At 46.3% G+C, this 144,179-nt stretch overlaps 3 protein-coding genes across 3 annotated transcripts; 1 reads left to right on the top strand and 2 right to left on the bottom strand.

Annotated features, from left to right (window-relative positions):
• Positions 1-45,689: 45,689 nt before the first annotated feature.
• Positions 45,690-48,576, bottom strand: zic2a (zic family member 2 (odd-paired homolog, Drosophila), a). The gene is made up of 3 exons (XM_067258495.1): positions 47,601-48,576; positions 46,064-46,227; positions 45,690-45,881 (listed from the first exon to the last, which is right to left on the bottom strand). Exons 1-3 carry the CDS (start codon positions 48,574-48,576, stop codon positions 45,690-45,692), a joined length of 1,332 nt encoding a protein of 443 aa, XP_067114596.1.
• Positions 48,577-54,368: 5,792 nt separating this feature from the next.
• On the top strand, positions 54,369-57,364 carry zic5 (zic family member 5 (odd-paired homolog, Drosophila)). Its single transcript, XM_067258577.1, has 2 exons — positions 54,369-55,437; positions 56,925-57,364. The coding sequence occupies exons 1-2, from the start codon at positions 54,393-54,395 to the stop codon at positions 57,362-57,364; spliced, it is 1,485 nt and encodes a 494-aa protein (XP_067114678.1). The 5' UTR covers positions 54,369-54,392.
• Positions 57,365-74,475: 17,111 nt separating this feature from the next.
• Positions 74,476-127,909, bottom strand: clybl (citrate lyase beta like). Its single transcript, XM_067258542.1, has 8 exons — positions 127,864-127,909; positions 97,970-98,174; positions 88,208-88,396; positions 82,297-82,398; positions 81,317-81,410; positions 80,567-80,734; positions 76,188-76,312; positions 74,476-74,882 (listed from the first exon to the last, which is right to left on the bottom strand). Exons 1-8 carry the CDS (start codon positions 127,905-127,907, stop codon positions 74,790-74,792), a joined length of 1,020 nt encoding a protein of 339 aa, XP_067114643.1. The 5' UTR covers positions 127,908-127,909; the 3' UTR covers positions 74,476-74,789.
• Between the last annotated feature and the right edge of the window lie 16,270 nt (positions 127,910-144,179).

Genomic DNA, 144,179 nt, shown 5'->3' with positions numbered 1-144,179 from the left:
CCTTAGAGTGATGATGCAGTCTGTGGATATGTTCAATAACAAGCATGCGGTCCACTGTATTTGTACTGTACGTGTTTTCTCTGTGTATCTGTACATCAAAAGATGCATGTAAACTCACTTCATAGTTCATGGATGATACCAAAATAAAGTATCTAAAATGTAATTTGTTGTTGCCTGGGATGAAGCATGGGTTTTCTGCTCCTCTCCTCCCCAACATGTAGAGGCCTCGGCTGGGCTTATAGGGCCGGCGGGACTGGCCTGGAAGCAGGGTGCTGGAGCTGCCTACAGGCATGGCCGCTGTCCAAATCTGGCAATGCCTTAATGGGGTACCGGGGGGGCAGGAAGGCAGGGGAGGAGGGTGTGTGTGTTTGGTTTAGTGTGTGAGCGCTTGTGTTTGTCACATGTTCACACACAGACAAACATATCCTCACATTCTCTCTCTCTCTCTCTCTCTCTCTCTCTCTCTCTCTCTCTCTCTCTCTCTCTCTCACACACACACACACACACACCTCTGTCTCACCTCTCTCTCCTCCTACTGGGCCCTTCTTCTCCGTAGCAGGGGGTTCAGTTCGGCAAAAAATGCTGATCCCCCACAAAGCACTGTGGCAATTCTGAAAGGTCAAGCACAACGGCCCAAAGATGCATCCCATCCAGCTTTGCTGCTAATACTTTAAACCCTGTATAACACACACACAAACACACACAAACACACACACACGTACGCAAACCGGTCTCTTGCAGGCTGCTCTTAGCCAATCACAGTGGACCCTGACTGTTATCACTGACCCTCAGGCATGGCTACTTTAAGAGGCCGGTGTGTGTATGTGTGTGTGTGTGAGAGAGAGTGTCTCCTAGTTAGTGTGGTGCTTGACAGGCTCATGTCCACATATGTAGCCCTTGGGCTTGAAGCCAGCCACCTTTGACGATCTCTGTTTTGCTTAAGTTGACGGTTCAGGGCTGATAAAAGAATTTGCTTTCTTCCACAGAAAATGAAACACAATGCTGGAGAAAAAAGCCTTTCAGAACACATTCATAAGTGTGTCATGTCTTTAAATGTCTCTCTGCATGTGTGCGGTCATACACACACACACACTAGCTGAATTTTTCCCAACAATGTCCACCACATTTGTGGGGTTATATACTGTACATATGTATAATTCCTGGTCAAATTCAATTCAATTCCCTTTAGGAAATTCAAGATACACACTTTAAACATTCAACGTGTCTGATATGTGTACTGATACAAGTGCTGTGTGTTGGATTTAACAAGGCAATAAGTGCAAAACGATATTTCACATCAGAGAGACCGTCTTCATCTTCCGTCCCGACCCCACAGGGACAGAGAAAAGGTGTACTGCTCCACATAAAACACCCAGCCAAACCCCAGGGCGGCTGGGCCCCCCGAGGGACCACGAGCACATCTCCTCCGTCCCCTGTGAGAACCGCTACGCGGTCCCCCTCGCCAAACCCTCTTCGCCCTCCAACCAGAGATCTCCCCACAGCATACTGTACATCAATAAGAAATAAGAGAGTGATGGAGACGGAGTGGGGGGGAGGAGCAGAGAGCGTGGACGCGCCGCTGTTTGACAAATATTGAGAGAGGTGTCGGAGAGAGCCGCTGTTGTTTTCCTTGCTGACATCTACATAAATTTCCCTGGCGCTGCTCCGAGGCCTCAGCAGGGGCCCAGAGCTGGGAAACCGGAGAGGAGATTCTCCGGGACGCTGGGGAGACCAATCAAAGAGTTCCGAGCTCCGAGACCTCTGACACGCTGAACTCCTCCCTGACCCTGGAACCCACACGTGCACATGCACGCACACACGTTCACACCACACACAGGCGCCCACACACACAAACGTTCATACCGCACATACAGACACACACACAGAAATACAAAGAGATTCCAAAGACCGCTAGCAAGGACGGGAGGACAACCACTAGGATGTAAAGCAATAATGATCTCTGTCGGTCGGTCTGTCTGTCTGTCTGCATGCATGTTGGACTACCTAGTATCTATCAATCAATCAGTGTGAGTATCAGTCTGTCAGTTTGTCAGTCTGTCTGTCTGTCTTACTGCCTATGTGTCTGTCTTTTTGTCTGTGTGTGTGTGTGTGTGTCTGCCTGTCTGCCTGTGTATCTGTCTGCTAATAGATGTTACTGTGTTAGTGTGTTAGTGAGTGTTGAATTGTCTTGGGGGGGTCCTTGTCCAGGTTCACCAGAGCTAGGGGGCCTTTCACAGCAGAGCCAAGGTTCGACGAGTCCAGTCTAAGGGCCCTAATTACCAACAGCACACCAAGCCACCACACACGCTCACACACACACACACACACACACACACACACACACACACGCACACAGATGACTCAATGATGATTATCCCTGGTTTAAAGAGTCAGGTGCCAGGAAGAGAAGAAATGCTCCACATCAAAGCACAACCTTAATTGTGTGTGTGTGTATGTGTGTGTGTGTGTGTGTGTGTGTGTGTGTGTGTGTGTGTGTGTGTGTGTGTGTGTGTGTGTGGACAGAGACCGGCAGCATTGGCTGAATGAGAGTCGTGGTTGCCCATGCTGTTACGGATGGGCTTTCCACTCCAGTCCCTCCGAAAGGCGATCGACACACACACAGACGCACCGGTACACACACACACACAAACACAGGGACACTCGCAGACACACACTCCCGACACACAATGGCTGCCATAACGAGCAGTTCTTCCATGCCGGCGCACAGACGGCTGGTGTGTGCAGGTGCAGCAGTCGTCCCACCAGAGCCTCCATAGGCATCTGCGGATGTGTGTGTGTGTGTGTGTTTGTGTCTCAGATGAGGACACACAGCTCCTTGCTCCAGCTGAAGGCTGAGGTCTATTGACAAGACCAGGTGAAAGACTGCAGCTGGACTGATTGAATAGAACCCACTCGTATTCTGTGACCTGGGCTTTCACCATACGCTGTGTGCGTACGTGCGCGTGTGTGTGTGTGAGAAGGAATGCATGAAGAGGACAAAGCCATTTGTCTGTGGAAAAGAGGCAAAGGGTGAGGGGTGTACCAGTTTGCCCAACCACCCAACCGTGGCATCATTAAAAGACCTCTATCCCACTATCTTCACCCTCTCTCTTTATCTCTCTCTCCCTCTTTTTCTCTCCTTCCTTCCTCCCTTTCTCCCTCCCTTCCCTCTTTCCTTCTACTGTACAGTAATCACAAAGGACATCATTGGCGGATGAACAGAGACCATTCTCCAGCGACCTCCATATCTCTGTCTGCTCTCCATTCGCAAGCCTTTCATCCATGAGGAGAGCAGAGGTGGACTGGACTACTCAGAATAATGCAATTAAACACTGTCGGCAGGGTTCAGCACTGCTTATCAATACACCCAGCAGGACAGCCCCGAGCTACTGCCCGCTGGCCCACGGACACTCTCTCTCCCTTTCTCTCTCATATGCACACACCATCTCTCTCTTTCTCTTTCTCTCTCTCTCTCTCTCTCTCTCTCTCTCTCTCTCTCTCTCTCTCTCTCTCTCTCTCTCTCTCTCTCTCTCACACACACACACACGTGCGGGTGTTTCATTAGAGAACACTACTGTGTCTTCTGCTAGGACTGGCGCCGCAGCCCTCCGCCGCATACAGAAGGTGTGAGCGTCCAGGATCTGTTGTTGAACGGGGATGGTGAGAAAGGAGGAAATTGAGGGAGAACAGGGGGGGGGGGGGGTGCTAGATGGAGAGTAAAACGAACCAGAGATGGTCGGGTTCACTCCCGTATGCAGAGGGGAGATGGATGTCCGAAAGGAAAGAAAAAAATGACCTTGTGTCTTGGCAAAGACGTTGCGAGGCTAGAGCTTCTGCAGGAACTGGTTTGCAGTCGTTCGTTACGCCACTGCGATAACTCACATCAATAATGTGCTGGCGGTCGACAGGAAATAAGACAAATGTATAGCGACGCCAAGGCTGGGGCCTGTTGACAAACCAGAAGCGGAGCCAAGTCGATCATATCAACATCGCAACATGGTCCCAAAATGAAAGAGCCAAAAGGAAAAAATCTAATGTACATCAATTAACTTGTTATCTAAGAAAACGGGCAAGTAACATTTGTTGAAACTGGATTACCTCAGGGAAGGTTCTGGATAACAGGAAATTGCATTTGCAGCTGATCAAAACCTCAAAGACGGCAGACTATAGAACTAAGTGGAAGGAGTGGGCGGAAGGAGTGGGAATAACTATTCTCTGTGTGAATCACCGACAACATCGAGAAAACTGGCAGTCACAACACTTCTACTTTGTGCTTTCGACGAGGTGTTCCTGATTGACGGGGCAGTACTGAGGTTGGAGTTTGCTCAGAACTTCAAACATGGCCCGGAGCACCGACCAGAGGCGCACAGCAGGGAGACCCTCCCCGGCAGAGAGCACAGGTGTACTACAGGACCCACGATCCCCTGCTCTGTCCTCCCCCATCTCCCCCCTCTGCCCCTTCCCCACGTGCCTCGTCAGAAGCCAGGCCAGGAGAGACCCAGCCAGTCTGCCTGGGAGAGCTCGGAGCTCCAGGAACAGACCTGGACGGGGTCGCCGTCATGCAGGGTCCAGGCCTGCATGCCCCGTCCCTGGGTAGGACCCTGAAAGACACCGGGGCTCTCTCTGGTCCTCTGGTTCCCCAACACGGACACCTGGAGGATGAACCCTGTCATGCATAATGAACACACCGCTTTAGGCCTGCCGTCAGATCTGACTGCGTGTGTGTTTGTGTCTGTGCCAGTGCGTGGAGAAGTCACTCCCCTCTGACAACCCACAGTTTGTACGTGTGTGTGTGTGTGCTCGCGCATATGAGTGTGTGCACGTGTGCATGTGTGCACGCGTGTGTGGAGAAAGAAGAGGATGCGGGGACCACGCTCAGTAGCAAGCTGTGGTTGTGTCCTCAGGTCTCATCCACACAGGTAAGATAAGCAGCACGAAGGAAGCCTCGACTGACTCTAGACCGAATACACACACATTTACATTTAGTCATTTAGCAGACGGTCTTATCCAGAGTGACTTACAGTAAGTACAGGGACATTCCACCCGAGGCAAGTAGGGTGAAGTGCCTTGCCCAAGGACACAACGTCATTTTGCACGGCCGGGAATCAAACTGGCAACCTTCAAATTACTAGCCCGATTCCCTAACCGCTCAGCCACCTGACTCCCTCACACAAACACGCGCACACACACACAGTTAGTTGGAGGGCGTGTAAGCAGCTGAGTGTCGGTGGCATGCAGGAAGGCATCTCCTCGGAGCTGCTCTGGACTAATCAGCGAGTCCAAACAAACAGCGGTGCGGAGTTTAAAGACTTAGGCAACATGACAGGCAGCAAAGCTTTGTCGAGGTGGTCAGACTGCCTCTCCTGTCTCTCTGCTCCCGGATCGATGGCAGGGGCGGGGCGGGGGTGTGGGGGGTGTGGGGGCGGGGGGATGACTCACCACCCAGGGCCAGGCGAGAGAGAGATGGGAGAACGTGTGAGCACCACAGAGCGAAAGAGAGAGGAGCGAGGAGAGCGAGAGACGAGAGAAGGACCACTGAGAGGCCTGTGGAGTTGAGGATACTCGTTCTCAATAATGTAGTAACGTGCGTCATCATGCCTTTGCCAGTGTTAATGTCAGGCTCATCCTCGGAGAAACGGACGCTGCTATGACAGCAATTCGGTCTCCGGCTGGAGAGATTGTTGAGACAGCTGGACAAGAACACACACTGACCCGAGCCCTAACTATGACGTACCTTCCCTAGCTCTGTTTCTGTGGTACAGCCATTTCTACCATCACCATGTGCATTCCCCAGCCATTCTGGAAAATATCTCCAATGCCTCTAAAACTCTCTTTTCTTTGAGGTCTTAGAGTGATGCGTGCGATGCGTCGAATACCTTCACATTCCGAGAATGCAGCCTGGACAGCGGCTGTGCATTTAGACACACCCGGTCCTGCGGTCAGGGAGGACGAGTCTAACACACCCCAGAAGAGCAGCCCTGTGTGTGAAACCCAACGCACTTCAGCCAAAACAATTAACCAAACAGGAGCTCGGCTTTGATCACGAGACTGTGAAATATTTATGAAGAGACTTGGAACATGAAATGAGCTGAGAGCCGTAGGACCTGTAGGGGTCCTGCAGTGGCCCTCCGAGTCCTACTGGGACGACGAGTTTGTTCGGACACTCGCTGGGGTTATTCCTGTGGTTTGCGTGTGTGTGCACGAATGTGTACGCGTGTGCGTCTGTGTGTGCACAAGTGTGTGCATGTGGGCGCGTGTCGGTGTGTGTGCTTGCGTGTCTTGCCCAAACTACTGTGTGAAATCGTGCTTGTGTGTGTGTGTCTACCCGCCACTCAAAATGAAGGACATGGGAAAGATTGAGCGGCCCCCAAAATGTCCGCCCCCGTCTACCGGGCAGAGAGAATGAAGCATGGGGTGTAATTCCGTGGTTTGGAACGAGGAGGATGAGAGCAGCTCCACGTCACTGCCAAGGAGACGGAGCTGGAGCTCGTCCGTGTGTGTCTGTGCCCGTGTGTGTCGGTGCCCGTGTGTGTCTGTGCCCGTGTGTGTCGGTGCCCGTGTGTGCTGTACATCCTGCGCTGACGTTCTCCGTTCCACTCGGTTCCACTCACATCGAGGGGAGCAGTTTTAACACACCCAGGCATGCACTAATTAAAAATCCACTCTCTGCACCGCTCCACAACAATCAATATGCCTAATGAATCCATCCATACATCAGCACTGCTCACCATGCAACCTGTCTGAACCATACAACAAGCATGAGCAAAATTACTTATTTTGTAATAAATAAATATATAAACAATAAATAAATTGCACACATCCAAAGTAATGAAAATAAATATGCATGATTACATGTAGGGACTCCTGCGTTGACTGATTTGTCCCTCATCAGAGACATAATTTACATCACTCCCAAACTAAATAGTTCCATCGTAGCTAGCCAAGGTCATTATGGAATCTCATTCCTTTTAATTTCATTTCACATATAGGGCCCTATCTTGCACCCAGCGCAATTGACTTTGTCAACGACGCAAGAATCATTCCTAGTTTGCACTCGACGCAAAGAGGACTTTTCCCTCCATAGACTCACGTCAGTAAATTAGGGAATGACTTTGCGCTCCAGGGGGCGGTTCAGATAAAAAAGGAGGCGTGTTCCGGTGCAAACGTTCCCTGGTGCTATTTTGCAGTTTCAGAAAAACAATTCCGCCACTAACCAGGAAAAACATAGTCTAAAGTCAATGGTGCATTATTCAGATGCTATTTTAAGGGCGCAAGCTTGGTCCGTGCGCACTGCTGGCGAGGCCAGGGTCTTCTTTCTGCGAAGCTACGTTACATTGTTTTGATTTATGGCGTGTTACATTTCTTCAATGATTATAAAAATATTTTCATGAGAAATCTCTATGTATGTGAACTTGATATGTAACAATTGTGGCAATTTCCTCCCACGCCTGTTTAACCGAAGCTAATTTGGGTGGGTTTCTTCTCCCATCTCCATCAGAATCAGAATTCGGTTTATTCGCCATATGTAGCCTATGTTACACAAACACGGAATTTACTGTGGCAGCAAGGTGCAAACAATAAACAAATACGGGTCTTAAATTGAGTAAAAAAGTACACTAGTTAAACTAATTCTAAGAACTAAACAATTAAAAAATATAACAATTTAAAAAATAAAATATACATAAAAATAAGAATTTGAATGAGCAGCATGAGCGGGCAATTTAGTGCAATGAGAAAACTGCTCTGCCTTTCCCATACAATGTCACTTCTCTATCTAATACGGCCCTGACTAGAACGTCGGTCTCCTCGGCTGTGAACCGATCCTGACGTGCGCGTGGCAAATCCCACTTTATAATAGCAATCCGCCATTGAACAAGCGCTGCTCTTAAAGGGAATGTGAGATGACGCTGTGATTGGTTTATTGCACGTTACGCCCAAACCACACCCATTAGTAATGTAGCTACTTCGGACCAACCCATTTTAGATTTGCGCCAAGCTCAAAGTCATTTATCCCACCGGCAAAATAGCAACCGCGCCGGAGTCCCGCCCACAAAGTTACTTGCGCTTTGCGTTTTGATACTTACGTTTCAGATCGTTAAAATAGGGCCGTAACGCTGCGTTCACACTGCAGCGTTTTTTAACGCTCTGCATCGCTTGCCTTCCCACAGTACACCACGCTCGGGGGCGTGTCAGACAGGTTAATACAGTGTTGTAGTTCTCTAAGGTCACTGTTTTAGTCATGGCCAAGCCATGATTTGGGTTCATGTACTCACAATATCGATCAAAATACCACTTTTACACAACATTTATGTAAGTGCAAGATTTTACTAGTGCAAGATTACAGTAGAATACATGTTACGCCACCGGTCACTCAACCAGTCGTTTGTAGGCTGGGCTAGCGAGCTAGCAGTGGCACAGAACACTGCCACATGTGACGAGACTCAATTTAAAAGTAGGCTATAAAAACACACTAGGAACAATGACGACATCGGCAACCATGCACCATGCATTATTAGTTTAATGTATTCTTTAAATTCAGGCTCGTCACATTAGTAACTTTGTTCTGAACAGAACTGGGTGTGCAGACACATACGAAAAGTTTCTCCTCCATCTTGAAATTGTCAAACCTAGAAATGTTTACCATGACGAACAGTTGCTACGTTACAAGAAACAAGAAACCAATCCAATTGGCCAACGCTAGCATTTTCACGCTCCTCATTTACATAAAGTTGAGAAAATCCAACTTGCAACGCTCCGCTCCGCTCGCCTTCCCACAATGCCCTACGCGAGCGTCAACGCCTGGTTTAATTTAAAATGAATTGGAAGCCGACGCCTCGCGCCGCCCGCTCCGCTGCAGTGTGAACGCAGCGTAAGGCTTTTGTTCGGTGTATATGGAGTTGAGTTGCACCTGTGACGAGGCCTGGCCAGATGAGGGAGAAGACTGCATGCCTTCCTCCTTCCTGCTCTTAATTAAGTCAGACTGCAGAAGGTTGGGACTGATGAATGTCATTACGCAGCCAGGAGAGGTAGAATCCAACCCAGCTCTCCCTGGACATGTTCACACCCCTGGTTGGTGGTTGTGGGAGGAGCTGGGAGTTCAGACGGTGCCACCCCCCCCCCCCCCCCCCTCCAATCTCTTTCTTGTCTACAAACCCCTTTCAACCCAGCCTTCCCCCGTGTCATGGGCAAGTGATGTGGAATTTGTAAGCATTTGGGTGAAGTGCCACCTGTGACCTGCATACCGTGTATAGATATAGGGTTTTGATCAATTGCCTTATTTATGTTTGATGTAAAGCTAGCGGTGGCATCAGCCTAGCCCAGCCCGAACCCTGGCTTTTTCTCAGCAGCAGATTAAGCAGCCTAAAATCATGTGAGTCCTAGTTGTTGAGTCAAAATCCAATACTGAAACCATGGAGGTGAGAACTTCCTTCCTCATTGAGCACTGGATACCTCTGTTGTTTTCAATCTGCAAATCCAAAGGCGTGGCCTGAGATTAGCAGATGAGATTAGATGTCAGACAGTAAAACACAGGTGACAGGACGAAATACTCTTAGAACATACACTCTGCGACTAAGAGACTTTCACTGAAGTTGCACAAGGGAAAAAGGTCTAATTAATGTAAAAATTCAGAAAAGGCCAAGAGACTGGGGATGGAGGAAGCAAATTCAAAATGACCAGGACAACAGAAGTGTTTGGGAAGGAAGAACGGAAGGGAAAGAGGGAGAGAGAAAGAGAGAGAGAGGCAGTTGGACTATTTCTAATAACATAGAAGCCAGTGTCCTGCAGTATGGGGCAGCGCAGGTTGTACTACTTTGTCCCGTCACACACACACACAAACACATACAGTACAAACTACACACACTCACAAACAACACATATATACTCTGAGAGAAAGAGAGAGAGAGCGACAGAGAGACACAGAGAGAGAGAGAGAGAGAGAGAGAGAGAGAGAGAGAGAGAGAGAGAGAGAGAGAGAGAGAGAGAGAGAGAGAGAGAGAGAGAGAGAGAGAGAGAGTGTAAACACAAACACTAGGCCTGCTGAGTTGTGTTTACTCCCATCAGCTGGTCCTGTCCAGTCTCCAGACCACCCCTGGTTTCCCCCACCACACACACAGACACACACACACACTGTAGCCACTGCCATACACACCCCTTTGAACCATAGACATTGTGGTTAAGCTGCGGGGCGGGGTGATGGTGTGTGTTTGGGGCCGGGCTGTCAGTGGTTACGGGCTCGGGTGAGGGAAGGCAAAGGGCCTGTGTGAAAAGGGAAAGTGAAAGGGGTCCTCTACCAAATGTAAATCCAATCAATAACCCCTCCCCCTCTGTACCCTTTTACCACTCCAAGCCCCCATCAGTGTAGAGTGAATCTAGCACCCCCCCCCTCCCCCCAACCCGACCCCACCAGCCCAAAACCAATCCCCCTACCCCCTCCTCCCTTTAACTCCTCCTTCTCATTGAACTGCCCACACTGCACAAGGTTATTTAGATTTAGGGATTCAGGTGGCTGAGCGGTGAGGGAATCGGGCTAGTAATCAGAAGGTTGCTGGTTCGATCCCCGGCTCGGTTAAATGACGTTGTGTCTTTGGGCAAGGTACTTCACCCAACTTGCCTCGGGGGGAATGTCCCTGTACTTACTGTAAATCGCTCTGGATAAGAGCATCTGCTAAATGACTAGATTATTTATCATCCTACCCAAAGTACACTGACAGGGGCGATGCACCCCACACCCGCGATGCTCACACCAGCCCCTGGTAGACAGGACCAGAACCAGGACCCTATCGAATGTCTTCATCTGGAGGCTCTCATGTTGTTGTGGGGCTTTGAGGTTCATCCGGGGAGATAAAGTTGTATGTGTGTATGTGTGTGTGTGTGTGTGCGTGACAGCTGCATGGGAGGCTGTTTCGCTGTTGCTGTTTCAACAAGGTCTCACCTGGTTACCCCAGCATCCCAAGGCTGTCCTCACACAGACACACACACGAATACACAAATACTATCACTCTCTCTCTATCTTTATCACTCTACATCTCAAATGTTCTCTCTCTTGTCTCTCTTTCTCCGAATTTCTCTCTCTCCTTTTCTCTATATTTATCTCTCTCTCTTTCTCTATAGGCCTATGGAGATATATACAAAAGTACACGTGATATATATCCTTCTCTTTTCATACGGACATCATTTCGACTTCTCTCTCTTTTTCATGCACAACACCACCTGCCCTAGATGGCGAGGGCCTGTCTAGATGAAGCCTACCAGTGGGGAACAATTAGAGCCAAGTTCATGCTTTGATCATTTGGTCATGTGAACATGACAGCTGACCATATGGCCTATATAACGTGTGAGACAGTGGGCAGTGGAAACTAGCTACATGCTTTCCCCCAAGATGGTGCTGAGGGGTAAGGAGGAGAGCAGCCTGGAGCGTTCCCAGAATGCACTGGAGCACCACAGGACTCACACTGTTTGGTTGAAGGATTTGATAGTATAATGAGTTCTTGGTTCTTGTTTTTTTTTTGGCAGTGGGGTTGTGTCTTGACTTATGGGATACATGACTGTAAGTACAGGTTAAAACTAAGGTGACGTGGTTTTAAAATGTTGCCCAATACCACCATCAGCAGCATTGTCTGTTACTCTCTCTCTCACACACACTCTATCATTCTCCCTCTATATCTTGCAATCCTTGTTTTTCTCTCATCCCCTCGCTCCCCTTCTCTCTCTCTCTCTCTCTCTCTCTCTCTCTCTCTCTCTCTCTCTGTCTCTGTCTCTGTCTCTCTCTCTCTCTCTCTCTCTCTCTCTCTCCAGCAGCAGTTGCTCTCCAGGGGCAGTAGGGGGAGCAGCTCCTCTATTGTTGTTGCTGGCCCAACCGACTGACTGACTAACTGACTGTCTGACCGACTGTCTGACTGTCTGTCTGTCTGACTGACTGTCTGACTGACTCAAGGTAAGGTTCAAAGTCAAGCTTCAAGTTTCAGATTACAGTTTTTCAAAATTGTTAAAACACATTTCTTGAAACAGTCACCCATTTTCTCCAAACTGTGAACACAAAACCAAATCTTCAAACTAAATTTCCAAAACCAATACAGCACAGGTATATGGTGGTAGAACTTATGTTCTCAACGTTTCTCTCAACTCCCCTTACTCTATCTTTTCACCTCTCTTCTCTAACCAGACCTAAACTATAACTAGACCCTAAAAGAAATTACAATGCCCCCCCCCCCCCCCCCCACCTTCTCCTTTTGAAATCTATGACCAACAAGCGGTTACTAGTCACCATCTGGCATTATTATTGTCGGAGGACTGATACTGAGGGACTAGCACTAGGGTCTTCTCTACTCTGGATCAGTGAGAACTTGCTAAATCTCCAAGCTTCTAAGAGCGTATCTGTGTGCGAGTGTTGATTCTAATATTTGTTACAAACAAGTATGCTCATGGATAGGAGAAGCACTCCACCGAAAAAACACACACACACACACACTCACACACACGTGGTCTAATTTAAGCAGTTGTCAACTTACTTCAGTATGGTCCATCAGTGAGGTGTTGATGTTAATTGAAGCCTATAGGGGTGGTATGTGTGTGTGTGTGTATGTGTGTGTTTCATTGACATGTGTCAAGGGTCTTTGTCCCTGGCAAATTGTTATGTGAGGGCACTCATGGTAATAGCCACTGGAGGAAGTGTTTAAATGGCCACTATTAGGTGCCTCTTTTGCTCCCTCTCTCTCTTTCTCTCTCTCTTTCTTGAACACACACCACTTCACCTCAAGCACCCTTGACCACCTACTTATCCCAGCCCCGCTCTCTCCCCTCTCGTACTCCTCCTCTGCCTCTGTGACTCTCTCGAACACACTCCCTGTCCTTCTTTTACACACACAAATTTATGAATGCAACGGGACACTTGGAGACGTGTGCAGAGACAGAGTATTTTTCTTCCTATTCCTCAAAGCAGATGTGTGCGAGTGTGTGTGTTTGTGTGGGAGTGTGTGTGTGTGTTTTTTCTACTGCCTCATTAAGACCCTGTAGACATTGTCAAAACATACTTAATGTGCTTGGTCTGGAACCGCTCCTCACCTGCAACACCTGGAAACGGATGGATTGCGAGCAGAGGAGGGAGAGAGAGGGAGAGAGGGATGGGAGAGGTGGGGGAGATGGCCGGAGATAGAAGGAGAGGGGACAAGAGATGGAGGAGAGGAAGAAAGGTTAGGGTAAGGTAAAGGTGAGGTAACAGTAGGGGGAAGAAGGCGAGGAGATGAAGAAAGGGGTGAGGAGGGAGGGAGGGAGGGAGGGAGGGAGGGAGGGAGGGAGGGAGGGAGGGAGGGAGGGAGGGAGGGAGGGAGGGAGGGAGGGAGGGAGGGAGGGAGGGAGGGAGGGAGGGAGGGAGGGAGGGAGGGAGGGAAAAAACGGACAGGAGATGCAGAGTGGGAAGAGGAGAAAGGGAGAGAGGGAATGTTAGGGGGAGAGATGGAGAAAAGGGGTGAGGAGGAGGGCAGGGAGGGAGGGAGGGAACGGAAGATGGACAGGAGATGCAGAAGAACAGGCATTGAAGAAGCAACAGCAACAGACTGACAGTAATCAAACACACAATCCCATCAATCTCCTCCTCCATCTCTCCATCCCTCTCTCCTCCCTGCTGAACGACAGACGTAAGTCATTTGCCATCGCTAACCTGTGTGTGTGTGTCGACCAGTACGTCCAACTGGCCCCCTCACCTTGACCATTCCACCAAACCCAAGCCATCAGAATGACCTTGTCTCTCCTACAGGCTATTAATTCTCTCTTCCTATCGCTCTCTATTTCAATCTCCCATCTCTGCCTCATCTCCCATGGTTTGAGTGGTGTGTGTGTGTGTGTCTGTGTGTGTGTGGGGGGGGTCTCCCATGGTGTGAGTAGAGTGTGTGTCGGGGCCAGTCAAGGTGACACCTTGTGCCTCGTGCAGAGATAATGAAGGCTTTAACTTTACAACTCAAGCATATCAGACGGTCTGTCACACACACACACACACACACATACGCGCACACGGACACAACATGAGTGGTTTTGATGGGTCGCCACCCTCCATTTGGTGTGCACACAGCACAGTGTCCCCAGCCTCATTTCCATAGTCACCCTCATCAGAAAGCTGGCTTCTGGGCCACTGAGAAGCATGTACTGTAGAGTACGGTAGACACACACAAAACACACACAAAACACACACAAACACACGCAAACACAGAAACACACACATTCACTAACAGGGTGAATGCGTGTCTTTTTTTCCAACCGATAACAAGGCATACAGTGTGTGTGTGTGTGTGTGTGTGTGCGTGCATTTAGCACCACACAGCCATGCATGCGCACACGCGCCATGTGAGAGTCAAGGTGTCAGAAATCATTCCCACACGACCCACCGCAGAACTGGTCATGTGACGAAGAAGGAGAAGAAGAAAAAAATACACTCCACCCCCCTCCCCCCCTCCTCCTACAGCCTTTCTCCTCTCCTCAGCTCACCTTTTTCCTCCACTCCACTCCACTCCACCCCCCCTCCCCCCCACCCCCCCCCCAACCCCCTTTCATTCAGAACGGGCTCTTTCCATAATAAAAGGGAACCTGTAGTCCTAATCCTTGCAAATCTCCTGCGCTCTCTGTGTGCCATACCTTGGGGCTATGCGCCAGGCCTGGGAGCCCTTGTTTGCATGCCTAAACTGCCCTAACTGTGAATAAACCCTTTTAGCTGATAATGTAATAACATCTCCATTTCCAGAAGAGAGCAGGGGGGGTTGGCCAGTCCATAGAGGCAAACTGCACCTCTCCTCCTATTCTCTAGTCCGCCTTCTCCCTCTTCATCTCGGCTGAATTACATTAGAGCTGGCTTGTAGCACAGAGGCCGAAGCACAGACAGTTCACCACACACCTACACACACACACACACACACACACACACATTCACACACACAGTTAACCACACACACATTCACACACACAGTTAACCACACATACACACAGTTAACCACACACACATTCACACACACAGTTAACCACACACACACAGTTAACCACACACACAGTTAACCACACACACATTCACACACACAGTTAACCACACATACACACAGTTAACCACACACACATTCACACACACAGTTAACCACACACACGCAGTTAATCACACACACACACAGTTAGCCACACACACATTCACACACACAGTTAACCACACACACATTCACACACACAGTTAACCACACATAGACACACTGTACACACAGTTAACCACAAACACACATGCATACAGTTAACGACACACCTTTAACCCCACACACACATATACATACACAGTTTACCACACACATTGATGCACGCACACACATACACACAGTTGCACGCATGCACACACGCACATATAATCATACACACAGACCCAGGCAAGCACACACATACACACTACTGTAATACACACACATCTTTACAGCCTTGCCTATATTTAGCAGCAGGCAGCAGTATTATGGAGTTGAGGATCTGAGTTTCTCCACAGAGATTACAGTGAGTTAGATGCTGGGGTTGGAGTTTAATTGAAACCCGATGCGGTGTGTGTGTGACGGTTCTCTCCCACCCCTAAAAAACCTCCAGTTGTGTTTTCTGGAGGGGTGGGGAGGGATCGGGGGGGTTTCTAAGCGTGGATACGACTGAGCCAACTCACTCACGCCTTCCCCTCTGAGATGGGTGCTTGCTACCTCCCAGAGTTCACAGGAATAACATGAACATCAAACAGACCTTCCCAGAGACCATCTGATCCGCTACGCCACGCTCCACTCGAAACATGTCTCGCACACGCGTGCGTTCACACACGCAGATGTCAGCCCGCGTAAGCGTACGCAACACAATCACACGCATACTGTATACACAAACACACCTTCGTGTGATTCCAGTACTCGCGAACATGTTCTCTGTGTTTTGGAGATTCTGACTCTACGACTGGGATGATGAGGCATTAGGAATGAACATGACTGCTTGCTACTGTACCACACTACACACACAAGCACACACACTTAAACACGCACACACACCATATCATGTATACAGTATTGCAAGTGTTTGTGTCCTCAAATAAATCTCAGTGAGCTGTTTCAGCCTCATGGAGATATTATTCATTCAGTAGATGTGGTCCACCACAAGCCAGCGGCTTCAAAAGGCCCCCATAGTGGAAGGAGTCTCACACACATACTCTCACACACACATACAAACATACACACACACACACACACACACCTTGGAATGAAAAGCAAAAGGTGAAAATGCTGACCAAAATCATCACCCTACCAACCAAATGGCAAGCACACCACCCCATATACACACACACACATATACACACAGGAAACAAATGTACTTATTGAGGTCTCTATTTCCATGGCAACACAGCGTAGTTGTGATGCTGTTCTATCCCTGTCGGCTGAGTTTGGTGGTATCACTGGACATTTTGGTGCTCTGCTCCATGGCTTGTTACTAAGGGTGAGATAGGGAGAGAGAGAGAGAGAGAGAGAGAGAGAGAGAGAGATGAGAGGAGAGAGAGAGAGAGAGAGAGAGAGAGAGAGAGAGAGAGAGAGAGAGAGAGAGAGAGAGAGAGAGAGAGAGAGAGAGAGAGAGAGAGAGAGAGAGAGAGAGAGAGAAAGCGAGAATGAGAGAAAGAGAGAAAGAGAGAAAGAGAGAAAGAAAGAGATAGAAGGAGAGAAGGGTGAAAGAGTGAAAGAAGAGAGAGAGAGATAAAAGAGAGAGATGGGCGGGGGGAGAAAGAGAGCAATAGGAGGAATGAGAAATAGAGAAAAAGATAGAGAGGTGGAGATATAATGAGAAAGAGAGATAAGAAAGAGAGCGAAACAGAGAAAGAAAATAGAGAGACCGAGAACAAGGGAGGGGGTGGAGGGAGGGAGAGAGAGAGAGATTGGGACGCAGATGGCTGAAGATTCACCACTTTGAAGAAATCCCTTACCCACGCTCAAGAGCGGGTTCTGCAATATTGATTTGAATGGACTGGAGGAAAAAAAGGAAAAAAAGAGCAATCTATGAATAAGTAAGTGCTGGATAAAATGTGTTAAATCAAAAGCCATTCAAACTGAATAGGATATGTCTTTATCCCTCAATGAGACCAACAGAGTGCCTCTCGAGCTCTCTTTACATGGGATGAGAATGGTTGTCAGTTGTACAGTCGGCGCCGTGTGTGTCTTTCTCTCTACTCTCTCTCTTCCTCTCTCTCTCTTCTTCCTCTCCTTCCTTTCCCTCTCTCTTTTGAGCGTTCACTCTCCCCCTGTCTTTCTCTCTTTACATTCCTCTGTCCTTATATCTCTATCTTACACATGCATAGTTAGTATGTATTTAACTTGACACCTCGTATCAAACTTTGTTTTGCTCTCTGGTAATCCTTCTCAACACTGACATGTGTACTACATAGACAAATCAATGCAGAAATAGATCCATTCACAAATAGGCCTTGTCTTAGGCTCAAGGGGCATTCTGAACGGTGCTTTAGGAGTGCAACACCAAGATCAGAACTCTCTCATTTCAATTCAATTCAGTAATCCTGTAGATATTTAGTCATTTCTAGATTAGAGCAGTCACGCTTGGATGTTTGTTTAGTTTTCTTGTTAATTTGTTAACTTAATTACTCATTTTATAGTATTAGTAGAGGTCCCCCATCTCCTTTTTAATTTACCCAGCAGGAAAAGTTGAACATAATACATTCCATTTGCAAGAACAGAATTTCTCTCTCGATCACTTTATCTCTCTCTTTCTTTCTCTCTCTCTCTTTTCCCTTTTCTCTTCACCCTCCTTCCCTCTCTCTGCCACTCTGTCTCTTTCTCATTCTCTTTTCCTCTCTACTCTCTCTCACTCTCTCTCCTCCACATCTTTCTTTTTCTATCTCCTCCTCATCCCTTTCTTTCTTTATGTCTTTCCAGCTCTCTCTCTCTCTCTCTCTCTCTCTCTCTCTCTCTCTCTCTCTCTCTCTCTCTCTCTCTCTCTCTCTCTCTCTCTCTCTCTCTCGCAGGCCCATCTAATACCAGTGTGTGCTGAGTTCTGACAGGACCCGGTCCCGTGCCACATGTGAGCCATGTTCAACATGAACACACTGCTGTTCACAAACACACACGGAAGACACGGAGTCTCCGACACACACAGACGCAGGCTAGCTCCGTCACCTCTCAGCCGTGCCCGTCCCCAGGCACAGAGGAGCACGGCAGACAGGCAGCCACGCAGACAGGTGACCGTAAACAATTAATCAACGTGCTGACACCTCTGCATCTGCCAGGCACTACACAGGGAAGGAGGGAGGAGAGGGAGGGGGGGGGGGGCTGTCAGCAGCCACAACAGAGCTGCCCCGACATACACACACACACAACAGACTCACACACAGGTACAGTAAAAACACACACACTACACACACAGGGACACAGCAAGTAAACACGCACGCACGCACATACGTGTAGGCACATCAGGGTTGGACACAGAAAACACACACACATTCCTTCACTTAGTAATAAGGGGTATGCACGTCACACACGTTTGACACGCGTACACACACACACCCAGGGAGATACAGGACACACACACACGCACAGGGAGACATGACGCACACACACACGTCTAAACACACAGGAGGACAGTGGTGTTCCTTAACAGATGTTACCTTTCGTCAAAGCTAACGGCTCACGTAACCCAGTCTCTGCTGACTACCTGCTGCCAAACAGCACCAGGGTAGGAGGAGTGACATCATAATAAGACATGCTTTCACACATGTTCCAGGAGCTAATAAATACCTGACATTGTGTCAGATTAGTCCTGAGAGAGGAACAAAGAAAGAACGAAAGAAAGAACGAAAGAAAGAACGAAAGAGAAACGGAGGGAGAAAGAGGGAGAAAGAGTGAGGAAGAGGGAAAGAGAGAGAAAGGGTGAAAGCGAGTGAGACAGTTAGAGAGGGAGAAGAAGGGGAGAGAGGGAGGGAGGATGAAACCGAGACAGAGTCGGAAAGAGACGGAAAGAGCCAATTTAATTGTCCACAAGTCCATGACAAAGTACAAACTCCTTCTTTTGATGACTTCATTCAAAGAGATGTTATGTATCTGCCAGGGACAGAGTTACAGGACATGTAGGGGAGAGAGAGAAGGGAGGACACACAAGAAATGGCCCCTGCCGTAAGGTCTTGGCCTACGTTCTACATGCTCAATCTAGTGAGCCACCGGGGAGACCCAGGTAAGAACCATTTGATTACAGCAAAAGGATACCACGTCATCATGACTTAGTTTAGAAACTTCCCCTGACCCATATCCAACCTGAAGCTTTCGACACCACAGGTCAGCCATACGGATAATGGTTCTCCGTTACCAGAATACACACACACACACGCACTCACATACACACACAAGGGGCCATCCCTGCAGGCGTTTGGTTGGATATGAGTGACACATTTGTGTGGAGAAGTCTGGCTGGCAGGTGACTGGTGTCAGCAGCGCTGGGGGTCTATTGTCACGGAGGACAAGGACAATATGAGGGAGAGATGGAGGAGAGAGGGCTGAAGAGAGGGCTGAAGAGAGGGCTAGGGACACCAGCCAGGGTGTGGAGGCCCTTGCTGACCAGCACCATCCATCATTGCAGACACACACAATGGAACAGGGCCGGGGCACTGCAGGCTCACATACATACACACACACAGAAACGTACACACTCACACGTACATACCAACCTGTCCCTCTTGGGAAAAATAACAGAATGGGGTGATAGCTATAAACATCAGAAAAACATCGGGAATCACAAGAGGAAATCGTTGTGTAAACAACAGTTTAACAGAGTTGGAGCTTCATATAGCTAAAATGTTGATCATTTATATACCTGATCGATGAGCATGTGAGGGTAAGTGAGTGGGTGTGTGTGCGTGCGTGCGTGGAGGGTTGTGTGTATGTGTGTGTTTGTGTGTGTGTGTGTGTGAAAGGGCAGGTGAGAAGAGAACAAGGTCCCAGTGCTCAAACACAACCCAGGGACCCCAATAATAAAGCTGTGTTCCTGGGGAGCCCCAGAACAGCCTGGCCCATCAAAACCTTTGTTTCAGGGGCCTCTTTTAGCATGACAATCCCAGAAATGAGGCTCCTTTGGGGGGGAAGGGGAGCCATGGAGAGGGGGGTATTGTTCCTCTCTCCAGGCACACTGCTCTGCTATTCCAAACACACAGGAAATGCAGAGCCCTGGGATGGATGGACAGCATAAAGGGATAAATGAGAAAGGGGTGAGTGAAGGAGCTCACCTGGTGTGGAGAAGAAGGGGGGAGGAGGAGGAGGAGGAAGAGGAGGAGAAGGGGAGAGAAATCGGAGGAAAAAAGGTTTGGATTTTAAATTAACCTGTCATTTTCCTACTCTTTGAAGGTAATCATTATGCTGCCAGCTGGACACTTGTGGGGACGGGAATTAAAAGCTAAAAAGCACAGTTCTCTTCTGATTCCTGTTTGTTCTGGAGAGAATGGCTATCCCTTTTGTGGGGAGGTGAAATTCACAATTGCAGCAGGCTGGCAAGGGAGGGGGGGGAGGGCACAGTGGAGGAGGGGTAAGAAGGGATGGAGGGGGCAGGCAGGCAGGCAGCTTTTGAGGGGCTTTCCAGCTTTGATGGTTCTGTTTGGGGTGTGTTTGTGGCTGCCACCTCACACATCAAATTGAGGTAAAGCGCGGCGTGCGAATGTTGTGACACACGGGCTGCATGTGAGGGCCAGACAGAGGCAGGTGAGAATTGGGAAGAGGAGGGGGACGTCTCTCTCCTGGGAGGGCGGCGAGGGAGGGAACACACACACAGCCCCTCGGCCCACAGAGGAAACACCACAGACTCGACATGGACACCAACCACCAGTGATAGACAGAGTAGAAATGTCCAATATCTGTGATCCATTGTCTGTACATGCAGGTACAGTCATGGATTGTCTTCGGAAAAACAAAGGGCCCACATCACGAAAAATGGGAAAAGCCATTTTGTATTTCAACCCACAAATGTTTCAGTTTCAGCCAGTATCTTAATCATTTCCATTGGATGATGTTGTCCATGGTATTATATCCTTTTACGTATTTAAACACACACCTGGCTGGTCCACCCTGCTGGTTAACGACTGCATCACTACTTAGACCACCGCAACTATAACAAAGTGCAGGAAGTTTAAAGAAATAAATCATAAGAGGTACGATGTGGCTGTTATAGCTAAGAAAATAAGGAATGTTTTTTTCTGAATAAAATAAAGTATTTCCAGGCCAAACTGTAATACTATGACACAAAAATAAAGGCTGACTGGCTTCAGTTAAGAAAGAAGCCCAAATCAGTCAATTCACCATTTAGTACCAATAAAGTTTTGTAAAGCTTAGGATTTTAAACCCCTGGATGTAAATCACTAAGACCACCTGCCCTGTTCCTCTAATCCACCTACACACACCCCCATTAGGCTGATTGGCACCCCAAAAACCACCTGCTCCTAACTCAAACACACACACACGCACACACATCCAGAAAACACACCAGGCTCCAAACCAAAGAAGCAAAGTGAGAGAAGACACAGGATGAGGCTACAATTAAAACCAGCAATGATGTCAGCAATGTATCCATAAATCAATCAGTGACTCCCCTGAAATGGGAAGGCTCTGTCAAATTCAGTATGCAAGCTTGCTCTGTGCCCCTCTATTTCTGTGTGACCTTGTTTGCCACCCGGTCAGTGAAATGTCCTGAAGGCTGTTTGTGTGTGTGTGTGTGTGTGTGTGTGTGTGTGTGTGTGTGTATTGATGCCCAGTAGAAACCACCTTAGAAGGCCTCCTCATTATAGCTAATACCACTGAGTCGACCAATAAACACAGTCACCATTCTATAGACCTTCGCCTCACTTTGGCTTCACTTCCTGGGACATTCTAGTACTTCCTGCTGCTTGGTGCTAAAATGGTCAATAGGTCAGAGCAACACCATCCAATTAGTATCCTCGAGTCTCTTATCTATTATCATCAAACCACCTGCATCTACTGCTAACAACTCATGTCATCTAGTTATGCAGGATTTCATGTCTCTACAGTGTGAAGGTGATTCAACTCCAGATAAAAACAGATCTGGGAGCAGCCAAGTCACTCCACTTTCTAGCCTCCTCTGTTCTTTGTAAACACGTAAAGCAGACAGGGGGTCAGCACCCACTCCTGCCCAGTGCTTCTCTGATCATCAGGGTTTGTCTCTGGGAGTGATCTCTCAGATGAAAGACAGGAAGAGAGGGATGAGAGAACCAAGTGATCCTAACGAACACAACCTGGCCGCACTTTCATCCCTCCGTCTCGCGGCCTCCTTCCAGCTCTTTCTCTGTTTAATGACCCGTAAATCGCCGCGGAAAACCTCCCTTCACGAGCCATATTAAAGACGCATGCATGTTCGGCACTTGCTTTTCATTTGTGCTACATGAACTTGTTGACGTTTGTGGTTTGTCGCTGTGGTGAGCTGTGTGTGCTGAGCCTGTTTCTGATCATTTAAGCAATGTTCAAAATTGTAAGTTTACATTTTAGCATCCCGCAGACCCTTGCTGGGTCAAGTAGCAAGGGACAGGTCTGGGTCTATAGTACTTCTTAGTTGTGGCTCTGAGCATGGGTTCAAATGTCATTATTACCGTAAACTGTGTTGATGAAACTGTATTAGCTCGTTTGACTTTCTTTTTTTTACATTAATAAATAAAAATAAAAATTTAACTTGCCATCACACTTTACTGTCTACTAGACCCCTAACCCCCTCACTCGGATACCCTCACTCTGACCCCTAACCCCCTCACTCTGACCCCTAACCCCCTCACTCTGACCCCTAACCCCCTCACTCGGATACCCTCACTGTCCCCTTCCATCAGCCTTGAGTGCTGCCCCCTGCCTGTTAGAAACCCAGAACAGCCACACATTGATCGGAGTGCCGAGTGCTCCAGGGTCAGCAGGGTCTTGGCCCCAGTCTCTCCCTCTCTGCATCTCAGTCTCGCTGTGTCTCAGTGTGAACAGGGATGCCCCATACATTCTTGACCACCCCACCCCAACGTGTGTCTCCTTCCCGCAGGCTAGAGAAATGGGGGCCTGGGATCTGGACTTTAGGGTAGCTTCTCTCTCATACTGGACTTGGCGCCACAGTACAGTACGGCTTGACATAAAATATTTAAGAGGCAGAGTTTCCAGAATGTCTTTTTTATGTTATTTTAATTTTAGTCCTAGTTGTAGAGCTAACTATGACAGCAAAGGTTGTCTGAGACTTCAAGGTTCCTGCCTCCACTCTGCCAAGACGGTCATATATCCCTCTAATGATCTATAAAGGGCTAATTGGATAGATGGATAGCTAACCTTTATTATCACTGACCCTTATGTTTAGCATGTGTGTGTGGGTGTTTCGGTCTGCGCAAGAGTGTGTGTGCAAATGAAGGTTTCACCCTGACTATCACACCTTTAATTAAATTAAAACCAAGGTGTGAACACCGTTGATTGTGAACCTGGGGAGGAGAGGAGAGAAGGAGAGGAGGGTTAAGAAGCAATGCCAAGGACGGGTGGGTGGGAGGTAGGTCTGGGGGGGGGAGGGGTGGGGGGGTTGTGAGGGTAAGAGAGGAGAGGGGGCCTTTGCTACCCTGCATATCAATGCAGCCATGAGTGACTGTCCTCCCCCAGCTGTAAGCCAAATGAATGTGAATATTCAGCTCTCTCCACTCCACTTAGCTTCTCATTTCTCCCTCATGACATTTGGTTAGCTGTGCCCTGGGTGGTGCCGGGCTCCAAACGACCTGAGGGAAAACACATCTCCTTCTTCTATTCTTCCGGGTTTAAATCCCAAGCAAACTCTTCTCTCTCTGTTTCCTCCCAAAATAACTAACCCCAACCCTTTTTTGGTTTTCATGAAAGCCAGAATAAAGATATGGCATTTAAAGTTTTGCGTGTTTTTATGCAAATCCAGAACAAGCGGCAATGCTAATTAGCAATGGGGTTTCTCCTTGAAAAAAAACTTGCTAATCCTAATTAACTTTGTAGCTGTGTAGACTCCTATGGATAACCTTACTATAGAAAATCAACACCCACTTTAAGAAATATCCACATTAAAGCAGGAATGCCATCAACCTGAAATTGTACTTGAACTGTATTTAAACAATGTAACCTACAATATCAAATGATCAAATTATATTATTTATTAAACTACAAAATAATAATAGCTTGCTTGTATAAGTCACAACTTCCTGGTGTTACGTAGTACTTACAGGAAGTACGCTTGGCAACATAGTAGGTCAACTGAGATAGGTCCTTAAAATCTTTGCACACTTGGATCTGGCTAGATTTACCATAATTCTTTTCATTCTGCTTTGATATTTAATTTTTATTTAGGAGTGTTATTAGGTTGAGCAGTTAGTTGGGAAGCATTTTGGACACCAAATACATACAGATTTAGAGTCAATGTTTGGACAGTTTTGTATCTTTACCCCAGTGTCACTATGCTACTTCCAAATGGTTTAGGTTTGGGGTTTGTGAGAGGGAGTTCATCCTCACAATATGACTAAGTTCATCAATTTGAAGTAGATAGAGTTTTTCATCTCCAGTGTTTTTGCACTTGGACATATCCCTCTTTTTTTTACCAATATCTCACAGCGGGTCTCATTCAGGTCACTGCAACTGGCAAGAGCTTGAGAACCTTAACAGCCTCTCCAACCGCAAGCTTTTGTGTTCACCACCTTGTGCTTTCAGAAGACATCTAGAAGTGCAGAGGTGCCTCCGTCACCCCTCCTTCTCTCCATTCACCTCCCCCTACCCACTTCCCTGTCTCTCCTTCTCTCCATTCACCTCTCCCTACCCACTTCCCTGTCTCCCCTTCGCTCCTTCCCCCCTTTACACCTACCCTCCCTCCACCTCTCCCCCCTACGTCTTCCACCCCCTCCCTCCACCATGGCTCTGCCTCTACCACCTCCTCCATCCATCCACGTATCCCTCCCCCCATCCCCCGCCTCTCCTTCCCCTCCTTCCCCTCCTTCACCCCCTCCCTCCCTCACCCCCTCCCTCCACCACTGCTCTGCCTCAACCACCTCCTCCATCCATCCACGTATCCCTCCCCCCATCCCCCGCCTCTCCTTCCCCTCCTTCCCCTCCCTCACCCCCTCCCTCCTTCCCCCCCTCCCTCCTCCGCTCCAGCTCACTACTGTCAACACATGTTCTTCATGTCAGACGCTGATCGGCACTCAGTCTCCGCGCTCCGCTCCTCCCCAGCACCACGATACCAGGCCGCACATTGATCTGAATGGAAAAAAACAACTTGCTAATCCAAATAAACACCGTGTCAGGGAGTCACTCAAGCTAACAGAAATATCAGCCCAGCATGACACCATACTGGAGAAAACCACGGGGCTACTGGTACCCCCCCTCACCTCACAGGGGGTCTCCATGGTTCTGTGTGTGGATGTGTGTGTTTGTTGGGGGGGGGGGTTGGGGGTCAGGACGAGAGATGACCTGAGCAGTGGAGCAAAAGAGCATGAGTGTCAGCCACTGCCTGGTCTCAGGCTGGAACTAGGATTCTGGGATTACAATCTTCTAGGCATTCTGGGATTAACAGGCACACTTGAGACTAGGTACCACATAAATTCCATCTAGTCATCTATGACTCCATTGCATTACCTGAGAGGTCTATGAGGCGAGAGCCAGACTATCTCTCAGGGGCCAACCTCTGCTGGTGCATCCCAGTGGAGTGGTGCAGATGGGGGATGAGAATGGGCATCAACCCCCCTACGGATCCAGGGTACCCCTTCGCCCTCAATCTCACTGGGGCCTGGGAAGATGGAGAACAGCAATGGGTCGGTGGGTGGGTGGGGTACAGTCCCCCAGATCCCCCCTGGAGAAGGGGCCGCCTCTGCGCAGCAGGGTCAGGAGAGCGGAAGTCCAGGAGGGGGTGGGGGTGGGTGGGGGTTAAGGAGCAGTGGTGGCGTGGAAGGTCATGCTAATTGCCACATCACGAACCATACCTTCAGTTAGCCCTGAGTATTAGGAGAACATGGAGGAGGAGGAGGAGGACAAGAAGGACAAGAGGAGAAGGAGGAGGAGAGAAAGGGGGGGTGCAGGTGTTGGGTGCCCTCCGAGACCTTTAATTAAATACCACTGCAAAGGTTAATGCTCAGAGACAGGAACTCCAGCCTCTGTTTAGATAGGGGCAGTTAAACATTGTGTGTGTGTGTCTGTCTGTGTGTGTGTGTGTGTGTGTGCGTGTGTGTGTTTATGAGAGATAGGGAGACAGATAGGAGTCAGCCATTGACACAGCTAAGACTGTTCTACCACCTGACCGCCGATTATACCAGTGGTCACAAAATTTAAGAGCAAGAGAAATAAAAGACAAGTTCTGTGAAGAGCTGTGGTGAGGGGGCAGGAGAATGTTCAGACAGGCAGAGGGTTCATAAGAAACCTAAGTGCGATCTCTGGAATCTACGTGTGATCTCTGGAATCGGAAGGATTTACACAAAATCTATATCAAGAAGTATTGTCAGCCTCTGAGAAAACTTGGTTGGTGTGTGTGTGTTGTGATGTATCCCTCGTCACAGTGTGTGTGTGTGTGTGTGTGTGTGACCCTTGATAATTAGTGCCATCTGCTGCATGTGAACACCTCTGGTGAGACAGGTGAACTTCACAGACGCAAGATGAGAAGATGCCGCAATTCGCATGACACAAAAAAAAATTACTCGCCTGCAGAAGAAAAATAATTATGTTGTAATTGATCGAAATAAATGGAATAAACAATGCACTAAGGATTCAAAGGTGATCTTCCCAATTGTCTTTTACATAACTATGTTATTTTTGAAACATTGTTTTCCTTCATGTTCCTTTATTTTCTCTCTCACTCACACTCTTGCTCACACACATACACACACACACAAACACACACACACACACACAGCTGGGTGTTACTAAGAGTGCTCGGCAATAATGTACTGACAAACAATTAAAAAGACTGACCCCTATTACAATCCTGGCTGGAGCAAACTCCACAGAAGGACCATGATGGAGACACTGCCAAATGCACACACACACACACACACACACATCATCATCATCATCAAAAAGTGACACATTCGAGTCCATCCTGGTGGATTTCTAGCGTACTGGAGACAGAGCAGAAAGACTGTCTCAGTGCTAGAGAGGGCAGAGCACAGCTGAAGACAAATCAGCCTAAATCCTGAAATCCTTCAGTGCATTCCTCAGAGAAGAACGGTTGCATCCAGCATCCCAAATTAGAAAAACATTCTCCTGTGACTATCTTGGCATAATGAGAGCAACCCTTTTGTGAACATGGAGTTCGCTACAGAACTAAGTACAGATTAGGCAAATAAAACGGTGTCAAATGTCTGTGATTTACATACAGAATAAAAACAAATGGCAAATTAAGAGAAAGCAAATAAAGTAGGCAGTAGTGCCAACCAACCTTTTTTATTACTTTAAATCCTTTTCAACATGCTTTTTGGTGGCATTAAGGCCATTTCTCAAAGCACTAATTGGGTATTCATGTGGTGGTGTGTTTGTTTATCGTCCTGTTAACACCGTGAAAAGTCTAGTTCTACACATCTCATATTCATCCTCAACATGAAAGAAAGAGACAGGGAAATTTCTGCACTCTATTTTAGCCAGAGAGCATAATCTCTGCCAACACAGTCTTGTCCAATTCTCTCAGCCACCACGGAACCTCCTGCAGTGGTTTTGTTGTTCCCCTGGTTTGTTAAATAATTAATTCTGCCTTGAAATTCCTCCCATAATCTATACTTTGCCATATGCCGGTCGAGGAGAAGACATCCTCTATGCTAACAGCTCTGTAATGAGTTCTGTTGAAAGATGCACATTACCAAAGATCTGTGGGAAGGACCATCACTTTTGTGGTCATGTGTTAGGCATTACCAAAGATACAATTTATTTAAATAATTCTAACTTGAAACATAATTAATTGTAGTTTATGTGTTACCTTGACCGCATAGGATATGAGAAAATTGGGAAATGTGACTGCTTGTTGACAAATTCCTAAGCTTGTAAATTCAGGCATAAGCTTGCAGAGAAACTGGAATAAAACAAATAAAAACAGCGACAGTGAATTCAAAATGGCAACACAATTTCACTTGGTCAGAATAAGTCATGGAAACTTATAGAAAAATATGTGGATAATGAGGATAATGAACATGCCACCCTCTACTCCAATTCTTTTGTCTCCTCTCCAGAAGCTAAAGGATTATGGGATCCAGGCCAACAATGCCGCCATTTTGCTGTCCAGCTAAAGAGGTTGTCTGCCTCCCACACCAGCACACAGTCTCAACAACCAGATCATCATCCGAAAACAACAATGGACTGCTGATTTAGAAAACTTGAGTTTAATGATGACAGCTGATGGCACCGGTAAGGATGATGAAACAACAGGGCACATCTTCAAACACATAGATAAACACACACTGCTTTCTTATTTAAAAAGGCGTCAACTTTATCACACACAAAATGCTGAAACGTTAAAAAAAGAAAAAAAATAACTTTTGTCACTGACAAGTGCGAGTGAAATGTGTTGTATTATATGTAGAACGTACTGGGGGGAGCCTTTTAATGGTTACACCATCCCCTTTTCTCCACAGCATCACCAATCATTGCCTGTTTCATGCTAATTAGCAGTGTTCAGCTGCAATGTGAGGCCTCCCACCTACCTCTCCACAAGTGGTTCTTATGACAACACCACTTCTTCTGGCTGCTAATCCATCAAAGTTATGTACAAGTCAAGACTGCTTCCTACCACTGGTACATACAGAACCACTGGCTCCTAAACCACAGGTAAATACAGGCCGCTAGCTACCACAGGTAAAAACAGGCTACTAGCTGGCACAGGAACATGGGAACAAGTCACTAGCTAACAGACCACTACAGGTAGACTACGTACAGTAAACAAAAGGGCTACCACAGGTATATATAAACAGAGCAGAGGTACATATTGGACAGCTAGCTAGAACAGTTTTTTACAGAACCGCAAGCTGTTTTGAACAAAAAGAAGACAGTTGCTTTGCATTGAGTGGAAGCCACCACAGAAACAATTTACATAAATGTGCTAATTCTTCAAAATGGCCACACTGCACTCTGAAGACCAACTCTCAGTGAATTCATCCACTCACATCATGCTACTGTAACCTAGCTGAATTGGTAAAACTCAGTCCTCAGTATAAACTCCGCCCTTGGGCGCCGTTGCTTGGTGGCGTAGCTTGTTTACACAATGTTTGGAGGTAGTCGTCGCGTTTGCGAGTCAGCGGGTTTGCATCCTGGTGTGGAGGCTGAGCGTCACAATGACACGTTACAGCGGGGCTGTGACCCGAAAACACACAGTTGGACACAGCTAGACTGGTTAGGGTTGCTGTGGTGTGCTGGAGTGTGTTTAGGGGAGTGAGTATAACCGGGTTGAACTGTTTAAACTCGTCAGTGAGTTGAAGACGGGTAAACTCACCTAGGTTCACATCCCAGAGTGGGAATAATGGGAGTGAGCTGAACAACGCGAGGACACCTGTGACACTACCTTTCCTTTTCCGAATAAAACCGTCCCATTCTTAACTGAAGAGGTTGTGAAGTCTGACGTTGTGTTGATTCAGGGCAGTACAGGCATTATTTATGCATGCAGATTAAGGAGCAGCATTCAGACTATGCTCTAAACTGGCACCCTGGGCAGAATGGCATAATTAAATGAATTGACTTAGAGGGATGCAATGAATATCCCAGCACAGCATCAGGTCAACATTGTGGACACAAATTAAAGCCAGGGCCTCAAGAGTTCAATGTCAGTATCTACACTTAAAGTGGAAAACAGAAGAATGTATTCAGAACCTCACCCCATGTTTGTGTTGATGCTGGTTTTTAATTTAGATAATTTTCTCAATTTTTGTTTCACCTTGTGTGTGTGTGTGTCCACACATACAGTTCAGATTAAAAACATTTGCGGAGAATGTGATCGTTAAGCCATGTGTAACCTCTTTTAATTGACTATTCTTTTGTTACTCTACGAACCCTAACCTGTGAAGGTGAATGGCTAAGCTAAACTATCAACTATCACTCATATTGACATGGAAAAATAGTTGCATGTGCCTTAGAATTGTATGTGGAGGCTGACAAGTTTTAGGACAGGAAAAAGATATTAATTAATTTGTGATTATTTGTCAAATAAAAGGGTAGGTGTCAGTGGTCCCTTGACTCTCACTTTCTGTTAGGTACGCGTAAATAAATACAAACACTACATCCACAAAACCTGTATGCATAGACACACCCATTCACACGTATATGTACACACACTCCACCTGCATACACAGACAAACACACACCAACAAACAAGTGTGTAAACACAGTCCACACACACACATGTGAACCAATTCACCTGAGGAGCATGTGGTGTTAAAACGAGGGACTAATTAAGTGACAGACAGCAGCTCGCAGGGGAGGCATTCCTAGGGACTACAACCGGCAACTGCAACAGAGCAACAGCCACCCTCCCTCTCCTCTCCTACCGCCCCCTTCCTTATCGTCTCTGCTCCTCCCCCTCCCTCCCCTTTCCTCCCCCCTCCCCTCCCCTTCACTATCTTCTCCTCCTCTCCCTTCCCCCATTCCCCTCTCCTTCCTTCCCTCCCCTTCTGTATCCTCTCCTCCCCTTTCCTTATCGCTCAGCCTTTATGTGGACCAGTTGTTCCACTTTCCTTTTCACTGAGGTGCTAAAATGATCATTGCCTCCACTTGAACCCCTCGTTTACAGAGGAATAGAGTCTTAAATGCACGTCTCACACATGCAGAGAATGAGTTTTTTTCAAAACCATCAAACCTAGTTTAGTTCAAAATATCCATGGGAAACCTCAAGTCTGTTGTCATCACATCTGATAAATGTGCAGTAGGAATTGTTTGTAAGTTTAGTGAAAGCAAAAGAAAACTTCTCCAATTAGACCGATTAATTCAATATGGAGAATATCCCTCAGTGTCACCATCTTGACGAACTATGAATCTCATCAGCCAGAGACTGACCTGCATATTCATGTAATTACCGCAGAAACGACACCATGCTGCAGAGTCGTTAATAATTAAATTAAGGAAAAGTGAGCTATTGTTTAGAGGGAGGGAGAGAGAGAGAGAGAGAGAGAGAGAGAGAGAGAGAGAGAGAGAGAGAGAGAGAGAGAGAGAGAGAGAGGGAGAGCGAGAGCGAGAGAGAGAAAAATATCTCGACAGAATCAACCAACAAAGCAGAATGTGACACACTGCAAACTGGTCGCTTGACTAATCCTTCTGCTATGGGAAACCATTTCCGAATTTGATTCGGTCTCATTAATTCACTTCATTAAATCAAATGTGGTCAAACGGACGGGGGTTCGCTGGGAGAATATAATTAGCCGGTGGATGACACCTCTCCTGTGACACCGGGGCCGGGCAGGCCTGCTGACGTCCCCAGCCCCTGGAGTGGCCACAGAGCAAGGGGGGTCGGGGTGGGGGGAAGGGCCTGCAACAGAGCGCAGCATTGCCCAGTGGACCTGTAGGGGAGTGGGGGGGGGGGACACAGGGACTAAGGTCAGGTCTATGTACTCTTCCCTTAAGGCCACGTCATGGAGAAGGAAAGAGATGAACGTCCTGCACCTGGGCCTGAAGGAGTGGACACCACAGGTCACGGGGTCACGTGGACATGCGATGAAGAGATGATGGAGAGTTGAGGTGAAGGGAAGGGCAATGTGTTTGCCGTTTTATTCATTTCTACCCCTCTGTCTATGAGAGAGGACCCGTGTGCCTAGCCAGACGTATGCAAACCCAACAGTCCTCATCCTCCCACAGCCCACATCTGCATCACAAATGCTTCGGAGCACTCCGCCAAGCAAGTGCTCCGAGAGCTACCTCCTGGTTTGCTGTGTGCCTTAAGTGTTCCCCGATTCCCCTGTATTCAACAGCTTTGCTGGGCTTGGTGGGCGTAAAAAATGCTACCGTGCCTATTGTCTGCACATCTCCATCTCCAGAGATGTGAACAGCCATACAGCAAGTGTCCCATTAGCGACTGAGCGGAGATGGAGGGCAGGGGGGGCGTGGGGCAAACGGAAGCTCCAAAGATTCCCCATTGTGTTTCTGATGTACAGAAATACAGTAGCTAGAATGGGAGGGGAGGAGGAGGGGGGGGGGTAGTTGTTGAGTTAAAGTTGAACATTCAGGCATTTTCTCAGTGTGAAAAAAGCACACCCCTCATTCTGAGCATGAAACGTCAACTCTCATCAAGCCCTTTCTGCCGTGTCCCTGTGACAAAGCACAGCCTTCTTGGGATCAAACTGGAATCGTTGGGTTTTGTAAATGACGCATTTCCACGACCTGGCCACCGCTTTAAATTTCGATCGAAAGAGAGTGAGAGAACACGAGAGAGAGGGAGAAACTGAGAGAGAGGGAGAGAGAGAAAGAGAGAGATATCGAGAGAGCAAGTGGCCAAAGGCTCTAATTAGCCGAAAACAATCTTCCCACTTGTTAACGTAGAGCAGGATAACGCAGAGCAGGATGAGGCTGAGCCGAACAGAAGGGAGATCTGAACCCATCTGAGCTGAGTGGGAGAAAAGGAGAAGAGCGCAGAGCAGAACAAAAACAGAGCAGGAGGGAACAGTCCCTGCATGTCAAACCGAGTTGGAGGCCCCTGTCCCGGGAGACCGTCACCCACCCCCACCACCACCAACACCACCCCCGTACTGCTCCAGCACAGCAGGTTAACCTGCCTCTGCTTTTTTAAGGACTGATTGGTGGGCCCCCCCGCAGCTTCAGGTAAACTGACAATTTTCCATCAGCAGGGAAGGTGGCTTTATTAGTGAGAGGAAAGGGGGGAGGAGGGAGGGGAAGAGAGAGAGGGAACTCAAGTTCACAGAGGGCTGTTGTTGGCCTAAACACCAGCAAATAACGAGAGCAGATTGATGTCATGCGATCAATTATCCCAATGGTCTCTAATGCACAGGGTGAGACAAATTGGGTGAGACAAATGAAAGCCAAATTAAGATTTGCACCAAGTCTTCTCGCTATCAACAAAAGAGCAATATATGTGTTATATGCAGTGTTGTTTTCCTACCGCATTGAGTTCAGCTTCAAGAATTGTACCTTGAGCAAACGCACAGTGGAGAGTTATGAAAAATCACTATGGACCTTTCAAAGTAGTCAGATAGACTGGAAAGGTGAATGCGAAAAACAAAAAGCTCTTTTATGTGAAGCTGAAACAGGTTTCCAGTGGACATTCTGACAGATGGAAAACATCGGTGCAGCCATCCTACCACAGTGCAAACAGCTTCTCAAAACAGGAAATCAATATCTTTCCTTGGCCTCATATAAATCTAGAAAACTCTGGGCTGCAGGGGCAAACACATCCACACAAATACAAACACAGACACACACAAATACACACATCCACGTTCGCAATCCTGCACACACAGACACATAAAGACAGACAGATATGTACACATACACAAAAAAGTATGCACGCGAAAACTGGCACCGTACTCACACACGCACACAAACATTCCCAACCAGCTTTAACACACAACAAAACGCACAGGCCACTGAGGCATTAAACTAGTACCTCTCATTTGTAATTCTATTTCCGAGGGCTCGTCGTAGAGGGCGAACACATCCCGCCTTACGGTTTCTGAGGGCTTCATTTGTTAGCCTTGTTCCTCTGACACCCTTAGCTTCTGAGAGGAGAGGAGAGACTGTGTCGAGGCAGAGAGGGTTAAAGGCCGGGGCTTGGATCAGGCCGCCGATACGGACCCCATACTGGGGCCTTGACGTGGCCCCGGTCTCGCGCTGCATTTTTCCCTGACTCTGCAGGCTCGCCAGGGGCCAGGAGAAGTGAGATGTTCTGCACACACGTGTTGACGGACAGAAGACTGCCGGCCCACGTCTGAAAAGTGCTTCCCACAGGTTATCCTTCATCACCGTCTGGTTTTAATGACAAAGTCGTGTCGGCTAGAGGGGAGGAGAGAAGGAGGAGAGGAGAGGGTTTTTCTTAGCTTGTGACTGTAGAGGACAAAGTAAAGGACACCGAGGTGTGTGTGGATTCTTCACAGGTCACAGACCAAGCAAGAGGGGTTGCCACCCGTTCCCACTGACACACAAAACCCTCCAAACACACACCTAACAGCACACACAAAAACACGCACATCACAAGCGTACTCTCACCAGATTGAAAGACCAGCTCATTAATAAATCACTAGCACATGTGCCAATAAATTGTTCAAACTGATCAAATCTAGATACAGTATATAGAGTGTGCGTACACATAAGTTCTAAGGGCTCGTAACGAGGGCCAGGGTGTGTGGAGAGGCAGTTAGCTAGCAACGTAGGGAGGTAGTTAGCTAGCAGCGCGGCTCCAGCTAATCCACACACTGATGAAGCCGTTGTCCGTCCACTGTTCCTTTTGACATGTACTAACATGTCATAATGGTCATAATTCTTTGTCAGTCCCTGCTCAACTCTGTCATTAGGCCCCCAGCTTTGCTCCCCTGGGGGTTAGGGGTTAATGCTGCTGTAATTTCACCCGTGGCTTCATACTAGCCTACCTCCAGCCCTGGTGTTAAACACTGAGTTTCCTAAAGGGAGCATGTGTGTGTATGTGTGGGTGTGTGTAGGGAAGGGGGGCTGTATTCATCTTCTCCTTAAATATCAGTCCGTTGTTTGTTTTTTCTCACTTGCCATGAAAATACCTGCCATGAATATCCCTCCTTTCAAGCTCCATTACTCGTCCCTCCATTTCATGGTAAGCGGCTGTCAACAGTGTTTCTGATTTATTTGTCAAGTGTTGGTGGGTTGAGGCCTCCCACACATCACCACAGAACCGAGGGGGGGGGGGGTACAGGGGGATGGCACACACGTACACTTACGCACACAAAGGCGTTCCGGAATGGACAAGACACACACAGACACATGGAAGGCGGGTTCTAAGGGGACAGCTCACCTTGGTCTCCCCCAGCTCTGGGTAGGGGACTAAACGTACCCCGATCCCCTCAAATAGGACTCCCATCAAAAACCTCCCTTCCCGGTGCTGCGCTTTGTGGAGACGAGACGAGCAGTAAGGAGGGAGCGCTGACTGTAGGCTGGAGGGGAATAAGGGGGAGAGCAAGGGAGGAAGGAGGAGGGTGAAGGAGGAGGACAGTAAAAAAAGATTGATGGGGAAAGGAGAGAGCGAGGAGAGAAGTGGGGCTGTCATGTTAATATTACTGCACTGTACTGCTTAAATGGTGACAACCTAGAAATATGGCAGCCTTTGACAAGTAGGAAATTCAGAATGACTCATGGGTGACATCATTGTACACACAGACGCATGCATGTTGAGATACAATATAAATATATAAATGCATGTATAAATAAATACACACATAAGTGATTGATGAAGACCTGTAGTATCTCAGCATGCATTAATGTAATATTCTACGCTCATAGTATGCGGATTGCTGGCATTGGTGAAAATATTTAGCTGAGAGTAAAGTCCCCTTTAGTCCCCTAGTTTAGTTTATGGTAATGAAATCTCTTTCTCACACACACACACTTTTTCTCACTCTTAACACTAACGGTCTCTTTCGCTCTCTCTCTCTCTCTCTCTCTCTCTCTCTCTCTCTCTCTCTCTCGCTCTCTCTCTCTCTCTCTTTCTCTCTATCTCTCTCTCTCACTCTCTCTCCCTCTCTCTCTCTCTCTCTCTCACTCTGTCTTTCTCTCTTTCTCCAGCATATCAGTACATCCATGTTCCATTTTGCCATCTATAATATGTGGTTAATTGTCAAGGCCTAACCATATTAGGTAACCATTTTAGTCCGAGCAAGAAAGTTACTTGTACGCAACAATGATGACAACATGCATTGTGTAGATAACTAATCAAATATTACCCCAGTGATGAATAACCACACTTAAGATAACTGCCAGGACAATCAGCCAGTACTTTGTCAGTCCAATTTATCCTAAATGAACCAATATGCAGTACATAGTACATTTTCTGAGTACTTAACTTCCTGTTTGAAATACTTCCTGGTTTATATTTCCCTCACATACATCCCTATGTTTCCCCTGCATAGTGTATAATGTAGGCGTATAGGCGAGGCTTCCTCTTTAAATGATGAAGTGCCTCTATTGTTGCCTGTCATATGTAATGTGTGGCATTGCCATGCCCCTTGTGTAAATAAGTTGGTGGTTGAACGAGTAGCATCCAGTGAGGCATTGTGAGGCCTCCAGTTTGTGATGTGTAAAAGAACACGTTATTGTGTAGTTGGCATGACCTTGAACTGGGGGGTATTCCAGAAAGCAGGTTATGCAACATAACCGGGTAAGTTAACCCACCAGCTGATTCACAATGTTGCAACAACCTACTGGGAATGTTGCTACAACGCTGGGTGTCAGCTGGGGAGTTAACTTACCCGGGTATGTCACATGACCTGCTTTCTGGAATACCCCCCTGGTCCTTTGGTTTCCAGGACCTTTGGAAAGCATTTACGTAAACAATATTTATGTACCTTTCACAATATGTTTGTTTTTCATAACCTAAAATGTTTAGCCTAACATAAATTATTTTCACTCTCTGGCTAATTGACACCACACATGTTGACAACTTTTGTATGACTCAACTGTTTCCTCAAGGAGCCCAAAGCAGAGCACATGAGGCTGAGGTTTAGCCTCTGGTTTCAGCACCAAATGGTTGGGATTTGGTTATAGCTGTGGTTGGAAGCTAACAGGGCCTACAGAAACAGCAGATAAATACAAGAAATACATTTGTTGTTCATTAATTGTCTGCACCAGTGTCACCTCTGCCAGGATTCTGTGTGAAGTCTTATGTTTCCATGATGTACCTCAATGTAATAAATTCTGGGGATATTTTTGTGTTTTCATCAGTAGGTCTGTTTAGTTTTCTATAGTAATGACAGTCTCTGTCATCTATTATTGCACATTATTAGTAATGTTAGCGATGTATGTACATATCACGCCTACAACAATTCCATAGCTATTACATTTACATTTAGTCATTTAGCAGACGCTCTTATCCAGAGCGACTTACAGTAAGTACAGGGACATTCCCCGAGGCAAGTACGGTGAAGTGCCTTGCCCAAGGACACAGCGTCAGTTGGCATGACCGGGAATCGAACTGGCAACCTTCGGATTACAAGCCCGATTCTCTCACCGCTCAGCCACCTGACTCCACTTTAGCTGATACATTTGCAGAGAAGTGTTCAAAAAACTATGTAAAGATAAAAATTCCAGAATGAATCATTCCGTACTGATCTGTCTTGGTTTGGGCAGGGCTGGACAACACATTGACAGGTGTCAGGTGCTAACTGACTGGCCGTCGATGCGCTCACTGACCAGAAAGGTCTCTGGCTGTCAAGGGACTGCGAGCTTCCAGAGTGGATAAACTTGGCGCTCAAAGTCAATCAAATTAGCTCTTTCCAGCCCAGTGCACTGAGGAGAGGAGGGGAACTGTCCAGGGCTAGGCCCAGGGAGAAGGCACTTCCCGTTGGGGGTCATGGGGTGCGACTCCCTATGGCGAGACGCTAGCGTTGAAAAAAACTGGATGAATTGGGACCTCAATTCAATATGCTTCCAAACTTGCCAAATCTTGCATGGGCAGATTCGAAAGACTGAAAGAGAGAAGTGACGTCGTACTTCCACCCACAAATGAACGTTGTTTGAAAATCGACCGAAATGTCATCAACCCCGAGCGTTGATTGGTAAGCGGTAGCGCCGGGCTAGGTGTCTCTTGACGCGTTTCTGCTGTCTCTGCAGGTGTGAACCTCCCCAAGGCGAAGACCAGACAATGGAGAAGATAAGGAGATCAGAGTACAGACTTACTGGATCTGAGTGTGCGTCATGGGGACAGCCACTGGTTTGATCCACGTCCTCCTTCATTTGTGTCTGCTTAGGAGTACCTGTGGAAGGTTGACAGCCCATTATGTTTGATGCCTGCCGACTCTTTAAGACATCAGATAGTTGCGTTCATGTTACTCGGCTGCCTTAACTAGCTCTTCAAAGCAGAAAAAGACTATTAGTCTGGAATGATTTATGCCTGTCTTCCATTTGTACTTGAGCTTGATGTCAAGGGTTGTCTGTAAAAGATATCATCAAATCAATAAACAGATTTTGGAGAAAATAAGCAGGTGCCAGATGGTTGTGAAGCCAGTTCTCATGGGGGGTGGGCGGTGGGGGGGCATATCTCCAGTCAATCTCACGTCAAGTCATATAAATCTATTTGAATGTGAGCCCCGCATCGTGTTTCCCCTGATCATTCCTGAATGAGAATGACAGACAGCAAGAGGCAGGAACACCGTATTCATCCAAGTCCAAAAATTGACACAGATAGTTTTCTGAATGCAGACCGCTGAAAACTTTTTTTCAAAGTTGTATCTGGGGAGAGTTTGTCACCCACGATGGCACCCAAACCAGGGGAGAATGCATGCATTTCAAGATGTTAGTTTAATGCTGTACCTTTTTCATCTTACAGGCTTGCCACCAGCCAATCTTCCGTTCCTCTTTTTATATATGACTGAGTGTTTGGCCTGATAGGCCTATATCAAACTGTTATATTACCATAAATGCCAAATAGGTTTCAAACCTCAATCTCCTGCCTGTTCAGTGTTGTAGACCAAAATAACACATAAGTGGTTAGTAATTACAAGTAAAGCATTATTGAACAGCATATGTACGAATAATCACACGTTTACCAATTAAACACCCACCACAATGCAAAATGGCGAGACCCATTGAGTACTATCTTGAGCTCTTTTGGAATTTTCCAACAGCGAAAATGGCTCCCAGGTCTACTGTGTAAGTTCCACAAAAGGTAGACCGCCGCCTACTCACCTCAACCCTGAATGCTGTTCCCTAGGGCTTAGCATCTGCCTGTTTGCAGATCAAAGATGCCAAGCACACAATATCATGTTTACAGTGTGGGGAAATGAAACACTTACTAGGTGTGTGTAAGTGAAGTGGGGAGACACACAACGCTTATTTTGCGGTAAAATGTGTCTCTCTGCAAGTCGTCATTTAGAATTTAGAGTTTGTAAACAGATGGACAAAAATGTAATCATTTGGAGGTTTTTGATTAAATATCAAAATCTAATATGAATTATGTGGGATCAGTATTTGTGATCACATGATTTATCAACTGACTGATTGAGCATGAGGCTGCACTAGGTCCCATAAATCGTAACATCCTATCACAAACTGCTGAACTCTAAAGACGATGGAAAACAATGGAACATAAGACTACGATAGCCCTCCATTTACAGTGAACAACAACAGAGGTTTCCCTGGTGATACCAGCAGCTCTTCAGTGGGCAGTCTGATGTGTGGGCAGATGAGCTGAGGTCTTTGATGGAGCACCTGCTCTGGTCCTAAAGGGCCTTGACTAGAACACAGAGACCGAGCACACACACACACACACATACACAAACACGTCCTGCATGGGCACAGAGCAGAGCATGCAAGGTGTGGTAGTGAAGGCTTTAACGAGCCGCCACTCTGCACAAGCATCAGTGAGGTGGGGGAATAGGGGAAGGAATCGGTGGGGGTGTGGAGATGCAGAGTTTTTGAAGGATTTGTTGAATTTCTCTTTTCTCTTTCGGGAAGGAGACAACACACAGCAGAAAGCCCACCTCGGTCCTGCCCAAGTGCACCATTTACTTCTGTGCTTCTCCTTCAATCTACATTGTTGTGCCTCCACAAGAGTACTGGGCACGCCAAGTCTTCTGCATGAAAGGGAGAGTGTTTAGCTTTTTTTTAGACTATTTTGTGTGCGACTGACTCGGCTGCCTGTGTCCAAAAGGGAGGTGCCTGCGCCAGTTTCCTCAGAAGAGAAGGGTGGAGGGGGTGGGTAAGGTGGGGGTGGAGGTGTGGGGAGGGAGGGAGGGGGGGGGGAGGTTGTTTGTTTCTACGCCTTGCCAGCAGAAGTGACAGCCATTCCGGCTCTTTCACAGAAACACATTCATCTGTGTGAGAAAGGCGGCTGCTGCGCCCACATGAAAGGACATGGGGGCTGAGTTACACAGGAAGACAGACTGTACATAGACTTCCACACAAACACAGCACTGGCCATGTCAGAGAGTTGGAGGGAGGGACAGAGGGAGGGGAAAGTACGTGGAAGGGAGGAGTTTTTTTTCACTTCTAACTGTGAAAAGGTGTCTGTGTTGGATAAGTCTTATTCTGTGATTTCTTAATTGCTCTTCATAACACTTATAGCTTTTATTTTATTTTTTACACATCTTAAACCTAACCATATAGATGTTTAAACCCATATATACATTTAGATTAGGTTACAAATTATTAATTTCAAGAAGCTGCTGCTCATTGAGGCCCAACAGGCCTCAACGGATCACATTCAAATTTGGGCCCAAACACTAGCGTTCTGTTATTCTTTCAACTACATTGTCTTTGACAAAAAGGGATGCTCTCTCACATTGACTATAGGCATATCAGCCAATTGTATTCTAACTTGGCTTCTAACATCTGTCTCAAAAAGTAGGCTATTTTTCCAAATAAGCAAATGCAAACTGGCCTCTAAACAGGTAAGTATGTATAGGATAAATAATCTGACAGAATTGACATTTGTCGAATTTTTACTTGAATCTGCAAGTCACAATGTAATCATTATCAAATTATCTATTTAGACCTGAAAATCTGATATATTGTTCAAAGGTTACGCAAAACCCATCAATAATAATTTGAAAAAGTCTAGTTCGTTATATGCCTATTTGTGACACAAAATGAATTGTCAAATTCGTAGATAGGCTAATGCACCACTAACATATAGGCCAATCCATCAAATAAAAATCACATTAGATGATAAACAAGTCTAAAAGCCTTAAGAATTTTTTTTATTTTGTATCAGATATGGGAGGATGTCAAAAGAGGGAACAGTCAAATGCCTACAGTGTTTAAATACGATTCATTTATCATATAAAATGATGGGCCGTGATGTGGACATCCGTGGTCAAACACCTGCTTAAGGACAAACTGCGCTTTAACAAATGGAGCCGTTCTTCAAATGGAGAATATGCAAAGCAGAGCACATACCTATGTAAAAACACCATATTAATCATACAGTACGAAATCCGGGTTTTTTCAATACCCTGAATATAGGGCTTATGAAGACAAATAGTGTATTATTTCGATTTATTTTTCTTCCTATAGGCCTAGTTTTCTTAGGAAATGACAGCGAGACAGAGGGAACATCACATACGAAAACGAAAATGTGACAGCCTACAAGAATGAGGGATAAAATAATACATGGAACAAGATTGTGTAGATGATATTATATATATATGTGTGATTGTCGGCCTACACTGCAAATCAACGAGTATAGGCTACTAATTCGGGTCTATTTGTAGGCTATAATGAAACTGCTTAGTAACATTTCAACTAAAGTATAGTTACATCGAAAACAATGACACAGTAACCTGATCTCATCCCTAGTCATATTTTGCCGCTTCTTGGGCAGAAGCCCAAAGGGGCAGCCTTTGTGCATAGGACATGGACGCTGTGCGCATGCTACTTCAGTTTACAAACAAATGGTAGAACCCCAAAGGTAACAGATAGGAGACATAGGGTAAGAACAACAAGCATGCAGTGTTTCCAACCTAATCATGCTGATTCGAAAATGTACTTTTATTACCTACATTGGCTAGTAAAGCATATAAGCTATTCAAATTCATTAAAGTATGACATTGTGGTAAGTTGTAATTTTCATAACCATCTAGGATATTTCACAATTGTTAACATTCGATGTTTGATTGTCAAGATGATGCATACACTAGACAAAGGCTAATTCATTCTTGGCGTAAAATATTTAGTATCGTTTCAAATTTCAGTCTGTCTGATTGTACTTAGTATACATACATTTGAGGAAGTGCCTAACTTAGCGAATTGTTTTTAAACTGCGAAGCAACAAGCTCTCTATAAAGTATCAAGACAGTCGGCTACTTAAACAAAGTTAAGTCACGTAGCCTAAATTAACAACATAAATTTACGGAAAGTCTCATCTAAAGTAAAGATTTTATTTTGTTGGCCTATATGATATAATATATACTAAATACTATATGTAGTTAGTATATATTAGTTAGTAGGCCAACAGCATATATGTTCCGATGTTGTGATCCACAAAGGTTCTGTTCGAGGCCTAAATGTAGGCCTATACAGTCAGTGTACTCCTTATTAAGTTCATTTGCAACTTGTTTTTCATGCGAGTTTATATTAAATAGCATTTATACTATATAACTTCATAAATAATTGGGGTTAGGGACAAATTCAGGCAGTGATGTGTTTTGTGTTTGCTTGAGGAGAGACAAAAAGTGAAAGAGAGAGAGAGAGAAAGAGAGAGCGAGAGAGACAGTTAGAGAGAGACAGACAGAGAGAGACAGAGAGACAGAGTGGAGAGAAATTGACAGTGTTGTTAGTTGAGGTGAAAATGAAATATCTCGCAAAAAATAATCTTATGTTTGCAATCATTTCAGTTATTTTGGGCATGTAAATCCTAAAGATTTGAACAATATAACTCCACGCCTAACCCTACTTTGTCTGAAATAACTTTGGGGATGGGTTATTCATCAATACTCCACCATTTATAGCCGCGTGGTTACAATGCACACGAGAACAAGGAAAATTAGATGGGAATTAATTCAGATTTATTTGAAGTCAACCCAATAATGGTAATGTTTAAAAAACAATACATTGTCGATATTTTTCAGTCGTGACTAATACCCCTGCTGTTGTTTAGAGAATGTGCCACAGGTGCACGATATAACGGACCTCTGGTAGAGTAAAGCGACTGCATGGGTACAACACCTGTTGGGCTTCGTTCGAGGCAGGAGTAAGACTCCAGAACTGGGATGAATACAATTCTTACACACCCCTCCCCTTCCGGCCACCCCCTTCCTCCCATCCCTCCTGCCCCCTTTTGCTCTAAGTCACACATGGCCTAAACACTGATAACTCTTTATAAACCTGCAAAAAAAGTACAAATGTTCAAATGAGTAGGCCTATGTCTTACGAAAAGTGCACACCACACGCACATACACTCACATGGGGAAAACATTGAGCTGTAGCCTGTTTTAGTGTAACCTGAAGTTGAACGGGGTTTGATAGGTTATAAAAACAAATCAGGAATTTAAAGGGTTATTTTAAATTAAAGCTATATAGGAGAGGAGGCCAACTTCTATTTCGTTGAAATCATAACTCCATGCTAGACTCACAGGACAATCAGCCCAAAACCAAAAGGTTTATTCCCATCGACAGCTTATCACAGGCCCTGACTACAGGGGTTAACTATGATTCTCCTCGAAGAAAAATAATATTTTCTAAAAGCTCATCCTTCTCGTGAATCAATATCGGAGCAGCATGCGTTGATGAGGAAGAGGCATCGATGCGCCGCGTGGTGCTGACCTTTCCTGCTCCCCACAGGTCATATCATCCTCCGCGAAAGAGGTCACCACACCAAGCCTGCTCATGAGAAACCCCGCACTTCCGCCCCACGCACGAAGGGGCAATTAGGAGATACAACCTCTTTCATATAGGGTAGACTACTGCCATTAAAAAACCTGTCCTATACAGGTTTTTTGGGCACAGAGCAGGTTTTGAATGTGAGCTGTATGCTCACATTCAAAAATGCAGAAGAATCACATAGGGCCTACAAACTGTTAAACCTGTCCACAGTGCCGTAGACAGGGTTTTCTTTGGTCAGGGAAGACTGTTAGTCTTGCAATTAAAGGTATGTGCAGTAAAATGAGTTTGTATGAAGTCCAGTCACAACATTCCTGAGACAGAATAGACACTATAGTGTCCTGGTAACATAGTGTCCTGGTAACAACCGGTATGAAATTACACATCCGTGGTCGCTCGATTGATTTATAAAAATGGTCCCTGTCTTCATCTTTTGTTTTTCGCATTGTGCACCTTATTTCACCAACGGTGTGGACAAACGAAAAGATCTACACACTCCACTTCTGTCAACGTGTATTGCTTATGCCGCCTCTTTATGAGATACCTGCCTTCGGCGTGTATAACATCCAAACCAAGACTTTGATAAACCTATATTTTGCTCTCTAACGTGCTAAACTGTACAACGTTTCCTAGTTGGTCATTCTTAAAAGGTGCCTCGTTTCTATCTCCATCCCTTCCACGATAAGAGGGCCAATGCTGCGTCTACAGTGATCTCTGAACCACGTAACCTGTGTTGAAAAGTCATCAGATTGTTTATATAATTTTGGGAGTCCTGCATTAAACTTTAATGTACCATTATTGTATCAGCACAATATGTAATCTTGATTATCCTCTCCGTTCTAGAAAAAAAGAATGCTTGCAGCCTTATCTTTCAAACTCGATGCAAACACGATCGTGTAGAGTATAGTTGGCTTTTAAAAAAAGTGCCTACATGGGTAGCCTATTTGACACTAAAGGCTAGATGGATTCACAAAAGCTCTGACCAGAGTAGGATCAAGTTCAAGTTCGTTGCCGCTGTAACCATGCACTTCGGTCCCTGAAGTGACCGGCCAGGAGGAGGTGATCTCCGAACAGATCGGAGAAAACGCAGAGGGATGATTTCAACCAAATTCAAGCGTGCCCAACCTAACACCAGCCTGGATATGCCCTTTTAATTCACAGACAGACGAGAAGGCAAGTGAAAATCCCAAATAGAATTTTGATGAGTAAGATAGAAGGTACTGAGTCTAGTGTGTACGCTAGCAGCCAACAAATGTTACCCTGCTGCCTACACCAACACTGTTGCGCCAGTGACTGTTCCACTTATCCTAAACACTCGAAATCTGTTTTTGATCTCGTTTTGAGTTCGCTTGTTCAACTGAGGCGTAGCTTGTCTAATGCTTGACCATGTTTTGACAGTAATAAGATTCGAGAGAGTGGTACTTTATCACTTGCAACACCTTTTATTATATTCGTATGCAGTAAAATTCTTATCACAATAATGAAGGAAACACCTCTTAAACACATAACAAAACAACTGCCCGTGTTTAGCTCATCATTGTACATATTTATAGTAAAGAAACATTCTTTATAAATATTGTTTCATCTGTAGCAAGTAAATACCATAATTTAATTACAAATGGATAAATATGGCAGTTGATATTTACAAAAGGAAGGGCGTAGTTGCAGAAAATCGAACGGCACGACGTTTATTGTCCCCACAATCTTCCAGATAGCATTTCACAATTCAAACTTGCAAAGCACAAAACATCACAAGTTAAGCCCAGCAAACTAAAATATACATTCACAAGCAAAATATTGTGGTCTGTTTGAGTTAAGTGTTGACTTTGGCACTCTTTCCAGTTTATAGATGTTTAGTGTAGTTACAATCAATTTGCCTTAAGATCACAATATTTAACATCATAATACACCTTTATTGTAGTATGTGCACTATAAGTCCAGTTAGAGAAATAGCTACCATTGAAGGAACATCTATACATCAAAAGACTGACAAAATCTATCACAATCAATGGGAAAGGGCATTTAGTAATTATTTACAAAATTGAATACAACTTGAATATATTACATATTTTCCTCTGTTGGTTGGCTAATTTGTCATGTTCCTTTGTGGATTCGATTAGCTTTTAGTGCTTTTGAAACGTTTGTGTTTTGCCTCCTCAGTGCGTGCACGAATGTGTCCCAATCTTTGCGTTCCATGGTCCGATTTTGAGAATGGATCGTTTGTTCGGTTTAGTCTTAGACATACCATTCACTAAAATTGGACGATAGGCTGCTGTGGCCGTTGTTGTGGACGGCTGATGCGGGGGATAGATTGTTGTTGTTTTGGGTCTCGGTAGTAGGGGAGACGAGACCAGGGGGCGTGGAGGACTCATAGCCAGAACTGGCTGCTGGCGAAGAGTCGGAGGCTGGAGGGGTAGCCTCGTGAACCTGAAAAATCGGAAGCCATTTTAGTTTTTTTTAATCAAAATGTTTTCTCTTAATCTTACAATCTTACTTTGAATGAAAAGTATGACCCCTAACACATAATCTGCTATTTCCAGAGTAACAAACATACCACTGTAGGCCTACACACACATAAACACGGTACAGTATAATCAAAGTGCATTTACCTTCATGTGTTTGCGAAGAGAGCTGGGGTGAGTGTAGGACTTGTCGCACATTTTGCAGAGATAGGGCTTGTCTGACGTGTGCACATGCATGTGCTTCTTTCTGTCACTGCTGTTTGCAAATCTCCTATCGCATCCTTCGAACTCACACTGGAACGGCTTTTCTCCTATTTGAAAGTATCAAGAAATACACGTTAGATTCGGTTATTTGGGACAGCCAACATGTAAGTAATGCCATTACCTAATCAGTAATGAGGAGCATCATAAGAGTTGCCTTCAGATGTCATTGTAAACACGTGAAGTAGCCTAACGGTCATGGACTCTAAATGATGAATGGTGAATGTCAGAGAGAACCACACTTGTTATTTTTCCAGTAAAAAAAAACTCCTGCAAGTATATAGAAATTTTATTAATTCAAAAGTGTTAATAGTTTTAATTTAGGGACAGCTGTTTGTGGTTTAAAGACTGCCTACTGCTAGCCTATTTAACAAATGTACTCCGTCAAAACATTTGTCTTACCCGAATCAATGAATCAATTACTCAATTCGATGTTTGTATTTCACACTCCGTTCGAATCAGTGTGTTGATTAAGTTACTATACACGTAGATTAATTTAATGATTTGAAATTATAAATGACTGACACAAACAAGAAAAGCTCGTAGCCTATAGCCTGCAGGAAGCGAGCCGTTTGCTGAGAAACAGTAAAAATCTAATTAACACCTAGACAGTTTACCACTGTCCGATACAACCACGGATCCCACAAGAAAATTATTCAAATGTGAAAAGCTGGTAATGGCTCGTCTCGCACCTGAATCAACGGCATGCTAGAGAAAACAATAGGGCCTTTACACTAACAACACACTCGTGTCCCTGAGGAGTAAATCCAAGATAAAACGTTACTTTTCCACGGTAGGCTATATTTCGAAGAAGACGAATTAAAAATATCTAAATCCCAAATATTTCTGAATGGACTGTTTGAAAATAAAATCAATGTGGTGAGAAAGGAGAGACATCCGGATTCAAAGCCTGAAAGCTCAGTCTCGCGTAAACATTAAACCGGTTGATGAGATTTACTACTACTCCACGCACGCGATGCGCTTCGATCTTGGAGCCCTCAGGTTCCCTTTGACCCATTTTAAAGTTTGTGAACCACAAAACCTCGACAGACTGTTACATAATAACACACATTATTGAAATCCAAATGTATTCTTACTGAATTAAAGAAACGGTTAACGTTTGACCGGTTTGTGCTGGCTTCTGGGCGTCTATTTTACATGCTGATATAAATGCCCTTTCCCATAAATAAATCTTCTCTGATTGATGGTACGAGTATCTACTTTAGCAGTCTAAAAATATGCTTACTCTGATAATCTGATTACATTTGCGTTTGCAGTAGCATTTTGGCCATGCTGTGAAGAGTTAATGCATTCTACCATGGAAGGCTAATTCTAAACATGCCTTTTACATTTGCATAACTAAATACTGCCATTTATCTGCAAAATATTGATTAGTATCGATTCATTAAAGCTTTATAATTACCTGTATGTGTTCTCTTGTGTATCTTGAGATTTTCGGACCTGGCGAAGACTTTGCCACATCCCGGAAAGGGACAGGGGAACGGTTTCTCCCCTGTGTGCACCCGAATGTGGTTCACTAGTTTGTATTTTGCCTTGAACGGCTTGCTCTCCCGGGGACACTCCTCCCAGAAGCAGACGTGGTTACTCTGCTCCGGTCCACCGACGTGCTCCACCGAGACGTGCGTGACCAACTCGTGCATGGTGCTGAAAGTTTTGTTGCAACTCTTCTTGGGATTGCTAAGCTGCTCCGGGTCGATCCACTTACAGATGAGCTCCTGTTTGATGCACTGCTGCCTCATGTAGCGGAAGAAGGCACCGGGGTGGTGGTGGTGAGCTGCCATGTTCATCCCCATATTCATATTCATGGAGCCGTACTGGTTGTGCAGTTGCGCGGCCGAGTAGGGGTCGGTTCTCGGGCTGGAGACCTGGTGGTACTGTTCGGAGCGCCCGAAAACTTCCCCAGGTAGTCCAAGGCGCATCTGCCCGTTCAACACGTTCGGGGATCCGTGGGAACCATGCTGGTCATGGATCCCCGGGAAGAGAATGTGGCCCTGGCTGTCTGTATGGGAGTGATGAAGAGACCCCGCAGTTGGGCCAAAAATAGCGTGCTGGCTGCTCGCCGGGGAGGATTCTCCAAACCCGCGGCTGCGAAAGAGAAAGTCCCGGGTAGAGTTGAAAGGCGAGCTCGCGTACGAGGTGACATGGGCGGCATGCGCCCCTAAAGCCGCCGCGGGGTAGCCTGGTGCCTGGGAGGTAAAGGCAGAGCTCTGTCCCGGAGAAAGATCATGGTTCAGTTTGAACGCACCCATGTGTGCCGAGTCAACGAAGCTATTTTGTGCTAAACTCAAGTCTCTGTCCTGCATCTCGCTCGCTGAGTGATGCCTTGCAAATGTGCTTACTCCCAGTCCGGGGAACTGGTGGCCAGCGTCCAGTAACATGATGTCTAAAAGCAAATTTCGTTGTAATCAGTATGTTAGCAATACAAAGTCTATGAAATGTTTTTTCAAAATGTATACTTGAAAAGGGAAGGCTCAACTTCCAAACAATGAAACATCATATCAAGCAAAGTTCAAAGCGACGATCTGCTCAAGTGAAGAAAAAAACGGGATGTCTTGTTTTATGGAGAACGTCTATATTCACCAGTTAACTTAAAAAAAATCCCTTTGCAACGAAGTGAAGAGATTCCTTTGCGCTTTCCTCCAGAAACTGAAAACTGGTTGCTTTTAAACACATTCGAAAAAATGAATAATTATCTTAGGTGTCCTTAGCAGTAACATAGAGTGACAGAGCGGGTTGTTGCAGCATCTCGGATTGTTGTTCCGATTGGTGTGTTTATTTCTCTCGCCTGCCTGTGTTTATCGCTGAGGGTCCCTCTTTCTCCGTGGACTGACACTAACTCCTCTAACGCCCCCTTTAACTGGAGCTTGGTCACTCATTCCACGCAGTCTCATTGGCCACTGTGTATCATCAATCCCAGGTGCCCCTCCAATAGCAGGTACAGATTTAGCGACTAATAGCTGATCGCCATTTTCCACTATTAATTACCGCCTACTTTTTAGGAGAGGCTTTTCAGGGAATGTGAAAGAGAGGAAAGAAAACGGCATAAAATGTGTCTAAAACTCGTTATTGGAAAGGTCGTTATGCATAATGTAAGATTGACAAAAGGGTTCTATTTAAGTGAATGTACAGCCTAACTCAGCGGCAAGAGTTCGCGAAGAGCAAGGACACCAAATGTAGGGCTCCTAGTGGCGCAGAGGGTTGAGTGTACAGTCCAACCTTATGGATGCAGAAGGCATACAAAAAAGCCAGTTCAAGCCCCGCGATATGAAAGTAAATAGCCTGGCCCATACTTCAAAAAACGGCTAATATATTAATGGGAATTAAAATTACGATGTTTAATGGCTCAGACTTTTATCTTAGTAACTGTTTAGTATTACGCATTCATATTTTGAAATAACTAAACGTTGCCAGTAAAGTGATGAGGGTTCTAGCTGACGTGTTTCAATTTAACTAGGAAAAAACTTACCCGTATTTTAAATGACGTTGTTTCATATGATGGACAGTCGGATACATAGTCAGTTAGATAACAATCCTGATATATATTTTGCTAATCTTATGGATGGAATCGTGCTTTTTCGGCAATTATCAGTTTTGTCTTTAACAGATTGGTATTTTGTATTATTGAGAGGAAATCCTTACTCTTTAGTTTCCAGGCCAAGCTGTTCTCATTCTACGTACTAGAAGGAACGACAGAAGGAAAGCAATGTGTACGCGCACACTAACACACACATATTCACGCTAGCGCAGACCCACAAAAACACGTATTCAACTGCACGCACAAACACGCACACACTCACGCAAGCACATGCGCGCACACACACAGGTTAAATGGCCCATGTTCAGGTTTCCTGCATTTTTGTTAGTCAACAATAAATATTTTTTTTTTCTCTCTTTCTCTATTTTATATCTTGGAGAGTATTGGGGCATTGTTATTTACATGTTTTAATAAAATATGAACAATTTGCAGTTAGCCCACAAACAAAACATCAAATTGGCTTTGAGATATCTCCCCTATAGTGTCCATATGCATGGTAAGAATAATTACAAAAAGCAGCTTCACTGTCAAAGCGAATGACTGGGCGCATACACTCACAACCTTTATAATGGGTAAATCTTTTCAGTCTAAAGCACTTTTTGAATCTACGTTTACAGCGAGCCAAACAACAGTTGCTAATTCACATGTTAGCGTTAGGTGAAAGGAAGTTTACTTACACTTTAATTGAACTTAAGTCCCACAAGTTATCCTGTTCCAACACATCAAACTGGCCCCTGTCTTTCTCTCTCTGCTCCCAAACACTCTAACGATAAATAATGGGTAAGGCAAAGGGGAACGTAGGAAAACTTTGGGACTCCTGTCTCCCAGCCCCTGGCCGGGCAGCCTGGGCGTTGTGAACCATTCTTCCCAGACTATTTCAACCCGCACCGCAGGAAACGAAGGAGCTGATCCAAGTTCAAAGTCACGTCTGCCGACCTCTCTAAGAAGTTCTTTATTTCTCAGGAAAACCACAAAACCCCTTTTGCTGTCACTTGATAGGAGAAAAAGAAAAAGAAATTATAAAGAAAGAGAACTCAATCGGCCAGAGGCACATGCCTGTGGGTTCGAATTGCCCCCGTCACCTCAAGAAGAAAGACGCTTGTGAAAATCCCCATAGACCAGTATTTCAACAGGTTACACATGGCCTGAAATATAGGAGGAGACACAGTGTAAAAGAGAAAATATATATTAAATAAAAATGTTAGTATATGGACAATAATCGTGATTGTCCTGTTGTTGAAGTCCTAAGGGATCTCTCTACAAATATTAATGAACCTATTTTTAGCGATTTAAATATATCTAACAAACAAAACGAAACCCACTCTATGCAGGAATGGCAAACCAGAGGCCAAGTGTACAGGAAATTAGGCAGGGTTTCCCCCCCCTAATTTGACAATATCAATATGTTGACGCTTTAATAGGTTACTTGTATGGTTTCAATGACCTTGTGTGTTTCATGGATGTTTGACCTTTGACCTGTTAAGACCACATATGTTGCCCTTTTCCTCCCCTTAGAAAAATAACCATTTTATTAACCAAGTACTTTTCCTTCTCAAGTTTTCTTCCATCATTTACCTTTTAAGCTGCATGGTGACAAACTTCAAATTGAAAGTTTACATTAATGTATATTAAGACTTTAACTAAAAGTGAATTACTAAAAGTAATGTCAGAAGGTTTCCTTCCATACATATTTACTATCCTTTATCACCTGCGATTGTGTGATACGAGAACACCCATGTTGTTTATGTAAATTAATTTACATGTATGCTAGATATTGAAAACATATTTCTGCTCGAGGGTTAGATTTGAGACTAAAACCTGTTCAGTGTCGCTGTTCTAGGAGTCGGATGCTCTTCTCCTCGGGCCTGCTCTACTCTCATTCAAGACAAAACCTTCTTCTGCGAGATGTGGATAGGAGCCAAGAACTGCTACAATACCCTCACTGATGGGGACTACGTGGGCTCTCTTCTGACTACACCAAATCTCAGACCCATCTTTTCAATTGCCATAGGCAAGACACCAATGCATTTGGGGCAGATTTAAGGGTAATAATCGTGATCCCGGAGTCAAGGATCTGAGTCCTGCAAATGATCCAACTATTGTTATCATTATTCTTTAGTTTAATTTATGTTGGGGAGGAGGGGGGTAAACTGTTTTTTTATTTTTATTTTTTATTTAGAAGGTGACATAGGCAGATTGTTGGGTGTACAAAACTATAGCTGCTATCAAGAGGCTATAGTTGATACATTGATTGATTAATTTCTTAATTTATTTTATATTATTTGTTACACATTGTTTTGTTTGAAGTTGACAAGTGCATCCTACAGTGAAGTCAATAGATTTTGTTAATATCAGTTGATTTCTTTTCATTGATGCCTATTTCTCATGAGAAGATGAATGTTGGGATCTATTGAACCTGTTCTGAAACTGCACATGTAACATGTTCTTAACATGTTGTATGCCCAGTCAGCCAAGCAATATATCCCCTAAAACAATCCAACTATCCCAACTGATAACGGCAATCTAAAAAATGACATTCCTGTTATTATTTGATAGGGTGCATAGTTATTAGGTGTGGTAGCCTGAAAGACACTTTTGTTTATACCACAGGTGTATTGGGGCAATAATCTAATTTAATATTGAAGCAAATATCATGCCAAGCATCAATTGAACGTTTTCAATAGTTGTTTGAGTTCCTTCTTAAGTTCAACAACAGCATACTGACATTCAAGTTCAAGCATAATATTGCAGTTTCAGTAGCCTGTCGAACAGTTACCAGCAGAAGTAGTCTGTACTTGGGCATAATTTTAATTGTTGCTGAGGCATAATATTATAGAACTGCCTAAACCAAAGAAAGACAGGGTTGTGGACTTACTATTAAATTAATTAATTTGAGTAAGATCTTGAGCAATACCTCTGCCCATGTATACATTTAAATAACAGTAACATCAAGATCATTGGACTTGACGATCACAAATCGATTCCTAAGGTGTCTTTAAATGAAGACGTATTAAATCAATGACAGATACACGCCCTGCTGAGTTGAACAGAGACCATACAAGAGGGCGTGTTCTCGTGCCATAAAGTCTACTCATACAGATTTACAAGTTTCCTCACACTTAACTCATGACTGGCTCATAAAAAGTGAACACATCAGTTTTAAATTGATTCATGGGGAAAGGTATCTAATAACTCCCACTTCAACTGAATCCAAGCACAATGACTCCTTAAGTTAATGTACAATTATTTACTGGTTTTCGTGTAAAATTAAAAATGTACTCTCTCTCTGGATAAGAGCGTCTGCTAAATGACTAAATGTACTGATTTGTAATTAATGTTTAGGTTCGGTTGCATTAACCTATTAAAATACTGAGGGTCACATTGGATTCAGTAACTGAAATTAGAATTTTCCTCGTCCAATAGGCTACAGATTATTACATTATTTTTAGCATGTTTGAATGTTTTCTTTTCCCGTCAACTGCATCCTGCCTTTCAAACGAATTCCACTTCATACATGGTTAATAGTTTAATTAAAAGTTCTACTTAGGAGTGATATGTTCCGTACATGTTCATTCTAAATACATTTACAGTGTGTTTTCAAGAGAAGGTGATTTGTATTGCTCATAGACAGGCTACTGAAAAACAACGTAAGCCTAGGCTACACGTTATTTTTCGAAACTCACAAGCCTACCATACCAACAACACAAAAATGTCACAAAATTATACATTCACCAATTCATTAAAAATGGGAAATACATACAAAATATGTTAAGATAGATATATATATATAATTATATTGGGGTAAAATATAAAACACGTGAAATAAATGAAAACAAGGAAGCCAAAAGTTTTCATAACAATAAAACAACTAAAGCATATCCATGCTTGTTATGAAAACAGGTCTCTTCTGAACTCTCTGTAGGCCTACTCTTAAATAACTTTTCTGTATTTAGTGCAATTCTGTAGCCTACACTAGCCTTGATGGAGGTAGGCCTTTAAACATGTTAAGATAGACCATGACTTCCACTTAACTCTACATTGGCTCTTTAGATGTAGTAATCGATATGTAATTACAAATAGACTATTGATATACCTATCCGACGGTTGAAAGAAAACACGGCAACTCATTTTTTTTTATGTAATCCCATATTTTTTACGAAGATTGCACTGACTGTCTCTAGCCACGGTTTCTGCCTAGTAACAGAAAGGGGCTTTATTATTATTACTATAGTCGCCCTATATTTCTATTGTCCACGTGCTCCGATCACGGTTAACAGCAAGCAGCACAAACAGATTTGCTAGTAACTTTGTGAGTACAACTTTTAGGAGTCAACAGCGATAAAGAGAGTGAGGGGGCGGAACCCTGCTGAGCCCCTGCGCTGAACGACAGCCAATCGCTTCGTTCTCTTAACTGCCAGTCACCGAAATCCGTCCAATACCCGCAGTGCCATTTCTAAACTGTATTCCCTACTGTGTCCTCCAACTGTTGTATGTTCTGCCAATCGCTTGAGGACAGAGTGGAAAAAGGAGCAAGCAGAGTTAGAGGCAGGACAAAAGAAGTTATATAGATCTTTATGTACATATATTGTAATGTTTTAGATAACGTGGCAAGAGGAAAAAACAATAGCGGTAAGTGTGGATGGACTTCATAGTTTAGACATGGAGCCCCCTTTAAGCAAGAGGAATCCGGCGATAAGATTAGCGGATTTGGCAGCGACTCAACCCCTTCCTCATCAGAATATGACAGGCTTCCCGGGGTTGGGGGGGCATCACCCTCTCTCCCACCATGCCCACCTGCACCCTGGGGAGATGGGCAACGACCCTGGAGTGGCACTAACTCCATTTGGACCCGAGCACATGGCACAGACAAATGCTCTCAAACTTAGTCCCTCTCAGCACATTCAGAGCCATCCCGAAGCCCAGACCGCGGCATCTTTCACTTCTGCTCAGACCACAGTTGGTTTCCCTGTGGCTCACCCCCACTCAGGCTACTCAAGCAGCAGGGACTTCATCCTCAGGAGAGAGCTCTCAGCCTCTGCTATGCATGCACTTGGCGACCAGCATAGTTCCGCCTCCTCCCCTCATCACCATGGCATGTTCATCTCCCCAACAGGTGCTTATGGGCACACGGAAAGTGGTGCCCATCCACTTTTCTCTGGACTTCACGACCAATCGTCCCCAGGTGCTCATCATCACCATGCCCTCAATGGGCAGATGCGCCTGGGTCTACCGGGGGACATCTACGGAAGGCCAGAGCACTTCGGCCACAGGCCCGAGCACTATGGACCCTCTTCTCTCCATAGCTACAACTCCATGAACCTCAATGTGAACATCGCGTCTGCTCCTCATGGAGCCGCGGGGGCGTTCTTGAGATACATGAGGCAGCCCATCAAGCAAGAGTTAATCTGCAAATGGATCGACCAGGAACTAAGTTCGAAGAAGCCCTGCTCCAAAACTTACAGCACCATGCACGAGCTGGTGAACCATGTTACGGTAGAGCACGTTGGGGGACCGGAGCAAAGCAGCCACGTCTGCTTTTGGGAGGAATGTCCGCGCGAAGGAAAAGCATTTAAAGCGAAGTATAAACTGATAAATCACATTCGCGTTCACACGGGAGAAAAGCCGTTCCCTTGCCCATTCCCAGGTTGTGGTAAAGTGTTTGCCCGGTCAGAAAATCTAAAGATTCACAAGAGGACTCACACAGGTAAGCGAAAATGCATCAAGATTATCCTACTACAACTGCATGTAAACACAACTCATGGAGAAATTCTCCTTGTATCAATGAAACAGTGTAGAATGGTTGAATACACGAGTATAAGCTGCTATTCAAACAGCCGGGGACCGTGACCGTGCGTAAAAGTAACGGGAGTAGTTTTATACAATAATTAAGTTAGGATACAGTTTAATGTAAGTCACTAATTTCGTATTTGAAGCATGCGCTATTTTACTCATACATACGTGGGGACAAACGTGGGAGGATTAGAGCATATGGTTTGTAAAACGTGCTTACGTACTTCCAAATGAGTGCTCCTGGTAGAATACGCGTAATGGTTCTCAGTCCGCATGGACGTTTACAGCTCTGGGAGTATGCATTGAGATATCGACTAAACACATCACTCAATGCATTTTGTTCAGGGTTGAACAAGTGCTGTTATTTGTCTTTTGACATTTGACTAAAACAAAATATGGCAGTCTGGGTTCAAAAGAAACATGCTATAGGCTATATTTGTTAAGCATCAGTAGCCTAGTTGTATAACCATATAACCATAACATAAACAACATTTTGTTTTTGTCTAAAAGTCGTATCTAAACAAAAGAACTTTTCCATCGGAACATATTGAGCAGTCACTCAAAAAGGCAATCTATACCACCAGAACATAATTTATGCATTCTCAATCTCACTATGCCAATGCTATGTGGCCATGTTCAGTCAATTTATCGGAATTCAACGGAAGGAACTCAAGGTCCCTTATTTTTCCGTATGTGATTATTCTCAACCCCGATGGCACACATTCCATTATGAATCAAGCAAATATTTTCCAAGCAGTGATTTTAGCAATCAGCCCATGCACCTGTTTGTACCTTTTTTTCTTGTCCTTATTTAGCCTAAAATATACCACATCACGTCAGAACCTTTCTCCTCTGAGTAATTTCCATTGACAACTGTCCATTGTGGCACTGAGTTTACATCCTCTCCCCATGTACATGAGTAGGCCACATGAGTATGACATGTTACACGTGTTTAGCAATGGACATGCCTCCGATATAAGGGAGTGAAGTGGTGGCGGTGGAGATGTATAATAAATAAGGTATGTTGGGGAGGAAGGCCTCGCGGCGGAGTGGGCTGCCACACCGACCGTTTATGGAGTAATTACACTGGAAGTGGTATGTTACCAAGCAGTTAAGCGACGGTTTCAATTAGGCTGTTGGCCTACCTTTGATCTAGCATGCAAACAGTTATGTTGAAAGTGCAGGAAATTAATTGATATTTGTGTGAGTGTGAGCAAAATTGATATTGTGTGTTCTAAAATGGTCAGGATTAATGATTGAAATTGACCGATCTTACAGGTTCTAACATTCATGTTATTGTTCTGACTGTAATGACTTTGAAATAACCAACTGATGTTATCGTGTCATAGATGATATCATGTTTGACTGTGCCACGCAATGATATTTATTTATTTATTTCAGGGGAGAAGCCTTTCAAGTGCGAATTTGATGGATGTGACAGGAAATTCGCCAACAGCAGCGACCGGAAGAAGCACTCTCACGTCCACACCAGTGACAAGCCTTACTACTGTAAAGTGCGCGGCTGTGACAAGTCCTACACACACCCCAGCTCACTACGAAAGCATATGAAAGTCCACTGCAAATCCCCTCCGCCCCCCTCCGCCAACGCTTCCTACCTTTCATCCACGAACCCTCTAGGCGCCCCCCTTTCGCCTTCTTCTGAAACGCACAGGAACCGGTCCACAAACCTCTCGCCTCAGGTTACCAACCTCAATGAGTGGTACGTGTGCCAAGGGAGCGGGGGACCCAACCACCTCCATACTCCTTCCAGCGATGTGCCAACGTCAGATTCGGACGATGAGGATTCTTTCCGACACTCAGACCCTAGAACAATGCTCTAATGTTTACAGACAGGACATATTTTATTCCCCACGTCATCTCCCTACCGGTAAAACATATAGTGGCCCTTGAGCGTAGGAGTTTAATAACTGTATAAGCATATCAACTATTTTAAACATCAAGTAGCCTAAAATGCGGTGGAGAACAGACTATGGGGGAAACATGCCTTGATATGAGCCCTAATTTTCCCTGGAAAGAAGTGAATGTATGGACATTACAACACTGTTCAACCACAAACACTTTATTTAGATTGGAATAGTCAGTAGGCCTGTACGTTGTTGCTAAAGCTACAGCATATTCAGTCATTCAAAGATTTGTTTCATGAGTCACATAGCTTAGATATAGGCCTAACGGTTTTATTCTGAGAAGCAAAAACCTTCTCAAAAGGAAATGTGTATAGGTAGACCAACATACACCCCTCAACTGGGGATGAAGGTTAAATTGTCATTTACCTGATCCCAATCCCTCGACTTGTATTTAGGTAACATGCCTTATCCATTATTGTCTAACCCCAGAGTATTAGCCTACAAGAAACCAGCGCTGTTGCCATCAGTAGTCGCTGACCAGCATATTGAGTAGCTAACTTCCAAATATGAATGGAGCTGCATTTTTCATTTAATTCGTCCAAATATCCATTACACCAGATGCATCAGTTGAGAAAAGGTCAGGAATGTAAACATAACAGATTAGCTAGATCAGCAACAGCATACAGCAGCATATATCACCCGGAAATATATGATAAACATACAAGTGTCTTAAAGGGTTCATACATTAGTTTGAAAAATTTATACAATAGCTATGTTTGGATGAAATTTTTTAATATTTAAGAACTATTTAAGACTATATTTTATGCAACAACAAAAAAATACACAGGTGTTACGCTCGTTAAAGAGTACGAATAAGTCCCCTGAGAACCTAAATATGTAGGCTGACAGGCTTTGTCCCTGACGCATTTGTATATTAACTGTATTGATGCTCGTGAATGTTATTGTAGTTTTCATGTTTTGTACATTGTAATTTATTTGCTGGTATCAATGTCGTGCTGGAATTACAGAGACACCAAAGAATAATAATATCAATTTTGGTGAAATGTATTAACTGATGCTTTTTACTGTGTTCTGTAAAGGAAAAAAAACTAATTATTCTTACTTGAATAGGCTGTGTAATGTGAAAATCTCTTTTCTCGCATGCCCTTTGTAGTAATCTGTCTTTGAGGCGCATGGTACTGTTGGTTATGATGGATAAAACGTGATGGTGAACCAGATTTGATTGTGCAGACCCTTGATGTTCGGGATAAATTTGACAACACAAGTTTACGATTAACCTGAATAAACACTCCAGGCCATGTAGTTAACAAGTGTCTTTTAGGACAGACAACATTTTCATTTATAAAGGGCACCGATGTGTCTAGAAAGAAGAAGAAATATAAAGCTGAGTTCTGATCTTAGGTCATATCAGCAACCTGACACAAAGTTTGACGATTCAAACTCGAGGTTTTCAAACATGCTACCAAAATTGAACAGTGGCTGAACATCTAGACTTGTAAATGCAATATGTATATTTGAATTGTCTTACAGTCCAGTACACGGATATCTCAGGAATAACCACTAACTCTGAGGCTGGTCTAATCACTAGGCTAATGGCGGAATTTACAGACCCCTAATGGCGTTCTTTCTGAAAGGCGGGACAGCACAAAGCAGAGCAAGCATGAATCATTCATGGGAAAAATAAAAGATAAAAAGATATCTGACAATAAGCAGGACCTTGTATAGAGTATATGAAACAAGTCCCCCTCTTATTTTCACCATTAAAACGCACAATCTCACTTTCAAAGTGTCCCCTGTCCCGTCTATAGAATTAAAATTGACCAACGCGAGTCGTGCACCACTTCAAAGGCCGCTACTTCTGAGCGGAAGGCTGGACGCTTTGCCAGTCTTCATGGTGCGTTAGGATTTCTATGGCAATTGGGGAGCGAGACGCTCACATTTGAATATGTCTGGTCCACAACACTAACTGCCACTAAATGAACTATCATCAAAGCACTCTGAGCACCTACTCCAGAAATGCCTCATGTGTCACCGCAAATACATTGTTGACAGAGAAACAACCTAATGTGCAAGTGCATGTTTGCCACCGCTACGGAGACAGGTTTCGCCACATGAACAGGTCATTCTGTAAAACAATTACAGGAGTGGTACGGTCACGAGGTAACAGGTAATATTTCATTCAATGCAGACCCCATAATAAGTCACGCACGTTTTGAATCCTAGAGTCAGTCCACATTGAGATATGTAGCCTTTTGAGATTGTGATATTGTTGGGCACCCGTGATTTTCGGTTGGACAAAGCTGAATGGAAAGCAAGAAGGCAGCATTCTCTACTTATTTTCTAGCTCCCACTCTAGCAGGTGCAACGGCCCCACCAGAAACTATGCCATGGCAAAAAGCAAACAAGTTATAGGCTATGTGCGTCCTAATTTATAGAAAAAGCAGCAGTTGTAGGCTTTTGACCTTTTTGGGGGTCTCAAGAGCTTCCCTTAGGTCCTACAAATGTTGTGTCTTCTAATTAGGTTTGTTTATGGGAAGCACTCTTGCTTTGCATTTCGCTTTTGTTCACAAACATTTATTTGGACATGGGTAGAGTATTCATGCATTTATCTAAAACAAGTGCTCCTGAATGTTGCAAAATAAACACGATGAAAAATAACCAAATAGACGGTTCCCTCGGCTTGAAAAGGAGAGACTTCATAAAAGGAGTGAAGCAGTCACCGTTCAATGAGAAGCTCTTTGAAGTAGAACTTATTATCTGAGGAATACTTTTTGGTTGTCGTAACGACGCTGCTGAATAGGAAAGGCACTCCTTTGTCAGCGATTTGTTCTCCTTTAGTGGGATGCCCGTGGAAATCACTTACACGGGCCACCTTAACATGCTGCCTGCAAATCAGTAACAGGCAGAGTCAGACATGCAGACGCCACTGGGGAGAGGACAAAGCAAAAGTCGCGGTGAAACCGGGGTTCGTTCTCTCTCATTTCGTCCTTTATAAGGGCTGAATGATAATTTCTCAGACGACCGTAGAACCAAAACAAATGCTGTCTTGTCAGAGTTTACAAGCATTAGCTAGTCATCTCTCTGAGCATCAACACAAAGCCTACATTAAAATGTTTTTGAGGTGATCCTTTGCCTGAACAAAGTCAAAGTTTCTGTTGTTGGATCTAATATATACTGATTGTATGCTACCGTTAACCTATAAACTCAAGGCAACGGCAGCCGGTGGTACTTTAAATAAAAAAGTGTCATGGTCAAGTCTGTTCATACCAGATTTTGGACAGCAACAGGGATAAGTCGTGGGCCCACATAAAAAGAAGACTATGCGCAGTGCCTAAACACAGCAGAACAGCAACACCTTGTGACAAAAACGACCCCTTGAAGCAGAAAACCGTTTTCTAATTTGAAGAAAGAGCTATGAGAGAGATTAAACTACTATTTTAGATGACTATGCCACATTTTCAAATAAAATACCCCAAAATGAAAGCTGAGATCACCCAATAGAATTGCTTTAACAGAGCCTTTTCTTCCATATTATGTTGAACTTCCAAAACGTCTGTAAAATAGGAAGCTTTTATAAACATAAAACAAATATTCTTCCAGTTTTATAATTTTTTTGAATATCGTAAATCGAAATGGGAATAGTTGCTTATGGTAATACATTGGGTGCCTACGTTGAAATAGTAATGCTCTTAAAAAAACTAAATGCAGAAAAAAGATATACCATCTTACTTTTATTTTACAATATTTTGACAGGGATCTCATGCATGCACTTAGGCTAACACTTGTTGTTGCATTTAGTGTTGCATGAAATTCTATTTAGTCTTTTATGACGGCTTCTATAGCCGAAGACAAACATAGGAAAATGTTGACTTAGTAGGCTATATTCTCTTGATATTCGGAACAAACCCCCAACCCAACACATGTGTTAAATGTCTGAGACCAGTTACCATTTAGTAACTTTCCACCTGTTTTGGCACTCTTAAGACCCGTTAAAGCAACATGTCCCATGACGAAAAATATGTACACGATTAAAACAGCCGTGTTGTCTCTTCCTTGTCAAACAGACAGTTTCTTACTTTCCAACATCTGACCCCGTCTCCCCCTCATCAGCATGCTATGCTAGAGTGAGAAAACTGGGCACATATTCATTCTCTAGGCATTTTGCCAATATCTTCCATGCACCCTACCTGGCTACTAGCTTAAGTTTCATGAATAAGTGAGAAACAGTCGAATCCAGTTGCAGTTGCACATGCTACTTCACCCGGTCAGCTCCTAACCTCTAATACCCAAGATAACACACGGAACAGTATTTATCAAGACAGCGGAAAAGGGCACGTTGTTTCTCGCGCAGTGAGTATATGCGAAGTTGTCTATAAAGAACGAATTAGACCGAGAAGTGAGATAGACCGAACGAATGAAAACTTTTAGTCTCTGAAGGGATAAACCAACAGAGAAACGAAGCCGTAACCTGAGCTCTATGTGCTCTAACTACAGGAAAGTTGGGTAGTTGGGAAAGTTGAGGAAATGTGTTGTCCCTTTGGATTAGAGGCTGGGTGACTGGATGTTCGTGGTCTGGAAGCCTAGAATCTGAACTCTCGGCTCGCTCGACCCTTATTCGAGCAGCTGTGGTTTCACCTATTAGCCCCTATGTCTTTCCGAAAGGAGTGCTAGAGTTAAACATCCTACAATGGGCTCGCCGGGGGGGCACTCGCCTGACCTATACCGAGTCTTAATAGTTTTATAGGAACTTCATTAAATCAATTACCTAGTGAGCACATCATAATGTACTTGTAATTAACTGTGAAAAGCTGGATTTTTGTAACACGTTAGAGAGGAAAAGCTGACGGGACTTGTCATGGGCTGGACGCACTTTGTATGTCTTTGGCTGATTTCCGTTTGCATGTTAATTTATTTAGCTACACTGTTGAGATGGTTTATGTTGTTACGTCTGATCCCGCCCTGTATATTTAGGGAAGCACATTTAAGGTGTGGTCCCAAATGTCAAGTAGCCTATAATTTCCGTTTTCAGGTTTGAGAAGAAAGCTAATCACTCACCAAAAACACTCAATGAGATTTAGGCATTGGACTCAGACAAAGAAACAGAGACTTAATGGCAACAGTAAAGTCAGATCACCCTGGACTATATGAACCCGAAAGCCTGCCGGTTTGGAAGTTAGTATAAAACTGACCAAAGATTATTTAGCCTGAAATGGAAGTGCTCTTTCAGCTGGCCTGAAACATGTAGCCAGGCTACTGCAATCATAACATTCATTAGATAAAGGAGTCATTAAATTAAAATATATTTCTATTCATAATTTCTCAAATGAAAATGTTTAACATTCTGTAAATGCAGGGCCTGTATATTATCATCTGAAACTGACAACACATTGCCAAAACAAATAGTTGTCCCACAGTTTTAGGCAGACTGATAGTCTGCAAATACATAATATATTTTCATGAATTAATGTTTCAAAGTCAATATTCTAGAATATTCAAAGGAAAGTGTAGACCTATCTGCAAACCCTAAAAAGTTGCAAATCATTTTCTGAGCAAACAAAAGATTGTTTATTTACGAGATTTTTACGGCTGATTCAATCAAAGAACTCTTATAAACCAGGAAACTTACCAGATTTTCATATAACTGCCTACATTACAGTTATATGATAACTCCATGTCTCTCTCTCTTTATTTATTTCTTTATCTCCCTCCCTCTCTCTCCTGTCATCATGTTATCATCACGCCTTTGGCTACTTTTCATTCATCCACCCCTCCACAGCAGAGCAGATGCATCACCCTGCTCTTGCCTGTCTCCATCCCAGAGAAGCTGACATAATATCAGGCGCTCAGTAACATCTGTGGGGGTAGAGACTTGGTGCCGGTCCAAAGCCCCATGGTCGGGTCTGGGAGCCCCTCCAAGGCAGCAGGTGAAGAGAGCAAGGTCGTCCACGGACGAGTGTCCAAGCCAGGGCCTGATACCTGGCCCCGCTTCAGCCCGCTGGACAGAAGGTAGAGAAGGAGGGGAAGATCAGCGTGCTTATGCAGTACGGACATTGGCTAAGTGCTCTTTCCTCCTGTGTTACAGGGGATTGCTAGAAGCTTGTAAATGTAGGATGTTTGGTTCAGTGTGTTGGCGTAACGGTGTATTAGCCAGCCGGCTGTGTGGTAGTAGAGGTGGTTGGGTCACGTGATGTTTTGGTCATGCAGGCCTCAGATGTGGAACAAGACTGAGTTTTGGTCTAATGGTAGCTGTCTCAGGTTATCATGCAAGCCTTGCCAGTCAGCACCTGGTTGGTCATTGGGACCTTAAAACCTTAAAGCCTGTTAAAGCTGAATGGAGAGTTGACCATAATCACAACTGATAGTGTAGTAGATGTAGTCTGGTTTAAGTCATGTGATTAGATGGTCCTGTCCGAGACTTGGTCTTATTAGTGTCAACGCTGGACCACAAAGAAAACCTTTTCATCCTAAAGGAAGATGGGGCTTGGCACGGCTAATGGTTGGACCCTTTGTCTGCTTTGGTGCTCACACTTAATTCTGCATCGTTGTCCTGAATTTAATGCATGTAGGTACTTCCAAAGCTGTCTGAGGTCATTGATGAAACAAAAACCATATTCTCAGTCAACGGTCATGTTAAATAAGGTCTGACAAATGCCCAGTGACCATAGCTTGTTCTCTGTAACTTTAAATGAAATAAAAGTAATTTTATCTTCTTTCTTCAAAAGCTATTGGTATGAGAGAAATGCTTTAAAAATGGTGAAGATATGCTGGCGCAGAAGTTATCTCCAACAACAACAGTGTCCTGACAGGAAGACAAAATAGAAACCCAAATTGATTTCTTAACCTTTCAAGTGATCGCATTTGCCATCACCAACCCCTGCAGCCCAATTTCAAGTCTGCATCGTTTTCTTTCATACCCAAAGCAGTATCTTAATGACACGCCTCAGGATGGGTCATAACATTTGAACAAACACCTTTTCCGATGAACCATATCTATCTACCCCCATTCTCCATCACTCTTTTTTCACCATCACCCCTTCCAATGTGGGCAGTGATTGGTATCTCCCCCAGATTTGTGTGGAACTATCAAGCCTGCAACATCAGAGGACTAGCCCCGAATGCCTACCCCTCGTTGTAGAAAAGGTCAGCATTCAGAGAGGAAGAAATCGTTCTCTCACAGCTGGAGAGGTGAGGTGAGCAGGACCATCCACAGAAGGGAAGACAAGCAGAGTAAAAATAGAAATAGTGAGAAGCAGGACTAGGGGTTAGAGATATTGGTAAGCAGAGAGAGAAATAGAGAGAAAGAGAGAGAGAGAGAGAGAGAGAGAGAGAGAGAGAGAGAGAGAGAGAAGAGAGAAGAGAGAAGAGAGAAGAGAACATGAGAAAAACAAGGTGATGGGTGGTGGTCTGTTGGGGTACCAACCGGTAAGGAGACACAAACAAAATCATATAAACAATGAGATAACACACCAGATACAAATCTTATCAAATAAACAGCAGACCAAAATCTGGCCAGTCAGTCCTAAGTCAGTCGCAAAGCTTTGCCTGCATACAAATGCAGTAGGGGGTCTGACTAACTCCACATTGTGAAGTCCCTCTGTAGCTTATTGTAGGCAAGTTCTCAAAGTGTGGTGTCTGAATAACCTAAGTCCCCTATAACTCCCTTCTCTTCAATGGAGTTCTAATCCAGGGCGATAAGCCCGTAAGCTAGCACTGAGGACTCCACGGAGAGGGCCTCAATGCGTCACCAGCCATGCAGAAGGAAGACCTCCCTCTGGTTCCATATAGAGGTAGAGCAGGATGGATCTAAAACATCACAACACTACTCACCTCTCTATATAACTCACCTCTGGGATTGGCAACAACAGATATGGCTTTATGGCTTTGGAATGGGCGACTAGAGATAATGGGGGACTTTGTGTTTCCAACTGACCAGGGATAAGCTCAAAAATAGATGTGGATAGGCTATAAGATATGTGATGCACCTCTAACTGATTTTGGAAGGGCTCATAGAAAGAGTGAGGTGGGTTATTGGGGAATAGTTCAAGATGTTCCGAGATAAATGAACATAATGTTTTTTTGACATTCATGTTGAGGATTGAGGATTCTGTAGGGTTTACCCAATAGTTTTTTGGCCAATGGTGGTCTTTCCGAAGGTCATCCAATTGGGTTTGATGACTGTGACAGTCGTAGACATGAGCTAGAAGTGGGAAAACCTGTTTATCTTCCGAGAGAAGCAGGAGGACGGTTTCTCTATGTGTTCATTCAGCTGCTCGCAATGTTTGGGGCTATCTCGTTGTTAAGATCAGTGACCTATGCTCTTCTGTAAAGCTCTCTCTTGGAAGTCGCTTTGGATAAAAGCGTCTGCTAAATGCATGCATGTAAATGTAATTTAACAGTGGTAGTTTTGAGTTAGTTTCCTGGGGATCTTGCTCTGCCAGGGATATAGAAGCAAAAGAAGTCCTGAGGCCTTCTATATGAGAAAGCCTGAGGCCAACCTTCCGTTGATGCCTTTTCTTGGTGGTTAAGACACCACCATTCACTCTCTGCTGGCTAATCGGCTTAACAAACTCGCAAAAATATCCTTGTTTTGATTGCCCTTTTCTTATATAAAGTTCATAACTGTCAAACAAACTGAACTTAGCTCACCTCTTAGGATAAGCCCTGGATGTCTTGATGGAGCTTGATACGTATATAACGTCCATAACATTGTGGGTGTGTCCCAGAGGGCACTACCGCTGGACTGTCCTAATCACAAGACTAATTGTATAATTAGGCCGGCCCCATTGGGGGGCTACACCTCTTGCTCTCTTCCTGACACTTGCCATGGTAAATGACAGAATATCTCACCAACTCGCACTGCAGATCCATCATACTGACACTGCGTCAGATACAAGAGCATATTAATGCATGATATAATACGTAGGATAATGATGGAAAATATATAGGAATGAAATATAGTCCATTTTAACCGGGAGATATTTATGTTTTTGCTGAAGATACTATTTTCAGAGATTTCTGTCTCATCCATGACTGACACAATGTGGAGTTGTGAGTGGAGGTCACCTGTAAGATGTAAATGATGATCACTGCCCTCGTACTGTCATCCAGAACATATGACATGCTCTTTCATGCCAAAAGCCAGGATAATTTCAAATGTCTATAAGATGGTGGTCTAATAGGTGAAAACTTGTCATGTGTTATATGGTACACCTCCTTGCTTTATGGTACTAGATGAAGCCAATGTTCACAATTGTTCCTTGGCGTCATCTTAGTGGCTTAAACAACAGGATTTAGGTGTCCTGATGCAGAGAGATCATGGCCTGTCTCAATAAATTATGAAAGTATTTTATTTTCTTACATTCCAATGAAACATTCAAATACACAACCCGCCCCTCCCTTGTGTTTCTCGGTGTTGCCATGCCCATTATTACGGCTGTCAAAACTTGAGCGGTGAACGTGAACTCCGAGTGAAGAGGCTGCGGCAGGCGCAGCCCGGGGGAGACGGGACTGAAGGTGTGAGCGTGCGCTGCTGGCTCCATGGCCGTGGCGGGGTTATGACACCTCTCCAACCGGGAGGCCCCCACGGGAACCCTCATTAAGACGGCTCCTGTAGCAGGACGCTGCGCGCTGCAGAGCGGAGATGAGGCGGTGACTCCTCACCTGAGAATGGGGGAATCCTGCTCGCATCCCAGCAACTGTCGGCCTGTCACGGTGCAAGGGGAGAAGATCTCATGATAGAGATGATAATAAGGATAATAACCATTCTATGTTTACGGAAATGCCTTATTTATTAGTGCGAGATGACAGTGAGGCTCACAGTGATGGTCAGAAAGGGAGGCAAATGTCAAGTTAACTGCTACTCCCCAGAGAGAAATATCGCACTCCCTGATGCAACCTTGACAATTTGGAGCACCACATATGATCAGCATATATGTCCAATAAATAGGGACTTTGTGACGTGCTATTAAAAGTCGATAATTCAAATTTTATTTTAATTTCCGAGTCTGAATTCACTGTGAGAAGTTCAGTTCAAAATATTTTTGTAGCCATTAGACGCAATTTAAATAAAAAACCATTATATTGCAAAACGTTTTCTGGTAAGTAAGAAGGCAAAATAATGTTTGTCTTAGTCGAAAGGGAAAACTAATTCTGTTGAAAGAAAAATTATCAGAAACCTTATCACCTGTAAATATCCCTGGAATGCTCGTTCCATGCGGTTTTACATGCTTCCAACTTTTTTATGACGCGTGCTAATAAATGAAGGGATAAAGTTCGTTCAAACTTCGCCACTACATACTGTGACCGAGATTCAAAGGGCAAGTGGTGCTTCATTAACCGTATCCCCGTTTACTTTAGTTCCCCCCTGAGTCTCAGAGAGAGCGGATTAATGTCAATTACCTGTCATTGCTGAATGCCAACAATATGGATGTTGCATGGCATAATATTAATTGCTTTGCACTCAGTACAGCCAAAGTTTCAATCCGTCCTCAAACTCTGTCCGCTATCGAATGGGTTTATATGATCATACCATAGTAGGCCAGGCCTACGATTATTGGAAGAAAAAAAAACATGTCCAATGATGCATGTTGTGTTGTTCATTAACAGCAATAAATATTAAACATTGCCATGAACAATATGACACTTTGAATGGTCTTTAAAATTCGCTCTGCAGGCAGAGGAACATGGAAAACATTTCAGCAGAACTCCAATTCCGTTGAAGATGATTTCTGTGGTAAAATAATTGTAGCCTATATTGTGTAAAAAATCTTCCTATAAATCTTCAATTATCTTAGATAGCCTATAGGCTACAACACAATGATGAGAATTTTAATATAATTAGTTCGATAATCAATATAGCCAATTATTTAAATAAAAGACACACAATGATAAATAATTTGGCAATTTAACCTGGCTGAGCTATATGCCTTGTTTCCAAAAAATGCTTTGTTTACTTGATCCATTAGGGGCCTACTTAATTTTCGTTTTGAACAATTATGCGGTCTTATCTTAGAACATGTTTATTTTGTAAGTAACAAGCATTTTCGACTAGACTTGACGACTGTGTTACGAAAACAACACACACAAAAGACATCACACAAGTCCTAACTTCGGAACACAGACAACAAGAGAATTCTTTCAACGTCTTGAATCGGGTCTATAGACCTTCAGTGCTCTCAGGGATGAAAGACAGCTCTTGACTCTTTCTTTCAAGGAGACCAATACGCTTGTCAGAATCTTGAAAGAGAAAGGGGACAAAATAATACGTGCCTTGCGCGCGAGTTCTGGGTTATCAGGTTTAATTGGATTACTGAAGATGATGTTCGGTCCATGTTGGACCGAGTGGCAAGAAGGATATATTTAAGACTCCATAACATGTTTTTTTTGTGTCTCTTGAAAAAGACACTGCACGCTTGCCTAGTAGAATCACAAATGCTTTGTAATTAATACTCTTTGAGACCTGTGAGACACACATGGTAGGCCTGTAACCTATTATATCCAAACTTTTATGAAGTTGATTCACTTCGATGTAGTTTATGTAAGAAACACTCTCAACCATGTACGACTGCTATGCATATACTTATAAACGGTGGGTTCTGTGCAAGGGAATATGAGCAATCCCCCTAAAGCTATGCTGTTAGAACTATAGGCTTGGAGAAACTGTAGCAAAGCACCAGAACTCATGGTCAACACACAGGGGATCGAGATGACAGCGATCAAGAACGCACATTATTTGACATTCTCTCTACTCCTCAGGGCACACTCAAAAACACATCCCCGGTCTGCCGGTCAAACAAACGGTAAAATGAGATGAGTTGTAACGCGAACACGACAGCTAGACTGAGTAACGGGGAAAGAGTCGGAATGTGGTCTCTGGCGGAGTCGCTGTCTGTGCTCACGCGGCGGCAGCAATAACAAGGTGCGCGCAGCTGAGCGTGCAGGTGCCCATGCCGCGTGCCCGGTCTCCACCTGCTCCCGTAGGGCGCACTGATGAGGAGACTCCAGTGTCAGAGACGTGTGTGTGTGGGTCTGTGTGTTTTCATAAATGAAAGTCGGAGTAACAAACATAAAAGCCTACCCTATCATTTTCCTTCCTGATATGTTAAGCAACTTCTTATTTCCGTGTACTTTTCTCATATTGGACCCAAAAAAAGAAGCTCAATAGCGAGTCAGGGAATCCTGTTTACACATTCTAAGAAAAAAGTTTAAAAATAGATGATAAGATTCCGTTTCTAAATTAAAAGACAAGACCATCACATTATATTGCCACCTTTTCGGTGACGGTCACATGCACCCAGACAGATAGACTCAGAGACAGACAGACTCATCTGCTGCCCCAAACGGCCTGTCTGGCTAAGTTATTTGGATGCACTACTACCCCCAAGGAAGTGCTTGTACAAATCGAGCTTTGGCTTTTAACCTTGCATTTTAAGAGATGTAATGCGCATGATCAATCAACATGCCTCGCATATGTGAAGGACACGGGCGTGATTAGGTTCGCCTCTCCGCTTGCGCCGTCCCCCAAACATCAACCGGGGGAGCGTATATCTGATGCATTCATAAATTAGATGAATGACATATTTGAATAAGAGCAGTGACAGTAAAAGAGAATTAAAGTTTTCCCCCAGTCCCCACAGACGTCCTTGTGGATAGAACACGCTCCAAAGTCTTTTAAAACAGCCTGTCTTATAGCCCTGCCGGAAATTAAATCTCCCATAACGTAGAAACATGTCATGACAGTCTATCCAATGACTCATCATCTACTCAACAGTAGGCTGATTAACATAAAACATGACTATGAATCATTAAATTAGTATGCTATCTTATAGGCCTAAATTAATACAAATGTAATTGTTCTTTCAAATTGCCTATGTTGGACCGGCTAGTTTCTTTAAGGGATACAAACATTTGACAACCAACAGTCTTAGTTGCTTAAAACTGCGACAACACCAAACCTGGATGTATAAAAACGTCGGAGGGACTGTCACACTGTAACGACTCTCATTACCACGACCCCAACACCCTTCCTCAGTTTACTAGCCTCCTAGCAACAGTAGACAAAGCAACCGGGTTTTAGTGGGCTCCGGCGGGGCCGGGCTAGTCTTTGATCTGTCCCCTTTAAGAAGTGGGGATCGGGGGGAGTCAGGCCTAGAGCACTCGGGGGCCAGGGAGCAGACGGTTCTAGACCCTGCGAACTTCATCGACTGGGAATTGGGCTATAACAGACTGGCAGACAGACTTCAATGACAAGAAAACATTATGCATGTGAATAGGGATGAAAGCACAGTGGGCTATCATTACAAATATTGTAGCTTAGATTTGTTCAGACCACAGCAAAACACATATATATGGCTATAACAATCTAAATGGGAATACATTAGCTTAATAAAACTTACAGACCTATTTCAATCGAAGCCTGTTTTATTGAGTTTTAATGACCATGCTTTCAATTAAAATGTTTGCCTTGATAAAAAAAATGGAGGCTTGTAGACAAACAGGTCCCCTTTTGAACATTTTGTCCACAGTGATTCCGGGTGATTGAGCCGCCGCTCTCTCTCCTCGCTGACTGACTCGTTTTCTCTTCGACAATAGGCTCTCCCAAATGAAGTTAGTGATGGTCCACATGTGCCAAATCACTCAACCAGCCGTCTAGCAGATAGATTTTTAAGTCTGTGGCGAATTACATATTATGTAAATTTGAAGAATGACAGACAAGTAACGGGCGGGTAAGTCGATACCCAATGTTCATGTTAAGTGCCCATTGTCCTTATCTTGGTTTTACCAATAGTTCGCAACATAAACCTTCTACAACCACAAACGTCGGTGAAGATGCAGGCCCCGTTAAACCAAACGTCTTGCAGCGAAAGCATAAACTCAACATTAATCTTCAATGATTGGCTCATCAATAAGTAACGGCAAAAGTATGTATTTTTTGATTATTTGTATTTTTTATCTTAAAAAATATTTTTTTTGTTTAATTTGTCACAGACTTAAGCAAATAATTACATATATTCGTTTTACCAAAGATCAAACATTTGAGAAACGACAATCTTCCTCATATAAAAAAAGTAAATTAATCCATAAATAATTTTCAAGAGTGCTTATGCGCACCCACACGTCAAAAGGCCGGTGGATTCAGTTTCCTAGTTTTTTTTCTTCCATAGGCTACTTATGATCAACCACCCTCAAATCTCCACATGGACAGAAAAGTAATCTCTTGTATAACACATGTAGCATATCATTTTTGGGTGTTATGTATATAGGCTATATGTGTTACAGAAAATAAAGGTGGGCCCTAGGTGTAAACAAAAACAAAAGAAATCTTGCAACAGTCAAATGTTTTGCAAGTTAAAAGCTGTTGATTACAGTACAATAAATGATATTGATCTACAATTTTATGTAGGCATATGTTTAAACAACAAATTAATTGTAAAGCGTAGTTATGTCTAGGACTATCAAATTAAGAGTCAACTAAAACTCTGTTCATAATCATCACCACGGCTACAGCAGCTGCTTTAAAAACATTTCTTCAAACGTCTTAACTCCAACAGAATCATTCTCCTAAGATCTTAACGAGTTATTTTATTACTGGGACATAATCCTTTGTTGAAATTAGTTTGTCATATATTGTCATTAGCACACTATTAAAACAATGAAGTCATTATCCGGGCATCCCCGGGCGAGAAAATTAAGCGACTAACCCCATCTTTGCCACCCGGGTCCCATTTAGATTAATGGAAAAATATGTAAAACATTTCGTTTTAATTTTCCTCTGACAGTGTTTTGCATACATGCATTTTCTCCGCCTGTGTTGTACCTCGTAATTTATGAAAGCAATTTCGGCCGTCACATAACTGGGCTATGAAAATAGTGCTCGAAGCCTAATTGATTCCCGTCACCATTTTGTGAGGTTATAATCGTGTTAATTGTAATGTAATCTCCAAGGGAATACCAGCGAAATGTATTTAAATAAATCTGGCGAACAAGCTGAGAAGATTATGTCAGTTCCACACATGATATAAATGTCATGTGAAATTACACAGTAAAGGTGGAACTGACACATAGACATTCCACTAATCAAAAAAACAAAAACAAAAAATAGACAAGCAAATAAAATGTTATCACCCCATAACAGGCTACAGCCTGATTTCTCCGTTTGCAAAATCTTTTGTAAGACCACAGCCGGAAAAACAAGTTATATCTATTCTCCACGTAAAACTGGAATCTCTCAACTTAATCATAAATACGAAATCAATGAAACAATATAAAGAACAAAATTCCAAGAAGTACAAGTATCCACTGAGACTAGCAGGTAGCTTAAGGTGTGCAATAAAACATCGACAACTTAATTGTCATGGTTGAATACTTTGCTGTTGGTCTTGCATTTCCCCCCACCTAGACACCTGTTGTTGTTACCTCCTGGACTAAGGGGCAGAGTGAGAGGGATGCCCCTTTAAAGGGGACTTTTCCTAGACAGGGGACAGGGTAGTAGCAAGCCTAGTTCTAGTTCAAAATCCCTGTCTGGCTGACATCATTACAGTCTTACAAATGTTTATTAATTAAGTATTGATGCATTCTGCATCTCAAGGTTTCAAAAAAGAAGATCTGCTACTCATTTTATCTCCTCGGTGACAATCTGACAAATCAACCATGCTATACCAAAAATAATAACTTCACAAAATAGTAAAAACATAAAACGTTCCTAACGTGTTGGATCAAGTGAGTACCTATGCGGTGACTATCTACACTAAGCTCCTCTGACTGGAACTGGGACACAATCCTCCACTGGCCACACCTAAAGGCCGTCCAGACACAGTTAAAGAGGAGGCTCTGAACACTCAACACAGGCCAACCCCAGAAGGTCCGCCTTACCACCACAACACTCAACACCAAACTAAGCTGGAAGAGCAGGGCCAACACCAACACAGAAGAGAACTTCACATGAACGACACACCGGAGCAGAGATGAGGTTGAAGAGGGCCGAGAGAAGTGGGAGTCGAGTTTGGGCCAAATGCCAAGGAGAGAGTTTACTTTTGGGAGCTTCGCCCGGCCACAGGGGTGGAGTCCTTCGCTCTGTCTGGGCTTGGCCTGGCACCGACTTGCTCCAGACACAATAGATCATACTGTAGTGGACTAACACACACACACACGCCCCTTTCATTACCATGGTCACCAACAGCACTATTTGGCATTTGATACCTCCCCCATGACCCACTCAGAGACAAAGCCCTGGCCATCATGTCTCTGCTAGAGAGACTTACACGGCACAATCGTTTAGTTCCATTCTACTGCTAAGGAACAAGGAATACAAAAATCTATGTGCACATTTTGTATGTCATCCATATGCCATGCTGCGTTTTTTAATAGTTTTTGTGTTTACCTTTGACCACGGTGGATTGTACAGACTGTGCATTTGACAGCTGACGAATCAGTCCAGCATGTATCATCGTTCAATAGTTCATGTTGAATGTGTAATAGGCTTTTACTGTCTTACATCAATAAATACAGGGCAGCCAAGAACCTGCACAAGTTTTCAAGTGAAAGAAAAAAAATGGCAGTATCCACGTGTGTGTGCGTGCCTGCTGTCCAATGGAGGCCCTTGCTGATGGCACAGTCCCAGTCCACTCACAAAGACCCATGCTTCTAGGCTGAGGGGCACAGAGACAAAAACACTTGAATTGTTGGTTTAAGTAAACTCATTGAGGCTCCTTAGCCAACAAGACTTTGATGTTGCAAGGCCCGGGCCCCTGATTCTGTGGGGTTGGAGGTGGGGTCTGGGGCCCAGAGCGGTGCCCTGGTTGGGGCTGTGGGTCTGCCGTGCCAGCCCTGAATGCAGGAACAACGGTGGCTTGTTGTGTTTGTTTACCCTTTCACCCAACTGCCTGAACCCTGGAGATGCCGGGGCATCCGTCACCACACAGAGGCAGGGGAGGAAGCAAACACACACACACACACCCAGCCAAGTGCCCTTGTCCCATAGTAACCATGAACTGGCACAGTAACAACCCCAAACTGTTGTTATGGTATCCATATTACTGAGCAACAATCATGGGTACAGAAAATGAGCGTCAAATATCACAAGCTTTATTAGTGCACAAATAACAGTAATCCAATAAATTCAGTCAACATTTACCCCACAAAAGAAATGAACAAAATGAACACCGATTACAACCTTGTTGCAGCGTCTGAAGTGTATTGTGTGTAAAGTTCAATTATCTCATGGGATCTGTTCGTTAGCAGTGTCTATCAGATGGCCGGGTGGTGGGAGACAGCTTGGGTCTCATCACTGAGTCTCGGCTCTCATCTCTCCCTTCTCTTTTCTCTGCTTTGTGGATCCTCGCCCGCCCTCTTCTCCTCCCGTCGCCGTTTCGCCCAAAGGTCATTACTTGGGGAAAGCGTCCGCCAAAGTGACAATGTTCTGTGCCTGCTTCAGCGATGGCATGTCTATCATGTTGCCTCGGAAGGTGAACGCCCCCTGGCGAATAAAAGACGAGACAGGAGGGCGGAGGAGAGGAGGGGAGACGAAAGAAGAGGAGGGAGAGAAAGGGAAGGGAGGAGAGAAAGGGGAGAGGAGAGGAGAAATAAAGACAACACTACAGTACATCAACCGCCTTACTAGGGAACGTTCTGGTAATGTTGGGCAAGAAGGACACTAAAAAGGCCTCATCCAATAACGTTGATAACCTCACAATTCCAGAGTGAGGGGAAGGGGAAGAGTAACTCGAAAATGATCAAATTAGTTGTAGAAAATAACTTGTTACACAGAAAAACGCAAATCAATAAACGCTCTCTCCCTGCGGCGGATCATTTCATCCTTTGATGCGCATTTCAGATTTGGGCTTGCATCAAATGGTTTTACTGTTGGTTGAAAATGTTGAACAGTTGTGAAGCCGGGACAGGTGCTCTCATTAATGTTGATATTTACCATGTTCTGCTTCCCCACACCCAAGCAGAGCATTTACCCACAGCTAGTGTTATGAGAGGATGTGTTGTCAGGCAGGCTACAAGACAAGCTCCGGGCGGACGAATGGCAAACAGTAACCGGAGGTGGGAATTATGAGAAAACAAACACTGTGCTGGGAGACAAAGGGACTGGTCCTGCAACATCCCCCAAATAATGAAACATTAACACACATGCAGGCATTACAGTGTGGCGTGCTGGACGGACACACACACGTAAACATTCAGGTTATCCGAGGGATGGGTAGGAGGTGTTCTCAGGGCGATGCTTAGTGCTGGCGAGCCCGGCTTGGCCTGGCAGAGAGAGCAGGGGTGTGGGCAGATTGTGTATCAGTGCTACAGAGCCTCCTCAGCAGACACCCCACAGACACAAACACACACACGAGCGTATGTGCACACACACACACACACGCACATACACACACAGAACCCAGCCATGCACTAAATTACCAACAAGGAGATTCTGTACTTAATTGGCCCCAACCCCTCCACCCCCCCAGCTCCTGAGCAGACTGACACACACACACAGTGTGTGTGTGTGTGTGTTAATGGTAATGTCGAGAAGGCCAATAGCTTACAATTGCAAGGAAGATAGACTAATGTTTGCGGACAACATGCCGTTGTGGATAAAACTGTTCAAAATAGCTGCTTTCTTAATTTGAAATAGTTGAGAGTTGCAGCAAAGTAAAAAAAAAAAAAAAAAACCTTTATGCATTGGAATTCATTTCAAATATGAAAAATATTATGTATTTAATTAATTAATGTGCAATTATGTAATTTTATGTGTGTGTGTGTGTGGTTGTGGGAGGAATGAGGATACCTTGCCCTGCTGCTGGTGTTCCTGGAAGGCAGCGATGAGTTCTGAGGCCCACTGCACCCTCTCCTTGCTGGGGGAGAACTCTTCCTGGACCACCCCCACCTGGCCTGGGTGGATCACCTGCTTCCCTGCAACCACCAGGGGAGAAATAGTCACACAAACACACACATGTCCGCGGATGCGCACACACACATACACAAACACGCTGAGTACAGGACATTTTTCCTTGTTGGCCCTGTTCTTTTCACGAAGAAGAAAAAAAATCCATGAAATAAATACAGCTTCCTTTATAGTTATTTGTTCTAGATCTATTGTCACACAGACACGCTAGCTTGTGCAAACAAGCACACCTCAGCACAGGCACACAGACTTGCTACTTAATAATGTGCAAGTGTGCAGCAGAGTGGCAGATGGTAATTGTGGAAAGATTATGCAGCGACAATCAGCTCAATCTGTCATACTTAGGCCAAAACATTTAACACAAATTATCAAGATGTCAATATTTAATTTCCATTTCATTGGGCCATTTCACAATAGCTTACAAGTAAACACTGTTTGTAGTGTAAAGAGGAAGGAGAGGATTTTGTGTTTGAGACCGTTATATCGTTTATTCCTGGTAAGCGGCCTCGGTGTGTTCTGCTTTTCTGACGGAGGTTTCTTTTGGTGGAGCTCTCTGATATGTCTGTGCATGTGCGTGTGCATGTGCGTTTGTCGGCATGGTCTAGGCCGACAGGGAAAGTCTTGTGCTGGGTTACAGGATGCTATGCATCATGGGACTTGTCATGTGACGCAGAGCTGGGTCCTTTAGAAGCTGTGCTAAAGCCCTGGAACCAGCTACACGCTTAGTTGCACTTCAATCTGACACACACACACACACGCCCAAACATACACACACCACTTATACCGTATACTCATACACACACACATGCTTTCACACTAACACAAACCAAAACAATAACACACTTCGAACACACATACCGTAAACAATAAAAAAATAAAAAATAAAACATTCACACTCCAACCCTGTACGTTCCCCTAATGCCAGACCAGCGCTGCCAATCTCCAGCCTAAACCAGCAGCTGCGGCGACACAGAGACCCTCGCTCCTCCGAGGGACACTGGGATTGCACGCCGCCGACCTAATCCTGTGTGCGTTTGCAAGGGATCAGATTTGTGGCGATAAAGTTGAAGGTTTTCGAAACGCAAAGCTGACGGGAACAACGCTGGCGGTGGCGTCAGGCCAGCTGGTGTCGTCACCTCAGGGATTAGCTGTCGTCTCCAGCAACAAACCCCTGGACGTGTAGCGGAGCGGGCAGCGCCGAGAGAGAAGCCTCTGCCTCTGTACGTTTCCCTCTCCCCACCCCAGTTAACCTCCCCGAAACTCTGGAGGAGGACGCTCGTGTTAACCATTTGGACTCGAGAGTTAATGAAATATGGAAATTCTGTCCTACAAAATAAAATGAATTAGCAAATATTGCAAGGGCGGGTTTTTGTAACATACAGAGTACAGAAATGCAGAAATATCTTCAAATTGTTTTACTTGCAACACAATGTCAGTTCTTCTCAAAGGTGTGAGTGTTGGGAGTATTGTACTGTTTGCTCAGGGCAAGATTGTGTGTGTGTGTGTTTACGTTAAGCGAGAGAGGAGTGCTCTAGGTGTAGATACCTTTAGGGCCGCCATGTTGGCTAAACACCTTAAAGAGGAGTCTCTGCCCCTTTTCTGAGGGGGGTGTGTGTGTGCCTGAAGGGTAACAACAAAAACAGCGTGCCCCTTCCCCTCCTCTGCCACCTGCTCCTGTGCTGCCGGGGCTGAAGACTGGGGTGTTTGTGTTTGTCACTCTGCCACACATTCAGACAGGGCAGGGTTAAATCCCAGAGAGGTGTGTGTGTGTGTGTGTGTACGTGAGATGACAGGAGAGTGACAGAGCACACAGACTGATGAGGTGACTCAGGTCCCCTCACTCACAACCCATTGGTTCTCCCAAAACGCATCATCCATGCCCTCCAGCCAATCCCAGGCTGCCATGTGGTGCCGGCTGCTCATTGGAGGATTGCTATTTAGCAAAGTGTTTGCAGGCGAATGATGACCGGGGCCCAGGAACGATGGGGATACAGGGCCTACGGAAGGAGAGAATTCTATCCTCTTTATAATTCTCTCCGTTTCTCGGCAAAGTCCAGTTGAACCGAGATTTGGCCAACAGAGATACCAAAACAGACAAATAACCTAGATCCAACTAATATAACTAGACTTCGAATAACTGAAAAACACAATCATGTATAAATATCAACAAATATGTAGATTTAAAATGACAAAGGCAGCTTCAGCTTCACAAACACTGGGTCGGGCATAATTTTAGACCATACCCATCAACCAAACCCTTAAAAACAGGATTCAAACCCTTTGTTGTGGGTCTTGTAGAGTCCCAAAGTTGATTACAGCACAGGTACAGCTTTGGGGGCTAGGGTGTCACTAATCCACGACCTAAAGACAGACTCTTACATATCCTATTATTTAAATCAAAATTACGAAATAAATATTGTAAGGCCTTTACACATGTATATAATTTCTCTCTGTATTTATAATATCACTATTATTACTGGGAAGGTTTATATTCAAACTCAGTCACAAGTACTCGGGGTGCAAGTTTAAAATCCATGGGTCAAAATATTTCTACCGACACGCAAATAAACGCAAAGGTGCACACAATCACACGCGTGCATACACATACACGCGCGCACACATGCCCATACACCACATGGCTCTCTAGTACGCAGCAGTGTGTGTGTGTGTGTGTGTGTTGTGCTCTCCGTCATGTCGCGGGCGACCAGCAGTGTCAGACAAGGTCAGGAGAATACGGTTGCTGAGTGTGTCTCTACACTGTGGAAACACCCGTCACTGGGATCCATACTACAACCGTGTGGAACCTTGTGTGTGTACATTTGAGAAAATCCACTACCATCAACCCCACCTGGCTCTGGTGCTTTTCTGAGCAGCAGCATGGGGAGTCTGTTTATGTGTGTGTGTGCGCGTGTGTGTGTGCATGTCAGAGCAACATGGGGCGTCTACTCATGGACTACTGACTTAGCAAATAAAAAAACAAATGGCAAGCAATTTTTGCGTTGCCTTTCCTTGCAGTGTGAAATCCCACTGATGTACTTGAAGTTAATGCTGCTTCCTTCAGCGAGATATCTTGTACGGTCACACACACACACAGACAACACACACACACAGGCACCTAATGGAACAGTGTATTAACAACTCTACATTTGTTTCCAAATTGACGCTACGGGGGAGAGAATGAGACAGGCTACGTTGTGTGTGTGTTCGTCACTGTTGTCCTCGTGGGTTTCTTGTCCGGACAGCGGTCGTAGCCCCGGTAAGCCCACGTTGCACCCGCTCTGACTGGGACACTCGTCTATGGAGGGAGACCTGCTGCACATAGCATGGTGCTGAGCAGTGGAACAGGCTGTCCTGCCCCCTGTAGACTCACACACACACACTCAAACACGGGGGTTCTGAATGCGTTGCTTGGCTACCGGCACTACACACTGAGCCCCGTTATGCTCGAAGCTAACGCCCAAGTCTACACTTGGAGGTGGTTGTCTTCAGGTCGGTTAAACAACTCTGCAGCCTTCCTCCCTCAGCTCAGCACATTAACATAACTGCTGCTGGCTGTCTATGCAAACCCTGAAACACACCAGGCCCCTCCCTCTCTCTCTCTCTCTCTCTCTCTCTCTCTCTCTCTCTCTCTCTCTCTCTCTCTCTCTCTCTCTCTCTCTCTCTCTCTCTCTCTCTCTCTCTCTCTCTCTCTCTCTCTCTCTCTCTCTCTCTCTCTCTCTCTCTCTCTCTCTCTCTCTCTCTCTCTCTCTCTCTCTCTCTCTCTCTCTCTCTCTCTCTCTCTCTCTCTCTCTCTCTCTCTCTCTCTCTCTCTCTCTCACACACACACACACACACACACAGTTTTATGAAATTACAGCCATTTAGTTGTTCTTGCATGGTGGGAAGAGCAGAAATGTCGTAATCACAGGCGACATTTAGCGAGTGACTAACAGAAGCATTTTACTACGGCTGAAATTGCACCACTGAGGCAGAAGGAGACATCACAGTCTGCCACCAACCAACTAGCAACAATACCAGATAACACTCTATCCTGAGTGACATAAAGTGAAGCGAAAAAATACGAGATGAGAGCAGAACAGCCCAGGGAGCACCTGTTAACTTCTCTCGCCCGCTTTTCTCCTCTCTTCCTCTCGCTCGCCTCTTTAAGCCCATTTACAAACTGCCTGCCAGCCAGTCAGCCAGCCAACCCAACGACCAGCCGCCTAGCTTGCCAGCCTAAAAACCAGTCTGACAGCCAGGTATAGCAGGCAGAGGGCTGGTACCTGTGAACCCCATGAGGGCGCCCTCCCTGGCCTGGCGTCGGAGGCCCTCCGTGTTCCTGTAGTCGATGTAGACCAGGTCGATGGCCTGGAGACCGAAGGCCTTGGTGGTCACCACCACCTTCTGACGGGCATACAGCAGCTCCCTGGCATCCTCCGTCCTGCTGGCGCCTGGACACACACACACACACACACTCTAAGGTAGCAGGCCTAGGGGTAGGGGTGGGGTGAGTAGGTTAAATTCGGAGAGCAAAGTGGAGAGAGGAGTAGGAGGAGGGGTAGAGGTGGAAGAGGAGGTTAGGATGAGGAGAGGAGAGAAAGGGAGGAGGAGGTTAGCACGAGGGGAGGAGAGGGAGGAGGCTAGGATGAGAGGAGGAGGTTAGAATGAGGGGAGGAGGAGGGAGAAGGCTAGGATGAGAGGAGGAGGTTAGAATGAGGGGAGGAGGTAAAGAAGAGGGCAGGAGAGGGATGAGCAGGGAGGAGGTTCGGATGGGGAAAGGAGAGAGAGAGGAGGAAGTAAGTAAGGATGTGGGGATGAGATGGAGGAGGAGGAGGGAGGCGGCTAGGATAATACAAGAAGAGGGAAGAGGAGGAGGTTTGGATAAACGGAGGGGAGAGAGAGAGTTTGAAGGGGTGACAGGGAAAGAGAGAGAGAGAGAGAGAGAGAGAGAGAGAGAGAGAGAGAGAGAGAGAGAGAGAGAGAGAGAGAGAGAGAGAGAGAGAGAGAGAGAGAGAGAGAGAGAGACAGAGTACCTATACTGGCACAGAAGTCATCCGACCCAAATACGACGCCATCGTGATGGAGACCGGCGCTAGGGGCAAGCCGACGAACCTCCTCACACACGTCCTGAGGCACACACAGTGACAGAAGAGTGTGTGTGTGTGTTTGAGAGAGCTGTGCATCTTGGCAGCTGGTCAACTCACCTAATAAAACAGTGTATGTGTCCCTTCTGCTATTTCGCCTAAACCTCACATCTCTACATGCTAAAATGGCATAGCCTTCACACACACACACACACACACACACACACACACACACACAGTGCTACAGCTGGAGACGTCTTCTCAGTCTGTCTGCCTGGTCTGACCAGAACACCTCCAGAAGAATGTACTCGAAAGCTTCTGGAATGTCATCGTACCATTGTAAGAGGAATCAACCAATCAGAATGCGTCTTGGTCTTTTGTCTGCTTGCACATGAATGTCACCTCTCACTGTGACACAGCGATTTTCCCTGCTCAGGGCCTGGTCTTCAGACAGGGGTAAAGATGCACAAGGTTCTCAAGAAAACACGCACACTAGCACACACACACAATGCTACGACACCAGAAAAAAATAAAAAAAAATAAACGTAGAGACGATGGTGTGTGTATGTGAGTGTGTGTCCAACACACCCCCATCCCCAAAACTGTGCCCTCTCCCTCACAAAGCTGAAGGTCACTCACGTCAGAGAAGCAGACCTGCTTTGAAGCCGGCCCAAATATTACCAAAAAAAAAACTCTGTCAACTTGATCACATTCAAAACTGACTAATTAAAATATGTCTAGGATGGAGAAACAGCCGTTTCTGAGCGGAGCCAAAAAAAGGCTTGTTCTGTTGAACAAGACAGCGAGGACTATTTGAAAATTGACCGTTCACTTTAGGACGCCGGCCCTCGCTTTAATCGAAATTCAACAGTCTCGACGGCAACACGTCTTACGTGAGCAGTTTCTGAGGTTTGTTTTTGTCGTTTTACCTTAAAATTGAGCAAGCCCAGAGCGGTTTCCACAAAGGTGAGCAGGCGAATAGGCTCTGTCAGCGAGCGTCCTTTCAAGTGGCGCTGAAACCTGTCAACAAACTGAACACACACGGACACACACACACTCATTAACTATGACCACTGGATATCTGAAAAGGAAAGAACACACTCCACGGTATCTCCATTATTGAAATTCCCTCGTGGTGTTCCTCAAAAACACAAAGTGTGTTTGCTGAACTTCAAAACAGTTACTCGATATTGAACTATGGTTAATGCTGCAAACAATAAAAAGTATACTGGTTTTCAATAAAAACATAATGAATTAAAAATCCTATTGGGCTGACCTATCATAATGCAGAGATACATTAATAAATATAACAGTTTAGCAGAGACGGTGTGTAATAATATATACAGTATATGGCTATCCAATTGTCAAGAGCAGCTAGCCTTGAACACACACTATAGAGAACAATGAATGATTCAATCAAACTTGATTTAAAAACCCAGAGTCCAGATACAGAATGAAGACAAAACAACATAAAGAATAAAAAAAAACATACAATAAAGCAGTCACCATGACTGTGTCTAATAGCAACATATGTTGTGGCATAGAACACGGACAATATGGGCTAGTATTGTACGTCAGTCACATAGACCACAGACACTATTTAGACAATATTTGGCAATATTTAGAATGCTGGCCCTGTTCAGAACTGCTATATTAAACCGTTTGTGTCAAAGTAAATTTGTAGCCGTGTAAAATATTCAGGATTACACCCATGTTAGATGACAGTCCTTGCATTTGTTGTTCTGCAGGCGGGGAGAGAGAGGGAGGGTGGGGGTGGGGGAGGTATTGTATACAAATCAAAATAACTCTTTCTTCTGCCATTTTGATATCACGAAGAGCGAACGACATTGAGAGACCGAGGAGAGAACGGGAAGGAGAGGAAGAAGGAGAGGGGCCACAAAGCAGGAAGGGTATTCTCCATTATCGCTAGGGTTCCCCTGCCTCTGATGTCTACAGGTCTGTGTGCTCACAGAGAGGAACACGCAAGTACACATGCTGCACCAGGTCCCCTGAGACACACACACACACATATAGCACCAAAAGAAAAAAAGAAACCAAATTTGGCGTCTTTGGGAGTTTTCCATTTAAGTGCTTTTCAGCTTTTGCGCCGACCCTCTGAAGACGAGAACAGGGAGATTGGAGCAACAATCCCAGTTTGATATGACACTCTGCTGAGGCCTTTATTCCACATGCTTCCTGCTAATTTTCCAAGCTCACCTAAGAAGGGCTTTAAAACCAAGTTTTTCCCTCTTTGAAGACCAAAGCATTCCAATTTTTTCCAACAGACCAGTTCACAGCTAGCCCTGGACTGCCAGTGGGGTAGCCCAAATTCCAAAATCTATCATCTGGAAACACACAAAAGCTCTCCCTCCAACAGATATTTCCTTTCAAAGCCGGTCGAGAAAAAAAAGAGGAAACCGGGAGAGGGAGAGTGGAAGAGAAAAGCCCCGAGTTGAAACGTGCAACTCCGAGTCCCTCCTTCTCTTTCTCCCTCTTTCGGTGTCCGTCTCTCTTTCATACAGATAAAAAATAACCCCAGGTAAAAGCAGCGCTAACGAAACACACACAAATATCCCCCCGCCTCACGCTCACTCACACACACTTGTTCTCCAAACTCAAAGAGTAGGCCTTCATTGAAGGATTTTCGAAAATAGGGGCAATTTTAATCATCTCCCCATTCAATCGCAGTTGGATAAATCATATCTGAGAGATTTGCATAAATACAAACCATCAAAGACGTTTCATCTTCAAAGAGGTTTGGGGACCCAATAGGCTTTGTACTGTAATCATCAGAGGTCAGCGCCCTGCAGGAGAGAGGCTGCTATGGCAACATAAAAACTAACGCCAGGGGCTTAGCCCAGTCTCCCCCAAACTCTCACCCTTCCTCCCTGACACGAAAAAGGGGGGAGAGAAAGAGAGTGAGGAAAAAGAGTAAAAGATAAAAAGAAAAAGAGAGAAAGAGCAAAAGAAAGAGCAGTGAGAGAGAGACAGAGAGAGAGGAGGAGGAGGAGGAGAATATAGGAAGTGAGGGTGTTAGCTACAACATTATCAGATGGATCCTTCAAGCTTCATCACAGAATGCCATTTGCAGCACGGAGACAGATAGTGTACAGATATGGCTCATTGTGTGCAAGTAGAGCCCACTAGATAATATACACAGCCCCCCCCCCCCCCCCCCCCCCCCTACACACACACTATACAAACACCCTTACCAGGTTTCAGGAATGATTGGGCTATTTGGGATGGCAGTGAATGAAAACAAATGTCAGGTCCCCCCACAGCTGAAGAGCTGAGATGGACGAGTGTGCCTGATTACATGTTTGTACCGTGAGGTGTATGTACCCCCCCACCCCAACCTCTCCACACACACACACACACACGCACGCACTCCACCAACCTCAAAATATCCCACACTTAGCCCAGGCTAAAGACTGACCAGAGTCTAATGCAGGGTGCTTTTACCCATTGTGGCTCTATTGCACAGACAAGGCCCCTGCTCACTCGTTAATGGCTCCTATAGGGCTTTCCAAGACTCCTCTGCACAAGAGGGATGGAAGGCACCTCCACTCTCCACTTAGGGCCACTAAGCAGCCACTCGCAGCCCCTCCCCTGAGCTTCAGTCCCCCCACACGGCCTGGGCCAGGGGCCTGGAGGAGAGGGAGAGAGAGAGAGAGAGAGAGGGTGCCAGAAAGCCTCAACTATAGCAGGACAAGTTTCAATTAAATGTCTTCAAAAGGGGCCCAGATTAAATGTTTCCGGCCTGCTGAAGTGTTCATTTCACAGAGGGGGAAGCGGAGGAAAGGAAAAGGGACCGAGGGGAGGCGGGAGGAGGAGGAGAAGGGTGGGGAAGGACGGAGGGAGGGGGGGAGGCGGGAGGAGAGGGGGGGCCCCGGGGATGCGATTCTTTTCAGGAGCCCCCCCTCGCCACCACCACACCCCACCCCCATTGCACACACACACACCACCAAAATACTTGCGTCGGCGAAGAATGGCAGAGACTCTTGAATGTGTGCGAGGATTGTCCGGGCACAAAAGCCGGAGTTCTGCCTGTTAAGACCCTGTAAGGGCTGTCAGGCGAGGGGGGGGGGGGGGAAGGGGGCAGGGGCAGAGGGGGCAGGGCCGGGCCGAAGGCCACCACACAAAGGGGAACAAGCGCGTCCATCTTTTACTAAGCCATCAACATGGAGGATCCAGTGTGCTTATATCAATAAAGGAGGGGGAAGATAAACAAGGGAAGGATTTACAGCCTTACGAGACAGAAGAGAATCCGTCAGATGCTAAAACAGAAAATACGCCCACACTCCCACACATGCAAACCTACAGACACGCATACATACAAAGGATCGCCATAAAAATAGAGCTAGCTAAGCAAAATCGAAGTCAAAGTTTCCGTATTACTAGTAATCTCTCTAATGTTTACATTTACATTTACATTTAGTCATTTAGCAGACGCTCTTATCCAGAGCAACTTAAAGTAAGTACAGGGACATTCCCCCGAGGCAAGTAGGGTGGAGTGACTTGCCCAAGGACACAACGTCATTTGGCATGGCTGGGAATCAAACTGGCAACCTTCAGATTACTAGCCCGACTCCCTCACCGCTCAGCCATCTGACTCCCGCCTAATGTTCTGGACAGCTCGTTCACCTACAGTGCAGTTGTGAATGACCTGAATCCCTGTCAAGACCCCAGTACCGGGTCAGTACTGGGTCAGTACATGGTCAGTATCGGGTCAGTACCAGGTCAGTACCAGGTCAGTCCCGGGTCAGTACATGGTCAGTACATGGTCAGTAACTGGTCAGTACCAGGTCAGTCCCGGGTTAGTACATGGTCAGTAACTGGTCAGTACCAGGTCAGTCCCGGGTTAGTACATGGTCAGTAACTGGTCAGTACCAGGTCAGTACCGGGTCAGTACCTGGTTAGTACTGGGTCAGTACCGGGTCAGTACCTGGTCAGTCCCGGGTCAGTAAACTGGTCAGTACCGGGTCAGTACCGGGTCAGTACCTGGTTAGTACTGGGTCAGTACCTGGTCACTACTAGGTCGGTACCGAGTCAGTACCTGGTTAGTACATGCCTGACTTACCAGTAGATTGTTGATTATCAGAGCACTGCTAAACAGCAGGCCATACAAACCACAAGGTGCTTGTTCTTGTGTGTGTGTGTGTGTGGGGGGGGTTAAATTCACTGACATATTTTCATTGGAAATGTTAATACTGTATAGCTGTTAAGTCTAAATGTCTGGGGTTAGTGGCCCATTAACTGTATTCAAAAACAACCCCTCCCCTAAGAAAAACATGTTTTGAAGGGAGGAAGGGAAGAAAGGAGGTGTAGGAGGGAAGGCGGACGGGGGGAAGAGAATCTGTGAACACCTGTCGGCAATTACACAGGGAAGAAAGCAAGCCAGCAGGAAATAGACGTGTTCTAATTAAAACCACTAGTTAAAAACCTTCCTGCTCTTGGCCTCTATACCCTGGCTACGTGTTGTTTGTGTGTTTGTGTGTGTGTCTGTGGGAGGGAAAGAGAGAGAGAGAAGTGAGGAAGAAAGAGAGTGAGCGAGAGAGAGAGAGAGATAGAGGGAGAGTAGGTGAGAGAAAGAGAGAGAGAGAGAAAGTGAGGAAGAAAGAGAGTGAGCGAGAGAGAGAGAGAGAGAGAGAGAGAGAGAGAGAGAGAGAGAGAGAGAGAGAGAGAGAGAGAGAGAGAGAGGGGGAAGGAGAGTAGGCGAGAGAAAGAGAGAGCCCTCCCTCTTTTGGGGACTCCCTCGCTCTCTTCCGCGCTCTCTCCCATTCCTTGTATGTGTGCGTGTGTATGCGTGTGTGTGCGTGTGTGCGTGTGAGTGTGGGAGGGAGGGACCCAGGACCAGAGTGACAGACAGCCTGGCTCCTCCCCCTCAGTGACACATATGGATATGATCAGAACAGCAGACCATTAATGATACTGTCTCCCGACCAGACACACAGGAGGTCTGTTGTGCGCTGTTTTATAGGGAGCCAGAGGGATGGGCACACACACACACACACATACACTGCATACACACACACACACAAGCAGAGTTTGGTGATCAAACCAGACAGTAGATATCCAAATCGAAACTTTCAATCTTAAACCTACATTATTATGCTGTATTGAGCTTGTGCTGACCAATTCAGACCAACATGAGTTACTACCTCTGTTACAGTTGTAGTTAAGTTAGCAGTTAGCGGACCATACCCCGGCTGACCATCACAAGACACTTTTTAAAGCCTTCTCCAGTGTCCCATATACCCCCCCCCCCGCAGATAGAGGTGACCATGTGACCACAGGGGGCGCACTACCACTGGACCAGACGTCCTTGGAACCCCGACGACTATCTCCCCAGAAATGCTGCTCCATTCTGCTGAGTGCCAGCCAAGAGCAACAACCCCCCCCATCCCCTCCCCCCCCCCCCATCCTCCCCCCCCCCCTCCCCCCCAAGGCCCTGCCACAGGGATCGTTTCCCTGCTTCACTGGGGGAAATGGGTAAAAGTTTGTTATTACTGCTTTGAAGAATCCCCGCGGTCTCCCCTTACAGCCCGGGCCCTGAGTAACCGAAAGAAGACCACTGGGCTCTCGGGAGGAGCCGGGGGGTCCGAAAATATGCGGAATAAAATGAGAGAAAACCCCCCCAACCAAATGTCACGGGTATTTTTAGCGTTTCTCACTTTTCATGCGTAATGTGGCGTGGCTGAGAGACGACCTGCGCCGGATACGTGGTGGGATGCTGGGAACAGCACGTTCAGGCTCAACACGCCGTATCGGACGCCGTCGATTCATCGCAACATCAGAGATGAGCAACACACACACACACACACACTGAGAGTCACTCACCCAGCGCACCTCCCCTGCGTCCTCCACCTTGGGCAGCATGAGAGCCGGGGGTAGGAGAGGCGCCTGCAGCAGCACCTCCAGGTCAGCCTCGGCCAGGCCGCTGGACACGGAGTTCACCCTCACACACTTCTCTGTCCGGCCGAGGTCCAGCTCCTGCAGCATCCTGGGGATGGTTTCCCGGGCCTCAACCTGTAACACAACAGCAGCACCTTCACAGGAAGCCATGTCGGGGATTCTCTGGACACTCGGCTGACGTGACGACGGGTGCCAAATGGCACAAACTGTCGCTTTGTGGCGCGATGAGTCGAAAACACTGTCCACAATGTGAAGAAACCGCCGGCTAAGCCTGTTCTCTAAAGCCTCCCAACTCGAGTTCTACCATGATGATACCTCAGAGAAGGTTGTGAATGTACTGATCTCTCTCTGCTTTCACTTACATTTACATTAAATTTAGTCATTTAGCAGACGCTCTTATCCAGAGCGACTTACAGTAAGTACAGGGACATTCCCCCGAGGCAAGTAGGGTGAAGTGCCTTGCCCAAGGACACAACGTCAGTTTGCATGACCGGGAATCGAACTGGCAACCTTCGGATTACTAGCCCGATTCCCTCACCGCTCAGCCACCTGACTCCCTACGGCTCACAAGTTTACCTCGGAGCGCCGCAATCTTGCTGTTATGAAGCCGTGTCTGCTGATGAAATCTGCGTTTCATGACAGGATTGTACTTTATGATGTCTGTAAAGTCGACTAGTGATATAGTGTACATCTGTCTGAATCAATGTACCAGTGATTCCAATAGAAAGACCTTCATGGTATGTGTACATGGTGTGCACATTGAAAACATACCACGGCCTTGACCTGAAGGCGTGTCCACTCATAGCCTTGACCTCTAAAGACTGTACACACAGTCTTTAGAGGTCAAGAGTTTGTGTGTGTGTGTGTGTGTGTGAAGGGTGAATAACCTGGAGATGGTGTTTAGAAATGTGCCGACATTCAACGCTAGATGCAATCATTTAAGAAGGGGTAAAAAAAAGTACATTAAGTAATAGGCAGTTTACAGTAGCCAGAGGGAGAGACAGTAAGTGGTTTTGACACATGAAGGGTGCCTGGTAGGTCCACAAAGAAACATCTTGACTGCGAAATGATTTGTGATAACGCCAATCAAATGCAGCACCATTCAACTACTGACAATAGAAGATATCAATCAATGTTGTTTCGGGGAAGAAAAGATTTAATTACCTGCAGAACTGCACCAAAATAATGCAATAGGAATTCAATCGAAGGTCGGCGTGCACGAGTGTAGGGAGAAAAGAAAAAAGAAAAAAAAGAAATGACACCTGTGTCTTTGTGTTAGCGTTGAATGGAAAGTTCAGGAAACACAACAATTGCTCGGCCAAAAGAACGATTAGGCGTTGGCAATAAAAGAGTGACCATTACACTGTTACATCAATCTAAGATAAACGGAACAAAGAGAAAACTCTCTCTCTCACTCCCCCCCCCCCCCCCCCCCCCCCCCCCCCTCTCTCTCTCTCTCTCTCTCTCTCTCTCTCTCTCTCTCTCTCTCTCTCTCGCCTTCCCTCGACACAACACAACAATTTTAAACAACACTCAGCAATCTCGGCCCTGACAAACGTGGCCATTGTGCAAGGAGGACAGGAAGTGGAGTGGGAGGGGGAGGAAAGAGGGGGAGGGGAAAGGGGGCGAAGAGAGGGAGAATCAAAGAGAAACCTGCAGCCCCGACGCCTATCAGTGACACAGTAGCACACGCCAGCAGACTCAAACCAGATGTCTGTGGAAGGGGGGGGGGGGAGAGGGAAGAGAGGAAGAGAGAGAGAGAGAGAGAGAGAGAGAGAGAGAGAGAGAGAGAGAGAGAGAGAGAGAGAGAAGAAGGTCTGCACTGGGATAGGGGTGGGCTCCCTGGCACGAATGTGGTGCGAGTTAAGCTTCATGAGGAAACGGCTGCTTAGGAGTTGTCAGGTGAGATCAGAGGCTGGGGAGGGAGGCAGGGAGGCAGACTGCGTGGCACTAGCAGACACAAACTATCAGTGCCCTCGCTTGAGTCATTTACCTGCTGAGGAATCTTAAAGCAAGTGAACGGAGAGGCTGACTACTGCTATGTGGAGAGAGAGAGAGATCCAGCCAGCCAGAGATCCAAAGAGCCATCCAGCAACACAGCCAGCCAGCCAGCCAGTGGCCTCTGGTGTGTCAGAGACACTGGACCAGGCTGTTGGGCCCTTGCGCCCTTGGCTCCTGGAGGGGGCAAGGAGACACCAGAAGCCCCAGTAAGTCCTGTGGAATGCAGCGGCAGGCTCCAACACATCACAGGCATCAGCCCAATCTCAGTCCACAGTGGGAGCAGAGCTGCTAGTAAAGTTGATGATGATTTATCAGGTTCCTCAGGGTCTGCCTCGTCTCAGCTGGCCTGGGCAGGACAAGAGGGATTGGATCACCATCTGACTCCGCTAAGATCTCTCTCTGGTTCACACACACACACACACACACACACACACACACACACACACACACACACACACACACACACACACACACACACACACACACACACACACACACACACACACACAGGGGTACAGTGATAGACCCATGACTGTACGATGGTAACTCGAAACGGACAGAGCGATTTACACAGCCATAACTCAGGCTTCATAAAGCTGCTCCATGGTGGATGAGATGACGGTTCCCTGTCCCAAGAAACCCCATCACACACACACACACACACACACACACAGGCACTCCTACCCCCTGACCAAACAGAGAGAGCCCATGGTCCCAGGCCCGCTAGATGTTTCTCTGAGAGGTCTTGATGCCCAGTGTAGAAGCTGATCTACAGCAAGCAACCCTTCAATAAAGCCCTTTCATGTCATGACACACACACATCTACAGTCTGCCACTTTTTTTCCATTTCAAGAAGGTACTTCTGGATTCAGGCTAGTCAGAAGTGCACTCTTCCTACAGAATCCCTTGCTCCCTTTATCCCTTTTTTGTCCATCCTTCTTTCCTTCCTCCCTGTTCTCTCTTTCTTTCTTTCTTTCTTTCTTACTTTCTGCAGTTTGTTTCTTTCCTTGCTTCTTTCCTTTGTTTCCGACTCCCCCTCTTTCCGTCGACCTGCCATCCTTCCGTCTCCATTTCTTTTATTTTCTTCCTTTCTGGGGTAACTGACGGGGGGACCGTGCTGGTGGACGTGGGCCCCTGCGGGCCTGGTACTCGGAGCCTGAATAAAGCCCTTTGAAAAAGGAGATCTTTTACATTAATGTACGGCCGTCCAACAAGTTCCTTCAAAGCTGCCTCCCCAATCACCTAGCACCCTACTGGGCATGCTCCTCCACACCGACACCCGCTCCTCTTTGATTCCCTCCATAACGCTCATCATTAGGCGGACACGCACTCATACACACACACACGCGCCCCCACAAACACCAATGCGCTCCGAAACGCACACACGCGCGCGATGGATCTTTTCAAGTGCGGACGGCGCTGACCTTCCAGTGGAGAGGGCAGCTCTTGAACGCACCCTCGGAGCACCCGCGCGGGGCTCCTGCCGAGCTGGCCGGCGCTCGCGCGCGTCTCCCCGCACGCGCGCGTTCAAACCCATCGCCGCGGGATCCCTTCACCTTCTCCACCGCAACACGTCAAGCTGCCCTCCCCGACCTCCTTAAGACTGACAGCCTCCTAACTGGGGCTGCCTCCGTGCCTCCACGTCTGCCTCCAAACACAGGCCGTCACCCAGGCCTCGCTCTGTCTGACAGACAAGTCCGTCCGGAGTCGGTGTGTGGAGCACAAACTGATGTTTTTTCCCAAGCATCGCTACCTAAGCTGCTCTTTACTGGAAACCCACGTCTAACCGGATGAGAAGCCACGCGCCATCTATCGGCGTCAGAAGACGAAAACACGAAATGTATTTGATGTTAGCGTTTGTAATATGTCAGGCATCGGGAGAGTTATGAAAGGCAGTGCGTGCGACGAATGGTGTGCAGTGGGTGTGTGTGGGCGTGTGGGTGGGTGAAGGATCGGGGACCGACGCGGTACGTGCTTGTTCTGTTCCGGCGCGCTCCCCACTGCGTCGCTCACTCTCAGATGTGCACGGCTCAGGTGAAGGGCGGGCTGCCTCCAGCGAGCGTGCGTGCGCGCGCGTTTGCGAGAGCGTGTGTGATCTCCGGGTTTGCGTGGTTTGACGAATGACACGGCACCAGAGGCACAGGGAAGACGTTTAGGGAACGGCTTCTCGTCCCACCTCACGGCAGCTTGTGGGTGGCAGGGGATACGAGCTGCTAGCGAAGCAACAGCTCTGCTAGCGTGGTTCACATAGATCGTAGTACACAACTCATGATGGGGGGGGGGGGGAGGCAAACCTGCTCAATCCTCCACCTCCCTCCCCCTCCTCTCCTCCTTCCTATCCCATCTCTTCGACTCCCCTCCCTCTCCTGTACCCCGCATCTCTCTCATGTCTGTTCCTCCTCCCCTCCCCTGCCCCTCCTCTTCTCCCTGCGATTTCCAGGCCACGTAGCAGAGTAGAGTGTGGCCTAGTCCTCTGCCAGTACAAACACAGCCCCGTAACAGGAGAGTGGACGGGCACAAAGACAACCTCTCTGTTCTCCTCCGCTGAGCGATTCCCCCTCTCTCCCTCTCTCTTGCACTCTCTCTCTCTCTGCTTTAACCCACAGCATCTGGACCGAATGTGTAGGTCTGTGTGAACGTGTGTCAGTGTGTGAGAGCATGTATGTGTGACTTTGTGTGCACTCCGTTTCGAAAGGTATAAGCACCGCATCTGACTCGCCGACTAGCCAGTGTATCTACAACAATGGTCACACTGAGCGACTCCTTATTGCTCTCTCTCTCTCTCTCTCTCTCTCTCTCTCTCTCTCTCTCTCTCTCTCTCTCTCTCTCTCTCTCGTCTGGTCCCTCCACCCATCACACACCTGCTACAACGTTGAACGTTCCAGAACAACGTGATCAGAGCCCCTTCAGCACTTCTCCTAAACTCTCTGACCTTTCTCTCACCTCTTGCCCTCACAGGACACCTGACACTGAACACACACACACACACAGACGTGTCTTTGACGAGCGTGGTGCTTTGGCAGGGATCATCTCAGTTCTGGGGGCCAGGGGCAGGCTGTGTTTTCTGGGTAAGGCAGCTCACATACCTGCTTGTGATTCTTGGCAGGCTGGCTGGGAGTTTCTCTCAACTCCAGAGGGCCCTCTGACATCCACACACACACACATGCGCACACACCCACACAAGCACGCAGACATCCATGCGCACTCACACGTTCACGAGCACGCACACACATACACACACAGCCATAATTTATATCGCTGGGGCTGATCCCAAGTGGTCCATCTGCCAAATCTGTGTGTGTGTGTGTGTGTGTTTATCCATATGAATCCCCTTCCAGTCACTGTACTTGACTGTCCCCTCCACTAACAATATGTGCATTCAACTTAGGACACATATTGGATGACAGTCCGATGCATAATTCATGCTAACCTTAAAACTCTGATCCGAGGCCAGTGCATTTCACTTTCACTGTGATTATATAAATAGTCACGATATAGAATCGCACACAGAAGGTTATACAGTAAACCATTTACAATGTGGCCATATACTGTCCATGTAAGGTGCTAATGATAAAGTAACAATATAGTGCCTGTGCGCATGCACGCTCTATCGCCATGCTAAGGACAATTCCCTGAGAGAATTCGACGTGAGCTGCATGGCACACACCAATCTGATAGCTCAGTAAGTGTGTGTGCGTGGGACACAGTGTGTCAGATGCGTTACTCTCCTTCACTGCTCTCTGCAGGTGTAAAGCCTGACCTGTAACTAATAGAACTGTTGGAAGTCTTTCAGAGAAAATGTTTGTGTGTGTGTGTGTGTCGCTGTGTAACTAGACATGGTTGTGAATGACTCGGAGAACATATAATCATTTGGCGACATGCGGATAACTACAGGTGCATTTCTGTGCTCTTTACTTTCATATCCAAACATCAAATAAATAAGAAACAGTATATTATTATTATCATTATATGAACATATTGCTGTAAAACGATTATTTCCAAATTGTTATGTAAGATGAAGCCAGCAGATGTGTGTGTGAGTATTTGATGGTTGCGTGCATTTGTGTTGACGTTTGCTGGTACACTCGCAAGCAGCGATTAAGTTTGCCATGACAACGGCACAGCAGGCTTGTCGCCTTGCCAACCGATGCCAGGCCTCAATGCTGCCCCTACTCTGCCCACCAGACAGACGGAGAAAGAGGGGGGAGGGAGAAAGAGAGAGAGAGAGAGAGAGAGAGAGAAAGAGGAGAGAAAGAGAGGACAGAGATAAAGGACAGAGGAGAGAAAGAGAAGAAATGAGAGACAAAGATAGAGAAACTGAGAAGAAGAAGAAGAAGAGAGAAGAAGAGAGAATGAGGAAAAGGAAAGAGAGACAGAGAGAGAGAGAGAGAGAGAGAGAGAGAGAGAGAGAGAGAGAGAGAGAGAGAAAAAAAAGAGAGAGAGACAGAAGCAGAGAGGCGCTGCTTCTGGCATGCTAACTGCCATGCTGAACCCTGGTAGGAGGGTAGGGGGGAGGATGGGAGGAGGGGGAGGAGGAGAGGTGAGGAGAGAGGGGGCAGTCACCATGGGGGGAGGGGGAGGGGGAGAGGGAGGAGGGCAGCGGAGAAGCGGAGGATAGTCGCCCTGAGCCTGCTAACTGTCACCACCAACCCAGGAGGAGAGGAGGAGGAGGAGGAGGAAGGAGGGAGAGAGGGAGGGCAAGACAAGCCTGACCGCTCTAACACTCTCACACATCTCATCATATCTGTAAGAACAGTGGGGAGGAGAAGGGGGGGGGCAGCTAACACCCTGTAGCGGAGCTGACGGCTACACCTGTCCCCGCCCCCTCCCCCCCCCCCCCTCTCTCCGAGGGGTCTCGAGGGTTCAGATCGTTTGTATCCCGTCCTCTCTCGTTCTCTCTGCGTCTGTGCGCCACTCCCCCCTGACTCCCCCCCCCCTCCCCCCCCCCCAATACCACCACCACCTCCTGCGCGCCCCCCCCCCCCTCCCCGCCACCACCGTCACCCCCGCCGCCACCGTAGAGATCCTCTCCTAATCCCTGGAAGTTTGGGACTAATGAACTAACTGCTGTGCCGTCTCCACGGCGCCTGCTCCCAAACTATACTGTACTTCACACTCCATTTCCTCTCCAGATGGCCCGGTGGCAAGGCCTAGACTGCAGGGAGCACCTCACACACACACACGCACGCACACACACACATGTTTAGATACACGCACATGCACAGTCACACATGCACGCATTCAGACTCACACACATACACGCACACTTGAATACACAAACATACCACGGTACACAACTCATACAAACAGACGCACAAAGACTATGCACACACACAGAGGCACAAATAAGAAACGCGCCGAACAAAACAGACACCATTTCGTACACACACAAACACAAACACACACACACTCACACGCATACATGCATACATCCAATAAGCCCTGGTCTCAGAGCAGCTCTCTCACTGGAGTGTGAAAGTGGACAGAGGTCATATTTGTTTGTGTAAAAGCAATTGGAGTGTGCATATGTGCGTGTGTGAAACCTTATACACTCCCTCACACACCCACACACCGACCCCCATGGATATCAAGGATGAAATGACAAGCCAGAGGGAGGGGGGAGACAAAGAGGGCCTTTTTATCGTAAACTTTACAACACACTTTTACGTTACAAAGTGAGATCAATTACACACAATGCTAGTTGTGTGTCGTATGGTGATTCCCTCAAAGCTAACAGATGACCAGGACTGAACATGGCTGGAGACCCATTGTGTCTCACCTCACCAGAGAAAGGGTCAGCTAACAGGATTATCAGGCCAGGCAGTCGCTGGAGGGTCAATACAGTGTATAGGCCTGGCTATGTGCTTTTCATGTGCCTTAGGGCTGGTAGGCTGTAAGGTTGGCTGTGGGACTGTTGATATATCTGCCCCCAATGCCGCTTTTACCTGTCAGAGACATATGGGCAGGCACGCACACACACACACACACACACACACACACACACACACACACACACACACACACACACACACACACACCACACACACACACACACACACACACACACACACACACACACTCAACAGATGTGTTTAGAGCTGTAACAGCCTACATGCAACCAACAAGCATTGCTAATCCCAACATGAGTATTGGAGAGGATGTATTTTTAAAACACTACTCATCTCCTTTCAGGTCTCATCTCTCGCTCTCTCTCTCCATCTCTCCCTCTCTTTCCCTCCCTCTCCCTGTCTCTCAGATTCAACGGACATGGAGACATTAGTCTGTCACTTTCTGTGCGTGACAGACTCACAGACTCACTCTTCTCAATCACATCTCCTCGAGAATGGCTGCTTGCCGCCATTACCCGCCTCCCTTCCCATCGCCCTCATGCTCTCTTCCCCTCCCTCCCTCCATCTTCTCATCCCTCCCTCCCTCCCCCCTCCCTCCCTCCCTCCCTCCCCCCTCCCTCCCTCCCTCCATCTCCTCATCCCTCCCTCATCCCTCCCTCCCCCCTCCCTCATCCCTCCCTCCCCCCTCCCTCCTCCCTCTCCTCATCCTCCCTCCTTCCCCCCCTCCCTCCCTCCATCTTCTCATCCCTCCCTCCCCCCCTCCCTCCATCTTCTCATCCCTCCCTCCGTCCCCCCTCCCTCCCTCCCTCCGTCCATCTCCTCATCCCTCCCTCCCCCCCTCATCTCCTCATCCTCCCTCCCTCCATCTCTCATCCCTCCCTCCCTCCCACCCCCCCTCCCCTCTCTCCTCCATTCTCGCCCTCCCTCCCTTGCCTCCTACACCCCCCCCCACCTTCCCTCCCTCTCTCTCCAGAAGTGAGACGTAAGGGCTGTCCGTCGGCTCTGACAGGGAGAAGGCGGTTTCTGTCAGGATTCCAGCTTGCTGCCCGTCACTCAAGTCCCACATGCCATTGTCCTCCTCCAGGAACCCCCCCAGCTCTGTCCTGGTCTTCTCTGTCCCTCCCTCACAACCTTTGTTACTCTCACGCTCTGCTCGGGACAGGTCCGTGTGCCCTCCAACCAATCCCGATTTCACGGGGCATGCCGCCTGGACCAATGGTGGACGGCTAGCGTGGGCGGGAAGAGAATGCTCTCAAACCTGCTGTGGGTGCGTTTGTCTCTCTGTGTGTGTGTGTGTGTCAGAGAGAGAGAGCGAGTGGGTGTGTTTTTGTGTACGTGAGCGAGAGAGAGGATGTGTGTGTGTGTTTGACTGTGAGTATGTGTATGGATGTGTTTGACTGTGTGTGTGTGTGTGTGTGACTGTGTGTATGTGCACGGGCGTGTGTGTCTGTGTGTATGTGTGTGTGTGACAGTGCGTAAGTGCGTATGTGTGACTGTGTTTATGTGTTTGAGTCCCTGTGACTGTATGTATATGTGTGTGACTGTGTGTGTGCGTGCGTGTGAGTGAGTGTGTGTGACTGTGTGTATGCACGCCTTTAACCTGCTGCATCTGCTGGCTTCCTGTGGCGGGCCCAGTGGGGTGTGGTCACCTTGTTTTAAAGGCCCATGATTGGGGGAGGGGGGAGGGGCTATTCCCCCATTGTGCCTCCACAATGGGGTGAAACACGCTTGTTTTAAGCAGCTCAGAGATACGCCTGCTTTCAGTCATTAAGGCCTAGCACCTGTCTGAGCCAGAGAGCTGGACTGTGACGAGCGTGTGCGTGCGTGTGTGTCCTACCTTCTTGGTCAGTGCCACCCCGTCCTCGCAGTCGAGGACGGCACAGTCCAGGTCGAGCGAGGCCAGCTTGCGCAGCTTCCTGTCGTCGTTGCCGGGGCAGTAGAGCACGGCGCGTCGGGGGACGTACTTGGGGGAGTAGGCCGAGTAGTCCCGACGTGCTGGGACACACCTCTGGCCCCGCACAGACAGGAGCCATCCAGCTGCCCTGACACACACACACACACACACAGGTGAGTTTAACGTTTGAATGTTCCGTAACGTTCTTTTCGTGGGAATACGTTTGCGTTTCACTCAAAAGACACGATAAAGTTCAAGCTAGTCAGCTCGAGTCTATACTTTTCCGGAACATTCCGACAACAACAGTTTTTTTGTTGTCGTGCCTGGTGGAAGGATGGTAGTCCTGCTGTAGCATTTAGCCCTGTGTGAGGATCTCTGCTCTGCTTTGAGATTCTTTTCTAATGGGGGGGGGGGAGGAATGTTGATCTAGGCTGCTTTGGAAACCTATTATCAATGGCATTGCAAACACACGCACACACACACACAAACAAACAGCCCCTGTTTTTATGCGTACACTAGCGGGGGCAGAACAATTAAAGTTTGGACAACAGCAGATCAGTATACCGCTTCCTGCTAATGATAGCTGGATCACAGGCTGTCTGGAGACAACAGGAGAAAGGCTTAGTCTCCACACACCGACTCTCCACACCAAACACACACTATGCACCTCACACACTCTCCACACCAAACACACACTATACACCTCACACACTCACACACAATCTCTCTCACACAGGGTAGTGAAATTACTGTTTATTGATTGTGCCTCCTAGAAGTTAGAACATGGCTCATCACTTACCCACCCCCCCCCCCACACACACACACACACACGCACGCACACAGAAAAAAAAGCAAACACCAACCTGCACACGCACACACACACACACACAAACACACACATCAATAAGCGCAATTATGGCACACATCTTAATGATTTGTTCTGTGGATTTGGCTGCTCTGACAATTAGCACTAAAGCGTGGCCTAAATTATTGGGATGGCCAGTGTCTAATTACATAGGAAAGACATCTCACCTGTCACTACGGCTCCACAGGCCCCCTGCCCTGCCACCTATCATATCTATAGATCACAGCGACGAGGGGAGGGGGGCAAAAAAAAAGAAGGAAGGGGGGGGGGGGGCGTTCCCCTTTGTAAAAGAAAAAAAGACAAATAAGAGAGGGATCTGAAGCCTTCTCTTTTCTCCTCTTTTGTTCTCTAAAGGGGCCGGAGTCATCTCAATAGCCACTTAATCCTGTCAACTAGGCGTTAGACACACACACACACACAAGCCCTCCAGTATCAATCAAGGCCTTAAAGCAAGCCCAGATGATGCAGCTCCATCCAGGCTGTTGGGGGGGGGGGGGCGGGCGTATCTTGTGGCCACCCTCTGTTTACAGTGGGACCAGTCACCGATTCCCTGGCAGGACGACAAGAGAACGCCGGGATGAGAGCGCTGGGATAGTGAGTGCTGGGATGAGAGCGCCGGGATGAGAGCGCCGGGATGAGAGCGCCGGGATGAGAGCGCCGGGATGAGAGCGTCGGGATGAGAGCGCCGGGATGAGAGCGTCGGGATGAGAGCGCCGGGATGAGAGCGTCGGGATGAGAGCGCCGGGATGAGAGCGTCGGGATGAGAGTGCCGGGATGCGAGCGCCGGGATGAGGGGCAGGCAAGCGGACGACTAAACGGGAAGGCGGGGGACTGAAAGCAAGGGGGCAGCGGGGGGTGGGAACGGACACACAAAAAAAGAAGCAAAAAAATAATACGCTAACGGATATTTCAAAAGGAAAATAGGGATGTAAGTGGAGGGAAGGGCACGGTGTTGGGGGGGGCAGGGTGGCAGGGGGGCAGTGGAGGGGGCTGTTGAGACTCAAATGAAGTCCTCTCTATTCAGTGCAGACAGCTCCAGGGTGAATGGTAAAAAGGCATTTTAAAGTGCCCACTTGAAAGGCAAATAAATTAGAATGGAAGTGGAGGTGGTGGGAAGACTGAGCGGGGGGGGGGGGCGCTTACACGAAGACGGTATCGGTAATTAAAGACTAGATTTCATAAAAAAGGAGAGGGGGGGGAGAGAGGGAGGGAGAGGCACCTTAATGAAAGAGTGGTGAGAGAGGGAGCGAGGGCTGGAGAAGGGGGAGAGCGAGAGAGAGAGAGAGAGAGAGAGAGAGAGAGAGAGAGAGAGAGAGAGAGAGAGAGAGAGAGAGAGAGAGAGAGAGAGAGAGGAACGGACAGTTTAGCTGACATTGGAACCAGAGGTCAGGTAGAGAAAGCACGTTCAGCATTTCTCTCCTCTAATTCTACCTCTCTGACCCTTTCTCCTCCTTTACTCTTGGCAGGGGGTCTCATTCTACAGTAACCTGGGGGACTGGTGGGTTGAGGAAAGGGCAAGACAGGTCAGTGAGGTAGAGAGAGAGAGAGAGAGAGAGAGAGAGAGAGAGAGAGAGAGAGAGAGAGAGACGTACAGATACAGAGACGGACAGGCATGCACCATCCAGCCATTGTTAGACAGTGGTAAAAAACAGTGTGTGTCTGACATACAGTGCACAGGTGAGATATCAGTGAGGGGATACCAGTCAGAAAAGGTGAGCATACAATCACCCGAAAAGCAGATGTTTCTGCCCAGACACAGCATGTGATTTGTGTCAGAAAGCCCAGTTGAATAGACTGAATCTGGCATCACTCTGGCCTGGATTTGGCATTGATATGGTCCAAGTCTAGCCTCAATCTGGACTGGAACTGGCCTGGACGTGGCATGGATCAAGCCTGGACCTACCTAGCTTGAATCTGATATATGTGTGTGTGTGTGTGTGTGTGTGTGTGTGTGTGTGTGTGTGTGTGTGTGTGTGTGTGTGTGTGTGTAGGCATTACGCCAGGCTACAGCAGAGGTATGGCTGTCCATATGGTGGATACAGCTCCTCCATATAGGACTATATGGAGGAGCTGTATCCACCAACAGCCTGAAGAACATCAACCTAAGGCAACTCCTGCTCAGCCCTGCGCTCCTCAACCACACACTGCAGTAGTCTGGCTTCCACTGAGAGGTAAGCTATGCTGTAGGTAGGTACCTGGGACCTGAGGCATAATAACTTTGCATTTTAGCCGAGCTTTGACTCGATTCAATGAAGCCGCGTATTCCTAAGAGAGAGGTGAGTTGTGAACATGCGACGTGGATTCTGGTTCACATATCAGAGACAGAGGACAAGACAGATGTCTCACATACCTGCTGTCTCACATACCTGCTGTCTGACAGGACTGCTTTCTCACATACCTGCTGTCTCACATACCTTCTGTCTGACAGGACTGCTGTCTCACATACCTGCTGTCTCACATACCTTCTGTCTGACAGGACTGCTGTCTCACATACCTGCTGTCTCACATACCTGCTGTCTGACAGGACTGCTGTCTCACATACCTGCTGTCTCACATACCTGCTGTCTGACAGGACTGCTGTCTCACATACCTGCTGTCTCACATACCTTCTGTCTGACAGGACTGCTGTCTCATATACCTGCTGTCTCACATACCTGCTGTCTCACATACCTGCTGTCTGACAGGACTGCTGTCTCACATACCTGCTGTCTCACATACCTGCTGTCTCACATACCTGCTGTCTGACAGGACTGCTGTCTCACATACCTGCTGTCTCACATACCTGCTGTCTGACAGGACTGCTGTCTCACATACCTGCTGTCTCACATACCTTCTGTCTGACAGGACTGCTGTCTCATATACCTGCTGTCTCACATACCTGCTGTCTCACATACCTGCTGTCTGACAGGACTGCTGTCTCACATACCTGCTGTCTCACATACCTGCTGTCTGACAGGACTGCTGTCTCACATACCTGCTGTCTCACATACCTGCTGTCTGACAGGACTGCTGTCTGACAGGACTGCTGTCTCACATACCTGCTGTCTCACATACCTGCTGTCTGACAGGACTGCTGTCTCACATACCTGCTGTCTCACATACCTGCTGTCTGACAGGACTGCTGTCTGACAGGACTGCTGTTTGACAGGACTGCTGTCTCACATACCTGCTGTCTGACAGGACTGCTGTCTGACAGGACTACTGTCTCACATACCTGCTGTCTGACAGGACTGCTGTCTGACAGGACTGCTGTCTCACATACCTGCTGTCTGACAGGACTATTGTCTCACATACCTGCTGTCTGACAGGACTGCTGTCTGACAGGACTGCTGTCTCACATACCTGCTGTCTGAGAGGACTGCTGTCTCACATACCTGCTGTCTGAGAGGACTGCTGTCTCACATACCTGCTGTCTGACAGGACTGCTGTCTCACATGCCTGCTGTCTCACATACCTTCTGTCTGACAGGACTGCTGTCTCACATACCTGCTGTCTCACATACCTGCTGTCTGACAGGACTGCTGTCTCACATACCTGCTGTCTCACATACCTGCTGTCTGACAGGACTGCTGTCTCACATACCTGCTGTCTCACATACCTGCTGTCTGACAGGACTGCTGTCTGACAGGACTGCTGTCTCACATACCTGCTGTCTCACATACCTGCTGTCTGACAGGACTGCTGTCTCACATACCTGCTGTCTCACATACCTGCTGTCTGACAGGACTGCTGTCTGACAGGACTGCTGTTTGACAGGACTGCTGTCTCACATACCTGCTGTCTGACAGGACTGCTGTCTGACAGGACTACTGTCTCACATACCTGCTGTCTGACAGGACTGCTGTCTGACAGGACTGCTGTCTCACATTCCTGCTGTCTGACAGGACTATTGTCTCACATACCTGCTGTCTGACAGGACTGCTGTCTGACAGGACTGCTGTCTCACATACCTGCTGTCTGACAGGACTGCTGTCTCACATACCTGCTGTCTGACAGGACTGCTGTCTGACAGGACTGCTGTCTCACATACCTGCTGTCTGACAGGACTGCTGTGTCACATACCTGCTGTCTGACAGGACTGCTGTCTCACATACCTGCTGTCTGACAGGACTGCTGTCTGACAGGACTGCTGTCTGACAGAAGGACCAGGTCACTGTCCACATCTGGGAAATGTTCCATCAGAGCCTGTTGCTGACAGTGCTGAGAACTATCAGCAGGAACGGCATGAGCTGGAAGTTCTCCTCCAGAGAGAGACCTACTCTGCGGTCTGGCAGGGGAACAGGCAGTACCGTTAGTCCAAAACTAGGAGAACCACCTCACAGGCCTCCGTCAGCCATGTTTATTAACTCCCTGGCTTGAGAAGGATGTCATGTGCAGTCGTCTAAGGTCTTGTCCCTGCACTGTCACAACAGTGTCACTGGCCTATTATATCTGTAGGCACTGTTCAGCCTAATCAAGTCTGCATGTTTTCTATTCAGGGAGCAAGGCTATCAGGCACTCATTTGAAACGCTACTTCATAATGTTCGGTAACACACACACACACACACACACACACGCTCACACACACGCTCACACACTTTAGATTAATTTCGCCTGTATCGGCTATTTTCCTTTAGCAACCAAGCGCATGATTAATTCCTATTGGGGAATTCATTTGACAAGTAGTGGAATTAATTGCCAACAAAACCATTGCACAATAAAAATGGTAGTGCTTTATTTAGATGAGGGAAGTCTAAGTTCTGTATTGAATCAATATAAAGGTTAAAATGGTGAGCAATTTCTTGCCTTACCTCATGGCGTTCCACATCACTTCTGGATTTATACTGCAACTTTTTGCTGATTAGAAGACTATGACTCCAGTGCATTAGCATTGTGATATGCCTCATAAAACAACATTCAGACTTTTATTCAGAAAAGGAAAACTTAAACTAGACGATAAAAGCAAACATGGCAAATCCATTTCCACCAATTCTCACACTCCACAACAATAAACTCGGATTTTACCAGACCAGTGACGGGAGTGGTGGCCAAGCATGCAGCAACCGTACTTCAAGTTCCATATCGTCCATCCAATACCCTCAATAAAACTACTGAGCAAGCTTATCATGAACTCATTTATTTGATTAGGGGATTAATCCAATGTTCAAGCAGCGCTCCTCTCAGCCCTGAATCTCATGGAGGCTAATAAGGAAAACGGTAGAACTAGTGGCTAATATTAACAATGTAATATTCCCCTAAATTACCCAGAGGATCTGCTTGTAAAAGCAGGGGGCCATAAACGTTATTGCTACATTACAGTAGCGCTGGAAGCACAGGTCCTGTCCCCAGCATGGGCCCCGGACACACACACTACCTCACCGCCATACCACGCGATCTGGACGGCTTTACACCAACACACCCCTACATCTGGACAACATTCTCCCAGTAAACCACCAGATATGTTTTATATGTTTTATGGCCCCCACAGTACAAGTATGCAAGGCCGTAACATGACCAAATACTTATGCTCTCCTCCTTCCCCCCCCCCTCCCCCCGTCTTTTTTGCCCCACTACCACAGCTCTGCAAGCCTCCTCTTCCCAGGGCCGACGGGGGGCGGGCTGGGGGGGTGGGGGAGCAGGGCCCACGGTCAGCTGTGTGCCCCATACAGCCGAGCAGCCACACGCGAGCTCCTCCTCACAAATCCCAAAACGCCCGACATCTTGGGAACAATTTGCCATGTAATCCGACAATGCTGCTGCTACGCTGCGAGGCGGCTCTCTCGGACATAACGCCAGCCTGCCGCAGACAACATGGCCGACTCGTAACAGTTCGACGGAACGCTAGTACGCATCCCTGTGTACAGAGTTCCCAAGCCAGCAAACCAGCTCACCAGGCAGAATGTCAGTGCGGACCGTCATCGTGTGACGGCAGACGCGACCCCGCGCGGGGTCGGACGGCGAACGGCGGTCAGCAGAGTTTGTCGACGGCGACGTTAAACGACGTGCTCCTTGTCAGTTCACATCCTGGCTCCATTTTTTATCACTCTCCCCATCTCTCTCTCAGCCCCCATGAGAGAGAGAAGGGGGTGAATATACATTCACCTGCATTTCACAGCCAGAAGCCGGGTCTAAAATGACGAAAGGAGAATGCGGGTAGATGTGTGCACGTTTCTCCTTTACCCCTTGGCTACTCACACAGTCTTTCATATGCAAACTACCTCCAGCAGTCTACAGCTGCTTTGCTTGGGAGAAATAAAGGGAGAAGTTGGGATAAATAAAGATGACTGAAGGAGGAGGAGAAGGGAGGGAGGAAGGGAGGAAATCAATGCTGCTGTGTATCAACAAACCTGGCTGTCCACTGCGAGCTGAGAGGAGGAAGATGAGGAGGAGGGAGATTTGAAGGTAAGGAGGGAGTAATAGAAAGGAGGCGGAGGGAGGGAGGGAGTAACAGCACAAGCAGGAGGAGTCGGAAGAGAAGAGCTGGGGGGAAGGTGTGAAACAAAATGGTCAAAAAGCCATTAATATTTATCAGGTTTCCGTGACCCCCCTCCTGTCTCACACTTCCTCCTTTCTTGACGCACACACACACACACACAAAACACCCACGGCACAGGTCTCTGGCCCAGCTTGAGGCTGTGTTTGGTTCTCCACAGCCTCACGTCTCAAGACATGACCGACAGAGCGAGAAATCCTGCAGGACGAACAGGAACACTGAGACGGACAGCCCAGGGAACCAAACTCGTTTGTTCTCATTCTCTCTCCCTCCTTCCTCTTTTCTTCCCTGGCTCTCCTGTCTGAGTCAGCGCTGGGGGCGGCTGACCTCGCCCTCAGCCTCGCAGAGGTCTGGCCTCCCTTCTGGTCTCTCTCGTGGTGGCGTCCCACTGTCGTTTTATCGACACCCCTTTTCCTGGTACCGTTTCTTCCGGTGTGCCTCTATTCAACTCTTCTTTCCGCATGGTCCAACCTTCCACTCTTCCGGACCCCTCCCCCCATCCTCTCTCTCTCTCTTTCTCCCTCCTTCTCTCCCTCGCTCCCTCACCCCCATCTTCCCCCTTTTTGTCAACCCTGTTCCCCCCACCACCTCCCACGCAATCTTTCCCCCCTCCCCATTCCTCAAACACGGCCTCATCCCTCTCTCCTTTTCCCTCTCCTCTCTTCCGTTTCCCCCCCCATCTCCAACCCCCCCCAGCCCCCAGGCCTCCATCCTCTCTCCTCCTCTCCTGTCTCATTAGTTTGGGGTTTGTATGCCTTAATCTGCTCCGCGAGGATCCAGTCATGGTGGCTTTTCTTCACCAGCCCATGTCTGTCCACCTGTTATCCACCCTCGGTCCCCTGCCCTCCTCTCCCCCCGCCTCGCACCCCTCTCACAATGCCTCCTGCCACAGTGGCAACCACAAACACACACCCTAACACATCCCCCTCCACAGACAGACACACGCACGCAAACACAACCCCCTCCACAGACAACCACTCACACACACCGAGATAGAGACACACGCAAACCCAAACACATCCCCCCACACAGACAACCACTCACACACAAAGATAGAGACACACACACACACTAACACACACACACACTAACACACACACACAGAGGGGAGATGTCTTTATTCAGGGTGCTGAGCAGGAAAAGGCAAAGAGTGAGAACTCAGGAACGCAGCTTAAGGAAAAGTTTCCAAAAATACAGAAAAGAAAATCATCTAAGACCATTACCAAACAGTTGTTCTCACGTCTGATAATTAGACTGAATGAATCGGACTGTATTTTTTAATAAAGCTGATTCATGGCCTGGTATCTTGATACCAGATAATGTTTTATCCTATTGTTTCATTACAGTCAATTTAAACAAACGTTCTATTACATTTATCAGCTAGTCACAATAAAAGTGGGAATAAAAGGTCAAGCAAGTCGTTTGGGGAGTGGGGGGGTGGGGAGGGTGGGCTTGCTTTTAACTTAGCATTTTTATTGACTCGGGCACAACAAAATAAGCTCTTTCTCTCTGAGTGTGCGCTCTGCAACAACCATTCAGGCCCTGTGAGCCCCATTGTAGCACTTAGAGGAGGATGAAAGGGGCCCCGGCGGTGAGGGGGCCCACAGAACAGCCCCCTCTGCCAGGCCACGACTGTTCTGGGCGCCATGAAAGGAAGGATGGCCTCCTGAAGATAGAGGCCGGGGACAAAGACGCCAAAAGTGCTCATGGCGAAGACACGGCCGGGGAGAGCGGGGAGGAACGGACGCTGGTCCAGGGGTCCAACTGCCTTTCTGTCTGCCTTTCTGTCTGCCTGCCTGCCTGCCTGCCTGCCTGTCTGTCTGCCTGTCTGTCTGTCTGTCTGTCTGTCTGTTTGTGTCCTCCCTCCCTATTTAAAAGGACAGTTCACCCCACAATCCAAAAATACATACATTTCCTCTGAACTGTAATGTCATTTGTCGATGTCGATTGTTTTGGTGTGCGTTGCAGAGTTTCTGAGATTTTAGCCGAAGTGATGTCTGCTTGCTCTCGACTATCTTGTGGTTTTCTGACATGCTCAAAGCGCAAAACCCTCCAAATACTTGAATAATATTTGAAAACGAAAACTCAACAGTGACGTCTATTCTTTTTCATGTAGGAACTATTTCTCTCTACCAAACGACACCCCTGCAACCGTATCAAAGCTTGGAAGGAAGCGCGCATCTACTCATGGACGACAGGCTCATGTTCGTGATACGGTTGGCAAGTGTAGTTCGGTAGAAAGAATATAGTACCTTCATGAAACTGCTAACAACAATTAAATTTGATACGCATTTCAAATGCGTATAAAAAAATATGCCCACCAATTCACACCAAAACAATCTAGATGGATAAATAGCAGTATGAGTAACAGTAAAAACATGCATTTGTGGGGTGAACGGTCCATCTCTCCCTTACTCCTTCCTCCAGTCACATCCCTCCACTTTTTTTTTTTTTTTGCAATTATACATCTTTAATTAAGACCACATTTGATCATATTTAATGCTATCTCTGTCTCTGCAAGTCATAAACCGAAACAGCGTTACAATTTATAAAAATCGGACCAAATTGCGACAACCCCATACTTCCAGGGTTCCTCTCAGCGAATCTTCTATCTGCAGGTAAGCTGCCCCCCCCAGCCCCAGTCAGGCCCAAGACCCAGGCTCTAGCCCCGGGCCCTAGCCCACGACACCTCACTGCTACCCGGGAGCCCTTTCTGCCCCCATCAGGCCCTTCTGATGGATGGATCAATGTGGTAATTGATTAGTGATGTGGAGGTGGGGAGAAGTACACAGGTCAGACGTCAATAACGCCCCTGTGACAAAAGGTGACAGACATAAAATGTAGCAGTGGATAGCCCGAAGCCACAGATCTCACCATCAAAGACTGCCAGAGCCTGACACAGAGGCTGGGAGCTCTCCCAAGACCCTACCACTACCACCACCCCCCCCCCCCCCTCCCTCTGTAAGTATCCTTTTCTCGTGGTAATGCCTTCAGTTAAACTGACAGGAAGCGTGATGGTAGCTACCGGTGGGCTCGCCTCCATAAAAGGAGCCGTAAAGCAAAGCCCCATAACAGGCTCGTCCAGAGATTCATTACCCTTCCCACGTAGCCCTACGGCCCGAGGGGAGGGGGGGGGGTGTAGCAGGTTATTGGGTGGGAAAGGGGGGGGGGGGGGGGGTGGCTGTGACGGTGATGGTAAGGAGGGAATTGGTCAGTTTGGGGGGGGGGGGGGGTGGATGCTCCAGGAGGCTTTTTTGGGGGGGGTCCTTGCAATGACCCCCTTTATCCTCTCTCTAACCTCACTGGGACCTCAACGTGTGACCACAGGTCTCTTACCTAGCTCTGTGGCCCAGTCCCCAGCTAACCTGGCTAGCCCCTGACATAGGGGCTGGGTCAGGGGGTAAGATGAGGAGGCACTATGAGGAGGTTAGCTAAAGGAGGTAGGGGTGTAGGGGTGAGGGTATGGGGAGGGGTGTAGGGGTGAGGGGGTGAGGGGTGTAGGGGTGAGGGTATGGGGAGGGTAGGGGTGAGGGTATGGGGAGGGTGTAGGGGTGAGGGTATGGGTGAGGGTATGGGGAGGGTGTAGGGGTGAGGGGTGTAGGGGTGAGGGTATGGGGAGGGTGTAGGGGTGAGGGGTGTAGGGGTGAGGGTATGGGGAGGGTGTGGGGGTGAGGGTATGGGGACTGAACATATCAGGTAAGTTGATGCCTAGCAGACAAAATACGAGGGCATATTTGACTCTTAGACTCTTTCTCTCTCTAGTGAGAGAGAGAAAGAGTGAGAGGAGGGAGCGTGAGGGAAAGAAAGAGACAGAAAAGAACAGAGAGAGAGAGAGAGAGAGAAACAGAGGGAGGGAACAAAGACTGATTAGTGTTTGTTTTCAAGCAGCTCCTTGACCAATAAGAGTGCAGAGGCCCCAGCATGCACTGGGACATGCGTCCCAAACATCCCATAACACTCTCAGCCAGTCAAGTCTAGTCCTACACCCCCCCCCCCCCCTCTCCGCCAAGACCACTTCTCCCCCTCTCCCCAACACACACACACACTCCTCCAGCGCAGTCAAAGCCAAGCAACATCGCTTGGCTCAAGGCCAGAACAGCTCAAATGTGTCCCCACTAAACCATATGGACACATCCAAGCCTAATCTAACGGACACTGCTACACACACATACACACACAGACACACACACACACCAGCCTGAATCCGGGAACAGCTAGACATTGTGCCTGTGTCAGGGCCAGCAGAGCATTGACCATCTGACACAGTGTAACCTGAATCCATTAAGACTGTGTGTGTGTGTGTGTGTGTGTCTGCCAAGGTGGGAGCTACGCCCTCAGGAGTTCAGCCGGCGTCCAGTTACATAAGCAGCAGGGCTGGGCAGCATTCAGAGATGTTCAGAGATGTTCAGGTGAGGATCCCCCCCCGATCAGTCTGAAGGAGGATCAGTCATTAGCGTTAGCAGCTAATTAGCCTTCCGTCCGCTTTGCCCCCACCCAGAGCACGCAGGCGTCAGAAAGTTCCCACGGCAACACAGGTGCACACTGACACAGCTATGAAGCCCTCTCTCTCTCCCTTGATCTCATCTTCCTCTCTGTCTTGCGTTTCTCTCTCTCTGTCTCTCTGGTGGTTCTCTCTCTTCCCGCTAGTGTAGAAACAAAGATGGGCACCCTTGAGTCAGCACAGGTGTCTGGGGAAGGTACGCGGGGAGTTGGGGGGGGGGGGGGGGGGGATCCTTCTCTGTCGTAGCCCCATACCCCTTCTCTCACACCAGCTTCGAGGGGCTGAAAGGTGTGCCTGAGAGACCAGTGACAGAGACTATGGAGAAACCAATGACATAGCCTCTGGAGATACAAGTAACAGAGACTCTGGAGAGACCAGTAACAGAGACTCTGGAGAAACCAGTGACAGAAACTCTGGAGATACAAGTAACAGAGACTCTGGAGAGACCAGTAACAGAGACTCTGGAGATACAAGTAACAGAGACTCTGGAGAGACCAGTAACAGAGACTCTGGAGATACAAGTAACAGAGACTCTGGAGATACAAGTAACAGAGACTCTGGAGATACAAGTAACAGAGACTCTGGAGAGACCAGTGACAGCCACTCTGGAGAGACATCAGGACAGATCACATGCACATGTCCACTTCATTCAGCAGATGACAAAAAAGGTGACCCATTCTGAATCAAATCCTCAAATTAAAGTTACGTTTTCTTTTTTTCTTTTCTCCATTCCAGTGCACATTTTTCCTCCCGGTAAGTTGCCTGTGCCCCCCAGTGGCCAATCACAGCAAATGCAGCAGTTTTACCAACTTGACAGCTTCCGGATGAAATAACCTTTAGTGTGAAAATGATGTTTGAAAATGATTGATTTAAGACAGCATGCTAGGACTGAACCTGTGACAAGGCTTTTGGCCTCTGTTACACCCTTTCACTACTACACCCTAGGCTACAGTACAGATACACTCTGTAGGCTTCACACACATACATACACACACACACACACTGGCAAAGAGACGGATTCTTCAGAATGATTCATCTTATCAGTGACTCAAATAGCTTTGCTTCAGTCTGACACACTTGGATAGGCACTGAGTGTTCAGCCGCCTCTCTCTTTTACGAGGGATGGAGGGATCACCTCTATCCTCTCTCTCTATCTATCACTCTATCCTCTCTATCCTCTCTATCACTCGATCCTCTCTATCATTCTATCACTCTGAAACACTGGCTCAGCTTGCTGGGAGAGGACCAGTCATGCCACACCAATGTTTCTGGTGTTTCTGGTCAAATTAGCTCACAGTTTCACTGAAATCCACACACGAATCAGTCTGGTGCCAGCGTTCCTCTCTCGGTGCATTTTTTACGGATGGCATGCAAAATGTTAATATCGAAGGCTTTTGGAGGTATTTCGGAACAAAGGGCGCACCTCCTGTTGCTCCAATGATAGACAGCTCATTCATACAAGCATGGCTTCTGCCCTCCATTCCAGCCCCGGCCCCAAGCCTTTAATTAAGACTGGCTTAGGCCCGATTGCTCTTGACACACCAGGGAGTTTCCTGAGAGCCAGCCCACCTAACCCCCCCACGACACTGGGATAAAATCCACCGACAGGCCTCCCTCCCCCACGCCCCTTGCTCTCTCCCTCCTCCCAGTCATGCCCCTCCATGCCATTCTCCTTCTTGCCCTTCCCTCCGTCCTCATCCATCAAACTCGAACACAAGCACACACACGCGCACACACACACACATGCAGACACACACACACACACAACCTCCACCTCCGTACCAAAACAAGATTGCGTGGGGACTGTAATTAAAAGCCAGTCTTCGCAGGGGTTAAGGAATCACCTTTATAATAGGCTTTGGCCGCTTCTGTGAAAGTAGTCTTTAACTCCTTCAGTCAACACCAGCTCTGTTTGTAAAGCCCCTCACCACAGGGTGACAGGCAAGGCAGTACCTGACAGGCCCTTCATGAGCAAGACAGCTGAACCGTCGCCACCGGCTCCCAGTCTCACGTTCCGGTCTTTTCTGGAGGATCCTAGGACGAGCCACCACCAACCTCCACCCAACCAACACATCGAGAGCATGCGAACGTCAAGCAGAATATACACTCACGTTGTCACATGGGACCCCAGGTGACATGGGACAAAATATGAGACTACAGTACGCAGAGGAAACATGATAGTCATGGACTATCTGAAGGGGAGTGAAACCCTGAATCCACATCGCATCACGGTCAGTTTCTGGACAGCACGTCCAGAAGTGGAGGGTGGAGTCGGCGGGACACACAAACATCAGGCTGCACGTGCAGACGGAGGGAGAGCCGGCTGGAGGAAATGTGGAAAAAGTCCAAACAGAAAAGGGTAGATGAGTGGAAAGAGAGAGGTGTGTGTGTGTGTGGTCCAGGGTGTGTGTGTGTGGTCCAGGGTGTGTGTTAGGTGTAGGGTGTGTGCAGGGTTAGATGAGAGGTGACATCAGTGCCCCTTCCTTCCCCTAAAGGGAGGAACATGGAAACTTCATCATGTATCACAGAATATCTTTACTGATGAAAATAAACCCCTTCATACCATTATCAAAAGGTTATGCAGACAGCCAGTTTACATGTAACCGGAGAAACAGACTGATTGACAGACAGACCTGCAAACAGACAGTCGGGGGGGGGGGGGAGGGAGGGAGGACCAGCACAGAAGGTTTGCTGTCTAGGGCCAGTGGTGTACAGCAGAACAGGTGAGTGGGACCCCACTAGGGACAGCCAGGGGGTCCGGGCTCCAGTGAGGAGGGTGGCAGTTTGAATCATGCAGTGAACATTCCACGGGGGTCAAAGGCCAGAGGTCAGGAATACAGTAGAACTGGGGCACGGCTGGCGCCCAGACAGGAAGTCATTAGGCAGATTCCATTTCTACTTCCTGCGGTGTTTCCTGAGGAGAGCGTGGACTGGGCGTAGCGTGGAAATATCTGCTGACTGACATGGGGTCATGCGGGTTGAGACGACACCAGCTCTATTTGGACTGGCTGGGAATACGGTCCAGAAATGTGCTAACTCTTTCCATATTTGACATTGAAGCAATTTCAAGTGAGAAGTTCCATAGTCTGTTGGACTCCACCACAACAGTCAACTGCAATACGTTGACTTAGTTAAAGTGGGTGTGACCAGTTCAGTTAAATATAATAACATACTAAATATGATGCATATAAAAAAAAATTAAAGGTTTGGTATCACTTTCCCTACATGACTGAACATGTATATTAGATTTAGTCTTGAGTTGTGCTGTACTGTAATCTCTATAAATCAACGATCCGCTAAATAACACATTCCTTGAATTTTCTATCTCCTTAAGTCCAGTGCAGAGATATAGTAGTACACAACTCTCAGTGCAGTGTACAACTCTCCCACAAACTTTCTCCCAAGTTAGCTAGCAAGTGACCAACAGACTGCATGTTGGGCTCAACAGTGCCCCCTCAAGGTGGTGGTAAATATCAATAAAGCAAATCCTCGACAGTGTTACAGCATAAGGAATACCTAGCCTAGTATGACCTAGTATGTCTTACATTATCTAAGCCCCTCTAATCGAGCCAGACTGACTGTCTGTGGTGTAAAGAGCAAACTTGTGTGAGATTATTTAACCCATTGCACCGACTACAAAACCATTGAAAGAAGCTAGGAATGAGGTCAGTGGAGCATTTTGAAACCGTAACGTTTCAGGATCGAGCGTTCCTCCCACGGAAGAGGAAATAAAAACAAACATGAATCTGGCCAAATGTCTACGCCTCCTTATCACGCCAATATCACCCCATCCCTCCATCTCTTTGTCTTTCTTTCTGTGCATCTCTCTGTTTCTCTCTCCCTCTCATCCCTCCATCCATGCAGTGGCTAACTCAGTGGAACGCGAGGGCTCCGGCTGCATCCTGTATTTTCCAATTATCACCTTTTAAAGGCCAGCTGGGCGCATTCCAGACCGTCGGGGGGGCAGTGCCATTTGCATTGCTCTGAGACAAAGTCACGGCCAAGTACTTTCGTGCTAAAGTTCATTACGACTCAAGTCGACGCGACGAGCGGGACGTCTCCGTAGCGAGCTGGCCGCGTCGAGCCAGACAGCCATTCATGACAGCACTCGAGAAGAGGGTTAGGACCTCTCTGGTAACACATTCAACTCAGGTCATGTACCACACACACATACACACACACACACACACACACACAGTCTCTCTCACTCTCGAACAGGCTTCGGAAAGGGAGTAGTCTCACATTTTGTTTAACGGTCTGTTCCTCAACATGTCAAACCACCCACTGCTTCAGTCCTAAAATGATGAGACAGTGATAGGCAGGATAGAGTTTGAAAAGCATTCAGACACATGACCAGTACCGTACACTCACCGGTACGCAAGCTCTCGTTCCTGAAAGGTGATCTTTTCCAGTCATCTCTGTGACTGGCTTGGCTGCAACATACGAGGACGAACTTTTTACTCCTGGTCTGATCAATGTTCGTCCCCAGAGAGAGAACAGCATTGCTTATAATTTCACCTCATTAAGTAGAATTTATTCGTTGGCTTCATTAACTAGATTTTTAATCAGTTGCAGGGAATATTTTACATCTATTTTATTTGGGTCAATTTCTTATGCCCATTGAAATTCTGTGCTATCAAAGAGCTGTTCCCTCTATTGATAGCACTGGTGAGTTTTTATCATTTTACTATTCCATTTGCTTTGCACATTAATGAACATAGCTCTGGGTGCCTTCAGGCTCTTCCCTCTCTCCATCCCTCTTTCTTTCCCTCTCTCCATCCCTCTCTCCCTCTCTTACCCTCTCTCTCTCGCCCTTCCCCCCTCCCTTCCTCGCTCTCTTCCACTGCCCCTGTACCTCGCTCTCTTTTCTCCTCTCTACCTCTCGGACTGCATATAGCAGCATTTAGCTGCGAATTAATTTGCGTGTTTGGTTATACCCTGCTGGGGTGTGATGCTGCTGGTGCATAATCAAAATCTGCGACACTACATATGGGCAGAAAGCAAGGCCTTGTGGGTATTTTCACAGCACTGTTCGGTAGCTGGGCAGAGAGAACCAAAGGTGTGTGTGGGGGGGAGGGGGGGGGGGGGAGGAAGGACATGACAACCCCAGGACAGGGTAATGACACATCTACCCTGCCTGTGTGTGTGAGCGTACATTTCTGAGGCATGTGGCTGTCCGTGTGTGTGTGAATGTCCCGGGCGTCTGTATGTGTGTGTGTGTGTGCGCGCGTGTCCATGTCCAAGACGTGTGTGTCCGACCAAGGGGACTGGAGGACACGCACCCCCGGTCCCAGCCCTGACACCAGCAGCCTCTAACACGGTGTGTCTAATGCTCCTATTTAGTGTTTGGGGAGCATTAGCGCGTGGCGGCAGGTTTTGGGGAGGGGAGCGCGGGCAGCACCTAGCCCCCACAGCTGTGGCCCTGGAGGACGGACAAAAGATCGGGGGGAAGTAGCGCATCACTGAAGACGGCACTAACAGGCATGGCACTTGGCCTGGGCCCCGGTCCACTCCCGTCCTTTGATTGGCTGTGGAGCCCTTCTTCATGGTTCATCTGGGCAGGGAGGACACTGAAGGGTTAGGGACTGGGACACCGACTCCGGCTGAGGAGACAGCTGAACATCATTACCTATGCCTCGAGTCCCTAAACGTTCTACTCGTGAACATGATCAGGGCAACCCTGTTCTCCCTTTTTAAGCATATATAGGTTCATGGATAGCCATTATGTATTGAGCCGTTTGCTAAACATTGTGTGGACATGCATTGGTTCTCCTCCGTTCTATGACAGGCAAAGTGCACACAAGCTCGAGTCTTACGGAATCACAACACAATGTAACCAAGTTTTGTTGTATTTGGATTTTAGATTTGGCTTTGATTGGTACCAAACTCTAATCCTTAACTAAAATATTGTACCAATGTTACATTATTTCCTGCCCAGTTACAACTTGTTTGGTTACAGTTAACGTTTTGCTTTGGTGCAGGGATGAAAAAAATAATAATGCAGAAATCCTGCTGTTTTGGCATACAGAAAAGGAACAACATTGAGTCAACTAGAAACACAAGAACACGATTACAAAATACCCAAATACGCTCCAAATGAACGTAACACGGAGGCAGGGAGACACAAGACTCTCTTGTTCTCTTTCCCCTGGTCTTTATTTGTAGCCTAATCCTTTGATAGGAGGGGAGTCCCTTTGTCATTCTGGATACATCAAAGACAGGCTATGCTGCTTTCTGTTTGTTTGTGTCCGCACGACATTCAAATGAACTGACTTGTCCAGCATAATGATTGCAAGGTTTACAGAGGCACAGTCTGCCTGGGTGAAACTGTTGTGTACACCTCCACCAACGTCTGGCGTTGGACTGGGAGTGATGTCGGATTTAGAAAATAAGCTTTAACCTTTTAGCAGACCTTTTGAGTCCAGCAAATCCCATTCACTCACCCTTTCAAACGTTTTTTATTTATTTATTATATATTTTTAATAAGAATGGCTTAGGGGCCAATTCATAACCCAGCTTTAGAACGTAGCACCGTAAGCTGTGATGGAAAGCTGGCATAATAGCCTACACTTCCATCTGAAACACACACAAACCAACAACAAAAAAACTATACAGACACGTCTTCATGAAATGTCTGATAAGTAGCCTACATTAATCTATGAGAGCATTTAGCAGCTGTGGCTTATTTAGGAAAATACAACTCCATTAGAGAGTGTTTGCAGAGGTGCTAACAGCGTTCACTTTGAATACTGCTTACGGAAGCCAAGACAAGCAGTAATGAGTTGTTTGCTGGCTTATCATCAGCCAGTAGGTGATAATTAGATGAGAATTTTAAGTCTTAAAAATGTTTTAGGTTTGTTTGATCCAAACACGGTTCCCCCCTAAATGGACACAGAGTTTTCGATGGATTCATTACAGCATCTTTAAACAATCGACAGCATCGGCTGAATAGCGGACGAACACACAGCGTTCCTGAACACGGTACGGTGCGGTAATCACGTGACATCGCAACAACACTTCGCGACGGCAGAACGATGACAACCTGATAAAAGGTTCCCCTAACAGCGTCTGGGTTCTTCATTAAACACAGCTCACATCTTTCTATTATCTTTGTAATGGGGGATAACAGAGAGTTTTGCAACTCCCCTTTCATGTTTTAAAGGGAATATGAAGCGTGTATTACAGCTGTTTAGAGAAGCGTGAGGCCGTGCTTTTCCTGGGAACCCAGAGAGGCTTGTGAAACAGCAGAGATGCTGGGGCCCAGAGACAGACGAGCTCAGAGATGCTGGGGCCCAGAGACAGACGAGCTCAGAGATGGAGGGGGCGGCCTATCCCGGCGTCCGTATCAATGACGGGGCCTGTTATGAAATGGAAAGCAAAATATTTGGAGTTTCAACTTCACAGCAAAATAGGAAAACGAGCCAGAGTATCCATCCATTGCACACAAAGAGGAACTTCCCTTGTTCCACCCAGTGTCCGCACCTACGCGTGCACACACACACACACACAACCTACGTCAGGGGAGATGAATCCAAAATATCCACTGGTTTTAATTAGACCATCAAACGCTTCACTGCTGACCCGTTTCCTGACTTTGTGCGCGTGTGTGTGCACGCGCGTGCGTGAAGGTCCAGAGTTCTCAAGTCACTACAATAACACCTACCAGGCCATGGTGATATTCACCATTTAGAATCAGTCATCCCACTACCACCAGTTCTCAATAGCTTGGAACCACTCCACACTCACATCAATCACTAACAGGCAAAAAGCTGGATGTGAGACCAACTTGTCCCTTCGACCAGAGAGAAAATAGAGAGGCATGGGCTGTGAGTCTCTCATTGTGAAAACAGGCGAACATTGCCCTGTGAAGTCCAACACTGCACAGCCAAACCATGATGCTTCTGCCAAGCGATTCGAGAAAACCCCATTCACAGGAGTGACTGGGACACAGCCAAACATGTTTCCATTGTCTTGATAAAAAGATAGCTAGGATAATACCCGTAATTTACACCCATTTTGAATCCCTAATCACTAATTTCCCCACCCCCAAAAGATCATAGGGCCCTAATAGTGGATAGAACAGGAAATACTTCATCAGAAAGATATGTCCTCTAGACTGTCTACGTCCTGTTTGTTTGTTTGTCTGTTTGTTCGGTGTAAGCAGCCTACAGTTTAAGTCAGCTTAAAACTAAAGAGAACAAGGGATCTCTCATGTCTCACATCTCATGAGTTTTCCAGGAGGTAAAAGAGTATTGTCTCAAAATGATAGAATTTCAGTCTTTCAGACGTCAAGTAAGAGTCTACAAGTTACAGTTTACAGTACATAAGCTACCATAAACAAGTTACATGATACACCCTACAAGCTACGGTCTAAACCTTTGTACACACTTTACAAGATAAAGTCAAGTCTACGGTGCATAAGCTACAGTCTATAAGCTACATAATGCAGTCTACAAGCCAAGGTGTACAAGCTACGTAATATAGTCTACAAGCTACAATGTATAAGCTACAGTGCACAATTTACAAAATCCAAGCTCGAATCCACAAATTACACTAGGCCGGGTTGCACGACTGAACTGGATGCCTCACAACCACAGTACAGTCGACACCCCATGGGCTAATTGAAAAGGTAGCTTTGCTGTAATCACGATTTATTTGTATCATATATCGTAAGCATTTCATACAAGAGACATCACAGGAAGCCTCGTTCCCATGTCAAACACAACAGTGACAAAAGCCCGGAACACACCCATCCAACTTGATCATCCAGATAGATAGTTCAGCTCAGGTCTTTTCTCCCACAGGGTCATCTGCGGGTCACTAGGACAAAGTACACCCCCCCGTCCCCCAACACACACACACACACACACACACACACACCCCAACCCCCCCAGCAGTGATAAACCTCTACTCCCTCTATCCTTACACCTTCCAGTGTAATACTCCCTTCTCCCCGGCAGCTTTCCCTGCATCCCTAAACCCCACCTCCGACCCTCTCATCTCCTTAACACACGACTAATCAGCCTGCGATTACAGCTGACGTCAGACCACAGTCCCCCTCCCCCTTCGACACGCACCAAGAGAAACTGCCGTTGACAAGTCCACCCAGCACTCTGGCTAACTAGGGGACAAAAGCTGTTGTCTCTCTGTGTGTGTGTGTGTGTGCGTGCCTCTGTGTGTGTGTGTGTGTGTGTGTGTGTGTGCCTCTGTGTGTGTGTGTTAATATCCAGGCACCAGGAACCAAGCTACCCTGTACGCTGTGTTGTGGAGCCAGTTGACTTCTCCCCTCCTCCGTCGTCCAGTGAGTGGTTTGACGGGGTAAGCCAAGAGAGGGGGTGTCCTGGCCACTGTTTCCCTGGGTTAAATCACTGCTAGGAATGGGATTAGCGAGACTGGAATGCCAGGGTAATCACTCATTCAATGACGGCCTGGAGAAAAAGACCTTCTTAAGGGGCAGGCCGGGCCTTTTATATAGCCGGCCGCTTTGATTAGCGCTGTTTTTAAACCACATCCGATGAGTCAAGACGTCCTCCCCCACGTTTACTGGGGTGGCAGCCCCCCCTCTCCCACTGCACCCCCTCCTGAGTTCCTGTAAATAAATGATGGAGGTCTGACTTAATGATGCCCAGACAGGACCAGGGTAGTCTAAACTAGGGTAGGCTAGGCCTGGCTAGACCAGACCAGGGTAGTCTAAACTAGGCTAGCCTAGGCCTGGCCAGACCAGACCAGGGTAGTCTAAACTAGGGTAGGCTAGGCCTGGCCAGACCAGACCAGGGTAGTGTAAACTACGCTAGGCTAGGCCTGGCCAGATCAGACCAGGGTAGTGTAAACTACGCTTGGCTTGGCCAGACCAGACCAGACCAGGGTAGTGTAAACTACGGTACGCTAGACCTGGCCAGATCAGACCAGGGTAGTCTAAACTAGGCTAGGCCTGGCCAGACCAGGGTAGTGTAAACTAGGGTAGGCTAGGACTGGCCAGACCAGACAAGGGTAGTGTAAACTACGCTAGTCTAGGCTAGGACTGGTCAGTACAACCTAAGCAACAAGGCAAGGCTAGGCAAGGCTACGATTAGGACGAGATAGGTAACCCCAGACCAGGCCATATCATCCTAGACTGGGCCAGGCCAGCAATATTAGGCCACACTAGACCTAGTCAGGCTGGACAAGAATGTAAACATTTGGCCAGATCAAACCATTTGAGACCCAGGCATAGTATAGGTCTGACCAGATCAGTGTGGACAAGGCTAGACTAGGCCAATTCAGGCCAGTTTGTCTATGAAGACCAGCAGACACTGTCATTCATTCCAGTCTGAAATGCACAGGCCCTCACAGAACGTCTACAAAAGGAAAGAAAATGTTTTGTAATAGATCATTTTTGCCCAATTTCTATTGAAGGTTAAAAACAAGAAAGTAGCCTAAAGTGTTTAGGAATGCAAGTGCATGCTTCATTTATGACACAGTCTGAGTGGGTGACCACCGCTGTGTGATGGACGCTCATCGTCTTCCTCTGTGAAAACAATCTTTTTTTGTTTGTTAGAGGAATTATTAAAATTGTATTTGCTGTGGGTGTAATGTCCTTTTAATCAATTCTGCACTCATACTTCCAGCGAACAAACGTTTAAACCGTTTTGTTTACGGCGAACTATTGGTGTAGTGAGAAGACCTGTGGGGTTATAGTGTTTTATATCTGTCTGTGTACTGTGTGTCGGGGGTTTATTTTATCACATGAGAATCTACACCCAAAAGGGTCTTCAGAAACACCCCCCCAAAAAACGGTCTCAATCTCACAGACTTTCCTGACATGGAACTAAGGGACTTGGAATGACGCAGTGAACTTCCACGATGGAAACATCTTCCTGGGAGATGGGTCTCCTCGACAAGAGAGAGAAGAGAGAGCCAAAGAGAGAGACCCCGAGAAAGACGGAGACTTTACTTCCTCGACAACCCGACTGCTTGTGACAGTCGTTTCCAGTTGCTAGGTATAAGGGCCCATCATAAAGCCAGGCCAGAGGAAACAGGATAAGCGCTTGAGCCAAGGCAGTAAAAAGCTCTCTGGGAAACTTGAAAGCCACACAAATGAAGTCTGCGTCTGCCATCTGGAAACAATAAACAAACAAACTCTGCCAGCCAAACAAACATGACACGGTGAGGGAGAGAGAGAGAGAGAGAGAGAGAGAGAGAGAGAGAGAGAGAGAGAGAGAGAGAGAGAGAGAGAGAGAGAGAGAGAGAGAGAGAGAGAGAGAGAGAGAGAGAGAGAAAGAGAGAGAGAGGATGGATTGAGAATGAACCAAGGACAGAGAGGGGCGAGAGAGGGACAGATGAAAACACATAGGCCATGTGCATGGCCCATTAGGGGCGAGTGATGAGGAGAAGGGCACAGAGGGCCCTGTCTGCTGAATAAGGACTGCTTTGACGATGGGGTGAAACCCGGGCTCTGACGATGGATCCTGTGTGTGGCATGGGGGGAAATCTGCTTCGAATGAACTGTGATGCACGATGGATGGATGCGGTGTGTGTGCAAGTGTGTGTGTGTGTGTGGCTGGTGATAAGCTCACATAAAGAGATAGACGGATCACAAGTAGCCCAGAGGACAGGTGGAGCAGATTTAAGACTCAAAATATCCCCCATCACCTATTCACTTTCTCTTTACCTATCGCTAGGGCATCTCCACACACACGCACACACACACACACATCGCCACACCCTTTTCTCTCCCCAGTCCTCGGGGTTCCATTTCCCCATTTACATGAGCTTCTCCATGGGAAACCAGGTCCATTATTAGCTCTCGTCTTATTGCTTATGTTCTTTTAATATTGCATTTGCATGGCCATTAAAGTCGGGGACACAGCTCCGAACCACGAGGACTATCATTTTAATATTCTCGTCCTGTGAGTAGCCTGGTATTTTATTATACATAGCCTTAGCACACAGCATTGGTAATTCATGAGATTAAACACTGAAGGATGGGGGAGGGTATTTAACATCACCTAATATGGACTCCCTAATTCCCTCTTCGTAGTAGACTAGGAAGATTTCTTTTTCACTAAATCATGATGGAAAAATGTAAAAATTCAATCACAACCTTTGCAAAAGGTATAAAATAAAGATTTTCTTCAGTGGAAATAAAAGTGCTGCAGCGAGTAAACAGCTGAGTTGAGCAGCATAGTTTTACCTGCTGAAGCTGTTGACAGTTGGGCAAAGAAGAAGACACCTCAGAAAGCCAATCAATGAACTGCTCAGTCTGGCTCTCATTAACAAACAGTCAGATATGAGATGGAAGGTTCCACTAGAACATTCTGGAGACATCTCTAACACAGATACACACATAAAACACACACCAATACAAACACACACACACACACACAGTTAAAGCACAACACCAACCCGTCACGATGCGCTCCTCTCCACACATCGCTGTCAACACTGACACCAAGGGGTCAGGCAAGGTACTGCATCAATTTGCAACCGCTAACATTTTCTGACGACAGGACGAAACCTACCGAGAGAAGCACACAAACACGTGCACACGCACACACACCCCCCACACACGCACACACACACACAGGTATAGCAGTTAAAGCACCACACCAAGCCTAGTCAACAAACTCAGTGTGCTGTAAACTCAGTTCCCCAACTCATTAAGTGTGTGTGGGTGTGTGTGTGTGTGTGTGTTTTTACGTGTACTTCAGACAGGAAATGCTGGGTAAATTAGCCCTCATCGCCCTGGCACAGGCCTAGCCTACCAACGCTGGCGGTAAGCCAGCCCAGGTGGCGTGGGAGGACGAGCAGGAGACAGAGAAAAGCACAGCCCTGACAGTGGAGAGAGGAACAGAAGGAGGAAGTGGGGGAACAGAGGACGGTATATATATATATACATAGAGAGAGAGAGAGAGAGAGAGAGAGAGAGAGAGAGAGAGAGAGAGAGAGACAGAGAGAGAGAGAGAGAGATAGAGAAAGAGAGAAAGAGAGAGAGAGAGCAGACTGAGAGATAAGTTGAGGTGGCGTTTTTCTCACAGTCCCTGACCCCATGACAGTTTTGGAGGGCGTCGGACGTTTTCCACGTAGCGAGAACTGCCCCCCCCCCCCCCCCCCCCTCGACACTACCCTCCCCCTTCCCCCCTCCCCCACAGACTGTGGAGGGGCAGACAGACAGACAGACTGACTCACCGGAGAACCTGGAAGTAATCAACAGGCCCACACACACTCCCCCGACTGCTAGCCCGTTAACAGTAAGTGGGCTATACAGTACCAGGCCAGCGCTCGTCTTTCAGGGGGCCATTAGCGGATCCTAATCATGCCTACAGAGCATGTTCCAATACAGTGGGACTAAATAGGCCTTTATCCCCAGCTACTGAGGCTTGGGTGGGCTTTACACACGAGGTCAATGTCCCAGCATTCAACCTAAATGGGTGGCCATAAACAGGGAATTACTTATGTTCACAGGGAATTAGCTTTAGTAAATACAAATTGAGGTGAAACATGCCAATAAGGACGCATACTGTAGGAGAGAGAGACAGGCCTGGGTGTACGGTATCTTTGGTTAGGTGTGTATCCCACGGTGAACAGACTCAGCCTGACTGATAGGCCAACCTATGGCTGCTGGTGTCCCAGGCACAGCCATTTCTAGTGACACCCATCCCAAGAAATAATAGTTTATATATAACCTTCTTAAGAAGGTAAAAAATATTGGCATTGTCGACCATTTTCTCGTTTTCAGAACGTGGCCTCACTGGCAGCCATTGTTCAGTGTGACCTGAGAAGGGTCAGGTCTATTTTCCTCTGGACTACTTCATCCCAGCTCTTCTGTTGTCATGAAAAACACGGCGTATTTCCCCAACTTGGTCGTCCATCCCTCCACCACGCTCAATCTCTTAACCACATAAACCAGCCGTCAACCCTTCCCCCCCCCCCCCAACACACCTCTCCCCCGGCCCCACCACAGCCTCCAGAACAAGATTCTTTTGTTGCATTGTTCACACATTCCTCCTGCGTGGCCGTGTTTGTACAGATGCGCTCCCATGTGCTCGGCGGAGGCCGGAGGAAGGCCTGCTCCTGGCCCCCAGAGATGAGCCCTGTGATCAAAGGCACCGGGGGCCAGAGGAGAGGCACTTGTTTTGGCCTGGCTGTTTTTTGGACTCGGAGAGGGTGGGGAAGGGTGGGTGAGGGAGAGGGGGGAAGGGTGGAGGGGACCCGGGGTAACAGGTCCATCTGTTGGCCGTGTGGATTTGCTGCGGTCAGCTCTGGGACAAGTGCGGCGCTGTCGCCGCGTCCCTTTCCTTCCAAGTCTCTCCTTTCTTCTCCCTCTCTCTCTCTCGCTCCCTCTCTCCCTCTCTCTCCCTCTCTCTCCCTCTCTCTCTTTCTGTGTCTCTCTCTCTGTCATTCTCTGAAACCCCCCCCCCCCCCCCAAACCCCCGTTTACTCAGCTGGCTCCCCAGCCCCTGGCCCAGGCTTTGTTTTCGCACAGCAACATGTGTTAACTTAATGCTCTGTAACACATTTCAAAGGCAAGCTTAGCAGGGTCAACAACAGGTAATAGAGCGATTTATTGATGTACTGACTTGAAAAAAAGGAAAGAGAGGAGGAAATGTGTTCCGTGAACACGCACACACACACAGACACACACACGACAGCTGATGTTCACTCCATCGTGTGTCCGAGGTAGTTCTATTAAATCTAAGCAGACAAAATAATTGATCATCTTCTTTTGGGCCTGAAGGTCCAATCTTTTTTTAAGTGAAATAAGAGCAATGTCAGCTTAGAAACTGGTTTCGTTATTTGTCTCCTGCATGATAATAATATTCTAAGCTGCAACCTCTTGATCTACAGTCAAATGCCCTTCCACAGGGTTATTTCCATCCCTGCATCTAGGAAAATCTAGGAAAATCACCAGCCATCTTTGGTTTATTTTCTTTGTTTATTTGTTTGGATCTCTGACAACTGCCACTAAGGTAGCAGCTATTCTCTTCCTCATCAGAACTGAAGTCTAATCAGATGTTAGCACAGGAAAGGGATGAAATAAAGATAATTAGATGGCCAAGACAAAGACCAGCATACTGTGAGCTGTGACTTGACTCTACGCAACCTGCCTGCCTGCCTGTCTGCTTATATCAGGGTGGCTAATGCCTGCCTACCTGGCTGTTACACATAGCTACATCCAATTCACTTCAACATGAAAAAAAAATTATGTTTAAAATGACATTTTCTGTAGTATTTCTTAAACTTAAATTAAAAAAATTGGTTTTATAGCTTGTAGTGTAAAATGACTAGTTTGTGACAATTGTGCAGAAAGTATCTATTACATAATATTGGCTACATCCTTTAATATTAATCTGAATATGATCAAGGCATTCAAACTGATGCTCACTGTCAAATGCTTTTGCCTAGGCCAAGTCGATGGGGGACCTAGGTTGTTTTCCTGCCTGACAGGATTAAGGCCACCAACCAATGAGGAAATGAGGTGTCAACACATTGCTGTTTATTCAGCCCTCATTTATTTGTCTACGGGAAGCCCAAAAGCCCAAAACCAGCTTTACTCCGACACAGACCAGATGAGTGGAGGGACAGACTTGGAACATTTTAAATAATCTTACTCTATGTGTAGCAACAGTAAGGGGATACGCTGGGCAAAATGTAATCAAAACCAATTGTCTTGGACATTAATTAAATGGAGTTTCTCACTCTGCAACTGAAATTCCACAAAATGTAATGATTTATTTTATTTTATTTTTCACAGACAAAAATAAATCAAACAACAAATGCTTTGTAAATTGTACATAGCCATTTACAGTAGTCTACATTGTAGTCTTAAGAAAAATCACTCACTAAATGTGTAAGATGGCCGTTAGTATGACTCCTGTTTCACTGTTTTATGTCTTTGGTTCCAGTTTCCACTTTCTAAGGTACTTTTTATCTGACTAAGCTACACGGCCCAGTAACAGGCAGACACCAGGACGCCTTTACTGTTAAGAAGTCAGTGTGAAGTGCCATCACAGTAACAACCAGCACAATGATAGCAGGCACATTATAGCATCTGGGGCAAACGAAAAAACACCTTCCATTTATGTAAAAGGCCACTTCAAACCCCAGTGTATCAAGTGAAATGCCAAGTATCTGCACTGCTTTATGCTGTTTCTCTTAATTGAAAACGTTATAGGGGTGCATTATACGCAATTGTTTTTTTTGGTTTTTTTGCTTTTTAAAAAACGGGTACGATTCTTGGACTGGAAGGGACTTGGAGGGGAAACTTTCCATTAACTTATCAGGCTCAGGCCCTGGCTTCCTAATTGACAACCTCCAGGCCACTTTCATCACTTGTTGACTTAATAGCAGCAGCGGCGGTGCGCGTTTCCTCCGGGATGCAGTTGCGTCTTTGACACGAGGGTGTTTTTGACACTGAGCAGTCTGCCGCCAAGACCGGAGCTGCAGCTCCAGGCTGTCCATAAAACAGGCAGTTCACATTCCTCTCCCTCTAACTCCTACTCGACTGGCTATTAGGCCTTGTTAACCATGTAAACACCACTGCTCAAATACAGTGAGAAAACCATCGTGCCCTCTTTCAATATGGAAACAGGCGTCTAATAAATTGCGGCCTTCGATTTCCAGTTCCTTCACTTTCCCATTCCGGTGTGATTAATGCATGACAAAAAATATTACAAAATGTGTGATAATAAAAAAGACAAAATCCCAAGCCTATAAATGCTCCATAGACTATGAATTTTCCTAAGTAAATAATAAGACCTCTATTATCAGAAGTGTTGCTGATCACAGATACCAAGCAAAACCTCATTTAACCTTTAGGCAATACAACCATGTGAGCCGCTGTCATATACACATACACAAACACACAAACACACACACTGGCGTGACAGTCACTTCACACCGAAGATTCGCAGGGTCGTCAGAGCCTCTGGAAATTCATCTGCCTTGAATTAGAGCCACCTGGCTCTCCTCCCCTGATGACCAATAGGGGAAGATTACTAGAGCCTTAAAGCCACGGCCTTCTTTGTAATTCACATTCAAACTTTTTGAAGTCCCTCATTAAGATAGTCCAAAGAAATGAATTACAGATGTACAAAACCAACAGTATAGTACAAGGAACCATAATATCCATGAGTGTAAGACACAATAGTTCTTCTGTCTAGCTTAATTATATTATATATTATGTATATATATTATATATATTATACAAATCCTTAGATTAACCAAAGTTTCACATGTAATCAAGGGAATGTCTTATTAAATGGAATTTACAGACATACTACTTTGTGGAATTCTATACTGCTAGTAGTTGCCTGCTCTTTATCTTAAATTTAACAGGATACAACTCAATAACACGAGCCCACGTGATACCTTTCTTCCCTGTAGGCCTACAGTGCATGCATCTAATGTCCCTACATGTAGTAGTACTACAGCATTATTTCGGAATGTAATGCTTTAATATGATTTAAGTTTCCCACCAACTGCAGTAGCACTTGCCTACGCTGTGGCACAGCCTTCCAGAGAACCTCAAGGGCTCAAACAGCTCACATAATGGACAGGTTTGTACCCCACTTACATACGACAAGCTCGAGCGGGACGCTGCCGCTGCATCGTTGTCTAGAAGATTAAACGAGTGGGAAACTAAATAATCAAAGAATGAAATAGGCTACTGTTTAAACATTGAATGTCAGAATTGTGTACAACTCTCTAGCCTGTTTTGGGTGACACGGGCTGTCAGACATTCAAAAGAATTATCACGCCATAATTGGTAAAAGCTTTTACAGCCATACGGGCTATTACAGTAGGCTAACGTAATAATATCATCATTTACCAATACAATGTCAGTGTGTTGCCGACCGACAGTAAAATGATCAGTCCTCGTGGTAAGCTTATGATGCCAGCATGTATGAGACATTCCATACTAAATTGCAACTCTGCTTCAACACTGTTTAACAGTCACTCGCGATAAGTACAGTAGTCACAGTCCGCATCATAGAATTGGGGAGAAATCAGGACTTACTGAGAAGCAGTTCGTCTGACAGCTCGACTCATGTACAGCGCCATGTTTTTTTCTGCCTACGTTATGGCAGGTCTCAAAACGATTGGTTACAAGTAAGCAATCGGAGCCCTCTGGTTGGCTTTAAAAGGAAGAGGGCGGGTATGAGCGGTAACACGGCACATGGCTTCATGTAAACAGTCTACTGAAATTTTACTTTCCCTACGTTTTAGTAATAAGAAAACCGATTAAAATGGCAACCATGTAGTTGTTGTTTTTTACATACACACGCAAAAAATGTATGGATAAATGTTATACAGATCATGCCGCTAATTACATGGGGAGGTGGTGCGGGCGGCGGAGGTGGTGAACTCATTTCCACCATAAATTGACGTTTATAGAGTGGAAAAAATGCTAAACATATTCATGATTTGAAGAGACTTATATTAGACCTGATATTTTCAAATTAATCATGTAGACTTGGAAACTACATAGAAAAGATTAGACTTCGTTCTGTTGACTGATTATTACATTTAATAGATACTATATTATCCAATGAGTCTATTCATCAGCTGTGAGCCATGCAAATTCCTCTTCAGTGAGTTGATTACTTCACAGATGGTCCTTCTCCACAGTCACTCGATGGCCTTCTGCTCACCAGAGAGAAATAAGGACTGAGAGAGGCAGCTTAAAGCAGAGAGAGATAGGAAGAGATGGAATGGGCATGATAAAGAGAGAGAGAGAGAGAGAGAGAGAGAGAGAGAGAGAGAGAGAGAGAGAGAGAGAGAGAGAGAGAGAGAGAGAGAGAGAGAGAGAGAGAGAGAGAGAGAGAAGAAAGCTTACAGCACCAGCACGGCACTTCACCCCAGGTGTCCTCTCTCTCAGCAGAGGTGAATTACGACCACTACCGTCAGCCAGGTCCGAGTGTGGCGCACAAATGACACGCAATATTTGCCATGATTAAGTCAGCAGGGGATTCGCTCCAAATGTCAGTATTCAGAGAACAGCTATTCCACCGTGTGTGCGCAGCTTGCTGAGGCTTACTGTACCTCTAAAAGAGGTGGAAGTAAAACAAAAACAGACATACAAACACAGCCTTGAGCTGAAAAAGTCCAAAATAATTGTATTATGTACAATCAATAGCTTTTATAAGTAATAAACTGTGCTATGGCATATATTACATTGTGGCACATAAATATACTATACCAAGAAACGATTTGTTGTGTTTTATCAATTGGAAAACACATTTGAAACTGTTTTAGGAGGCACCTCGTATAAAGATGTATCTTTAGTCACTATACACTAACTGAACACCGCCCTCCATAGCAGCCCACAAATGGTCATAACTGCAATGGAATAATATTATACTCCAGAGGCTTATTCTGAATTCAATCAATACAGTCACTTTGCAAGGCAACATAGGTGTTGTTGTGATGATGTTCCTAACCAACAGCTGTGTATTGATATTATCCACAGTGACTTCCAATGGCCTATAATGACTGATCATCTCTTTCCCTGCATCTTTCTGCACAGGACTGAAACATATTCATCACTAACATCGACTTTGGGATTTCACTATTCTTTACCCCAATGGATGATAGACCACAGACGGAATGATAAGCAATGGATTCTCTTTACACATAACTGAAACATGAGAGATTTTCTCATGACCTTAGATAAAAATGAATGTCATTTTCAGAATACAGTCATTTTTGTCCTTCAAAGACAAACGACTTTACCCGAGAAATTATTTTCTCGGATAAACAGAACGTTTTTCAGTTTTGTCAATTGATGCAGAGGGATTTTTGGGCACCCTGCCATGGATATAGCAGAGACAGAAAATGCAATGTTTTTAGAAAATTCCACTCATGGGTTACTTGGAAACTCCCTCCCCCCCTCGTTCATCGAACACAATTGTAGTCCACTAATCCAGTTTTGATAGCATTTGGCACACTTTCTTTGGATCACAGCAAGATGCTCAACTTCCATTCCGGTCTCCCCTAGGAACCTCTGAGCCCAAGAAAGCAGCCGACTCCAGGTCGTGCCAGAGCAGAGGGGGGGTTTGGGGTGCTTCTCTGTGTCCTCATAAGCACAGACAATTATTTTTCGATTCAATTCGGCCATCTCCACAGACACACACATGTGAGGTTCACACACACACACACACACGCATACATAAACACACACACAGACACAGGATGAAGCGTAAGCTACAGTTAGTTACATTTTGTCGTTTGAAAATCCAACAACATGTTTCAGATGTGTTTTTTCCTGTCAATCTCATATGTCACCATTATCTAATGACCTCTGTGTAAGGCGATGGAATATCAAATTTGATATGAAAATACATCTTCTTATCCAGATCCCCTCCGCTCCCTGTCTGTAGTCCCTGATCCAAATGGACAATGCATCACCAGGACTTGAAGCCTCAGATGTCTGGGTTCATTAAAAATCTTGAACTAGTGCCAGGACTGGAGCCAGAGATAAAAGAAAAATGAAAGGATGACAAAATTTATGGGTGGCAAGTCACCACCTCTCCCTGGCATTTATAATAAACAAATGGTTTCTGTTTCCAATTTAAATTTCTCATTATACTGTGACTTTTGGAAAATGTGTTTTGATTTACCAATATTTTATCTGCACAACTGTATAATTGATTAGATTTACATGGCTCTGATTTTAATACCGATCGCCTCCCCAAAAAATAAAATGATAACAACTCCTGAGGCGCATTTACATGATACAAAACAAACACACATATCAAACAGGACTGCCTGAGACATTAATTGGCTATAACCACCATAGAATCCAATTCATCTCTCCCAGATACAGTTCTGTGAGGGGGCCCCCCAAAACATGGTGAGGCTGACTTCACAGGCTTGGTGAGATGGACATCAATGCAGTGTGTTGGTGCTGGCCACATTAACCCATGGCTAAATCCCATCACACAAATGTCAGTGGATCTGTTATGAAACCCTGACATTTAGATCCAAGGTCTCCATTGTGGTTTTAGAGGATGGCACATGTTTGTCCATTCTTACCACCCATCCTACCTATGCACGCATGCACACCAACCCAGCTTACTGTACCTAAACATTGGAGCCCTAAATGTTGCAAGGGCTACTTTCACATGTCAAGATTTTAGTTACATAATACATCCTTTTTTTGTTGTCAAGTTAATTATTTTGTGACATGCTTGGTTCCAAGATCTCTTGCAACTCTGTTTGCCATAGATATGTCACCCTTTTATGGCCATAAAATAATATTTCATACTGTATTGTACTTGGCCAAATATTAATATTAACCCTAATCAGACAAATAATTAAATATCATTTAATCTTCATATTCTGTTAGTGAAATATCAACCACAATTGAAACAGAAAGAGACTTATGTCACACATAAAAATTAAGAAGTAAAATGAATAATTTCAGTTTGATTTTTACACTGTAATAAACACATTTTTACATGCTTGATCCTTGCTGTTGACGTCAAATTAAGTATGCAATGTGATGATAATAATAATTCATCAGACACTATAGTTGTAGTGTATTGGTGCAGTTGGGCCTATCACATCTGAGGCCTAGTTAGAGATGCAGACACCAGGTCCGGACCAGCCCAACATCAGACATCTCCCCGACAGCCCCCAACTTACCGCACCTCCTTTGCCCACTATCACCAGAGCACTCCAGGACAGGCCACATCTGAGAGCTCGGCATTGCTCAGGAGTCGGTAGAAATGAGGAGCAGAGGCTCAACAACAGGAGTACTGATGTGTCATCAGGGCCTCATGTCATGACCACAACACCTATAACCCACCCAACCCTGACACACTGGAGTTGCTGCATCATTGCCTGTTCGCATTAGCCATCAGGATAGAGAGAGAGAGAGAGAGAGAGAGAGAGAGAGAGAGAGAGAGAGAGAGAGAGAGAGAGAGAGAGAGAGAGAGAGAGAGAGAGAGACAGAGAGAGAGAGAGAGAGATAGAGAAAGAGAGAAAGAGAGAGAGAGAGCAGACTGAGAGATAAGTTGAGGTGGCGTTTTTCTCAGAGAGAAGGCAGAGAAAAAGAGAAGCAATGTCTGTCTCAGGCAATGAAGGATTGCCTTTCCTTCACGTCTCTCTCTGTCCTCCACTCCTCCCTCCCTTTCCCCCCTCCCCTACCCCTTTATCTCTCGCTTGCCACCACCGGCAGTCCAGATCAGGAATTATAAATGATATCATGACAAAAATGTTCACGCTTTTCAAACCAGTGATGTTTTACCGTCTCATTTACGATGATACCTTGTTACGGTTCCAGCTGTGAATCAGGGATGCGTCGTGGGGCTGGGGGCCCGCCCCCCACTGGGCTTGGCCAATGACCCGGAAGGCAATAGGGGATGCCAGAGCCTGCAGCATGTGCTGCTCTGACAGAGCAGCAGGGCACTGTCAAAAACCCTCCCATAACAAACTTTCCAGATCACTCCGTTTTTAACAGATGAGTAAGCACTGGCGCTGGCTTTTTTTCTCTCTCTCTCTCTCTCTCTCTCTCTCTCTCTCTCTCTCTCTCTCTCTCTCTCTCTCTCTCTCTCTCTCTCTCTCTCTTTCTCTCTCTCTTTCTCTCTCTCTCCCTTCCACTCTCTCTGCCTCTTCACCTCTCTATCTCAAAATCTGTCTCTCTTTCTCCCTGTCCTCTCTCTCTCTCTCTCTAGCTTCAACAAGGAGTTGGTGGATTTTCATTCTGCTTTGACACACATAGAGATACATGCCTCGGGGGTGGGGGGATTGGGGTGGGGCATGTAGGGGTGTAGGGTTGTATCTAGGGAGGGGGAAGGATATAGTGTGTGGCAGGGTCAGTGCATGGGTTAAGCAACAATTCGGATGGGTGCTCGTAACACAGGAGGGGCAGGGGGCAGAGAGGGGCTCTAGTACACCAGCTCGAGAGGGCAAGGAGATCAACATGGAGTCACAAAAGGCCATCGTTTCCTATTAGGATCCATTAGAGCAGTCGTCTTCAACCGTGGTCCTCAGGGCCCACTGTCCTGTATGTTTTAGATGTTTCCCTGCTCCAACACACCTAATCCAAATGAATGGGTTGTTATCGAGCTCTGCAGAAGCCTGACGATGACTGTTGATTTGAGTCAGGTGTGTTGGAGCAGGGAAACATTTAAAACATACAGGACATGGGCCCCGAGGACCAGGGTTGAAGACCACTGCATTAGAGCAGCAGTGAATACTACTGCTTGCTTTACAGTTCTTTACCTCATCGGTGCATTCTGTACACCTTTTTTGATGACCACACAACACTGTTTAACACCTGGACAATTGATTTCAAACAAAGGCCGTACTTTTTTTAACGATAGAGCAATACGTAGATTCATAGACAACAAACAACGTTGGCTGCATCCTCTCAGTGTATCAGCAAAAGGATTAGAAAAAAACGTCAATTGTGAACTGCAAGAAGAACAAACAGCTCATCAAGCACCTAAATCTAATCATCTTTACTGTCTAACAGAACATTGGGCTTGTTTGGGTTTTCCAGACTAATTCCCTCACGCGATCCCAGACCCTGCGCTGGCACTGCATTACTGGGATGATGTGACGCAGCCTGATGGAGCTCCAGGTGTCAGGAGGCATTAGGGCCCCGGACCCAACCCACAGACTCGCTGACCCAGACAAAGAGAGAGAGAGAGAAAGAGAGAAAGAGAGAAAGAGAGAGAGAGAGAGAGAGAGAGAGAGAGAGAGAGAGAGAGAGAGAGAGAGAGAGAGAGAAAGACAGAGAAAGACAGAGAAAGACAGAGAGAGAGAGAAAGAGAAACAGAGAATGAGAGAGAAAGAGAAAAAGAAAAAAAGAGAGAAAGAGAGAAAGAGAAGGAGAGATAGATGGGTGTGAAAAAAGAAGACAGCGACAGATGGTCTTAAGAGAACCGAAGTGTGAGATGTAAAATTAAGAAAATAAATTACGAGAGAGAACAGAGAGAAAAATTGAGAGCGTGAGAGGGAGAGAGGGAGAGAGAGGGAGTGAGACAGAGAGAGAGAAAGGGGGGGAGATGTGAGCTGGTCCGCACATTACCCAAATCACAGGAAATGGTTTTAAGGGCTTTTTTCCTGTTCGGTTCACTCTGATTCCCACTTTCTCACTTCATTGAACTGATTTAATGAGCAGACCTCAGACTACCACCATCTTGGGCACCAGTCACTCAGCTGAGGGGTGTGTTTGTGTTGCATGAGAGGTTATGAGAATAACACAGGGATGAAGACACACTCGCACTATGCAGAATGAATGGATCCACTGGAGTGTTGGCCACAGATGCGAGATGTGTCTGACCCATGAGCGTTAGCGAAAGTTCAGCTGCGGGTGAACAGACAAATAGACAAACTGTTGTGTCTCAACAAAGATAGCATTTCTCTTTCTCTCCCTGGCCTTGTATTCAACACCATGTGTTAGAATGTCTGCTTTTGTGTGTGTCCATTCACACCGTATGTGTCTGTACATGTGTAGGTGTGTACAGTAAGCGTGTGTGTGTGTGTTTGTGTTTGTTTATGAATGAGTGTCCTCAGTAGTAGTAACCTCTCCCGTGGGCCTGTAGTACTCTACTCACTGCACTGATGTGGAACAAGCCCAGCTGGACTTTGGCCTGGCAACACGACACACACACACACACAAAACACCACGCAACACGACACGGCCAGTCTGAAAGACATCCAGAACATCAGAAAGGACCTAAAGCTGTGAGAGCCCGGTTCATGTCAGGACAGAGTTCCACGTAACACACAGTCATGTCAACCTCGGTCTGTCTGAGGTTTGCCCCCCCGCGTGCCTTGTAAAAATACACCACTCCTCGACACACTGGACAGAGAGTTTGTACAACAGTATCTATCACGCTAACACGTCTTCCTTTTCAATAGACAGAGAGACTTTGACGCGCTTCTCACTGTTTTGGCGTTTTACCTCCACTTATATTTGCATGTAGATATGTATATGGACTGATTCATTATTCATGTGTGTGGTGCTGTCTTTACCTCTGCCTCCACCCGGCTTGTCACTGACACGATAAACATTCTGGAATCCCAGTTCGCCCAAAGCACCGCCAGTGCTGCCTCCGTGCAAAGTGGTCACAACTGACTGGTTACAGTCGCAAGGACACGCGTTGGCTGTAGACAAGCACCAAATGTCATACAAGTGACCCGTGAATTTTTAATACAAGCAAACGATGACAGTAAGACAAGTGACCAGGCAGAGAGGTGACGGGAGCGGGGAATCTTACTGAACCATAGCCAGGATTAAAGGCTGAATAAGTTCCAGTGCTGTGTGCAAGCCCTGGTCCCAGTCCCAACTACCTCAACCCTAACCTAGCCCTGGTCCCAGTCCCAACTACCTCAACCCTAACCTAGCCCTGGTCCCAGTCCCAACTACCTCAACCCTAACTTAGCCCTGTTCCCAGTCCCAACTACCTCAACCCTAACCTAGCACTAGCACAGTTTTATGAAATCAAATCTTCTCTCTGTTGTAAGGATACAACACAATAGCTGTGTATTGCTTAGTATTGCTAGTTTATGTACCCTTAGTATAGTTAGACCACATATTAAAATTTAAGATTCCTAAATGTTTATTGTATGCACCTTCCTGCCAAAGCAAATTCCTTGTCTGTGCAAACTTTAATGGCGAATAAATCCCTTTCTGATTCTGTGTTGTTTTACAGTGAATACATTCACACCTTGAAGTTATTCACTGTATCCAATCATTCATTGTTTACAGTTCCAATTGTATTTATCATTAACCATTCAGAAATGGTCAAAGAAAGACACCGAATGCCTCTCTCAACCCCCTCCCTTCCTTCCTCCCTCCCTCCCACCCACCCCCCACCCCTCCCCTCGCTTCTCGTCTCTCCCCCAGCGATGGTCAGCCTGTTTAACCAGGATGTGTTGGCACCTTGATTATATAAATACCCACACACCCTGGGCATAAGAAAGCTGTCAGCACAACATTTGTTATCCATTTTTCACCACCCAAGGCAGTCAAGACTGAAAGAAAAAACAAGACAAGGCGTTATAAATGTATACCAACACTTACTATTTTGCCCTTTGGTGAATTTTGGCAGCTTAACAGATGGGGTTTATATCGGCACCCTTTCATTTTATGTAGGAGGGCTGTCCAACACTTTATTCAATGAGCCCTCACCTCTACACATGCTTGCTTACTGTATTTAAATTCTCATGTGCTTACATAGACAGTCTCTCTGTCTCACATATACACTCACCAACCACTAATAACACACATTCTGTCGGTCTCATCTGTTTACCATTTGCATGTATGCATACGGTAGGAAACGACTGTGAGCTGATGGGAAGCATTACTTTAAAAAAAAGCTGAAACTAATGGCCAACCGAATGTTTCCAAGTTCAAAGTCTAATCCTGACCTTGACCCTAACCAAACAATTAGAGTATGCTTCAGAATGGGAGCTGTGGGCTTCATATTCAACTTGTATTATTTAGTAATTTGGAACAAACATTTGGTTTGTTTTGAGAACAACCTAAACATACTCAGACACACACACTAATGAAGTGACACATTCAAAGTGAAAATGTATTGTCTGGAACATGGTTCTGGCTGGGAAGCTCAGTGATTGGCAGGAAGAAGAGTAAGTGGTGCATGATCTGACCCAGTCAGATAGAGGCTGCGATGACCACACCACCACCCCCATCCCCATCCCCCACCCCCCCACCCCTCTCTTCCATCCCACCGTAAATAGATGAAAGCACATCTGTTTCTGCGACCGGTAGCCACACATCTCTAATTGCGGCCTGGCCTTGATGCCTGTGAGCGAGCCACTGGACGCTAAGCAGTTTGGACACGGGAGACGCTACAGCGCATTATGAGAGGAGCCCTACCATTAGAAGGCACCAGATAGGGAATTCTCTGGAGCCACGGTGTTAGTGCAAGCTGTTTTGTCTTAGGGCTGACTGAAATAGATATCGCAGCCACAGCCTGGGGACTGGAAGCTGGAAGGGCTGGGGCCGACCATACAGCTGAGACTGGGGCAGCAGGTCTGGGCCTGGGGTTAGGGGATAGGGCTGAGGCTGGTTGCACAGCTGGGGCTGGGCTGGGGCTGGGGCAAAAGGTTTGGGCCTTGGGCTGAAGGACGCCCATGGGTATAGGACATTGTTTTGAGGTGATACAAGAGAGATATTTGGACAGGAATTGGCCTGGTGGAAGGGCTGGACTAGACTAGGCTGAGATAAGACTGGACTGGAGACATACTATGCATCCAGGGATGAGGGAATAAGTATGAAGGTGGGGCTAAATTCTGGTTGGGCGAAAGACAAACTGTGCTGTTCTGGGTTGACCTAATCATGGTTTGTTTTGGTCTAGATTGAGCTAAATGAGGTCATTACTGGCCTGGATGGGATGAAGAATATCTGTATAGGTATAAGTTGGTCTAAAAACGGTCAGCATTGGTCTGGCTCGGCCTGAGCTGGAAGGCCACAACCAGAGTGACCAGAGACGCCTCAAGTTGTCTAGTTGTCACAGTGTGACGCTGATTCGGACTAATGAGCAGCATTCTGTCAGCACACATCTGCCCCCTGTACACTGGTGAGACCTGGCAGTCCCAGAACCTGTTGGAATCCCTGGACCAGTCTGGCCCGGCCCGGACTACTTCAGGTCGACCCAGTAGACACTGAAACATGCAGCACGCACCAAGCAGTTCACCTGACAGGTTGACATCGTTTACTGTACATCTGAGCCCATGGAGAGGTCACGACCTCCCTGAAAAACAAAGTAAATAAACAGGTCAGGAAGATGAGTCCACTAAAAGGGAATCCACACGCAACACACTGCTTAGTCATCCAGCATGCCTGGGAAGATGGTCATGTTTTATCAAAGCAGAAGGAAGTCTCGGTAAGGAGTGGTTTAAAGATACCAGTTGGATCTCATAGAAATCCAGAGAACAGGATTGTCTTGTGTCTTGTATAATCATGTAAACCTGTGTGTTCACTAATGAGTTACATAGCTTATTACTGTGCTTTCCTTTCTCAAGAGTTTTATCACACCAAACACTCTAATCAAATATTTGTGTACTTTTATTAGCAATGTAGCTATGGTCATTATTATGGCTATTGTAATCTTAATCCAGTACATTCATTTTGAACAGTCAGTTATGTTCTCGATAGAAAAGAAAGTACAGCTAGTTATGTAAAAATTACAATCAGTTCGGAATAGGTCTCTTAAAGAGAGAACTCCAGTTGGCAGAGAAAAAAAGGATAATGAGGATGATGATAATAAAGACGATCTCAAGAGTGACAGACAGCAGTCTCTCCCGGCTCTTAAACAGTCTCCGCAGATGGACCGGCCCTCTGGAACATTCCTCGTGGCCATCCTGCTGGAAAAAATGGCACAAAGGTTTACTAAACATCATTGTGGCTGCGGCACCAATTACAGTTAATATACATCAAACAGCCCAGGCCGAGACTGAGAAACAGACTGATCACTCCAATGACGGCAACTGTCAGTCTAGCATGCGACGACGAGAGCTGTTGAAATGATTAGTCTACGCCCTTGTGAATGAAACAGCAACACAACCGCCGAGACGACATCTAGAGTATGGCCCGAATGACCTGAGAAAGCTGCTCGGCTACGACCAAGCCAATCGAGCCATGTCTTGAAGCTCAGCCGGGCCGTGTCTGTCAGAAGAATACCGGCTTTGTTTTGAGGGATCCTATGTACATGTTGAGGGAGAAAATCATGACATAGGAACAGCTACCCTAAATAGAGTGATTGTTTTGGTGGCTTTTGTTAGGTCTTGTGTGTGCAGGCGGAGCAGGACAGGTTTGATCTCTTTCACTGCAGAGCCTCTGCCGTTATGAAGCTGTCTTTGTCCCCTATCCTGCTCTATTGTGATGCTAATCTCGCGGGTTTTTTTTGGTCGAGGGTCCATGGCTCCGTGCGTGTCCGCAACCACCAGTCTGGGGCTGCGAGGGCAGAAGGTTCAAGTGTAAACCATCGCTCTCAAGTAGGAACGGGCCTGCGAAAGATGAAGGAAGAAAGCAAATGAGGGCAAAGAAAATAAATACAAGCATGCATTTTTCAAACTCAAAGTCCTCTTTAGTTCAAACGTCTACTACATGTCATGTCTCATTTTGCCATTGTCTCGTGTCTCCTCTCATCATCTTCTCGGGTGTGATGTTTCAACAATAAGCAGGAAAGAACAATGAGGTGAAATGAAGAGTTGGTCTTCTTGATTTGATAGTGGCAGCTCTGCCAGTGGCTGTAACCATGTCTCATGCTAACATGAAACACAACAATAACATTTGCCACAAGCAGGTCAGACAAGTGATCCGTGAAGCAGGCCCACGTGTATGCACCCCCTGCCCAGCTAAGAGGCTAAAGGTTGGAGAATGGGGGGTAAAGGTTCGAGGCTCAGGGCTAGAGGTAGGAGAATGGGGGTTGGAGGTTGGAGGCTGGGTGCAGAGGGATGAAGGCTGGGGGAGCGATGGTGTGAGAAGGCTCCACCACGCGCCTGGGTGTGAAGTCATGAGCAGTTCACAGGGATGTGGAGCCACAGTGTGTGTTTCACAACCAGCTGAAGCAGTACCAACACACTGACACGTCCCATTAGAGGAGACTGATGCCGAGATGCAGGAGACAGCTGGAACTGAATGTAGGCTATATCCTGTAGACACCTACAGAGCCATGCTCAAACACTCCCTCACACACACCTGCACACATACACTCAAACACTCCCTCACACACACCTGCACACATACACTCAAGCACTCCCTTACACACACCTGCATAGCGGACAGACCACCAACATTCTCAAAGAGAGACTGTGTCTCTCTATTCCGGTCTTCCATGCAACAACTCTCCCACAACAACTCTCCCACACACACACCTGCTTCCTTTGCAACCCCTTTACACCTGATGTGCGTGGCTTTGCGTAGGAGGTGTGTGGGTGCATGCATATTTTTTGCCTGTGTATGAGTTTTGAAAATGCATGTCATGTATGCGTGTTTGTATGTCTGTATCGATTTGTGTGACCGTGTGCATGTTTGTGCTGTGTTCATTTGGGTAAGTGTGTGTGCGCGTGTGTGAGCGTGTGTGTGTGACAACGTTACCTCCGGTCACCCGTTCCGCACATGGTTTAAGATAAACGGTGTTCCTCAAAAGCAAAGTGCTCACTGTTTGAATAAATAGCCGCGCTAAAGCGGACTAGCGTCTGGCTGAGTGTGAATGGAGAGTGTTCACGCGAGGCCAGTGGATCAGGGGACAGGCGGACGGGGACTGGCTGGACTGGACTGGTCAGGCGACTTCTCGTCCACAGGGAGAGGTGGTGATGATGAGAACAGACACAAGCCACATGAGGCCCCCTGACAAAGAAGGAGTGCCCTGCGGTATCTCCAGTTGCATGCACACGCACACACACACAAACACACACACAAAGATGAATGCGAGCATGCACATGCACATGCCCACACAAACACTCACAGACAAGTCTCCTGTCAGTGTTTCAGTGTTTATCAGAATAGATCTAACTTTGCACTGGACATAAGTATTTAGACCAACACTTCACACAGTAGGAGGGATACAGCATAGAATATCATTCGCAATGTGCTTCTCTATTAACAGTACAGGATGAGAGGAAATGCCATTTTAGACCAGGAAGAGTAGTTTTACGGTTTTACACCAAAGCGTGAAAGCCGTATTTCCTTCTTTTAGATTTTAGATTATGGTTGTACACCCTCTAGTGGCACATAAATTAACAACAAGTAAAAGTGTATTGAAGAGAACATAACATTTTATTGAACTAGCAGCTGCATACCATGGCAATGTTTAAATGTTAGTAGTTCAACGCTGAAGTGAATGAAAGACTCATTGCCACATTTTAAACTTGGCTGTACTTGGACTTTGTCCACTCCAATCTAAAGACGCTGTTGAGTAACATTTGATATTAAATTCAATCTGGCAGCTAAAAACATCCCAAATTTGGTCAGGCACCTTTTGTGGAGCCATGCTGGTGAGTTGGTGGAGGATGTGGACATGAGAAGTCATCCCCAGTTTGGCTCACCAGTAGACCCCTGGTCTCTCCCCTGCTCAACGAGGCCACCTTTAAAATGATATGCCTTCTGGGGTTGCTCTCTAGTGGGCTGTCGTTGCACCATTGACTACATCTATTTTCCCTCCAAATCAGTCTCACCCCTCCCTTCCACTACCCCTCATACAACCGCCACCCCACCCTCCTCTCTCTCTCCCTCTCTCTCTCCCTCTCTCTCTCTCTCTCTCTCTCTCTCTCTCTCTCTCTCTCTCTCTCTCTCTCTCTCTTTCACACACACACACACACACACACTCTCTCCGGTTTTACCCACCACTATAAAGGTCACATTTCTGAGAAGTGACTTCCATGCATGTTCCATGCTGGGGTCGTCACTTTCAATTTCCTAAAACCTTTCATGTCACACACCCATCACGGCACTGGGCTGTGCGCGCCGCTCCCGCTACTGCGGCCCGATTCAGGCTCAAGACTTCAGATTTGTCTGTCTAATTGTGCTCACATATCATACCGTTTTATAATCAACATGATTTATCAAGTTATTTTCACTTACCGATACCAATCAAGTTGGCCAACGTGGGATCTATTAAATTAGGCCAGCAAAATTAGTACTGGAAATAAAAGGATGTAGAAAGAAGTGCACGTGAAACTCAGTGACATAGGATTTACGGATAATCAACAAAAAATGATGTCCCCGTCCTATTTCAGAGAAAAGTTTTGAGAAAGGGGCAGAAGGAGGAGACCCCTGCGTCCACACTGTGTCCATGAATGCAGGTTCCAGGGACTCCCCTCTGAGAGCGTACAATAACAATTGTCATCTCCCTATCCGACCCAGCGTACGCGCGGTCGAATCTTAAACTCCGTGCTCCGGATTAATGGAGCGTGAACCCTCTCCGCTCTCAGGTGACGGTAGATGCATGGGACTCGTTTCGTGATCTAAATGAGCTGTATCATAACCGCGTGTGACTGGTGACGATTGGTGACCTTTCGTTAGTCCAGAGCCATCGGCTTCAATTACTCGGCGCACGCTAGTTTGCCAGGCTGAGAACCAGCTGAGCCTGACCGCTTAGAAGCTACGAGAAGGCCTCTACTGTACTCTGTTGTACTTCTGCCACATTGTATCTGTGGTGGTAGGAACCGTTCCTGTAACTGGAACCCTAAATTAACCTGTAACTGTGCTTGAAATATTAAGATTGATGAAACTGTGACAATGAACCTGTTATTATTGAATCTGTCACTGCGTCAACTGTCACTGTAAGTAGAGAGGGTAGCCTACAATTTCTGGGGAAATTGTGAGGTGTGCTTGCGTCGGTAACAAGTAACAAAACGGACCCATCGGTTTTGTTACTGATATTTTACAAGTGATATTTCTGTATATTTTAATTAAGAATGCATAATTATTATTTATGAAGATGGCATAGATAGTGTAGAATGAAATCGGGTTCTAATTTCCCTTAGTGCAAGAGGAAATGTGATAGGCTATGTTGCAGCCTCAGTTGGTTGGAAAAAGTTGCATCAAAACGAAGAAATTGGGCTATTTTGTGTCAATATTGTCCCAACCCTAATCTAACAATGTTGTCATAAACTGTAGGCTTAGGTGTCGGCCTATTTTAGCTGGAATCGCGATTAAAACAGCTACCCTCTGCAACCGAAAAAATTGCCCCCAAAACGTGAAAGCTTGAAATGTATTTCTGAAAACTGGCTAATATAACAAGTTTAGTGATCATAGTCCGTGATCATAGTCAGTAACATCAGTAAAGTCCCTATAGCTGTCTGAAGATTAAGGGGTTTTGTGATATCACCGGCTATGGCGCTGTAATAGGGTGAAGAACATTCAACTTTGTTAGCTTTAATACCCCCTCTATACCAGCCTCTCTCAATCTTGGTCATTGATCCTAGTACTTGGGCCTACTGTAGCCCTGCATGTTTTTAGATGTGTATCTGCTCCAAATGACTGGGTTGTCTAAACAATAGTTGGAAGCAAGATACCATCTCTTGTGCCTTGCCAAAGGCAAACACACCCACTTAACAATTTAGCTCTAACTGAAACTACTGCAGCTGGGGCACAACTTGCACACTGTCCCCAATGATAACTTCATCTCATTCATTAGCGTTACCTGGGTGTCAGTTGAACAATAAGACACTTCATAAGAAATTCAGTTTTTCAAAAGGTCATGTGAATTCCCGTTCAAACTGAAGACACATTCAGTTAAGTTAGACTCAATGTGAAGTTTAAAATGGCCAGGTGTTCACACTGGAGAATGTCTATCTGAAGCTCCTTTATCTGAGAGATCTCATTTTCACACAGCTTGCTGGGTTTGGGCTCAAACACAGTAAGTACACAGATACAAGTCACCGACAGGTGTATCTATGTTTCTTAGAGAGTTTCTCTTTTACTCAGAAGAATGAGTTTGCAATAGCAACACACTCAGCTGATGTCACCTTGTAAATATGTTTTTAACCACCTGATGCAAAAACTGCCATTGTTTTAAGCATCCCACACGATATACTCTGACAAGACATCTGTACAGTTAAAAACTGCAGATTAAAACTTACATGTGTATGAAAATAGACATCGTATGCATTACTATGGGACAGAAGTTTTACTAGCAACATAATAAATATGTGTCTATTCACAGTCTCCTAGTTTTCACACAACCTGCTATATAAAAGTTATTTCATGTCTCTCACGAGTGTGCATGATTTTATTCTCGATGTTAGACACTCGCTGTTTAGAGGCCGTGTGGGTACAATCTTCATTCAATATTCATCCACATCACAGGATTCCGATGCCGCAAACCCACCCCACATACACACCGCCACTGCAAATTCTGCATTCGCCTAATCTTCCAACATCTCCACCTCAAACTTCTCCTCACCTCAGGTACAGACTCTGCAGCATCACAGCCATTCAAACAGGATATACGTCCTAAAACGCTCCTCTAACCTTTCTTATCTGTCACAGTTCAAATCATACAGGACATACTGGAGCACACACTATTCTTTAAAGAAAGTATATGTGTGCATAGTGATGCTGTCTGCTTCAGACGGCTCACTGCTATGGCACCCAGTTTGACTATGGAGTTTATCAGTGAACTGTCAGACCTGTATCATGTCGAGATGCATCTGTGACGATGCCCTAGTTTGTGTGTGTGTCTGTGTGTGCATCCAAGCGTGCATGGGTGAGAGTATGCGTGAGTGTGCGTGCTGGGGTGTGTGCATGCTTCTGTGTACGGTATGCACGTGTGTATGACAACCACATGTTTAGATGCTGACAGTCACAGAAAGGTGACAAAAGGGACACTAAAGCTTGACCTA

Source organism: Osmerus mordax, chromosome 2 (assembly GCF_038355195.1).
Source record: "Osmerus mordax isolate fOsmMor3 chromosome 2, fOsmMor3.pri, whole genome shotgun sequence".
In the NCBI taxonomy this organism is placed as follows: domain Eukaryota; kingdom Metazoa; phylum Chordata; class Actinopteri; order Osmeriformes; family Osmeridae; genus Osmerus; species Osmerus mordax.
The sequence above is the reverse complement of the archived record's forward strand: the minus strand, read 5'-3'. Positions and strand labels throughout refer to the sequence as shown.

Bases quoted from the DNA above. Each gene is read 5' to 3' on its own strand.
- clybl (XM_067258542.1), bottom strand. From the start codon at position 127,907: ATGGCGCTGTACATGAGTCGAGCTGTCAGACGAACTGCTTCTCA. The intron at 98,175-127,863 runs GTAAGTCCTGAT...TGTGTGTGTCAG, and splicing joins GTCAGACGAACTGCTTCTCA to GGCAGCTGGATGGCTCCTGT. The intron at 82,399-88,207 runs GTGAGTGACTCT...GTGTGTGTTCAG, and splicing joins ACGCAGGGGAGGTGCGCTGG to TTTGTTGACAGGTTTCAGCG.
- zic2a (XM_067258495.1), bottom strand. From the start codon at position 48,576: ATGTTACTGGACGCTGGCCACCAGTTCCCCGGACTGGGAGTAAGCACA. The intron at 46,228-47,600 runs GTAATTATAAAG...ACTTTCAAATAG, and splicing joins ACACAAGAGAACACATACAG to GAGAAAAGCCGTTCCAGTGT. The intron at 45,882-46,063 runs GTAAATGCACTT...CCGATTTTTCAG, and splicing joins CTCTTCGCAAACACATGAAG to GTTCACGAGGCTACCCCTCC.
- zic5 (XM_067258577.1), top strand. From the start codon at position 54,393: ATGGAGCCCCCTTTAAGCAAGAGGAATCCGGCGATAAGATTAGCGGAT. The intron at 55,438-56,924 runs GTAAGCGAAAAT...TATTTATTTCAG, and splicing joins TCACAAGAGGACTCACACAG to GGGAGAAGCCTTTCAAGTGC.